Source organism: Tachypleus tridentatus, chromosome 2, assembly GCF_004210375.1.
Source record: "Tachypleus tridentatus isolate NWPU-2018 chromosome 2, ASM421037v1, whole genome shotgun sequence".
NCBI classification, from domain to species: Eukaryota; Metazoa; Arthropoda; class Merostomata; order Xiphosura; family Limulidae; genus Tachypleus; species Tachypleus tridentatus.
The window spans coordinates 127,514,655-127,636,159 of NC_134826.1; the positions used below are offsets into that span (position 1 = coordinate 127,514,655).

General features: G+C 32.6%; 3 protein-coding genes across 12 annotated transcripts; 2 read left to right on the plus strand and 1 right to left on the minus strand.

Moving 5' to 3' along the window:
• The first annotated feature begins 3,676 nt into the window (after positions 1 to 3,676).
• LOC143245066 (hippocampus abundant transcript 1 protein-like) lies at positions 3,677 to 32,578 on the plus strand. The gene is given in 13 exon segments (XM_076490870.1): positions 3,677 to 3,900; positions 7,603 to 7,698; positions 8,260 to 8,322; positions 8,783 to 8,843; positions 8,846 to 8,909; positions 12,342 to 12,456; positions 13,480 to 13,698; positions 15,631 to 15,744; positions 19,141 to 19,212; positions 21,536 to 21,648; positions 23,118 to 23,215; positions 25,925 to 26,115; positions 28,349 to 32,578. Coding segments are annotated over 13 exon segments (1,527 nt in total). The 5' UTR covers positions 3,677 to 3,822; the 3' UTR covers positions 28,592 to 32,578.
• A 6,968-nt stretch (positions 32,579 to 39,546) lies between these two features.
• Positions 39,547 to 70,085, plus strand: LOC143245067 (uncharacterized). 4 transcript variants are annotated; one of them, XM_076490874.1, is made up of 8 exons: positions 39,547 to 39,715; positions 46,567 to 46,676; positions 52,612 to 52,693; positions 53,251 to 53,307; positions 54,455 to 54,607; positions 55,575 to 55,697; positions 56,742 to 56,801; positions 67,672 to 70,085. In XM_076490874.1, the coding sequence occupies exons 2-8, from the start codon at positions 46,654 to 46,656 to the stop codon at positions 67,903 to 67,905; spliced, it is 732 nt and encodes a 243-aa protein (XP_076346989.1). In that variant the 5' UTR covers positions 39,547 to 39,715; positions 46,567 to 46,653; the 3' UTR covers positions 67,906 to 70,085. The 4 variants fall into 4 exon arrangements, with proteins under 4 accessions (XP_076346989.1, XP_076346987.1, XP_076346988.1 ...); XM_076490872.1 differs by lacking the exon at positions 39,547 to 39,715 and adding an exon at positions 39,850 to 40,156; XM_076490873.1 differs by lacking the exon at positions 39,547 to 39,715 and adding an exon at positions 39,862 to 39,888.
• A 10,370-nt stretch (positions 70,086 to 80,455) lies between these two features.
• On the minus strand, positions 80,456 to 99,888 carry LOC143245068 (uncharacterized). Of its 7 annotated transcripts, none has more exons than XM_076490876.1 (10): positions 99,610 to 99,888; positions 89,810 to 89,937; positions 88,674 to 88,852; positions 87,714 to 87,922; positions 86,131 to 86,407; positions 85,475 to 85,587; positions 83,234 to 83,342; positions 82,480 to 82,751; positions 81,240 to 81,490; positions 80,456 to 80,957 (listed from the first exon to the last, which is right to left on the minus strand). In XM_076490876.1, exons 1-10 carry the CDS (start codon positions 99,699 to 99,701, stop codon positions 80,473 to 80,475), a joined length of 2,115 nt encoding a protein of 704 aa, XP_076346991.1. In that variant the 5' UTR covers positions 99,702 to 99,888; the 3' UTR covers positions 80,456 to 80,472. The 7 variants fall into 7 exon arrangements, with proteins under 7 accessions (XP_076346991.1, XP_076346994.1, XP_076346992.1 ...); XM_076490879.1 differs by having other exon boundaries at positions 88,674 to 88,847; positions 99,610 to 99,882; XM_076490877.1 differs by having other exon boundaries at positions 99,561 to 99,878.
• Positions 99,889 to 121,505: the final 21,617 nt, after the last annotated feature.

Consider the following 121,505-nt stretch of genomic DNA (forward strand, 5'->3'; position numbering starts at 1 on the left):
GTATGTATTAATTTGGAAAGAATATATCTATTAACAGAGAATAACTTTGTTGTTAAACAAAGGAAAAAAAAATGGAATTGGAATTACTGAAGAATTTTGAAACTTCTGACCAGAGAAGAAATATATTTGAGATGTGGAAAATCAACACACTTATTGCACTCAAATTTTATCCAGCCCTGTTCATTTAAATATCTGTCAAGTTTTCCTGTAAATGTACTGCATTCATTACATTCTAAGGAAACCTATTCCAAAGGCCAACCATCCTGTTAGAAAAATGAGACTATTTGAGCTGAATATGAAAACTTGGTTAAACTATTTAAGACATTACAATCTGTAAAGTTGAAGCATCCTTTCTGTATCCAGCACCACTCAAGATCTTAATATCATTAAATTTAAGCAGATTATTAACAATTCCTTGATGTCATTGATACAGAGTGTTATATTTATTAACAGACAAAACTGCACAGTGACTTTCCGAATACTCTGTATAAATAAATTCTCTAACAGTGTAGCTTGAGGTAACCTACTTGTGATATTAACCCAGTTTGGCTGAGTTACATCTATAACAGGGGTTCCCAACCTTTTGGCACTCGCGACATGAAAATGTAATTGATGAAATAAAATTAATGTTATCCCAAGCTACTTCTAACAAGGCTTCATGACTCCCCAGGAGGGTCGTGACCCAACCAGTTGGGAAACCCTGTTCTATAATAACTCTTAAGTCATGTTATTATGTCAGTTGATTTGAGCATGGTAGTAGTCTGTCGGGCAATCAGTTTGTTATGTTTGGTGAGTGAAATAGGACCTGCTTAACATGATTGTGCTAATTTCTAAATAAAAACTTAGGGAAAGACATTTTAATGCAGAGCCCAGCACTGCTGGGATGCTGACTTGAGCATTTTGTCTGTACAGCCTTGGATCAAACATTCAGACTTGGATAAAAGAATATGATATATTGTTACACTATTGCATCATTTAATAAGCAGTATCTTCTTTAAACTACCTTAAAAAAAAAAAAAATGTGTGTGTGTGTATGATATACTTATATATGTGTGCACATTTATTCAAGTAGTAAATGCATGCCTACAATATATTTCTAAAAATATATTAATAAGCATTGTAGGTAAAACTTGCCACTTGTGTGGGTTTATCATACTAAAGGGCTTTGGACAGTCTTTCATGTACCTTAAAGTAAGGAGCCTTATTAGTTAACTTCTTGCTTTAAGCATGGGACATAACTTTGGCATACACATCAGTCAAAATTTAACAAAGTAGGATTTCATAGGTACTATCAGCTGTATTTCATCTTCCTAGATATTTTAATTCCCATGAATTTAACTTCTAAACCTGGGAGGACCACTAATATCTGTCCAGTCCATCCTGATTTACTCATTAGATGAAGACACAATTTGATAACATTTGTCTTTCTGGCTGAAACCTAATCCAAACCATGCTATTAAAGTTAAGAAAATTGGAGTTTTATAGGGTTTTATTTATAATTATTAGGAAATTGTGAAAATAAAACTTGCAAAACTTTGAAAAACTACAGGGTTAGAGAGTTAATAGAATACAACTTACAAAAGAAATGCATGTAATGCAAGATATCATAAAATGGATTCCAATCGGTGAGAATGTGAGTACTATTTCATCTTCACTTCTTGTTGAGTTTTCAGCTGTGGTGGAAGGAGCTCATTGGTTTGGGATGTATTAATTTTGGAGCCCATGTGGTTGCCTCATGTTTTGGTGGTATTGTTGCACCATTATATTGAACCAGTTATAGAAACCAAATTTAATCATTGTCTTTGATGTGTTATTAAAATCTTCAGAGTTTAAGTTTATTCAATAAAATACTTGTATCTATTTAATTTTTACTTAAATTTCTGCTTTTGAGTTGATTTAATGCTGCCTTGATGAATTTGTCATGGCTTGAGGATTTTGTTAACTTTTTTCTGAGTATAGTGTGATACTTGTAACTCCCTAGGAATAAAATCATTTTGGAACAAAATATCACTATTTTTACCTTGTAACTTGAATATAAATGTAGTTTTAGCTAGTCAGTATTTTCTAATCTTTGTTGACAAAGTGCAATATAAATACTATATTGCTGCTTTGAGAATGCATAGGCCAATGATTTAAATATATACTGAAAGACCTCTCTTTTCTGTTCTTCTCAAGTTTATAAACCATTACATTAGAGATTCATGTAGACATTGGAATAAAGTGATAAAAGCATAGCTTGGTGATATATCGGTAATGAGATGTTTACTAACTTCTGCAATGGTTACAGTCCATTGATGTTTTGTTTTTAGCTTGCTTTATAACTTTATACTTCTTATGAATTTTGTGGTAGGAATAGTGTTTTAGTGGATCAAGAGTATGTATACTTAATCATTTAGCACTTGACTGCATCAAATTTCATTTGACCCACAAGACTGCTGTATCAGATTTTGTTTATATTAGGGGCTATTAGCCTAAGTAACTGAGTGAATGAGCAGTGAAATTTATCCTGAAGAAATGTATGAAAAACATATCCAAATGATTGTAAAATGGGTTTAAAATGTATGATGTATATTAAGTGAAACCTGGTTAACATTTCAAAAAATAATTTTGTAATGTTAGAATTGTTATGTTTATTCTTTACTTATGACCTGAACATGAAGAAATTGCATGCAGTGTTTATGAATAAAGAAAAGATAAAATTTTCAATTGTATAAAAGAAAAACTATAAGAAAGTTTTAAAAGAATAAAACAAAAATTTCAATAATTAAAGGAAACTGTGAAATATTTTTGAAATTTCAAAGGTTAGAAATTGCACATATATCCCACATAAAAACAAGATGTCCTAATTGCAGAAGTTGCACAGTCTGTCAAATGTTGTGAAGTTTCAGATTCTTTTTCCAAGATTGTTGTTTTAACAGTGCAATGAAATGCTGTGAAAGGTCAGATCATTATGTGGGTCTTGCAGAGTTAGCAGAGTGGTACATGGTTGAAGAAGTATTAATTTCAAGAAAAGTTGTAAATCTTTTCTCTCAAGCAGAGAACAATTAGATGTGGTTAATTTGGGTTTTAGAAAATAATAGGTTTGGATGATCTCCATATTGGTAGTTTGTATATCTAGTGGATTGCAAAATTGTCAGTAGTGTATTTGAAGATAAGAGGTTATAATTTATTATTATTATTTTTTTTTTTTTTTTTTTAAGGGTGGGTGGGAGGATATGAAAAGTTACTTCTGTGCTTAAGTTTTACAATGGGATTTTTTGATGGGTTGAATGGCATTTCATTAGTTTAATCATTTTCCTGTTCTAAGTATCCAGTAAAATCCTTCCGAATGACAGTACTTTCATTAATATACCAATAACCTTTAAACGTATTTCTGATAGTTATGAGAAATGACTTGTTTTTAGCTCAAGCGTGTAATAATGCAGCATGAAAACGAAATCATTATAATGTGTTTTTAAATCTTTGTTGGAGTGAGTTGCTATATGCAATATTTTTTATTTAAAAGATCATGTGTGGTTTCTGTTATATTTTATATTGTATATGTGGTAGTTTTGCCATTTATCAAGAAAATTAGTTGTTATTATTAATGCTAATTTATAAATTATCATTACCAAACTAGTTTCTGCATTAACAAGTTGTATTTGTTTCATTTTATGTTTCTGTATTTTGTCTTTCAGGAGACGAAGGCAGAAGAAAAGCATTATCAGAATTTGGAGTTAAGTGTGTGAGATGTAACTGAACTTGGAAGTTGTTTAACATTAAAGCAGCATTTGCAGAATGCTAAGCATTTACATCGAATGACACTGTTAGCCATGGAATAAGATGCCAAGAAAAATGTCAAGAAAGGTTTCTGGTCTCATCATCAGAAGTAGAAAAAATATTATGAAAGATGGGTTTATTGTAAGTGAACTTTAATATTTGCAACATAATTAATTGCAAAAAACAACTGATTTTGATGTTTATATGTAGTTATGAGATATGTTGGATATAAAAATGTTTATAATTCTATTTTATAGTTGACTCCAAACTTTTGATTTTCTGTTTCAGTGATCTGCTTACTCCTGCTCATTTATTTTTGTTTTTTTATAAATAAGGAAAAGGTTTGACTCTTAACAAGTTTTTAAATAAAAATAATTTAAGCCAAGAGTACATACACATTTTGTTTAATTTTAATAATATCACAGATGTGGGAATGTATTATTTTGTCCAGAGCTGAAGAAATGTGCACAAAACCTTTTATAATATGATGACAATTTCTATTGATATTAATATAGAAAGTGTTCTAACCACAATGGACTCAATTTACAAAGCTTCATCTGTATGAGTTGTGATAAACTGAAGATCACTGGAGAATATTTTTTAATATTGAACGTGTGTGTATTATATAGTACGTATTTCAAGCATTAAAATAGAATAGAGCTTGCTTTGTTTAATATGAATTGAAAAATTGGCAGTTATAAAATAATAATAATATATATATTTTTACAAGGGCATTTATTTGCTCACTGTAAATCACATTTCCTGAAGCTTTTGAATCTTGTACCGTGAACAATTTGAACATTGTTACCTTTTTTCTAGCACAGACCCACTGACATCTATCTGTAATAAATACAGTGTCAGTGACACTCCTGTATTTGAGGGAGACCTAAAGAATTCATCTTTTATTAACATGTGGCCACCTAGGTCAATTTTTAATACACTATTGTGTTCATTGTCAAAACAGGGTGTTTTGAATAATAAGTGATAATTAATTTTATATCAACTTGGTGAAAATGACAGAAACAAGAATGCAAATCTACAGGGTGTTCAGAAAGTCACTGTGCAGTTTTGTAATCATATTCTAATCATTCTATTTCACGCCAGCAACTAATAGCTGTTTAGAAACAAAATACGAAGGATCCAGGCCTGTATTGATGCCAACGGGGAGCCACTTTCATCATTGTTTATAATTGTCATTCATATTTACCTCCAGTATTCTATATTGAAACATGTCTGTTAATAAATATACAAGTGCACAGTGATTTTCCAAACACCCTGTATACAGGAAATGAAATGTGAAAACAGTAAGGTAATTGTTTTTTTTTTTACTCGAAATGAAATCACTTTGCATACGAAATATTCAGAGTTCAAATGTAAATAACTACATTTAAAAACAAATTTTGTATTAGAAATATCGTCAGAAAAAAATCGAGATTATATATTTTATTTATCTAAAACTACATTATTTTTAGGAATGTTCATGTCAAATTCCAAACAGTTTCTTCCAATAGTTTCATTTTTGGAAATACATTGTAAGTAGATCATAGGGTTAAAAGTGGGTGTTGGTGTAACTACAGTTATAATACATAAGTCTTATAACACTTTTCAGTCATTTTTTAACTGTTATGTTTGAAGAATTCACAAGAACTTGTGTTATTTTGCTGAGCATCTACATGAAAAATAGAATCTTGAAATACTTTGAGTTACAACAGGTCACATGCTACTAAAAATAAAACTGGTTGTGAACTGAAGACAGGATGACATGTTATATGTTTTGCAAAAAACTTAATTGGAGATACATAGCTGATTAACAGTTGATAAATTTTGTAGCATTAAGGAATAGCTCACTTAAATATATGTACTTTCCAAACAAATGTAATCAGTTTGGTTTCAAGGAGGAGGTGCTATGAAAAGTCAGAATTGTTCATGAAAATTAATTGGAAGTTTTAGAATAGTAAAAAATGGTGAAGAATATGACAAGGTGCTTGATTTTTATCATAAATTTTTATATATATAGTTGAAAAGGCTTCAACCTTATCAAGACTATACAAAATACAAACATTGCTTGTAGATTTTGTAACTTTTGTGAAATGAAAAATTGTTTTCTGAAAAATGAAACTAGTGGATGAAATTCAAGAACTTTCTTAAACATATATGTTTAGAAAAATAATTAATTTTGATTTTTTCCTGTTATTTCTAATTAAAATTTGTTATTTAATGTATTTATTTGCACTTTAATTCTGAATATTTTATCTGCAAGGAGATTTCATTTTGAATACAAAAATAGTGCTTTATTATCTTTGTTTTCAAATTTCATTTGTATAATTTATATAAAAGTATAGTATAAGTGTGTTTTTAAATATCTATCATAAAGTTTGAAATTGTAATTCAATTGTTGGAAAAAATTCTTCAAAGAAGTAGGTTATGGCTGTAGTTTATTAGAGGGAAAAAAATGTCATTCTTTTATCTGTACTTTTTGGAATAGATGATTTGTTAAATATTTCACTCCCATTATTATAATTAGCCTTTTTCTGTTTCTAATTTGAGGTAATACTTTTATAAATATCCAATTTCTGCTCATTGCTCCAAGCTGTTATATGTATGTTTTTTGTTTAAAAATAAACATATTAGAAATTCACCTGTGGTTGGTCATGTAAAAATGTTGCTGAATGCCAGTCATATGTTTGAGACCTGAGTGTAACCTGCAGACCTAATTCAAATGTGTAAAATTGTAAATTTTGTTTTTCTGTTTGTAATCTTCTGAATCTTGATATTTCCCTTTGCAGTATATTTACTTTTAGAATTCCAAATTTCTGAAAATTGTTGCTGAAACCTGTATTGTTCTCAGCTTCCAAAAGGATGTAAGGCATTTTTGAGAGTTGGGTATATTGAAAATAACTGTTTCTATATGAAAAATAAATCTAATTTCTTTCTTATGAAGATAATGTAAACAGTATTTAAAATGTACATTATTTAAATGCCAAATGACAGTATTTTTATTTTATGTGATATCACTTTTTCCTTATCCTACATTACTGTGATCTGATTTAGTTTAACCTAAAAATGTTTTTTGAGCTGTAACTAAACCAAAAACAAATTACAAAGTAATTTTATAACAGAATTCCTTGAAGAGGGTGTCAAGTTTTATTACTGAGACTTCATTTAAATAGGAAGTGGATCACCTTTTACTTTTACAGCTTCAGTTTGCTAACAATTATCACTGTGTGGTCATTTCTTAATATATATTTTTTTTAATTACAGATATATTTACTAATGAGTATCACCAACAACTGGCAAAATAGAACAGAGGGTTCACAAAGTGGAACCCACAGTAAAGTTTCAGATGGATGTAAAGCAAATGCACAAAACAATTTAAGAAACAAAATAGAGTTGTAAAATAAAAGCTGTGAAAGTTTTATATCAACAAATACTTTCAGACAAGTTGTTTGTAATGGAAGTGAGGTACTCCATATCTATATATTTTTTATGCAGGTGATCTAGGTCAGGACATGGAATGTTCCAAAGGGCATTATGCTGAGAAAATTTAGGAACTGTGATATAAACCACCATCCATTTTGTATAGCAACTCCAGTTGTGTAATGAGATTAAACTCTTTCATGTCATGAGATTAATGACACTCAAGTGGCTTAGAATTTTACCTGGTCAGCTACATGTGTTTTCTCAAGAAATGCAAAAAGCACTTCTTCTAGTGCACTTGTATATAACTGTTTTTGCAAGGAAAAGAAATTAGTTCATTCAAAGTCTTTAAGTTCATGTCTTTTTAATCTTCATGTAGTTTTAGTTAATGTATGTCACCTAATTATTTGTTGTTTTTATTTCTAGACTTCTGGGATTGGAGAACCAAGTGTTTATCATGCTGTTGTTGTAATATTCCTGGAATTCTTTGCTTGGGGACTCTTGACAACCCCCATGATCACAGTAGGTGTTGGATATTGAATTGTTCACAAGTCCTATTAATTTTTCCTTAAATGAACATAATTGTTTGTGTTATGGGTACCATACTCTACAACCTAAGATCTTTTGTATTTCTTTTCATGAGTACTGAAATTACCCATAAATACAATGACTATTATATATTCTGTGTACTACTTGAAGAATATTTGTTCTTTGTCAGTTAAAACGTCTAATATTGGAGCTGGGCAGTTAGTATTATGTGCTACTTAATTAACAGACTAATTATATTTGACTCTTATTTACACACACACACACACACACACAGAGAGAGAGAGAGAGAGAGAGAGAGAGAGAGAGAATAGTGTAAAATTCTGAAATATTATATAAATAATATGGATCAGCAGCAGTAAATCTGAAAGTTTATAATGCTAAAACAGGTTTGATATTTGTGAACACAGCACATGTAGCCCATCGTAAATATAAAAACTTACAGGACACTAGATGTGACTGCTGATACAATTGTGTTTTATTTATATTAAATTTTGGATATGCATAATTAATTTTCTTTCAATATTAATTTTTCAGGTTCTAAATGAAACATTTCCAGATCATACCTTCCTAATGAATGGATTAATAGTAGGAGTTAAGGTAGGTGATCGTTTTTGCTCTTTATGTGTGTGCACACCTTCAAATTTAATTTTTTCAAGTACTCATTGAAATATAAAACACTCATAGTATTTGATCTGAGAAATAGTAATTATTTTACAGTAATACTGTTGAATCCCCATATAATGTAAAGTTTGCAGGATTATATTTTCTTTAGTTACTTCAGGGTTTTTCATGTTTGAAATATTTTTTTAAGAAACCTCAATTCGTAAACTTGATACTGAAACTTTATTTCAAAAATATATGTGTATATGATCTTTTTATCCAAAATATTAAAATAGTGTTTTTAAACTATTTCAAATTTATATTGGTAGTTGTGGTAATATAAGACTCATAAAAAAAAAAAAAAAATAATAATAATAATAAAAAAAAAAAAAAAAAAAAAAATAATTTTATTTGTTCTTTTTGTATTAATCTGAAGTTCTCTATTTTTCTTTTTTAGGGATTTTTATCTTTTTTAAGTGCACCACTGGTAGGTGCTTTGTCAGATCTCTGGGGAAGGAAAGTTTTTTACTGTTAACAGTGTTTTTCACTTGTTCTCCAATTCCATTAATGAGGATTAATACATGGTAAGTTTTAAGTTTTTTGTATGTTTGTGGTGCATTTGTCTTTTTTTTTTTTTATGATAAGTTTGAAGTTAATAATGATGAATGTGTATCTTGAACTATCGTAAACTTTCAAGGTGTTAGAAAGGAAATGGTAATGCAAAAGAAACTTCATCTTGGGTGTTATATGGAGAGAGAACTTTTTTGTGCCCTGGTAGCTCACTAATAAGTGTGAGGGCTTGTACTGCAAAAAATCATGGTTCAGTACCCACATAGCCCATTGTGTAGCTTTGGACTTTAAGATAAATCGGCTTATTCTCAAAAACAAATTGTAACTATGTTACAAATTGATCGTACTTATCTGTTTTTCATTCCTAAATGTGACATTATAATATAAAAATAAGGAGGCTATACACGTATATGGTTATTAGCCCAATCCAGAAAGAGAGCACTTGTAAGGTGTCATGCACACCCACCCACCAAATTTAATTCTTTTTTGACATTATTTAACTGAACATGCCAGGCATGGCCAGGTGGTTAGGGGTCTCGACTTGCAATCTAAGAGTCGCAGGTTTGAATCTCCATTACACTAAACATGCTTGCCATTTCAGTCATGGGTGTGTTTATAATTGAATGGTTAATCCCACTATTCATTATTAAGAAAGGTTGTAATGGGTGGTGATGACTAGCTACCTTACCTCCAGTCTTACACTGCTAAATTAGGGACAGCTAGCACAGATAGCCCTTGGGTAACTTTGCATGAAGTTCAAAATCAAACAATTAACTGGACAACATTTTGCAACTGATATTTTGTAATATAGCATTTTAATACTATAACATAAAAGCCAATATTCTAATATTTCTTTCTGTACAATTCCAAGGAGGCTCATCTGTAAACATGTTTATAAATACATTTTTTAATTTTTCTACCCATCCAAAAGTAGTTTTATATTTGATTAAAAGAAGCTATCATTCCATGAAATGTAATAATTCATGTCTTCTTTATCAAGTGATTATTTAGCATTGTCTTGACATTTCTGATTGATAGGGTGTTTGACTTGCAATTGGTGGGTTATAGGATTTAAACATTTGTCAAACATGTCCTTTCAGCCATAGAGGTACTGTAATGTAATGGTCAATCCCACTATTCTCTAGTACAGAGTAATGTAAAAAATGGCTGTGTGTTGTGTTTGTAGCACAGAAAGCTACAAAATTTTTAATTTTTACATGGTAGTGACATTTATTATTATTGTAATTTAAAAAAACATGAAAGACTGGCAAAAATTACTGAAAATTCAACTACACTTGATGCATTTCCTGTGGGAATAAAGTTTGAATTGGAAGCAAAATATGCAGTTCTCTGTACAGAAACAAAATATAATATCTCATTTGGTAGATTAGAACATTGGCTTTCTATTTTAATATTGCAGTAATAAATGCCATAGATAACTATTGTCAATTTTTGAAAGACGTATGACGGGTAGGTCTGGCTGAAGGCCAGAACCCTTTCCATTTGATTGCTATGTAACTAAATAAGATTGAAGGATGTAAAAATTATGCTTTGCATGAGTAATGATAACATAATGATTATTATGAATAAATTAGAGAAGAGAGAATACTTAAAATGTCACAATTTTGATACTAGGGGAAATTGAGGATTTTCTTAAAATTGCCAAATAAAATTATGAACATAAAACTTGTATACTATTGAAATTTAGATTACTAGTTATGTTTTATGCTAAATTTATTTGTATATCATGATAAGAAAGTAGTTTAATCAAATTTTGAATGTAACTCACTAAAACCTAATGACATACTCAGAAAAAGATACCCACAGTTAAAAAATTAATGAATATTAACTGAATTATGGTTAGTTATATCACATTTATATTAGTTGATGTGTTAATGATTTGTGATTCTTGGATCACTTGTTCTTATTGGCAAGTAAAAAATATTATTTTTAACTTTTATCTTGTTTGCTCAGACTTTTTTAAAGGGAAGAGCTACCTTATATTCCTGGATTTTGCCCTGTTTAACTCTATAGGTAGTGGAAATTTTGGTGGTTATGCAAGTGTAATATGCATGCTACATGATGAACAAAAGTGCATCCATTCCTCATGTGAACATCACTTCACACTCTGGCTTCTTAAATTCTGCATCAGATCAGTGTCATCAATTTACAAACATATCTTGAGTACATGTTTGCAACATATCTAATGTTTCTATCTACAACATACTTGTAAATTTTGCTAAGAACTTGTTACAATTTGTATGGAAATACTCGGTAAATATGGAATTACGTTTTCAACATTATTTCTTAGTCACTGCACATTTAAAATATTTAAGTAGACCATGACACTTCTTAATTTTGACTTGAACAATTGATGGATGAGTTCAGTTTGTGTTTAAAAACTAAAGCTGTAATTGTTAATGTTAGGAAAATTTTCAGAAATTCCTGTTGTTGGATCTTTGAACACAGAAAAACAATAACTGTTCAGTATGATAATGGAATTATGACTGAACTGTAAAGTTCAGTAAAGTAAAGAAGTTTAAAGTAGGAAGTTGACAAAATGTTTATTACAATATCTATGTCAGATGTACTAATTGCTTTGCTAAAAACAAGTAATGATAATTTCTGTAGATCTGGCATAGACGGATAGTTGCAGGTTCAAACCCTGTCCTATCAAACGTGCCTACTCTTTCAGTCATAGTAGCATTATAACGTATGGTCAATTCCACAATTTGTTGGTAAAAGAGTATCTTTAGAGTTGGTTGTGGGTGGTGATGATTAGCTGCTTTCCCTCTAAATGTTTACTGTTAAATTCAAGACGACTAGTGTGGATATCTCACATGTAACTTTGTGCAAAATTCAAACCAATAATTTCTGCTGTTTGTTTGTTTATTGTTAACCCACCTGCCAAACTATACAAGATTGGTTTGTATTAATTAGATTTTTCTCATTAATAATAGTGTTTTCTCTGACAATAGAATGATTTCTTTAACATTTTTCCTCATCAGAAAATTTTTAAATCTAGTTGAACTGACAAAGCAGCAGTTGTGCTAAAGCTAGTTTTTGTCAGTAAATTGTGATCTCTTTGTAAAGACTGAAGTTGTACCTTCTTTAGATTAAAAAAAAAATTTAATTGTATGACTTCCTGATAATGGTATTTTACATTAATGTACTTGCATATTCATTATTTATTTAGATAACAATTTTATTATACTTTATTGATATCAACATGAGTCATTGTGGTTAGTGGTATCAAACTGAATGAATTTAAGGACAACTACTTTCCCCTGTATATACACCTTAAGAATTAAAGGCGATATTTTAATTGAATTTAAGGACTACTGTATTCTCCCATATGTATCGTATATATAATGTTCTTAAAAGTGGCATTTTGACTGAATTTTAGGACAACTGCATTTTCCTACATACATGTTTAATTCCTATAGGTGGTATTTTGCCATGATTTCAATATCGGGAGTTTTTGCTGTTACTTTTTCTGTTGTATTTGCCTATGTGGCAGATGTAACTGAAGAACAAGAGCGAAGTTCTGCATATGGTTTGGTGAGTTTTAAAATAGAATGCTCTTAGTTGAATGTCCGATAAAGGAAGCATTTAGAAATTATCTTAGTTATTAGTAAAATACATTACATTATTTCACAATAAAGAAAAGTAGTTTTAGTCTAAGTCATCTTTGCTGGATCAGTAACAAAGTGCTCTACATTTCTGTTTATTAAATGCACTTGTACCTCTGACATTCTTGTTTGATTTTTTTTTTTAACATATTGTGGCTGTCTTTCTTGCTCAGCCATTTGCCAACCATTTTTAAATGTGTAATTTTCTGAACAACTGGGTTTTCTCGTCATCATGCACTTTGTTTTTATTTAGAAGGTACATTGAAATAAACTTTGAAACATTATGGCACAAATTATCAAATTTTGGTTGTGATACAAAATGTGTAGCTTGGCTTTGTAAACTAAAACACTTCACTGTATAGAAAATAAAATAAAAAAATTTATAGTGAATGCTTAAGATTTAAAATACAGTAGAAATGTTTTAAAATTTATTTTAATAAGTCATTCAAATTAGGTAATGAACTTGTTTTTAATCTGGTTTTGTATTTCTTTTATGATTATTAGTTCTTAATGCAGTGGCTGTCAAACACAAAGTTAATACAGTTAATTCTAAGCTTTGGCTGTTTTTGTTGTTTTTACACTGTATAAACCATGTAATATCTGATAAGCTGTGAAGAGAAAATTTATCAATTCAAAGTGATGATTTAATGTAGGACATGTCATTGTTTTATTCTCTGAAAATTTTTTGTATCTCCAACTAAACTTTGTACCACTAAATGCATTGTCAGTAAGAACTGTCTACTAGTTTTCAGGATTTTACTAATCCCAATGGAAGTTTGGAAAGGTAGCAGTAAAATGAACTTTAAAATTAATTAAAAAAAAAACAGTTGAGACATTTGAATAGTCCTTAAGAACATTACCTGTCCAGTGTTGTAAATCTTACAAATTTATCAATAAGTAAATATATACATTTCCTACTGCATATTATATGTAAAATGTTTTTGCTTCACAGGTGTCAGCCACATTTGCAGCAAGCCTAGTCACGAGCCCTGCTCTTGGAGCCTACCTCTCACAGATTTATAGTGATAACTTAGTGGTGGCACTGGCATCAGCTATAGCATTACTTGATGTATTTTTCATCCTGGTTGCAGTACCAGAGTCTCTGCCTGAGAAACTAAGACCATTATCGTGGGGAGCAAATATTTCATGGGAGCATGCTGATCCTTTCTCTGTAAGTTGTAATTTTTATATTTTTATAGTGATTGTTGTTGTCTTTTATAAATGAAATGTTTGTTTCCAGGATGTCTGATTTTCACTACAAATTTGTACAACAAAAGGGTTTTTTGTGTGTGTGTGTAAATTTAAAACCATTGACCCCTCCCCTGACATCTCTCTCTCTCTCTCTCTTTGTTTTTAATCTTTGGAAATTTTGAGATTTTCTAAAAATGTTTTTCTTTTTAAACAGTTTGGGTTTGTCACATTGCTTGAATTCCACATTCACATGTTAAGGATTTTTTTACAATTCTTTAAGTTATGTTTCCTCTATTCTATTGTGTATCTTTTTCTTCTTTAGCTCACAAACTATTTGATCCATGAAGTTTGTTATTTTGATATTTAAAAACTAGAAACAACACTTAACTCTCCAACTACAAGTTTGGTTGATTTGACTGAGTTTGTAACCATGAGAATTTTCATAATCTTTAGCATGTTTGTTTTGTGTATCAGTAAACATTAAGTCTCTTGGGTGTAAAAAGTAAATATTTTTGGTTAAGTGTTCTAACTAAAAATTTGTCGGTAAATGAATGGAATCAGAATCTTGATTGGTCCAAGTTCGAATTGACTTTCATGTTAAGATTAAAAATACCACCTGAAAATTGTCAAATTCCATTTGCATAATCCCTAAAATCTCCAATTAAATATTAAAATTTTGTTTTGTTTTGCAGCTTGTTGTCCTTGTTTCAGTAAAAGTATATATTCTGTTATTTTCTCTACCCTAATTATATGCACTAAGTTGAATTCACTTAGAAGCACCATTTAAAAAAAAAAAAAGTAAATTACTTTGTTTGTTTTTCTTTCTTGAATTATTGGATATTGCAACTGTGTGCTACAGTTATTTATCCTTTAACAAGTTTCTGATTTTTACATTTTAATTAGTTTCATAATAATAAGGAATATAAATGAAATATTTTGCTTACTTGTGATCTCTCATGTTTGGCTATTGGTTGTTAATGCAATTTAAGCCTACTTCTTAAGACAAATGGTAATAGTACACTAAATAACTTTTATTCACTGAAATAATGCACCAAATAACACAGAATAACAACACACAAAGTAAATATTGTCATAGATGTATCAAAATATTTTGGAATTTCTAACCTGGGCTTAAGAGCCTTTAAACTCAATTTTAAGATCATTAACCTGAAGATTATGACTGAAATTTTATACTGAAAAAATAGTTCCTTGTACCAAAAGCAATGTAATATAATACATCATCTGGTAGATGAAAACATAGTATAAAACATCAGTAAGGACTACTCTCACTTTGTGAGAGATGTTTATGACTAAACAAATATAATTGAAGACTGTAAAACTCATGCTTTGCTTTATCTGTAGTATAATAAGTAAGTTTACCTTCCCTACTTTTCAAGGTGGTAAATACATTAGAGAAGGAAGAAGACCTAGAAAACAAATATCATAATTCTTATACTAGGGGAAATTGAGGATTTAAAAATATTTTGTTATAAACTTAAAACTTGTACATTATTAACAGTTTTTATTCATATACAATGACAATAAATTAGTTTAGTGTTACCTTGAAAATCTAATTAAAAGTTTATAAAATACACACTTTGACCTACCTGTAGAGAGGGTTAAGAATTTATCATTTTTCTATGATTTCAATGCAAAATTGATAAGTTCCTTTAAAAAAAATTTTTTTTTACAAAAATTATTCTATACAGAAGGTTTCAGCTAATCTCTTGACATGTTAGAAATTTCTTGTCTTAAAATATTGTAATAATTACCTATTTATCTCAATGTAAAGCCTACAGAAAAAAATTTAGAATTGTCCACTGAAAGCATTTTGGAATGTTTAAGAAAGATACTTTCATTCTAGTTGCAGCTTGTATATAAATATGATTGTATTCACTCTTCTTCATTGCAGGCTCTTAAGAAGGTTGGAAAAGATCAAATGATTCTCATGCTTTGTATGGCAGTATTTCTTTCTTATCTTCCTGAGGCAGGCCAGTACTCGTGTTTTTTTGTTTATCTAAGATTGGTGAGTATTACCATTAAAGTTGAACTCTGCAAGTTATAAGTGAGTTATGTCTAAAATGTCAATCTGTTTAGTAAGTAAAAATTATTTAATATCAGAAAAAACATGGCAGAAAAACAGGATAAGTCCAGTAAGGTTATAGCAGTTATAACTACCTGAAAAACTGTAAATTTTTTTTTATAATGATATGCTGATACTGAGTTTATTTATGATAAGAGAATTATAAAACCAAAAAACAATGGGAAAGTTTTGGTGATATTAAGTTCTCTTTTCAATTGTTGAGGTTATTAACTAATGGAATTATTTGAAAACAATCTTTACACATCATACAGAAGTGTTAAATGCTTTGCAGTCAGTCTTTCATTTGTTATTAATTTGGAATAAATTTCTACTTAATTATCCTGAAACAGGAGTTGAGTACATTTATATTGAAAATATTTTGAAGCTTCAACATGTAACCAACCTCAATTATATTATCTGAGGACTGAATCTTGACACTTTCTCTACACTAAAAAATACTGTCATAAGTGTGTCATGGTCAAAGCAACCACAACTTCTTGCATCCTATTCATCTAGTATATAAAAATGATTATTTCTCAGTGCTTGGTTCAACACTCCAATTGCACAGAAATTTATAGGTGCCTTGACTTGTGTATCTTTGTACGAAATATCATAAATACCCATAATCAGAAAATGCTGTTGCATATCAAAGACAATTGGTTTTTTACTGGTATCACATTGTCAAATTTCAGACAATGCCAATGTGGCTCTAATTCATCTATTATATGTTGCATTTATATTGGCTGTGGTTGTTGTGACATGCTGATTCATATATTCAAAATTATGCTAATATAACTTGCTCGGCTGTCTGTGTAACCTCAAAAAAACATTTGCTTTTCCATAGGATGATAAATTTATTAGATTTATTCATAAGTCATTTTTCCGAGCTACCCGATTTATTTTCACTTTTGTGAAGTGCATATAGTACCAGACAATAAAAATAAATGTGAAAAATATTTATTTTCTTCAGAAACATTTCAAAAGGTTTCAAATAGAATCTTATCTACATCGGGCTGTATAAAAATAGTGAATGTCAGAATAATTCACTGAAAGTTGTTATGCAATTCATCTGTGACTTTAAATGATTCTTCATGTCTGTGTTTAAAAAAATATTTAAGATCAAAATAAAATGCCAATTTTTTTGTTCAAGGTATAATATTTGACTTATAAATTTGATCCTGTTATAGTTAGTCATAGCAAGCTACTTGATTTTTTTGTCATATAAATATAGGCATTATTTTGTTTTGTTTATTTGAAATAGAATTTCACCATAGTTTTTACCTACAATTTCTATCTTTTTTTAAAAAGTGTTTAACTTTTTTAATTCAAATATTGATTAATCTTCTGTTATACATAAATGAAGAGAAATAGCAAAATAATACAAATCAAAAATATGAATAAAAATTATTTTATTATAGGTGATGTTAAATTTGACAGATGAACTGAAATATTCTATGAAACAGAATTAAATAAGATCAAAATTAGTTTATTTTTTCCATGACACAAAAGTAAAAAAAAAATAAAAAATGTTGTAACCCTCTTGCCACTGGCTCGGTATATTATACATGTTTGTCTACACATTTGCATACATTAAGTATTTGCACTGTAACTGTTGGTACAGCATATTTATCCTCACAAAATTCAGTATATTTTAGTAAAGATTACAAATTTTGTTTGCAAAAAATCGGATGTTTTAATGAAATATTTTTACTAAAGATTTTTTGTGAAAATAGTCTGTTTCATCACTAGTCTGAGTGCAAAGTAATTTCGTGTTGTAATAAAAAAAAAAAAAAAAAATTCTTTGTCCCAAAAAATCGAATATTTGTATAAACTGTTAAAAACTCTTAAATACATTGTAAACTCTTTTTTTTTTAGCAAAACTTTAGATATTTTGCTATTTTCTATCACTTGACCAATCTTGTATCCATCATTAAAAAAAATATAAAATATGTAAATATAAAATTGATTTTTTTCGTACTGGAATGACAAGATGTTATAACATGAAAATATAAATGTTTATAGTCTAAGTAGCTTAAGTCTCACAATGCTATATATGAACATGTATAATTATTATTCTTTATTATATCAATCTTCCAGTCATGCCTACCTAACATTTAAATAACTTGCCTTGATAGTCGCATACACTCGGATCAGTATCCGGTAACATAAAATGGACTTTAGTCTTCCCTGTCTTGGCTGTGTTTTGGTGGACTAGTATTTTGTAATAAACAGTAACATTATACATTATATATGCTTATAGATTATTACTATGTAGAAATAAATTAAACTTGCTTTTCTTAAAATATAGAATAATATTTTAAACATAGATTACTAAGCCTATTAAACTTTCACACACATAAAAAAAAAAAAAAAGACTTTTAGATATATACACTTGATAACCAAAAAATCATAAATAACCACACTAATACCATAGAATTCCACTGCAATTTATTAAGCTTCATAAGTAAGATGTAATTAGGTTCTAAAAATATGAAATTTCGAACAGACTAAATGCAGTACTTACCTCATTGTAATCTTTGAAAATGCTACAACCTTTTTTTTTTTTTTATCTAAGACTAAAATGGTGGAAAATACTACTGTGGAGACATTCTAAGCTTTTAATTGGTTATTCACACATCAGTTATTGAAGTAAGTGTATATAAGGGGCCATTTTAAAAAATGGAAAGATTTGAACGGGGCCACCATGTATCATTCAGTACATAAGCCATATCTCAGTAAAATAAAAAGATATATAATATATGAGGTTTTAATTTTACATTCTAGCTTGATAATATTTGTAATTTGCATAAAACTACAGACTTGGTATTTTTGACATCACGACCATTTAATTTTAAACAGTGCTACATATAACATACCATGTGACTCGCTAAAATCTATATATTTAAATGTGTTCTTTAAATATTTACTTTTAAGTTACAAAATTAACTTTCTATATAATATTAAATTTTGTTACAATCTACAATTTGATTCCAAACTTGACAAATTCATAAAATTTCAATGCAAGTAGACAAACAGGATAACGTGGCCTTTGAACCCTGACCCATTGCAAAAGGGTTAACTTTAGGGGTGGGGTTAGTTTTAGAAATTACAACCTTGAGAAATAACTGATATATCATTTGCAGTGCCTTTTAACAGTCTTGAATGCCCTAAATAATAAGTTTGATCAGATTATATTTTAATAAGAAATCAAAATGTTTCATGCAAATTTTAAATAGTTGTAGCTTGACGTATTGAAGTTTATAAGATGCTTGTTAAGTATTCTGTTATATAATTAACTTCTAAAAGTATTTCTTGCTTTTATATATTTGTATGTTATAGGTAATGGGCTTTTCAGCTGAAGAAGTTGCCTTATTTATTGCCATTATAGGTCTACTCTCTGTTGTGGCACAAGTGAGTTGCATTGTCATTGTATAGTTGAACTTTTTTCTAGACATGCATGGTTTGAATAATAATTTGTGGCTGATTTTCAAAATGTCAATTGTGATGTTGCTAATCAGACTTTTGTTGCAGAGAAAACATTAGAAACCTTTCTACCAGTACAAAAAAGTTTATAAATGATAAACTTGTTCATAAGGTAACTGAAAATAATTCAAACACCAAGTTTACAACTAAATATATGAAAAGGGTTTTATTTTTCACTTCCTGGTTGCAATAAAATTATAAGTGAAAATTTTGCTTTGTAGGTTTAGTGTTGTTTACATACGTTAAGTACGTGTATCGCTACAAAATTTGGTGAACCTTTAATAAATGTTAAGTCTTATTTAAAAAAACGTATTTTTAGTGAAATATTTTTACATAACATTTGTTTGTGAATGTATAGTTTGGTTGGTCCAAGTACAGTAATTTTTATTATTTTAAGATACTATTATTCATCCCCAAAATATCAAGTACAATTTGTATAATCTCTCAAACCTAAGTTCATTTCAACCTTATGTTTTCAGTAAAATTTTAAATTTTTTTCAGTAAAATTTTAAATTTTATCTGTTATTTTCTATGCACTTGCTGTATTTGGTCAGTCAATTTGACTGCCTGCCTATAGGAGTAGAGAGAAAGTCTAAAATGGGAAACTTGAATAAAAGAAATGTTGCTTGATACAGAGAAGTGATAATTGAGGATTTATTTAAATATTTGCTTATTAATTAAGAAATAAAACTAAATTTGACTGACCTCATAACCACGAAGAAAAAACGTTAAAATAAATCTAATGTGCCTTTTTTGTTGTTTATTGTTTCTAAAATATCTTCAAATTGTAACAAAACTACATTCATTTATCCCAAGTAGCTATAAACTTGTAACAGTATACATCTATTTAAACTTAAATTTTATTGGTTTATTGTTCTGTGATTGTCCTCTGAACTATTCTAACTACCATTCCTACCAATACAAGTTGTAAGTAACTTTGGGAGTGTTAAGATCACATTACTCCATTGAATTACATTACACACTGCTTGCATGCACACCTCATGAAATGTTTTTATGTTGTTGTTATTTATTTTATCTTTATCTAACTGTAACTAACCTAAAGAGATACTTAACTTTACATTGCAATTACTTTTATAATAATAAATAGAGAATAAACATAAAAACAAGAAATAAAGTACTTACTTGTATCTTTTTTTATTGCTGTCGATGGCACTTAATCCTATTTGTTATAGCAATGCTAGTAACGCACTAAATTGTTTAAGTAATTCACCAAAGAACACGGAATATTTACATGAAAAAATAGACAATGTACCATATCCCAAATTCTCTGGCTTTCTAACTATGCGACAAAAACTGCTACAAGTTCATTTTGCTAGTTGTTGTCTTTCTCACGAAAATGAAGCTTACACTTACTGTTCAGAAAGCACCATAATATGTTATTTGTCATCCTTGGCTTTTTATTGGTTATAGAGAGTATGGAATTTTAATGGTAAGGGAGAACTATTGAATCCTGAAAGAGAGGATAGGGCAAATGGGTGTGAAAAGAGCAGCATGCCTCCGGACCCTCCTAGTCAGGCTCGGCTACGCTGAAAAGAGCAGCATGCCTCCGGACCCTCCTAGTCAGGCTCGGCTACGCCTCGCTGTGGCGCCTCTGGTGCCAGGCTATATACCTTTTCCTCTTTTTTTCATAAATGTCATTGGCATGCCTGCCTATAGGAGTAGAGAGAAAGTCTAAAATGGGGAAACTTGAATAAAAGAAATGTTGCTTGATACAGAGAAGTGATAATTGAGGATTTATTTAAATATTTGCTTATTAATTAAGAAATAAAACTAGTATATTAAAGTTATAAACTGCATTCTGATGCTAAGCATAATAATCATACATTAATTGTAAAGGTGTTTAATTAAATTTTAACAGTAATTTTATAAATAGGTCAAGAATGTAACTTTGACCTACCCAAACTGAGAGAGTTAATTCATAAGTAATACCCTGAAATCAATCAAACCCATGATACAAAAGATTAGAAGACAGTTTTACATTGTTTTCGTAACTCTTCACGAAACCAAAATTTTGAACTGATTTTCTAATATGTATATATAATGCATGCAAAATATGTTAATGTTAACTGTGTTTATGTTGGCTAGATAGATTTTTCCTGAAAATATTGTGAACATGTTTACTATTACTTAAACAATTTGATCTATTATAATGTAGTGACTGTTTTTAATAATATAGGCTCTACTTTGTAAAGTGGCCATACTTTTTTATTAATGAACTGTTTGTCTGTAGACTATTATATTGACCATGTTAATGAAGACAGTGGGGAGTAAAAATACAATCATGGTTGGACTCTTCTTTGAAATGCTGCAGTTGATGTGGTATGGCTTTGGTTCCCAGAGGTGGTAAGTTGATTATCCTGAGAAAAAATTTATATGGAGAAATAATTCCACAAACTCAGACAAGTCCAAATTTTTACAAAACTTTCATTGCAATATCTGTTTAAGATATATAAATGGAAAAAAATCTGTGATAGTGCCTTAACCGATAACATGAACGAGACAATACGTTTTAGATTGTTCTTACAAGTGAGCGCTAGAGGGTCCCAAAAAATTTGTGCTGATAGTAAAAAAGACTAAACTGCCACTTGGCAGTTTTATATAGTGGTGTAGCACTTATTTGATGGATGAAAAAAATGTTAATATTTGCATAAATTTTAGATTGCTTGTTTGATCTAAAAAATTTTGAAAAATTGTACAAAAGATAATTTAGTAATGTAGAAAATTAAATCAGGATTTATGTAAGATCTAAACATTTGAGACCAAATTTATTGTTGCATGTTAGAGATGTCAAAAATGTTGAGTATATCAAGTTTCAAGACAATTAAAAAATTTCTGGAAGAGTATGAAAAATATATATGCAGTTACTGCTTCAATATTTTTTTGTTGTATAATAGTTCACTCAGCTATATACAGGTTTGAACATATTTGGAATGTTATTACTTTTACAAACATACTCACCAGGAAATGCATTAAAAAAAGGAAATAATTTTTGGCTTCAGAGAAAAATTAAAATTATTTAAATTAATATGTATTTGAACGACTTGGTTAATGCTGAATAAAGTGAACATTAGATTGGTATTAAAACAGGTGTTCTTGGCACAGGTTATTAATGATTATCTTGTAGGGATAGAACCTCATATTGTGGGTTTTAAAGTGTAGTAATAAAACATTTATACTTGCTGATTCCTGAGTTGAGTTGTTATAAAACAATTCAGGTTCAGTGTATTATTATGAAAACTTTTTGCCATTTCAGAATCATTTATATACAGAACCAACAAATATATCTTAACTCCTTAAACCAAGCAGATACTACCAGCATCTGGCTGAAAATTAATTCAAACCATATTATTCACCTTTATAAATTGACTGGAAATTTTATAAAGTATGGGGATGACTATTAGAATAGTTCTGGTAGAAAACATAAAATATTGTGATGCAATGACCCTTCCCTCCTGCTATAGAGATATACTGTTTCTTATTGCCTGTCAAAGAGGTACATTTATTCTACAGCAGTATTTACTAAGAGCTGTTCTGTTGAACTACTGTTTATTCTTGAGGTGCTGTATGGTGATTGTGTGCCTCAGTTAAATGAGCTTAAAAGTTTGGTTTGTCACACTTTCTACTAGCATATATCAAATTATTATTATAAAAGTGTACAAGTTAAGTTATCTAAAGTCCCTCTAGAAATATTAAGTGTGGACTACTTGTTTATAGGTATTAACTAAATAGATATGTTTTATTGAAATTGCCTTTTAGTTGAACACCTTCAGTACTGTTTATGTATGTTTGACCATGGATTATAATATTTGTAGGATGATGTGGGCAGCAGGTGGTTTGGCATCAGTCTGCAGTATTACTTACCCAGCTATAAGTTCTTTTGTTTCAACACATGCTGAAGCTGACAGGCAAGGTAGAATCACATTTTTACCTGTTTTGTGTTAGCCTCAGAAATTTGTTTACAAGCAGCATATGCTACATACAACTTATTTATTTATACCATTTAAACTATTAGACAAAATGTAAAACTGTACCTTCCCAAATTTTGAGTCATACTGATTAACAGGTAGCTATAAATCTTAGAATTAATCATCAGAAGAGTATAAATTATTAATAACTAAACTAATAGACTAGTAAGTCTTTTCTGTATCAACTTGTTTTATAATGGTATACGCTTAAGTCAATGCTAAAATATTGTGTATATGTAAATATATTTGTGTGTGTCTATCTGTATATTAGTGTTTGAACAAATACAAAATTCTGTCTGAATACTTGGAGGGGTAATTCGAGAGTGTATCCTGGTACTTGACCATTTCTTACCACTAACAACACAACTGTTTCTAACTTCTATAAGACAAGGTAGTGTGGCGATGCATAATTTAAGTTTAGTTTGTTTGAAATGTTGTCTATTTTTCTTGCAAAAGCATGTATAAAACTTCCAATAACAACTAGTTATGAATGTTTGGATGGAAAAGTCTCAAAGAAATCAGTAAATCATATAATTACAAATGAAAGGTGAAAATAATATTTACCCTGACTGAAACTTTGTGGTCATCATGTATACTGTAGCATTGGCCTACAAAGTATAGGTTACTGTATGTATTCTGTATAAAATATTGAAACAAATTCTCCAGTTTTTAACTTTTCAGTAGTTAGTAAGGAACACTGATTTAGTGCTCATGAAATTAATATACAAGTATAAAACATTTGAGCTTTTTATTTTGATTGGACATTGTTAAATTATTGATACTGATAATTGGTAATGAAACAAAGTAATCTTGAACAGTTCACCCTGACTGGCTGTCATTATGTGCAGGCATTATTTGTATATGATGATGACACCGAGGTTATATACATGTATGTTACAGCATCAATTCTCACCTGTTATTGTAACACACATTGAGAGATTATAAGACTGCTGAGTGTATCTGTTCTATCAAAAAAGTTAGCACAGTTGATGGACAGAACTAACTTCTGATATTTGAACAACACAATGTTGATAATTCAACATTAGAATTAGTGTGCAAGTTTCTTACTTAAGTTGTAGTGAAGTAAACCAATGACTAAAGCAACGACCATTGCATCCTAATGGTAATATCTTGAATTACAATAAGCAGCAACTAGCTACAGTTGAAACATGTTAAACTAGTTGTACAAAAATGTATAAATATTTGGAAAATTGTATTTATTTAATAACAAAATTTTAAATGGACAGTTTAAAATTTCCTGTTTACTTAGTTGATTCTGTGTCTATGTCTGCTATATTTATTACTATTAATGGAAGAAGTAAAAGTCGGTATGTTGTAAGAAAATTTTTAGAATGTAATGAATAGTTGAATAACTTGATTTTTAAGGTGCTCAAGAATTCTTGCACACTATTAGATTTTAATGATTAATTACTTACTAATCAGTGTTGTTGGCTTGCCACTAGAATTTAACCTGAGTCTCTGTCACTATAATTACTTCCACTTTTGTCTGTATTCTCTGTCCTGTCTTTTTTGTTTACTGATTTCTAGTTAGAATAATAGTTCATCTGTGACTCTCTTTACGTGACTTTGCATAACTTTTTTAATGAACAAGGTAACACTCGTGAAGATTGGGTACCTAGTGGAAACACTATGATGTAGACATGTACATGTCTGTAGAATTTGTAGCTTACATTAGTGATTTATTCACTGAATTGATTCAGTTTACTCAAAATGTCTTTCTATACATAACCTGCTTCATATATTTTGTGTAAGTTGGCTTTAATTTAATGCAGTCTAAACAATTTAGTTTTATCTTTTTTGTTCACCTTCTGAAGACCTTTCTTTATAGCATGAAATTTTTGTCTCAGTAAGTATATCTAGGAATGTTGTAAGATGAAGGTAAAATAAACCTTATGAATATAATTTTGTCCTGTTAAAGCATGTTTACTAATTTCATTCATTTTTAGTAGGCATAACAATTTCAGTATACAAAGAAAAACTTACTGTTAAAAGCTATTTTTTTTATTCTATCCACTTTGTTGTAGTTAATCTTTTGCTGAGTATATTTTTATAAAAATCTGATACTTTATTCAGACCTCAGAATAATGTAGAAGTCTGTAAAAACTAAATATTTAGCAAGACTTCTGAAAGGTATAATGTGTCTGTGGATGTAGTTTTGTTACTGTCTTAGTTACTGAAAATTATTGAAACTTAACTAGAATATAGCCCATCAAAAATTGCAAGGCAAAATACAAGCCCCAGCCATAGTATACTCTAACCTCGCATCTCATAGCTAAATGAAATAAGTAAATTTTGCAAAACCAAGCTTGACAAACAGAGGCAGAAAAGTGCAGTCTATCAAAATTAAGATAATTCATGTAATTAATTTGTGGTAGATTTATAGAATAATTATTTTTAAAAATTGGATTAACAACCAATATTATAAAAAAGCCAGTTTATTTTGGTAAAACTGCATTTCAACAAATGCTTTTATATCATGTCACAAAATACAATTTTAATCTAAATGTCTTTCTGAGGGATTTTGCTATGGCTCTTTCTCTAGATATGTTCAGGATAGTATTAAACTCAAACATTACCACTTGATAAAATATTTTAGCAAACAAAATTTTAACAGGTGATATTAATCATATCAGGTGTAGCTCAGGGAATGATAACAGGAATGAGAGGATTGTGTAATGGTCTGGGACCTGCTGTATATGGTTTCATCTTTTATCTCTTCCACGTGGATCTGAACGATGAAGCTGGCCTAGAAAAGTCAGCTTTCAACTCCCAGAATGGAATATCCTCCAACTTCACTGGCATGCTAAATCCAGAAGATACTCAGGTATGCTTTAATTTTTTCAATACATTTACTAATTTGAGCTTATCTTTAAGGTGGGAGGTATTTTAAGATGCTAATAAGGTGAAAACATTTATAACTGAAATTATCACTAAAAGTGCCTGTTGGTGTGAATTCCTGTATGTGGTGAGGGGACCTCCCAGGGAAGGTTCTGTTCTTTCTGTTTACCTCCTCTTGGATCTAAACATCCAGCCATGTGTTTGCCGTGTGTGGTGACCCGTAAAGGGGAGGAGCGGATCCTGGTGGTTGAGGAGTCCAACCCTAACACACCACTTTGGCTTTGAATTCCTGTAGATAGGTGGCTTTGGGGTGGCCCTCCTTGGGTCATTTGACTGGTCCATTTTGGCAAGGGTCAACCAAGTACCAGTATTGGATGTTCTCAACAGGTGTTGTGAACATTGTATCTGATGCTGGTGTTTGGGTATAGTGCTCACGAAACCCTGGCGTTGGTGCAGTGTCCTTGTTTGGTATTGTAGTGCATCCCCTCATTGGGCTCCATGGTGGGGTGGGGTCAGTGGGCAGTGAAATATTCCTTTTTTTATTGTTATGGATAGTCCAAATAAAAATTCAAATAAAATAGTGAAAAAACAGTTCATAGGTAAACGACCACGTCTTGAAGATTCTGAGCAGCTGTCTTCAACATCAGTAATACCTGTTGTACATCATTTTCGTATACTACATTCTCTTTCAGACAAACTTTTACTGGCCCTTTTCTTGCTTCATGTTAGTTCTCACCTTGTTCTCACCAATATTCAGAACTGACTGGTTCATTTCTCTAACATCTACTTCTATTCATTTTTTCTAAATACCAGGCCAAGTTGATGTATGTGGAAATGGGCTTGCTGACACCACAGCTGAATCTATCTGCTCCGGCACTATCACTGTTGTGCCGGCTCCATGCCACTTGGCAGTTGATTTGGAGTGAGCAATGTGAAAACAAGCCTTTCCAAATAAAACCCTATATGGGACTTTAGCCATCTTACTTCCATAAGGATCAGAATGAGGAAGTTGTTCTAACTAGACTACGCATTGGTCACACTTTCTCAATTTGTTGTTTTCTTTTATCTAGTACTGATGCACCAATGTGTTGTCTGTGTAACACTCAGGTCACATTAAGCCACCTTTTATTGTCTTGCTGTCATTATGACTCTCAACAACTGCACTATTTTAAACATGTTCTGTCCCAAGGTTTGTCCATAACATTAGAGAGTGTTATTGGTAATGGTGATACTGTCCACCTTGGTCATATTTTTAATTTTTTTAAAGGCCATTAATCTTTTTAATGCCATTTAAGTTTTTTAATTTATACATTAAACCTTTTTTAATGTGATTCCCTTTTAAGAATCAAAGTCCATCTAGTTTGATTTTGAAATTAGAATATGGTCATAATGTTAAATAACTCAGAACCAGGAATAGAAAGGCCAACTTAAGGTGACCTGATGGTGGTTTTTGAACTCACCTGTTAGTCTTCCTGGTGAGTTATGATAATTACAGTTATGCTACAGAATGTCCTTTACAACTTGTATTACTGTAGTTTTTCTCTTACCACTATAGACTAGATGTAATCATTGGTTTTATGCTCTTTGTTGGGTTTGTTTAAAACTTTGTTTTGTTTTACCTTAATTTCTTTTCATGAATTTTACTAAATTTAATTTTAACTTTTCACTGGTTGTTTGGCACAGATAGCCTAGCTGCTTTGTGCCATAAAATACTAAACCATTAAAAGGGAGGAATTGAATTGAAAAAATTAATTAACTATTGTAAATTTTATTTTATGAGTTATTTGATGGGATTTGTCTACTATTACTTAAGCTGGTATATAGAGTTAGCTACAGTACTTACTAAGTTATTTTTCAGTTGTGATCTGTTTAGTTAGTTTTGATCAGAATTTAGTGATAAAATACTTCTTATGCTGTAACATTTAAGATGAAATTACTAGCATCTGCAAGTAAAAATAGTTTTCACTCAAATAATTACTAATTGTGCAGAAAACTTCAATGGTGTATGTAATAACTCCTTGCAAAGCTTTTTCAAATGAAGATACATGTTAAAAGGAGAGAAGCTACTACAGTGAAAATGCAAATTGTTCAGTGATATAGTCAAATTCTACATTTTCAGTAATATAAGTTAGTCTGTCTTGAAGGAAATCAGATCAAACTAATTTTTTGGGGACCTAAATTGTATAAATTTTTGAACAACAAAATAAAACCTTTTCCAGCTGGTTCCTGGACCACCTTTTGTGTTTGGAGCCTTCCTGGTGATGGTAGCCCTTCTAGTTGCTGCCTTTATTCCAGACTCCCACCCATTTGGTAGCAGTGCCCGGTCTCCCTTGCAACATCGAACCTCTCCTCCTTTTTCTCCAGCTGCAAGCATGACCACTGGTGATCCCTTTCTTCACGACATGGTCCATAAGCGGACAGATGGAAGTCAACCCCTCCTACAAGACACAGAACCTTTATAATCTGTCCTTTTATATACATTAAATAAATGTATCTCCACTGTTATGCATACTCTGCAAATGGTGTTCATGGAGATAGGCAAGGTTGTGCTGTACATAGTCATGAAGAGTCATTAGAGCATCAAGAATGTTTATTAGGTAAAAATGGCTTTAAAATTATGAAATATTACATACTAAATGTATGTAAGAAAAACTTAATTATTGTGGTTAAAGGAATGATAATTGAACTCCTTCCCAGTTGATGTTTAAAATTCATACTCAGTTTTTGTACAAAATGGATATAAAACTGAAATCTATGTTTTAGAAAATATAGAAAACATTAAATACTTTATTTATTATGGGACACTGAAACAGAATTATTAATTTAATATTATGATACGGTGTATGTACATTTGGGTTTATTTGCATAAAACTTTAATAGATTTCATATTGTTATTAAATATGTAACACCTCAAATTAGCCTTAAAAAAACTGATGTTATTCTTCCATTTTCTGGTTATCACTGTAACTTATAAAAAGCTATCAGTCTGTTATTAGATAGCAATATTAATGCTGAAAGATACAAGAATTCATTCATAATGCTGTTGAAAGATCACTTCTCATATTATTTTGTTGTACAAAGCAACTAGGTTTTAGAAAAAAAAAACATATCTTACTATGGATGTTTTTTTTTTTTATTAGTTGAGAGAGGTGTATGTATGTAGCATTATTCAGTAATATATCTTGTGCCTTTGAAACATCTATTACAAGAATCTCATTCTGCATAGTTATTATTATTATATATATGAAGTATAATTAATGACTAATAAATAAGAGTTGTATTTATACCACTATTTTTCTTAGTCATAAAGTTGGTGATGCTAAGACTGGTCAGTTTGAGGTGAGGTTCTTTTTCAAGCTAAATCTCATATGATGTAATGGCTGACATAACATTGCTTTAATAAAATGCTTTTAAAATCACAGGTGTAATTAGAAGGATATAACCAATTTGGAAAGTGTAGTTGTGTATTAGTTGTGAACTGTGGTTTAAGACTAGCTAGCTGTAACCTGCTGTACTTCTCAGCATCTAGTATTTGCAAGAGATTCTTGAAAGTATAACACTTTCTAATCTTTCATTATTCCAGTATTTTGCTGTTGCACATATACTGATTCTATCATGAAAACCTGATAATCATAACCTGTTGAATGAAAATAAACTGCTATATTTATATAATACATCAAACCTAACTGCTATCAAGGAAGTTTTAAATAAGACTGCATACTGGAGATTTGCATGATGTAAACACTTTATTTTCACAAAGTAAATTAGTGTTATAAACAGAACAACATGCACATTTTGTGATACATTAACCCTCTGGTCATTTTGACCAACCATGCAACCACCATAAAACTATACATACTGTAACTTCAATTGCAGTGAGTATTTCTTCACAAAATTTCACAGGCTTGTTGTGAACATTACAAGTCTTTTGTTCCAAAAATCAGATTTGTCAATTAAATATTCTTATTAAAAGTTTTTATGTATATATGTGTAGTTTGTGTGAGGTGTTTTCATGTTAAGATTAATAATTTTTTTCCTCTTCCAGTTTTCAGATTTCATATGTATAATCTGTAGAACCTCCTAAACTAATATCAAAAGTGTTTTTAGTAAGATTTTATATTTCCTCAACTCTTTAATGCTTTTATAGACTTAGTCCATTTGATTAACTCTTTAACCACCAAAAATGATAAGAAATAAATCAAAATTATAGTGTTTTCTGTCTATGATGGCTGCAGATTGGGGGGGAAATATAAATTAAAATTGTTTTATCCTGAACAGCTTCACTCGTAACAATTTAAATCTTTTTTAATTTTATCGTTTTATTACATTTTGAACTGTTTCCAACCATGAAACATGTACAACAAGCTAGAAATCACCTGGTAAACTTCTTGCATACATACTTGTAGAGAAAATATTTTTATTTAATTTGTATCATTTGTGTTTTCTAATCTGACCTCATGAGCTTTCAGTTTTTACATTTTACTTTTATAATGAAAAACAAAAAATATGCATAAACAAAACAATTTGATACCTGCATATGGTTTTTGTACTTTTGTGCATTTGAAGATTTAAAGTATCATTGAAAGCTAACCCTGACTTTTGTTTAGGTTTTTGTTAGTACTATACTGAATTTAAAACACAAAATAGTAATGCATACAAAGAACAGTGTCCTATGACTGTTATAATTTAAATGGCTTTATTACTAAGCCAGGAGTGTACTTAAATAATTCCCTCAACTGGTTGAACTTGATGATAGACACTTGTAAACTGTATAGTGAAGGATTCAGAATGTGTTATGAGATCAAGCTAGCATTATGTGTAAATCAGTAAATTAGTTTTCTCCTTCTGTTGGTTATAAATAACCGTAATATTAAATGTCAAAGACAGTTACTGACATTTTGTGAAAAATAATGTGATAGTGTGTGTAAGTTTGAATGTATGGTGTATATCTAAATAAAATTAAGTAATTGGAGACTATGATGTTAAGTTATGTGTTAGTAATATTTACAAGTCTGTAATTTGTATTAAAACTCAGTAACTCAAATAGAGTTGGAAATATTATGTGAAGTCTGAGGGCTTTAATACCAATGGTTGGCAGACCATTACCCATTCATTAACATTGTCTGTGACAACAAACAAGTAAGGTTATCTAATTTGTGCAATTTGGAGTACACAAATGTCACATGTCGGAGAAAGGTGAAGGTTGAAAGTTTAAATATTTGCTTTTAAACTTTAAAAAATTAAAACTCATCAAATAGTTAATTTGATTTATTAACTGTGTTTTGATGTTAAGTTTATAAGACGCATTAAATTTTCAATGCAATTCAAAAACAGATTTGACACATGCATTTTTACTTACCTGGGTCTAGGGGGTTATTAAAGATGGAAACTAATGAACATTATATTTTAGCTTTTATTTGTCTTGTGAATTTGTATGTAACAAGTGCTCCCTTTGTGTTGTAGCATGATTTTCAAAGTTGATGAGTAGGTCCATGTTCAAACTTTTATTAAATGGTGGTTGTTATACATAAGGATTTGTATTACCCAGAATTTTCTTTAATAGTTAAAGAGCTAGTTTTCTTTCCTTTAAGTAAAATTTTCTAGTGAAAAGACCCTGACATAATCCATGGATTACATTTGTCTTAAATATTTGTGTAGATGTATGTTATGACTCATTGAATATATTCTAAATACAACTATGTTAAAAGTTCAAATGCTGAATTTGCTGCTGTTTTAAGTATTTTTATCCATTAGAGAAATTTGTGTTAATCTCTTTAAAATTACATAAAAGCTGTGTTTGAAAAATATGATTTGATGAATTATTTTAGTCATTATATTATGAAAAAAAAGTTACATAAAAGGTCAAGAGCAATGGATCTTTTAACCATTTCTACTCAGTAGTTATATTTGAGTAACATACATAATATTAGAAACTTGTTCTGTGGTACCAGGAATTTGGGTTGTTTAAAGAAAGTATGCAGCAAATAGTGAAAGTGGAATTGGAATAAAAAAAACAAACTTGAGGTCCTCAATAAATACCATTAAATTTCAAATACCTATTTAAATATATGTGACATTATGTATCATGCCAGAAACTGTATGTAGGGGAGAACAAAAAAATTAAGGTGAATTTTATAATTAACATTTAGCACAAATTTAACTGTAGCATTTAACTGTTACTGCTTAAGGAGTGAGTTTGTTTGTTGCTTATTAATACCTGAAATACAAGTAACTGTAATACAATAATACCTTTTAATACAAGTAACTTATTACACTATTTTGAGTATTTTTTTAATTTTTGAAGTAACAACTGGATAAGTGAGTATAATTAAAACAAAGTTTATTAATACGTGTATGATTAATCAGTCTTTTTGTACCTTTTCACTAGTTCTTTTGGTTTAATATATATATTTTGTCATGATGAAATTGTAATAAAGGTTTTTAACTGACTAGATCATTGCTTAAAGTTACTTCATAACTTTTTAAGACAGTAACTTTTAATACTGAGGTCTAGAATCTAATATTGATGAGAAGAAACAAAGTCAAAACAGTTACAAACCAGGTGTATTTACACATAGTTTAGAGTTTTAAATCTTTTTTCCAATAGAAAAAAAATTATATCTAAAATACACTAAATGATACTGAGATTTATAGTATCAGGTATTGGAGAAATTCTCAGTCTGTGGTCTGCTGTTTCCATTCAGATGGTTCATGTGAAGATTGTATAAAGACAGAAATGTACAAGTCCCATTATATATTCCTCAATAGAACAGAGTGAGAACTGCTGATCTGTAGAATAACTAGGCATTCTTCACCACTTTAGTTTCTTTTTATAGTATAATTTCATAAATACTGCTTCATTGGTATGATTGTTAAAATTCCATTGAAGATTTGGCTGTGATATTGGTTGAACATTATTTTTCATGCTGTAGTAAAAGACCAGTTTATAGACTTATGATGTTCCCTGCCAGGACAGTGGTAAGTCTATGGATTTACGATGCTAATATCTGGGATTCCATCCCCTCGGTGGACTCAGAAGATAGCTCGATGTGGCTTTGCTATAAGAAAACACACACACAGACACTTATGCTAAATTCAATTACCCAGGCGGACACAGCAGACAGCCTATTTTGGCTTTGCTCTAAAACTTTAAACAAACCGAGACCTGGCATGGCCTAATGGTTAAGACACTCGACTCGCAGTTTGTAAATCGCGGGTTCAAATTCCTGTCACAATGAACATCTCACCCTTTAAGACGTGATGGCCTACTTATATTACGGGAAATCCCACTATTTGTTGGTAGAAAAGTAGTTCAAGAGATGGTGATGGGTGGTGTTGACGAGCTGGCTTCTCTCTAGTTTATCACTGCTAAATTAGGGATGGCAAGCGCTGATAGTTCTTATGTAGCTTTACGTGAAATTTCAAATAAACCGAATCTTAACAATCCTTTTTCACCTGGCTTAAAAATTTGAGCCAAACAAAAATTATTGTTAGTCCTTGACCCTAGGTAATTATAATTTATTTTAATGCATATTTGGCATTTAAGTGAACGTTTTCAAATATATCCCTCAGCGGTAAGTGTGGAGGCTTATAACATAAAAATGGATTAAAGTACGTGTGGTGAGCACAGCAGCGATAGCTCATTGTGTATCTTTGTTTAAATAAGAAATAAACATTTATATTATTCCTTTATAATTACGTAAAACCTCTTTCTTCAATCACACGATGAGTATATCTATCGCAGGTCTAGTTGCTGGTATTATGTTATTTGCATTGTTTATCTTTGGTAAGTTTGTATGGTGTCACTCCCGTACAGAACGAATATTTCTCCACAAATTTGCAAATCCATTAACGGTGTATTACGTACGGTCCGACTGCTACAATCGTTACACAATTATAATTTGTGTGTTTTCCATAACGAGTTGATTATAAACAACAACGAATAAAAAAATTACTCTTGTATTACATTCTAGCTTTAAAACGTGCTGTATGAAAACAGCATACCTTTGACTAGTTGGCGGATGAATTCTTTAAAGGTTGTTTAAAATCCATTACGTTTTATAAATAAATATATAACCGCTCAGACAAACTGAAAACGAATATTGGTTGTTTTGAAGCTTTATTTATTTTTTTAAATATAAATTAACATTTTTTTCTATAGTTTATATAAGTATTTTTGGCGCATGTTGCAACTTATAATTGTGCATGCTTCCAGACTTAACCTTGACCCGGCAAGGTCAGATGGTTAGGGCGTTCGACTCGTAATCTGAGAATCGCAGGTTCGAATCACGGTCATACCAAACATGCTCGCCCTTTCAGCCGTGGGGGCGATATACTGTGTCGATCAGTACCACTATTCGTTGGTAAAAGAGTATCCCAAAAGTTGGCTGTGGGTGGTGATGACTAGCTGCCTTCCCTCTAGTCTTGCACTGCTAAATTAGGGACGACTAGTGCAGATAGCCCTCGAGTAGCTTTGCGCGAAATCAAAAAACAAACAGACTTAACCTCTCCATCACCACCACCATCGGCTCAGCGGTAAGTATGAAAACTTGCTTCATTAAAAATTTGATCCTGAGAGCTGCGGTGAACAGAGAACAGATTACCTATTTTATAGCTTGGTGTTTGACAATAACATTGAAAAATAAACGTACAGTACTTACAAATGGCATTATATCATATTACTACCTTCTTTCCCCTGTATAACGCTAGTTTTAAGAAAATAGACAAATTTTGAGGAATGAAAGTTATAAATAATTTGAACACAGGTTTACGTGAGTTGGCTGGAAGCTTTAAATCTAACTGATTGTACAAAGAAAAACAGTTTTAACTCGTATAGTTAATATAAAAGAGAAGAAGCTAATTAGACATATTAAAAGGACCCTGCATAGCCAGGTGGTTAAGGCACTCGACTCGCAATTTGAAGGTCGCGGATTCGATTTCCCCTCCCACCAAACATTCTCACCCTTTCAGCTGTGGGGGCGTTATAAAGTGATGACCAATCCCACTATTCGTTGGTAAAAAGAGTAGCCCAAAGTTGCCTCCGGGTGGGGATCACCAGCTGCCTTCTTTCTAGCCTCACACTACTAAATTAGAGACGGTTAGCGCAGATAGTCCTCGTGTAGCTTTGCACGAAATGTCGAAACAAACATTTTAAGAGTAAACCCTTAATAAAAAAAAAAAGAACTTGCTTTGTCACAATATATTCAGACATAGATGTTTTCGGATATAAAACAACGATATATTTTGAAATGTTGAATTAATGAAATAACATTCAGTTGTTTACTTGCTAATTTGAAGAATACTATTATTTGATAGCTGGAATTTAGCTAAAATACCTGTATGAAGTATCAGATTATTAGCTAAAACAATCATTTTTGTTATCCAGAAATTCTATAAATAAGAAACCCATCACTAGCTCAGCAGCAAGTTTTAAGGTTTTAACGCTAAAAATTTAATGCATATCACCTATTATGAAGCATGGGTAGACACTGTGATGGTTTGGGGGTGTTTTTCTGCTGAGGTGACAGGAGAATAGATGGAATAATGGACCAGTACAAGTACCATCAGATAGTGATCCGTTGTGGTATACCCAATGGTATGCGTATTATTGATAAAAACATTCTACTATTAAGAATATAATGACTCCAAACACTCGTCCAACCTGTGTAGAAATTACTTAGCTAAAAAACAAACAAACAATAAAGCTGCTGGATTCATTCAAATGATGCTATGGCCCCCACAGAGCCCCGATTTCAACCCAGTTGATACACCAAACACTTGACAAATCAAAAGGAACTTTATGGGAGTGTATTAGAGATATTTGGAACAAAATCCCAAAGAACATTTCAATTAAATATGTTTAAAGAATGCCTAAAAGACTGTTTGTAGTTATTGAATCAAAAGAGGAAACACAAAATATTACCTGCTTGCTGAACCCAAACACTTTTACTGAGTTTCTTTGTACTAAATATAACAATTGATAAAATGTTGATGTTTGACCTGTGATTTATCTTCCGTTGTTCTTTAAAAGTAGCGTGAAATCTAATTTTTGACCCTGCACTAATACTTTTGCACAGTGCTGTGCTCTGTCTATTTTTAATACTTGTTATCATTGGATAATTACATCACCATTTTTAGCTTTGATACATCTGCTAGAAGTGCATCATCTTTTACCTGCAATGTCTTTGATATTCATGTGCATTAATATGACATATTTATCCTTTTTTTTCCTTCATCCAGCTTTTCTTTTCTTTATTACACTTGATGGAAGTATTTTTTCAAGTTTCTTACATTCTTCCGTACTATGCTTTTCATATTTCTTCCATCTTCAGGGGCCAGGTGGTTAAAGCACTCGACTCATAATCCGAGGGTCACGGATTCGAATCCCCATCACACCAAACATGCTCGCCCTTCTAGCGGTGTGGGCGTTATAATGTGACGATCAGTTCCACTATTCGTCGGTAAAAGAGTAGTCCAGTAGTTAGTGGTGATAACTGCTAAATTAGGGACGGTTAGTGCAGATAGCCCTCTTGTAGTTTTGCGCGAAATTCAAAACAAACCAAACCAAAACCTTCTATCTTCCATGAACTTGAATTCCTCTTCTATTCACTTCTGTTTGTGTGTGTGTGTGTTTTTGTTTCTTTGCTTAATTTTAATGGATTTAACTTCCTCGGCTATTTCAATTAGTGCTTATTCTAAAATTTCCAATTTTGACGTCTTCTTCATCATCAAGTTCTTTAAAGCGCTTCTAAATGTAACTTTTACTTTTAATTAATTAGATCTTTTTCTATTATAATTGCAAAATCGAGCATTTTATGCTTTTGATTCCTTAAAGTTACCCAGTTTCATCTTGATGGTGCATACGAGGGCATGATAACTTCCGCAATCAACCCTTGTGTGGGTTTTCAATTTTTGAATCTTCTGTTGATAGTGATGCAATAAGTTTGGTTTCTAACATGTTCTCTAGGACTTTTCCGTATGTATTTTCTTCTTGTGTGGTGCTTAAACCATGTGTTATAAGTTACTTGGTCATTTGCAACATAGTAAGCAATATATTTTTCTCTTCTTTCATTTTTATCTCTAAGTTCTTGTGGTTCAACAAAAATATTCATTCGCTCACAACCAACTGTCTCATTTAGATCTCCCATTATTATGATTATTTCTTGCCGTTTACATTGATTTTTTTTGCTTTATTATGATCTTTATAGAAAGTATCAATGTCGTCTACTTCATTTTCGACTGTCAGTGCATGGACACGCATTGTTATAATGTTGAAAACTTTATCCTTTATCACAAGCATCGCTCTATCAGATATTGCCCAAAATTCATACAATTACTTTGAGTTTTCTTCATCCAAAACTGATCCAACTCTTCTTTTGTGCAGTTAACTTCCTGATTATAAATTATCTTCTGAAACAATTGTTCCAGAATCTTTCCAACGTTTTTCTTAGAGACCTAGAGTACTGACCTTTAATCTCTTCGACTCATATTCCACTTTACCACTTTGACTGCTCTCTTCTGAATGTAGAAACTAACATTCTGGTAGTCAGGAGTCATCTGTTACACACAGTTTTCTTACATAGCGAGGCGTTTTCCCTATTTCCATGTGAGACCACTTTCACACCAGTATGGGTTTTCCCAGATTTGTGAAATACCGTAGATTATGCTTGGAAAAACATTGCAATATATTGCCATTTCTTGCTGAAGATTGCAGTGCTCAACTAATTTGAATGAGTTTCCTTTATTGTCGCCCCAGTTGCACCAGATATCTACTGGATGAGATGATCCATCACCCTGCGCACTCAATGGCTTCAATTGTAATCCTGGTAAGAGAGGTTAATGGGTGTTAAGGGTGACCTAGAGGCGTCAGTAACTAGAGAGTATTGTCTTATACTTATTCTGATAGTTGATCGTCCTACTACTGCATGCAGTTTAACGTCATACCCAGAATACGTGTGCAGAAATCAGTTCACCTGACTCCACAGTGGCATGTCTGCGAACTTATATTGCTAAAAAACGGGGTTCAACACCGTGGTGGGCAGCTAGCTCTTTTTGTAGCTTTGTGCTTAATAACAAATAACAGTTCACTTGAAGATACCTCATTACTTACAGTAGGCCTTAGAGTTCAGTATTTGAGCGTTTGATTTTTCATTTACATTAATGATGCTGATAGTAGCATATAATTAACAAAGCTTACTGGTGATATTACATTATTGAGTATTTTTTATTGAATTGATGACATTATGGTTTTGCAAAATAACTTTGATCAATTAGTAAGTTGGACAGATATTTGGAAAATTATATTTGATTTTAGTAAGTTGCATGGTAGTGCATTTGGACTATCATAACTGGATCAGATGTTCACTATAAATGGGAACTCACTCAACAACATCATAGGAAAATAGGATCTCAGCGTAATAACGAATAAGTCACTCAAATTATTCATGCAGTGGGTTGATGGTAGTAGTAAAGCTAAGACAATTTTGGGACATACAAACATTTTTATCGTAATGTAAGTAAAAAGGTGTAATTATATCATTAAATATATTATTACTTGAGCCACATTTTGAATACTCATCTGCAGTTTTGGTTTCCTTGTTGAAAATTGTTTAGAGGACTACTACTAAGATGATTCCTGGACGGATGTTTTTTATTATTTCTTGACTTATTTTATTTTCTGGACAGAAGGGTAGAAAGTGAACCTAATGAAGTTAACAAGGTAATTCATGGGATTGGTAGGACGAGAAGACAAGTTAAAAGTTTAAACAAAACAGGTAGGCTCCAATTGAGACAGTTTTATTTTTTAGTAGTATGATTAACTTATGGGACGTTTGATTATTCACTTGTTATAAACGCACGGCTACACAATAGACTATATATTCTTTGTAAAACACGGGTACTAAAGCCCAAATGTTAGCGTTATAACCATTCAGATTTAACGTTGAGCTACCAGTGGCTAAACTGAATGTATTAGCATCAGCAATAATGTTGGCCAGAACCTTATAATAATTTAAAAGGTTTGTGTGTTTGTGTTTTTCTTTCAGCAAAGCCACAAAGGCTATCTGCTCAGTCCACCGAGGGGAATCGAAACCCTGATTTTAGCGTTGTAAATCCGGAGACATACCGCTGTACTAGCGGGAGGCAATTTAAAAGGAATACTCGTGTAAGAAAATTACACGAATATTAATTTTATCTATGGTGACAAAAATCAATATAAATATTATTTAGTTTCTGAAATAAGAAAAAATAAAGTGAGCTTGAAATAAACCAGACAATATACATGTTATTCTGACAAATTTACGATAATGCTTCTCTTTCCACGAATGGAAATCGAGTTTCAAATTTGCACGCAAAAATCCAACCTGATATTTTGGTCCGGCATGGCCAGGTGGTTAAGGCACTCGACTCATAATCCAAGGGTTGCGGGTTCCAATCCCTATCACACCAAACATACTGCCCTTTCAGCTGTGAAGACGTTATAATGTGACGATTAATCCCACTATTCGTTGGTAAAAGAGTAGCCCAAGCGTTGATGATGGGTGGTGATGACGAGCTGCCTTCCATCTAGTCTTACAATGCTAAATTAGGTACGGCTGGTGCAAATAGCCCTCGTATAGCTTTGCGCGATATTCAAACCAAACCAAACTAACCTGATATTTTAAATAATTATATTGTAAATATTCATAATAGAAGGCGTTGTATTATATTATTTATTGAAACAATTCGAATATTTTTGGGCGTAGACCGATTATAAAGACTGGTAATGGTGTGGATAAATGATTAGAATAAATGAATTTTTAATAACAGTAACTCAGCAATTGTTAGAATGTTTAATTAATTGTTCTTGTAACTTAACTAGTTCAAGTATTTATCACGAATTACAATTTATAATTGACAGTGAAACTTATAAGTTCGGCGTGTGAAAGTTCAACTGAAGATGTAGATTTAACTTTTCAGAGTTAATTTCAAATCAACTTTCAGTTTAAAGTTTTAACGTGTTTGAACGCAGTCACTATCAGTGTTAGTCAGTAAGTTGAGCATTAATGTATTAAAGATAAAATTATCATGTCGTAGTTGCCCTGATGTCATATTTTACTTCATGCTACTAGCTCAACTAATATTACTATTAATATAACTGGTGTTAGTAATAACAAAATAAGTAATAGTACTAGTACCACTACCACTGTAGTTATTCTGGGAAGCCTGGCATAACCCGTGGTTAGAGCTTGGTCTCTTGCAAACTGTGAGCTTGAATCCCCATTGCCAAGCATGCTTACCATTTCAGCTATAGGGTCATTATAATTTATAATTACAATAAAATTGCTATTACAGTCATTCTCATTATTTGTTGGTAAAACAAAAAGAGTAAAAAGTCTACCCCTGTTTAAAGTGAATATTCTAACAAACTGTACTTGAGACATGAAAACTCTCAACTTTATGTGGACTTGGTCCATTTGACCAACTTTGTCACCATGAAACTACATGTACTATCACTCTGGTGGTATTAAATGTATCTTCATGAAATCTGGTATACTTTTAGTTAATAATGTAAGTCTTGGGCATGCGAAAAAGTCCATTTTTTTAATAAAGTATTTATACTAAAGATTTATCATAGAATTTATGAAGCCTTTAATGAGTAAGTCAGAGTGCAAAGTGATTTTCATACTAAAAGTAAAATTACCAGTCTTAAAAGTTGTCTGAATTCTCATTATCAGAGTCTATGTATATCTTCTAACTGCATTGTCAACTTTCATTGCTCTAGCAGATAGATCTTCTTATGATTATGAAGTAGCCAAGCATCTGTTCACCTGGATGCCTATTTCACCATCAAACTTAACTGCTGAAACGTGAATCTCAGTAAAGGGCTTTGTGGGAAGTGATACTCTCTATAACATTTTTTTTTCAGGAATAAAGGCTAAGAACACCATCAGTAGACTGATTGATATAGGTTGATGCTCTGATGTCCACTATGGAAACTTGTCTAAAGCAGTTTGCACTCCATTGATTTTTCCACAATGTGTACTGCTACTGTGGGAGTCTTCCTTGGCATGAGGATGATAGAGGTAGCTCAAGGAGCAGCTATGTCAGAATCCAGTTTAATTTTACGTGATGAAGTAGTGGGAAGCTGCTACTGAGCAAAGATGCATGATGTCATGTTTGTGCAAGAAATTTGCACACATCCCTAGTTATGCTTGTCTTTTAACAAAGCATTCTTTGAAAGGGCACTTTATCACTTTTCTCTGACACTCTGGCATGTTCTCTTTCCCATCAGTAGGCAGAGGTGTAGCTGGGCTCTGTATGCCTTGATTCCATTTGACAGTGCCCTGAATCCACAGTTGGTGCTTTGAAAAATCTTAAAAGAAAACCATGATCTCTATCATACTGAAACACTGAAAATTCCCATGTTTATTGGTCTGGACCTTGAATCTTTTATGCACCTAACAACACTTCTGTCAATGGGGATTATTTCTGTAGAAGAGGAAGGTAGCTGTCTTTCTAAATGTTGTGGACTCACCACCTGCATCCATTCCTCATGATTCCTTGATTGCATCATCAGTTGAATTACCATTGGTGAGGTGGTTAGTGGTAATTTAGGACTGTAAGAGTTCAGAGGGCCATTTCTGCCTCAAGCCCACGTGTTGAATGCATCATTAGACATTGTGTTTTCATTGGTCCCAAAGACATAAAAGTAAGTCCAACTTCAGGTGGTGGAGGAAGTACTTGAAATTCCAAAGTATCATTAAAATAAAAAATCTTTTCTTTCCATTTCATCAATTTGAGGTCGTTATTTACAACTATAGAATACAAGAAACTCTACTAACCTATTCAAAAGAAATTTAATATAGCTGGAAGAGTTAAGAAATTGGTATTAAGTATGTAAAATCAAGAGTGAAAACATAGGGTCAACTAAAGTTGAATTAATCACAAAAACTGTGAAGAGTTTGGGTTAAGGTTGCAATGCCTCCTTTACATAAAAAGATACATTGTTCAGGACAAAGTATAAAACAAACTTAAAATCAAGGTTCAGCATATTGATTACAGGTCACATGTACTCACAAATATTCAGCCAGAAGGACATGATCCCTACTACCTATGGACTTCAGTTGACACTAGCATCTGATGATCATAAACTCAACCAAACCATTAGCTGCCTCCATGGTAATCAGTGACATCATAATGGCCTGCAGCTTTCTTGTACCTACCATATTCCATCCAATGACATGATTGTTCACTAATATAGCTTGGTAACACAAAGTGGTAGGAAAAAAATTGAAGGTGCAAGTATTCGCATTAATGATTGGTATAGATTGAAAAACATGTTTAACCTCATTTTTCTGCCTGTGAAAACATCATTGACATTTCCTTTATCTAGCAGCAACAAGAATTGTCATTTGTGATAGAATTACAATATCTCACTCTGGCAGCTTGCATGTAGAACTTGGCTCATACTGAACTATGTTAGAAATATATTCTGAAAATTGAGTTATTTAAAGTAATTCGGTCTACATGATTTAAAAATTTTCACATAAATATTAGGTTACCATGTTCAGATATAGTATTCATAAATTTTATGTTTTCACAAATTACTTCATTTCAGTACTGCCTGACAGAAATACTACCAGTCAAATTTATGAAACACAGTGCAAATAATATTTTCATGCAAAGGTAGTGAAAGTATCTATCTGCAAAACATTTCAGCATGAAACTATCTATTATGTCTGATTCCTGCATTAACCCTTTCACAGTGTGCTTGGTATAATATAAAGTTCATATACACATTTGCACACTTTAAGTATTTATGCTATAACTTTTGACATAGTATGTGTATCTTAAATTTTTGTTAGGCTTTTAGTAAAGATTACAAGTATTTTGTATACAAAAAATCTGACTTTTTAATGAAATAGTTTTATTAAATATTTATTTGTGAACATATCAAGTCTGGTTACTAGTCCAAGTGCAAAGTGATTTCATGTTATGATTAAAAAAATCTATTTTTCATCCCTAAAGTCTCAAATATTATTTTTGTAATCTCTAAAACTTACTAAATACATTTCAAACATTTGTTTTCAGTAAGGCTATATACTGTTACCTTATGTGGGGTCTATCAACTAACCAACATCATAACTATTATAAAAGGATTAGGAAATAAAAATTATGCTTTTTGTTGTTTTTTTTGTGTTATTTTCCAATTGCTTATGCCTAAGTAAATGGAAAAGACCTATTTTTCTCTTCAAACTTTGCTTTTGTGACCTGGGTAATGAAATTTTCAAATTTACCCATTTTCCAGAACATTTCAGGTAAATTCAGTACTGAGTAGCTGATAGAGAATTTTCTAGAACTTTCAATATTAATATATATATACAGGGGCTCACCACTCACCACTTCAGTTTAGCTCTTGCTGCCTAAGTGAACACATAGACCTATCTGATTTTATCAGAGATGGCATCAAGAAGCTGCAAACATTGTCCAGACACATATTGCTATGTATGTGGTCAATTTATCAAGATAAGAATGACAAAGTACTCTCTGACAGCATATGCTAAAATGTGTGAAGCCTACAAGGCATATTTCAGCATGGCTGTCGGGGATCAAGACAAACCTTGGGCACCTCATTTTACCTGTGAACACTGCAGAAAAACTCTAGTAGGTAAAACGGACAATTTTTGCTTGCCTGAATAGTAAGATTTTATATTATACAAATTGCAGTTGTTACCATATCCAGTAATATGAAACTGACCTGGGCTTTGTTATGTTTTAGTGGAGTAGTATTTTGTATTATACACTAATATTTAAATTGTTATACATTATATATGAATACAGATTATTACTCTTTAGAAATAAGTTGTGAAACTTATTTTTCTTAAAATATAGAAGAATAAATGAAGAAGTAAAGCAAACAATTATCTTTTCCAGCTATGACCTTTGTACTTGGTTACTGATGGACATGGGTTGCCAAGCCTCATAAAATTTCATGTGTGGAGGATAGTTTTTTTAGGTTTATATATATATACACACACACAGTTGAATAGCCAAAAAATCATAGATAACAATATGGATATCATGGAATTCCACTACAATTTATTATGCTTAGTATTAAAGCTGTATTTAGGTCTAAAAAAAGTATGAAACTTCGAGCAGACTAAAGACGCAACCTACCTCTTTGAATCTTGGTTCATAAAAAAAAACATGATAGCCTTTTCACAGATTAAAACCAGACAAAACCACTAGGAGTCAATTTGAGCTATCAGTTAGTTATTCACATGTCATATATTGTAGTAAGAATATATAAGAGATTGTTTCTAAAAATGGAAAGAGGTGAGCAGGACCACTGTGTTTTGATTCAGTACATAATCTATATCTCAGCAGAATGAAAAGATAATGAGGTTCTTATTTTATATTCTAGTTTGTAAGTATTGGTAATTTGAGTTCCTAATTTGTACAAAACTATAGACCTAGTATTTTGATGTCACAAATATCTATTAACCATTGCTGCATTCAATATAACACTTGACTCACTAAAATTTATATTTAGGTGGGTTCTTTTAATATTTACTTTTGAATTAAGACATTAACTCATATGTAATATTAAAGTTTGATAATCTACAAGTTGATTACAAACTAGTTCACATAAGTTTGTAAAGCAGTAGCTCAATCAAATTTTGAATCCAGTCAACAATGACTAAAGAAGGTCAAAACGTTGTTAGCTCTTCTACATAGTGCTTTCTCTACCCATACCAGCTGTTTTTTGCATATATAATTGACAGTGAAAAGTTATACTTACAGTAGAATCTTCACTGTGTTGATAGCCTGGTAGTTTATTATACATATGTAAGGTTAGTGATTTTTGATATCTTCTCCAGCAATATGCTGGGCAATTGTTGTAGATGGATCCATTATTTAACAATTGAACTTTTAAGCCACTTCAAAACTCATCAGTGAGATGTTGTAGATAAAAATAACACTCATTGATCAGACATTTCCTGTGAAGTCATTGTGATTTTTATGAGGTACAGTTTAAATGAAGAATGAAAAGACTTTGAATCTGTCTTGAAGTTTATTTCTGAAATTATGACCTTAACATAAAAACAATACAGTATATAGACATTGAGGTCACCTGTCAACCTAAAAGTACAAAATTAAAAACATATATATTATTTGGAATCCATTGCACTTATTTGAGGTAGTTCTGTAAGCTTGGAACTGACAGAAAGATAGTTTTTCTAATGAGATTTTAATCTAAGTTTTCAAACCTTAAACTTATTGCACATAATATTTAAGTTTGTATTTCCAACCTCTACATTTATTCATTGAAATTGGTGTCAAACTAATCGTTAGTCATCACACTTCTAAACATTTATTATTCAACATCAGTGATCTTCTTACACACTAAAAAAATAATGTTTTTCTAATTCTTTATATATCAGTGCAATGTGCATGACACTTAACACAGGATCTCCTTTAACCACAGCCAAAGTAGTGTTTTGTAGCTGGCAGAGCAAAAACCAAGATAATCTACTACGTGTTTCTGGAAAGTGTTGGAAACTTTGGAATCTACTACCTAAATATGCAACCCATACAATAATAACTTAATGTAGTTGGGAGCTATGTGTGGTCAAAGAAAGGGTTTTGGAGTGGTTACACCACCTTATCAGCAGTGGTCACATATACTGTTTAGTTATCTCTTTTTTTTGTTTTGTTTTGTTAAATTACATGTCCTTTCTTCATTTGCACTTGAAGTTAGAGACCTGTTTTCCTTCTTCTGAATTGACAGAATGCTGCTACTTTTATTACTGGGTTTTCTATTGTAATTTGGAAACTTCATAAATCTCACCAAAACCAGATAAATCCCAGACTTATGTCTGATCCTTGCCACCAATGATTCTCTAGTTGAGGGAGAAGTTTTGAGGTAATATAAAAAGTATTTTTGAACATTTTGGCTTTGTTACTATGACATAAGAAACATTTGAAGTAGTATCATCTCTTTCCAAAATCATTGTATCATCAGTAAATTTAAAAATATCACAGTACTCAAAGAGAAGTTAAAGCATGTGATATAAATAATAAGGTTCCATGGTAATCATATCAGTTATGTTCTCCCAGTTGGGAAATTCTGTTATGTGTATGTCATCAGTCTTTGCTATCCTTCAGCAAACTGTTGAAGGAATATTTATTCCATTTGACCTTATTGTCAAAATTTTGTTTAAATCAACAAAGCTGATTTAATATAACCTTATTGTAAACATATAGTTTACAAACTTTAGAATGTAATGATTCTGCCATTAAAAGTGGCATCTGTGCTATGCGATGACTGATTTTTGACATTCAGTGTATGTCATCAGTCTTTGCTATCCTTCAGGTAAAAATATATGTGTAAATTATGTACAACCACAAATTTTATTGTTCCATGTTAAAATGCTTTGATATTTGATAAATCTAGATAATCCAGAATCTGGTCTTGTGGGACTCCATAGAAATTCTTAGTATTTTGAAGAACAAAACTGGTAGAGAGCTGATTGAGTGAATAATGAATAATATACGAAGAAAGTCGTAAGTTTTGATCCTGTGATCTAGTTTTTGACTGAATTAAGATTATTTCTCTTAAGTAAATTGATAACTGAAGTGCTAAGATGTATGGATTTATGAAAGTAATGTGTAGGTAATTTATTTCTCATTCAGATAGTGTATTTACTTTAAAACTTTTTAGTGTGCCCATCTTGTACAGAAATTGTCCATGTTGCACTGATCTGTTTAGTTATTATGTATGTATTAAAAATCACATATAATTTCTGAATGAATAAAAATATTTCCTGTGCTAGTTACAGTATTTTTCTGATGTGATTTTCATAAAATGACTATTTTTTAAAAGTGGTTTAAGTCAGTTTCTTTTGTCCAATACAAGGTGTCCAGTTGAAGTTAACTAGCATGTTTACACGATCATATTGTAATCATTACAATATTGCTTAAAAATCAGAAATGTTATTTCATTCTGAAAAAAACTGTGTGTTAGGATATTTAAGATTAATAATTATTGTGTTAATCAGTTGACTGAAGTGATATACTAGAATTGAATGTCTATTGGTACATAAAAAGTGAAGATTCTGATTAACTTTTGAGAAGCTTTATGACTCTAAATGTAAGATTAGGATTATCAGAAACATTTCTTACTTTCCTCCAATAATTAAAAGGTATGATTTCTTACTATTATTCAGAAATGTTACTCTAACCTTCACAAAACATATAGCTAATACCTTGCACCAGTGTCAAAAAGTTTTTGCATGAGAACCATATGGAAAACTTTTTGGCAGTGGTATGAAGTATTAACTGTCTGTGCTCTGCAGATGTGGGTATCTATTGTAAACGTATTTTCAGGTAAGAGAAATGTAAACTTTACTGTTTGTCTTACTTGTGTAATTTTATCTATTGAAGCTATTTTAATGGTATTGTTTAATATTTCATTATATAGGGTGTGGATTGTTAGGTAGTTGTGTGCAACATTATGTGATACATGACATCTGTGGTGTTGCGAATGTATCGTAGAAATGGGGGTACATATAACTCAAATAGTAGCCTAATATGAAAATGGTTGTCAGTGGCATGGATGGAGCAAATATTGGAGAATAAGTAATTGATTACAAGTATGAATACTTCATATTTTTATGAAAATGAATACAGAAAAAATGTTCATTATTCAAATGTGAATACATTGGAATGTATTCATGAATACTTTCTCAGATGATATGTAATCATAATAGAACACCAGACAATAAAATTTCAGTACTTTTATTTTCTGAAACAAACATTTTAGGAACTGAAACAAAATTGGGACAAATAATAACATTTCAATATTTTAAAGTTCAATAACAAAGTTTTACAATAAAAATATTTTAAACAGAGATGTATAGATATTATAATTGTTCTTTGTGAACCTCAGTCTCTCAAGTGTCTTGACAGTGAGGTAGAAGTGATCAAGTCTGGGGGTTTTGCCTTTTGCATTCAGTTCTAAACATATGTTCAACAATAGGCAGAGGATGCTGGAACACTCAGGTATCATTTGGCTAGTTGAGGATGATATGGCTGGTTTCTTGGAGGTAGCAAAGAAACTAAAGAGTTGACTGCTTTTGTGAGGGGGGGTTTACAGTCCTGTTTTGGTTCCATGATTGTGAGATTATTTGTTGAAGAAACTTCTTGCTGCAGGAGTATTGACTTGAATTCATAGACAGTTGGGTTAGTGAAATACAACTCATGTTTAAATCTGGGATCCAATGCTGCAGATAAACAAAAGACACTTCCTCTCACATGAGTCAGCCAGGCATGAATAGATTTTTTCAGTGCAGAGATAAGAGTAAAATTATATCTAAACTGCACACTGACAGTCTCAGTCATCAGCCCATAAACATAAGGCACTACATAGGTGAAAGTAACAATGTTCTGACTCTGGGTGAAACTTGATGTCTCTTAAGAAAGTGTTAGTATTGTCACTGAATCTGCAAGCACAGTTTGATCAGGAAAAGTGAGTTTCAATGTACAATTATATAGATTATTCAACTTCTGGGGAATCTTCAATAAAGACTTAATCGTATTAATTTCTGAGATCCATTTGTTTATGTTTTTGACTATATTCTAGCCTCTTTCTGAAGTAGATCAATTGCTTGCATAGATTTTCAAATGTAGGATACGATGACTGATACTTTGGAAACTACTTTCAGCAGTGGTGCAGCTTTTTCCATTCTGACCGTGACCATAAGTTGTAGTATGTGGAAAAAGCAGAGTCATATTCAGGAAGAATTAAATATAATTTATTTGCTGATGTAGATTTATACAAAACTTCATCTTCTGAGTCACTATCTGTAGATAAGCTGCCATCATCTCTTGCAGTAGGTTGTGTTTGTGGTTCAAACCCAGGCAAGCAGAAAGATTTGATCATGTTGGATGTATTATCGGATATCACATATGACATTTTGTTGTTTATGTTAAAAGAGGTTTTATTCATCATATTGAGCTGCAATGTTATCATATGCATGATGCCACTTGAAATTCCATAATGAAAGTTTGCATTTTCAGGTAAATTTTAAAATGTCCAGTTACTACAAGAAATATTACCACTAAAGGCAGTTTAGTAACCATCTCAAATTCTTTCAAGTGACTTACAAGTGTAATATAATAACCAATAATGTAGTTGCAGAATACTGACCTGATTTAATCCTCTTGCTATGGGTATCTTTTACTGTTTGTCAAAATGTTTTTATCAAGTTATTTCAAAATTTAATTAAACTACTTTTTACTTGTTACACCAATTAATATAGCATAAAATCTTAGCTTATATTAATTGGTGTAACAAATAAAAAGTATATTTTAATAGTATATAAATTTTAAGTTATTAATTTTATAAGGCAATATTAAAAGAAAATCATAAATTTTCCCTATTGTGAAAATGTGACTTTTTCTCTAGGCATAACCTCTTCTCCAATTTATTTACCATTCTTCCAAGAAGTACAATAGTTAATGTAATTACACGTTATAATATTGCCATAACTCATGTAAAGCATAATTTTCTTATCCTTCAGTGTTGTTTGGTTAGGAATGATCAAATAGAAAAACAGACTCCTCCTGCTACATCCACCAATCACATCCTTTCTTTCAGTATTTGATAGTAGTTCTTTCTGACATTCAGTACTACATTATTTGTAACCAATCAAACACCAAGGTCTTCATTACCAAATAGCATATTATTTTCTTTTTTTGTACATGAAAGTTTTAATTTCTCTTTCAGTACAGTCTTCTAGAAGCATAGTAGTATATCTGTGGATTCACACTGCTAAAATCTGGGTTTCGATACCCATGGTGGCAGAGAAAAGATAACCCATTGTGCAGCTTTGTGCTTAATTCCAAACAAACAAACAAATCTTTCAGTTCAAACTTTGTTTCCATGGGAAAATTTCTAGTGAGAACAAAGCTTGTTCTGAAAGAGAACTTACCAAGTTGCAGATGTGATAATGGCAGTCTAGACATGTAATGTATATAAAATTTGACACTTACAGTATTAAGTATTCGTGAAATAATTCAGTGAATACAAATACTATGCCATTGAATTTCCATTCCAAATTATTTGAATATAAGTGTGAATAATTCCAAAACTTAACCCCTTCTTTTCCCACATGCTACAAACATCATGTTCTGCAAAGGAAATTAATTTCATATCAACATGATGGGATGTGGATATTAAGATGGTTAAGTAATTATTGAAGATTCTCCATAAGAAATTGAATAATCTAGGTTTGGGTACTTTAAAACTTACTTTTCATGATAGAACTATGCTTGCATATTTGGTGACAATACAATCTTTTGTCTAGGGCAAGAAAATTGTTACCTTCAGTTATGTGGTGCCATGTGTATATGGGTTGATGAACAAGATTGACAGTGTGCAATCTAGATATAATTTAATCTTGTCTCTGCACTAAAGAAATTTGTTCATACCTTGCTGATTCAGTATGTGCTGCTTGTCTGCAGCATTGGATCCCAGATTTAAACTTGACAGATGTTTCACTTGACAAACTATAACCCCCCCCCACACACATACACACACAAAAGAAGTAATCTTTATTTGCTGTCTCTAAGAAGTCCCTCGCTGGTACAGCAGCAAGTCTACAGATTTACAATGCTAAAATCAGGGTTTGATTCCCCTCGATGGACTCAGCAGATAGCCTGATATGGCTTTGCTATGAGCAAAACACACACACATGCCTCTGAGAAATCAGTCACATCATCTTTAGAGGATGAAAATACCTTGTTGGTCCTTATTTTCCAGAAGCTCCAGATTATTGAAAGATCCATAAAAAAACGTTTCTATCCCACCTATTTGCCAAATGCTACTCGAGCATTCCAGCATTCTGTCCCCCTGTTGAGCATATGTTTAGCACTAGAGGCAAATATTCTTTGTGAATAACAATCTCTCAAATGTCTTGTTAATGAGGCAGAAGCAATGGACAGTTGTAATATCTATAAGTTTCCTTTAAAAATATATTTTTGGACGTAAAATTTTATTGTTGCATTTTAAAAAATAAAAGCATTGAAATGTTATTTTTTTTTATATTTTGTTTCTGTTTCTAGAAAGTTTGTTTCATATAATAAAAGTATTGAGATCTTATTTTCTTCTGTTTTATCATTATTGCATTTTACCTGAAAACATATTCTTGTATGTATTCATGAATAAATTCTTGTGTATTCATATTGAAATACATAGCATTTTTCCTTTATTTTGTTTTCGTATACACATCCATAAAAATATTAAGTGTTCATGTTTGTAGTCAATCATGGATCACCAGTATTCACTTCATCTTTACCTATGCATGATTATCTAGTATTTTCCTCTATTAATACTGGCTTTTAATTTCTTCTCACTCAGTGTTTTCCCTATTTATTTATTTATTGACCTTATGGGATAATAGTGAGGCTCATATCTAAATGTTCAAGCTGATGTAGAACAGACATATTTTAGTTTTACCATTATTCTTAATTTCATGGATCAGAGGTCGCTGAAATTCTACTGTTCAATAAATTTCATATAATGTAGTTTGAGAATTTTCTGAACACAAAGAAAAGAGGACATATCATTTGTTTCAAATTATGCCTAACTTTTGCACTTTCTGAATTTGATCTTTTCCTTTTATTAATCTTTCTCTAGTTTAGCCATTAGTTTTCCTTCTTGCAAACTTAATTCAGATTAGATAGACTCACCTATGAAATGGTAAAGGTCCTTCCTTGATAAGTTTCAACTTGTGCTACCAAGATAAAGTGACTCAAAATTTACAAATGTCCTTTTTGCATTGCAGAGCATACATCACCAATAATTTGTCAGTCTGCCACCTTGCACATGACGTATTGTGTAAATATCAGGAGATTTCACATAATCTCTGCTTTATTGCCATAATTCCAATATAGTACTTTATCTCTTCTCACTTAAATAGCTATTTTAATTCAGTACTGTCCTCTGTATGCAAAATATGTTATGTATACCACAAGCCTTTATCCCCCCTCAATTAGAATTGGTTGATTTTGATGCATGTGTCATGTAAATCATTATGTGACAACCCTCCACCAATAAGAGTGCAACATGCATTCATGAAGCTGTATGACTCCCTCTATTCAGTTCTACCAGACTGTCACTTATTGGTTGGCAGTACTTCTATTCTAACATTTTGTTTTTATTTTGGTGCTCTTCCTACAGTTCACATCCTCCTAAGTTTATTAGGGGTGATCTTTTTGTTTCAAAGTGTCAGTGGTTTCATATCTCTCCTACATCATCACTTAAAAGTGAAAAAACTAAATTGTTAACATGACCTTTAAATAAAGTGGTTGCCAAGTGTTTTGCTCACATTGTACATTAAGTTTTTATACTATTACCTGTATGAAGTTTGAGGGGTTTTCTCTATGTTGAAAAACATTTTATGAAGTGTTGTTTTACCTATTGTTTTGAATGTTTCAGTATTAAGGGAGAGTCCCTATATCAAGTTCTTGAGATTTCCAAAAATGCTACATCTGAAGACATCAAGAAGGCATACAGAAGGGTTTGTAATAATCTTATACTTTCATACATATGTATATATGCAAACATACATATATATGTATATGTGTTCTTGATATATGATTTGTTTTTTTTAATGAATTAGAAAATGCTGTATCTCCAATAAGAAATATTTTAGTCAGGTTTGCTCCTGGTAACAAAATGTTTAGATAACTTATGTCTCCTTATGTTTTGTCTTCATATCCTGTTTATATTTATTATTTGTTCTATTTTTCTTTTATCTAACTCCAAATTATTACATAAAGAGGTTTCAAAGATATTTTAATATTTTCCATGCCAGATTTTGTTTGAGAACCATCTTTTGGCTGTTATCCAAATTAAATCCAGTAACATAGATGAATTGTTTCTTCACTGATAAATCAAGTTATTAAAAATATAAATGCTTTCTATTAAATGGTATTAATAAGGTAAAAACTGTAATATACACATTAGATTAAAATTGCAATTAAAGACTTGTGAACTAAATATAATTTAAATTTATTTATGTTACTTAAATAGTTTATTTATTTGCTAAAATTATTGATATATTTGTGTTTGCAGTTAGCTCTTAGGTATCATCCAGATAAAAATCCTAATAATCCTGAAACAGCTGAAAAGGTATGTTTTATTTTACTCTAATTATTCAGAATATGTTAGGAAATTTTGGTGGTGTATTGTGTCTGATGAAAAAAAAAACAATTATTGTAATATATCATGATTTTAAATGACTTTTTTTTAGTAAACTATTTTGTGTATTTTGCATTTATTATTGTGTTATTGCTTATTTTGTACATTTTTTGTACTTTAAATGCATTTAAGTTGTAAATACTCTTTTAATTAATTAATAAATATACTTGAATATTACTGTATTTATACTGCTCTTATATAAAATATATATTTAATCATTGGGTCTAGATATATGTCTCCAATACATACCTATATGGACACTGACTAATATGTTCTGTGACTTGTATTCACAGGGAATATTAAAAATTAAAATAATACATGAAACTTCTTTTATATATGCAAAAACGGCTCGTTTGGGTTGAGAAAATATTTTACATAGAAGAGCGAACAACGTTTCGACCTTCTTCAGTCATTGTCAGGTTCACAAAGAAAGAGGTAACTGACCGGAAGCTGACCACATGTTTGAAAGGGGTTGTGCAACTGAGTGTTGGAATGTAGAGGGCGGTGTTATATAATTTTATTATATATTCAAACATCTAACACCGCCTTCTACATTCCGACACTCAGTTGCACAACCCCTTTCAAACACGTGGTCAGCTTCCGGTCAGTTACCTCTTTCTTGTGAACCTGACGATGACTGAAGAAGGTCAAAACGTTGTTCGCTCTTCTATGTAAAATATTTTCTCAACCCAAACCAGCCGTATTTGCATATATATTTCTCTACAAGTGGGTTTTCTCGACATCACTGAAACTTCTTTTCTTTTTACAAAGTCACAAAACGTTTTGATGTTGGAAATTCAACACTATATTATGCTTGGCACTTAGTGTTGGGAGTTGTGGAAAAAAAACAAAGGAGAAATATTGAATTTGACCTGAATGACATTATTAGAAATAAATAAAGTTTAAAATCAATCCTAGTTAAAGTTATGTGTTTCAACATAGATGGAAAGTTGAATGGATGTGCCACTGCATTATCATTTATCAAGCTGAAGTGTGGGTTTACAGAACACTTTGAAAATTTATTAGAAAATAACTATTTTTATATACTCACACCTATATTTTTGTTTTTTATTTTTAGTTTAAAGAAATCAACTTTGCTAATACAGTCTTGTCTGATCCAGAGAAAAGGGAAATATATGACTTGTATGGATCTTTAGGCCTTTACATAGCTGATAATATTGGAAAAGAGAATGTAAAATATTATTTCTTGCTAACCAGCTGTTGGTTCAAGGTAAGAAATCATGTAACTTATAATTAGTATGAATAAATCTAAGGTCATTTTATATGAAATATATTTATTGTATTTAAGTCTGATTTTCGTAGAATAATTTGAAAACATTATTACAGTATGTAGTTGTCAATATGGTAAAGCTATTTAAATTATTTTGTTTCTATGTATTACTGTTTAGAACATTATATAACTGGATATTCCATTTCAACCTGTGACATATTGTTAGTTTAACATGTTATGAAGACTGTGTTGATGAAGTTGGAGAAATACAAAACTGCAATAACAAACAGTGTTTCACTAGTGTGTGTCAGTAATATATATTTCAGAAAGTTGATGTTATTATTTCGTTTTTTTTAAGGCTTCCATAGCCTGGTATGGCCAGGTGATTAGGGCACTGTGAGTTCACAGTTCTCAAATTGAGAGTTCAGATTCCCATCTCACCAAAAATGCTCACCCTTTCCACTGTGAGGGCATTATAATATGATAGTCAGCCCCACTATTCATTGGTAAAAGAGTAGCCCAAGAGCTGATGGAGGATAGTGATGATGGGTCTTTCACTTCTAACCTGGGGATGGCTAGCACAGATAGCCCTTATGTAACTTCACACAAAATTCAAGACCAACAAAGTAAAGATTTCCAACTTCTGGAAGTTTATGCATAAATAAATTGAAAACTATCTTGATATAGTAAAGGGGTGAATAAAATTTTATTTCATATAAACTGATCTGTGTGATTGGACTTGTACATTGTGTTGAAGCATATACAGACTTCAACAAAATTTCTGTGTATGGGGTAATGCAGTGTTATCTGGTGGTACATTTCCTGTCTTAATGTGTTAAAGATTTAAGTAGTTATATATTGTAATGTTTGTTTGAATGCTTAAAATGAAACTGATAAAATATTTTTAGATGTTGTGGAGAAGAATTAAACTCTAATTGTTTATAATAAATATTGATTTTGTAAACAGGTTTTACTGGCATGTTGCACAATTTTTACTTGCTGCTGCTGCTGTTGCTGCTGTTGTAACTGTTTCTGTGGAAAGTGCAAAGCAAATGTTCCAGAAGAACCTGATAATACAAATGACTTAGAGGTAAAAGTTTCAAATTAAAATATAGAACACAAGATGCAGATTGTGTCTTAAATGTTTGAAACAAATAAAAACTAAAATATTCTTATTAGTGAACCTAAGAAATTAAAACTACTTCGATTGTTCTTATGATTTCATTGTAAACAGTTGTTTTAAGGAATTTAATGTGTAATATCAGTAATCAAAAAATAAAAATTTCACAACTGTCTAGTCCATAGTGATATTAGTACTTTATACTGTTTAGAAAATAATTCTTAGATACTTAGGTACAATATTACTCAGTTTATAGCATTTTGCAGTTTTTCATTTATATTTTAATTAAAATTAAGATATTAATTCTTTTGCTACTTGAGAACATTATCTGAATGTAAATTTGCCATGCATAAAAGACTGAATATTGAATTAATATGAAAAGATACATGAAAGTAAAAATAATGTTCACAAAATATCTTTCAAATCATTAAATAACTTCTAGCTTTATAATTTGTTTCTTGTTTTGCAGTGTTAACTATAATCTTGTTTTTCATGTTTCATTCATCCTAAAACTAGTTTATTTTTTTTACTGTGATACCAAATGCTGTATTTTACATTATATGTTTTGATTGCAACAGTAATAATATTTTTTTACATTTGATGCATGTTACATACCTAATATAAAGTTGGATACTAAACAATATTACTCCTTCTTATAACTATTTTAATTACAAAATACAGATACTGTAGCTTCCTTCTGTGAACTGATATATAGTCAAAAGCTTACAGATATGCCAGATAATTCTAAATTATCTGAAGTATATAAATAGGATTTTCAACTGTATTTGAGCTTGGAGGGTTATAACTTTATTATAAATAATTTTTATGATAACTTCTTTGAATGGACTGAAGATTTTGAGAAAGTGGCAAAGCCATTTTATTTATTTTGATAAGTCTTTCTGAAACTTGCATCACTCTTCACTACAAAAATGATAGAACAGCTTTTATTTTACTGTTCATTAATTCATGAGCAGTACTTTATCATTGAATTGCTTTAACATTTGTCTTCTTCAGGTGGAATCTGTAGATGATGATGCAGGTGATGAGAATGTTATTGCTTCAGCAAACAGAGAGGTGAGAAGCACAAATTCTTTTTGTTTTGAGTAGTGTGTTTTTATTTTCTGTATGGTTTTTCTATTCCTAAGCTATATAATGTTTCTCATTGATATATGTTGTGGTTTGGTTTGTTTTCTTTTTGACTGCTCTAAAAATTTAACCCTCGCATACTTGCTTAATCTTTATGTACAATTCAATTAATTTGTCACTTATTGTTAATTTTTATATTTCAAAAGCAAATCAGCTGAAATATTATTTTTCACACATTACATTTATTGTTAAAGTATGCAGCAACTGCACTTAATAAAACCTTTATAAGTTATTATGCTACATTCTGCAAAGTGTCTTGGGATGCATAGAGCTGTTATGAACTATTTTACAACTTGTAGAGTTGGGGTATTTTGTTAAAGGTTTTCTGTCAACATTTAAATCATGTTACTTGTTACAAAGTGTCTTGAAACAAGTAGAGTTAGAACACTTCTTTGTATGCCATCCCCTCGGTGTGGATTCCTGTACGTGGTGAGGGGACCTCCCAGGGAAGGTTCTGTTCTATCTGGTTACCTTCTCTGGGATCTAAACATCCACCCATGTGTTTGCCATGCGTGGCGACCCGTGAAGGGGAGAAGAGGATCCTGGTGGTTGAGGGGTCCAAACCTAACACACCACTTTGGCCTCGAATTCCTGTAGACGGGCGGCCTTTGGGTGGCCCACCTTGGGTCAATCGGCTGGTCCATTTGGGCTAGAGTCAACCAAGTACCAGTGTTGGAAGTTCTCAATGGGTGTTGTGGACATTGTGCCTGATGCTGGTGTTTGGGTATAGTGCTCATGAAACCCTGGCGTTGCTGCATTGCCCTTGCATGACATTGTAGTGCGTCCCCTCGTAGGGCTCCATGGTTGGTGGGGTCAGTGGGTACCAAAATTTTTTCTTTTTCCTATGGATCCTCCAAAAAATTTAAATAAAATTGTAAAAAAACAGTCAGTGGGTAAGTGACCACGTCTTGAATACTCAGAACAGCAATCTTCAACATCAGTAACACACGTACCTCATTTTCTTATATTACATTCTCTTTCGGAAAAACCTTTAGGGCAAATGTCCCCTTTTTTTATTCAAAAGGGTCTAGAGGGACTTGCTGGCTCTCCAAAGTCAGAAAAGAAACTTCAATCTGGTGACATATTGGTTGAAACATCCACATCCCAACACAGTGAACTCCTCTTGAATTCAAAGGCAATTGGGGATGTACCTATTGAGGTTACACCCCATGCTACCTTGAATTCATCACAAGGAGTTATTGTTGAAAGGGATTTGAAGAACGTTCCCTAGTCAGAGATTCTCGCTGGTCTCTCCACTCCAGGAATTTCTGCAGTGAGGCGCATCTCCACTCGCAAAGATGGAGTTACACTGCCAACAAATACCCTCGTTTTAACATTTACTTCACCACGTGCACCTGCCACCATCAAGGCAGGTTATCTCATTTGCAGGGTTTGGCCATACATACCAAACCCTCTTCGATGTTTCCAATGTCAGAGATTCGGCCACTCAAAGACATCTTGTCATGGTTCCCTGACATGTGCTCGTTGTGGAGGCAAGGACCACGATGCCTATGACTGTGACATGAACCCACATTGTGTAAACTGCAATGGTTCTCACCCCTCTTACTTTCATTCTTGCCCAAAATGGTTGGAGGGAAAAGAGGTGCAGCGTTTGAAAACAACACATAACATTAGTTATCCTGAGGCTTGGAAATTGCTGTCCACAACTCCATCTCGGACATATGCTGCTGCACTTCATTCCACAACTACAGTGGGAGTGCAAACAGATCTCTCTGTGCCTCCAAGAGAATCGTTTTCAAAACAAATGAAAAGCCTTTTGACCTCCATGGTTAAAAAGGTTGATGAATCATCTTCCACACCCATCTATGTTCCTCCCATACCTTCCAACAAACCTCAAGATCCATGTCCTTCAGTTTCAAATACAGGCATTTCTTCTGATACATCTTTCTCTCCCACCACAAGAGACAAAACAATTATTCGTTCGCGTCCTCAGTCACTGGATTCCCCTTCCAATAACAAAAACCTGCCCACCCGACCCAGAGCAGAATCCATGGAGGTTGATAGACCTCCTCCGACTAAAGACCGTAAAGAAAAAAGACGTGGTCGCAAACCGAAGGGTTCTCCGGCCACTTCACCTACCCATTCTTAAAAATGGCCACCTTGATACAATGGAACTGTCGAGGTTTACGTTCTAATCTGGATGATATCAAAACGCTGATTGCTTCCTACCATCCTGTTTCTCTTTCTTTACAAGAAACATTTCTCAAAACTGCTGATACTGTCTCCATTCGGCAGTTTTCTCTGTACAGAAATGACAGGTTGTGTGATGGTCGAGTACATGGAGGGATGGCACTGTTGGTTGATCAACATGTGCCCACCCTGTCTTTGTCACTCAACACACCCTTGGAGGCTGTAGCCATCAGTGTTTCCTTGGGTCATACCATCACTGTTTGTTTTCTGTACCTCTCCCCTGGAGAAACATATGATCAATCAGATCTTGATGCTCTCGTTGAACAATTGCCATCTCCATTTCTAATCCTAGGGGATTTTAATGGACATCATCCCCTCTGGGGAAGTGCTATCATTGATGGGAGGGGCCGATCTGTACAGCGTAGGCTCTCTGATCACAATCTTTCTTTTTCAATACTGGTTCTTCCACTTACTTTCATGCACCTAGTCAGTCCTTTACCACTATTGATCTCTCAGTTTGCTCCCCTTCATTATTCTCCCATTTTTCATGGAGGGTTAACAGTAATCCACTAGGCAGTGATCATTTTCTGATTCTTTTGAGAGAGACTGGCCGTGGTCGATGCCACCCTACCCGCGTGCCCCGGTGGAAGCTGGATCAGGCAGACTGGTCCACTTTCACTGCTCTTGCAGAACTTGATCCTGCCATCAATAGACGACTGTGTAGCAGCGGTAACTGACTGTATTACACATGCAGCTGCTCAATGTATTCCTAAAACCTCGACACGTTTTCCACGATATCCTCGTCCGTGATGGAATCCTGCTTGCCACTTAGCACGGAAGGCTCAAAAGCGGGCCTGGGATACTTTTCGTAGATATCCCACACTTTCAAACCGGGTTGCTTTCCAACGGGCCCGTGCACATGCTAGGTGGGTAAGACGTCAAAGCCAGAAGGAATCTTGGATTAAGTTCACAACCAGCATATCTTCTACCACCAGTTCCAAGATCATATGGGACAGGATTCGAAAGGTTAATGGGCACTACAATTCTGTCCCCCTCTCGATCCTACTCTCTGATGGTCAGGAGGTGACTGATGTTCAGAACATCGCTAACACTCTAGGTGAAAGCTTTTGCCAGGTATTTAGCACTTCTGCTTGTTCCTCCACCTTCCTGGCCATCAAGACTCGGGCAGAGCGATCACCTCTTTCCTTTTGAACTGACTGTTTCTTTGACTATAATTGTTCCTTTACCCTGGTGGAACTAAAAATGGCCCTTCATCGGTCTGCCAGTACGTCTGTCGGACCTGATGATATTCATTATGACATGCTGCACCATCTATCTCCTGCTTCTCTTGATGTCCTTCTGATTGTTTTCAACCAGATCTGGCAGGAGAATTTTTTCCTGATGCCTGGCACCAGGCTATTATTTTACCTTTCTCTAAGCCAGGGAAAGATCCCAAGATTCCTTCAAACTACCGTCCAATTGCTTTGACGAGCTGTCTCTGTAAGACATTAGAAAGGATGGTTAATGCTCATCTTGTTTGGTTCCTTGAATCAAACAACCTCCTCTCGCCCACCCAGTGTGGGTTCCGTCGACAGCACTCCACCACAGACCACCTAATTCGTCTTGAAACATCTATCAGAGAAGCCTTTCTCAACTGCCAACATCTTGTATCAATATTCTTTGACATAGAGAAGGCTTACGACACAACATGGAGGTATGGCGCTTATGAGACCTCCATACATATGGGTTACGTGACCATCTACCCATGTTTATTAAAAAATTTTTAATGGACAGGAGATTCCAAGTTCGTGTGGGTTCGACACTTTCCCATTCTTTTGTACAGGAACTTGGAGTCCCTCAAGGCTGTGTATTGAGTGTTACACTCTTCAGTATAAAGATAAATGCCATCACTGAACAACTCCCTCTCACTGTTGCGAATGGGCTGTATGTCGACGACTTTCACATCTCATGTCAGTCGTCAAACATGAGATATATTGAGCTGCAACTACAAACTGCCCTCAGTTGTGTAATGGAAGTGGACTCTGGCGAACGGCTTTAATTTCTCTCTCCAAAACTGTATGCATGCACTTTTGCTGTCGACGGGTATTCACCCTGATCCTGAACTTCATATCGGTGAAGTTTTGCTGCCAGTGGTCCCGGAGACCAAGTTCTTGGGGCTTATCTTTGATCGCAAACTGACCTTTATACCACACTTAAAGCAACTTCGGGTCAAATGCACAAGAGCACTGAACATCCTCCGTGTTCTCTCTTCTACCAGTTGGGGGGCAGATCGCTGTTCAATGTTAAAGGTATATCGTGCTCTTATTAGATCGAAACTCGATTATGGATCAATGGTCTATGGCTCTGCCAGACCCTCGGCCTTAAAGATGCTGGACCCCATTCATCACCAAGGACTTCGACTCTGCACTGGGGCTTTCTTTACCTCTCCAGTTCAAAGTATATATATTGAATCTCATGAACCTTCTCTACATCTTCGCCGTTTGCAACTATCTTTACAATATACTTCGAAACTTCATTCCTTACCAAAGCATCCCACCTGGAAATGTGTTTTCCTTCCTTGGTGGGCAGTACTTTTTCAGAACAGATGATCTGTCATTGCTCCAGTTGGCCTTCGCATCCGGGCACAATTGGATGAATTGGGTCTGTCCTTGGATAACATTGCAGATTCCACAGGTTGGTCCATCCCACCATGGCTTATTACAACCCCCAAATGTGACCTTTCTTTCAGTCACCTAAAAAAGGCAGATACTCCAGATTGGAAGTACTGTCTTTTATTCAATGAATATCTTTCAAACAATCATTCAGTTCCCATTTATACAGATGGTTCCAAATCAGGTAATTCAGTAGGCTCTGCTATGGTTTGCTATGGGTCAGTAGTTGCACGCAGAATCCCTTCTACAGCTTCTATGTTCACTGCTGAACTGTATGCCATATCTCTTGCCCTGGATCATATTGCAGCTGAGCAGTACTCCAACTGCACTATTTATACTGATTCACTTAGTTCTATACTTGCCTTGGAATCGCTACATGTTAGCTCACATCCTATTCTCGCTGATATTCGAAACTGACTGGCCCATTTCTCATTAGCAGCTACTTCAATCCAGTTTTTCTGGATACCAGGCCATGTTGGTATTCGCGGGAACGAGCTTGCAGACATGGCAGCTAAATATGTCTGCTTTAGCACCATCACTCCTATGCCTATTCCGTACATGGACTATGGTGTTGTCTTCAAGGCTCGGCTCCGTGCCAGCTGGCAGTCCACTTGGAGTGAGCAACGTGACAACAAACTTTTTCAAATCAAACCCGAAATTGGACTTTGGCCATCTAGCTTCCGTAAAGCTCTGAAGGAGGAAGTTGTTCTCACTAGGCTACGCATTGGTCACAGTTTTTTAACTCATCATTTCCTTTTATCTGGAACTGATGCACCAATGTGTAGTTTGTGTAACACTCAAATCACTATCAGCCACGTTTTACTTTCTTGCCATCGTTACAATTCTCAACGACGGCAATATTTTAAACATATTTTTTCCCAGGGTCTGTCTGTAACATTGGACAGAGTTATTGGTGATGGTGACTCTGTCCACCTTGATAATGTTTTTAATTTTTTATTGGCCGTTAATCTTTTAATCTCATTTAAGTGTTGCATATTTATTCATTACACCTTTTTAATTGTGGTTCCTTTTTCACAGTTTTAATCTCTCTCCTTCAATTTGACATTGGACAATGGCCAGAACATTAAATAACTCGACACCAGGACTGGAAAGGCCAACTTCAGGTGACTAACGCTACTGTTTGAACTATCCGTTTGAACTACTCGTTAGTCGTCCTGGCGAGTTGTTATTATACTTTTGCTGCATATCATTTCACACTTTTACTACTTAACTTTTTAGTACTGGCCATATTAACTCATAACCCGCAACCAGGACTGGAAAGACCAACTTCAGGTGACTGACGGTGGTTTTTATACTTACCTGTTAGTCATTCTGGCGGGTTATGATCATTACCATTCTGCTACAGGTAGTCTTTTACAACTTTGTTGACTGGATGTCAACATTGGTTTTTACGCCATTTTCTGTTTTAATTGCCGTTTTGCTTTTATCTTCAATTACTTTTACAAATTTTACTCCATTTACTTGACTTTTATCTTTTTACTGAACATTTGGCTACTCATTATTACGATTTTGCGGAGTGTCTCTTAAAACTGTTATTCTTTTACATTTTGATAATAGCTGCTATGACACATAACCCGGAACCAGGACTGGAAAGGCCAACTTCAGGTGATTGACAGTGGTTCTTGAACTTACCTGTTAGTCTTCCTGGCAGGTTATGATCATTACCATTTTGCTAGAGTAAATATTTTACAACTTTGAAGACTGGATGTCACCATTGGTTTTTACACCATTTTCTGTTTTAATTGCTGTTTTGTTTTTACCTTCATTTACTTTTACAAATTTTACTCCATTTACTTGACTTTATCTTTTTACTGGACATTTGGCTATTCATTGTTACAATTTTCTATGTATCTTTTAAAACTTCTATTCTTTTACATTTTGATACTGGTTGCTATGACACATAACCCGGAACCAGGACTGGAAAGACCAACTTAGGTGACTGACGGTGGTTCTTGAACTTACCTGTTAGCTTCCTGGCAGGTTATGACCATTACCTTTTTGCTGGAGTAAATACCTTACAACTTCTTATACTCTGCCTTCTATCTTAACATTGTAGACTAGGTGTCAACATTGGTTTTATACTTTTTTGTTTTACCTTCATTTCCATTTATGTCTATTACTACATTTATTTATTTATTTTTTACATTTTTACCGAATGTCTGGTGCAGATAGCCTCGCTGCTTTGTGCCATAAAACATTAAATCAATCAATTGTAGGCCATCTTTCACTATTTGAATCATGTTACTTGTTGCAAAGTATCTTAGAGCATCTAGAGTTGGAAAATTTCTTTGATAGACCTCTGACATTATTTGAACTAATGTGCTTGTTACAAAATATATTGGAACATGTAGAGTTGGCATATTTCTTTGAAACAATATTTTGATAATGTTACTTGTTACAACGTTGCTGAGAACATAAAGAGTTGGAGTTTCTCTTTGAATGTTCTCTGTCAGTATTTGAACACGATTGAATAAAATTCATGAAAGTTTACTTTTGGAAATTGTACAGTAATCATCACACTTTACTCTGATGCTGCACTTTGAAGTGTTGCTGTAATTTGTTTGTCCTAAAAAACAAGGGTTCACTAGGCTCCATAGATTTTTAACATTTTGTTTAACCTCACCTCTTGAGTTACACGATTGTGATTTCTAGATATGTCCTTTAAAAAAACATTAGTCAGTTTACTAATCTTACTAAGCTGTCAAAGCCTATATGTATATAAACACACACACACACACATATATACTTGTAACAAAATTTTATTAGCAACATTTGTGACATGGAAAGAATTTGTTTTTTAGACATTACACTCAGACTTCCACAAAAGGAAATGATTGTATACAGATTCAGTGCGCATAGTTGTGCATAATATCAGGAACGTGATCATGCTAATTCAAGCCAATGCAAGCAGAGAGAGAAAATATTTTAGAACAATTAAAGAAACATTTAATTTTTCATTCCTTTTCAAGTAGTCACCAGAGAAAAAAAAATTCTTGATTTAATAGATTAGGAGCCATAACTTTTAGAATATTTGTTTCACAATCAGTGACATTTTTGTTGTAAAAGTTGTGAAACCTCATGTTCAAGATACATATGTGGATTATTTCAAGGTTGTTATGTAAAACCTGTTTTCTCTCAGCTATTTTTAGTGTTTTTAAAAATTATATTAAGAAAATAATACACTAAAATTGCTTAATGTTGGCTGTAGTTTACTTGATTTATTAATAAAATCTAATGTGTAAGTACCAATACTTGGTATTTGTATCTGGTTGTCAACTACTTATAGCAATATTTTTTATTAATTCATGTTTGGCACAATTATGAATTATGATGCCATAGTTTATTCATTTTTTTCATTATTGGTATCCATTGTAGTTGGATCAGTGGTAACGATATTGGCCAATAGTGTCACTATTGGAGCTGGTACCAGTATAATAATTGTTTTTACAGTAAAAACTCATAATGATCTGGTTGTCAAGTCACTTGACTCACCATCTGCAGGTTGTGAGTTTGAATCTTGTCACCAAACATGAATGTCGTTTTCGCCTTAGGAACTTTATAATGTGATAATCAATCCTATTATCAATGGATTAAGAGTAGCCTGAGAGTTGGTGGAAGGTAATGTTGACTGGCAGTCTTTCCTCTAGTCTATCACTTGTAAATTAGGGACAACTAGCACAGACAGTCCTTGCATAGCTTTGCACAAAATTCAATAAAATAAACGAAAATGCATAAAAAAAAAGAAGTTCTGTAATCCAGAGTTTGGAAAGGAAACTGTCAGTTCTGTAATCCAGGGTTTGGAAAGGAAACTGTCAGTTCTGTAATCCAGGGTTTGGAAAGGAAACTGTCATTTGTATCAGAATAGTTAAACAGTGAACATGCAAATGAGAAAATGATGGTTTCTCTTGGTCACAAACTGTTACTAAGAAGAAATGATAATGAATTAATAAAGAATAATGAAACTTGTTATTCTCTCTCTTTTCTTTTTATGTGAGTGAGCTTTTGTATCATATAATATTTCAGTTATCTATTGCTAAACAGCTATAATGAGTATTAATTTCATAGCTAGTATTTTTGGTGAAATATTTAGTTTTGATTATCAAAGGTATAATTTTCAGTTTAATCAGTGGAAAAGTAGTCTTTAATAGAACTATTTCCAATGCTATATACAGAGACTTCAGTAAGCTGTATTAAAGTGATGTTCAATATGCAAATCAGCAAAACAATCATTGATAACATAAAATAATCATGGAAAAGCATGTATTAGAACCATATTTTGATATTTGTTATTTTGTAAATGGTACGATGCCACTGAATATTGATTGCTTTTGTCATATAAAAAATCTTTCCAGTCCAAATTATTCATACTCTCAGATCATATAGATATACTCAGATCAAGGATTTAGGATTTCCAAGACTTTATAATATTGGAAAAAAACAAAATATGTGTGTGTGTGGATATATATACACACACACACATCAACTTTGGACACCAGAATCATCTAGAGAGAGACTTGCAAATAGTTGTGTCCCAGTCATGGTAAGAAAACTGCAGTGTCATATAACAGGTGAGAATCCATGAACACACAGAGTAGTGGTAAAGACCATTTGTGCTCTCCAGGCAAAAGTAAACACACACACACACACACAAAAAGAACAAATATATATATATATATAAAAGCAACACAAATCACTATGTGCAAGTTGCTTCCACAACAAACACATTCAACCATTGCATACCACAAGTAGCTGGAGAATGCAATGGATATTCATGTTATTTAATCTGAAGATAAATTAGTCAAGCTAGTGGGTACAACATCTATGGATTTCTCTGAGTGATTAGTGATTAAACTGTTGAAATTGAGGCTGGAAATCATGACTTCCATAAACTAAATAGCTTATGCAAGGTATTAAGTGAAGAGGGGAGTGCTTTGAAAATAACCTTATGATGGAGCTTTTTCAAGTGAAAACTACACTACTGGACTATTGTCAAGACACACAGCTATCAAATAGAGCATAACAAGATTTGATGGAGTAAACTGTAACTCAACATTTTTCTCCAGTTGTTTGCAGTTGTATTTGTTTAGGCAGCATCCATGTGATAATTCATACTGCTGTATAAATAGAGGATATGTTATCTATATTCTGTGCGTAATTATTCAAAAGTTATAAATTTTGTGTAAAACAAAATATTTTTCACAATTAAAACATAAATTTTACAAAACTTGACTCACTTAGGAATAACAATCAAATACATATAAAACATTTTTTTTATGTTTAATGAGTTATGGATATTAATTGAATAGCTGAGATTTTCCAAAATATCATTTGCCATGATCAGATAACTAATGTAACTATGAAGTTATATTTAACATATTTTGAATATATTATTTTTAAAAAAATTATTGTTTACTTCCACAGTAGCTCCATGGAGTTTTAATATCAAATGTCTTAAAACAATTGTATGATAATCAGAAGTAAACAAATAAAAATTCCCATTATTAATGAAAAACATGCTTGTGATATACAGTAAGAAGGTATCATAATGTACTAGTATAAAGATGAAAATAATTTGTCTTGTATTGTGAAAAAAATAATGTATTTTGCTAAGTCAGTGGTCTTATGTTTTTATCAACAAGAAATATTGGGTATTGATTGTTTTCCAAATTAATTAGAATTTTCAGGATGTATGTCAATTCTAATATTGTTTATCTAGTAATGTTACAAAATTAGCTTCCTACCTTGATTAAAAATAAGGGTAAAAACAGCAAGTGTGGAATATTTTATTATTTCCAATTATGTATGAAATTTCATTTCTGTACTAAATACGTGAATTATATGTTTGATTAACTTTGTTTATTGCTTTAATATGCAAGTTAATTTGAGGCACAAATATGTAAGAGTCATTTCAAGTATTTTTTATATAATTTTGCATATTGGTATTATTTGTTTAGAAGAAAGACCTTCACGACACAGAAGTAGAACAAACACCTATTCTAGAACAACCTACAAGAAATCACCATGCACCTATTCCAATTCAAGCAGTGTCTTCTGCTGATGAAACTAATATTCTGAGCTCATCAGATCACAGCACTGAAGAATTGAAGATATTAATTTCTTTTGAAAATCAAAATGAACATTTAAAAGATGAAAACATTTCCATTAACGTGGGTAATAATCCACCGTAGCTTATATGGATTCTCACATGTTACCTATATCTGTGTATGTGTACATAAAGATAAAACTTTGTTGATTCTTACACAAATTGGGCTTTAAAAATAAGAAAATTAGTGTAAGAAATAGCACAAATATTGGTTACTTTGCTCTTACTTTATAATTAAGATACATTTCCCATTTTGTTCTTGTTTAAATTGTTCAAATGTATGTGAGATTCCATTGTAGTCTTTTATTTTATTTTGCTTTGTCATTTTGTGTATTAAAGTCAATAAGGCTTAAATTATGACTTTCTTCAATATTTTGAGCTAACTCAGTCCAATTAGTCATAAGTTAATGTATGAACTTTTCAGATAAAAAAGGTTATTGAGGAGCAAAATTTGACATTTTTAAAACGTTTGTGTTTTTGTAGTTTTTAAGTTTGTTAGTCAGTTAGATGGGTTATTACAAAACATAAAACTGAAAAGAGTTGTAAATATAGCTGTGAGAAGATTAATATGTTTTATAGTTTTATTAATTAAATACTTATTTTTATGTAAGTTATTTCAGTTAAACATTAGTAAATTTTAATAAAGAGACTTATGATTATTGGAAGCAGTTCATGAGGTATGTAGCAGTCTACCAGTTCCTGTTTTGCTGCATGAATTCAATAAGTCATATTAATGCCTGAGACATAGAAACTTTAGACAAAGAAAATTTAGGATATGTGTTTTAAAGCACTTGAATTGGTTACTGGTAAGCTTGTCAAAATCTGGGATTTGATTCCTTGCATTGGACAGAACACAAATAACTTGTTTGTTGCATTAAACTAATTTTTATAAAAAACATTTTGATGGTTATATTTCCCACACAACTTCAAGTGTGTCTTCTTTTAGTTTTTATTTAACTGTAGTTGTTTTTTCTTCTTACTCTATGAAGAAACAAATAATATACTGGCATCCAGCAGAATGTTAACACTGGTGTTATAGGATAATGTGTACTCAAAAAAATAATAGTTTTGAAAGCCACATTATACACATAAGAATAAAATACAGTTCACTTATTTTTAAGAAACATATGGATCTTCAGACAGTTACTAAAGATTTTTTTCATACGTAAAAATAAAAGCCCAAGTAACTTGGTTTAAAGTATGAAAGAAATCTTTAAAATTATTTAAATGTACTAACCATTCAAGGTTAAAGAAATCAGTATAGCACAAAGATATGAAACCTTATAACCCAAGTGCTTTTGATAGGTGGACTTTTTTTGTTTGTGGTTATCTAAACAAACGTTTTATGTATTAATTCTTATTTATTTTTATTGTGTGATACTTAATGACTACACTTGCATAATTTAGCACAAAACTCCATCAATATTTTTAATGAAACATCAGACAAAAAGCAAAGTCATTATTAGAAATCAATGATTTGGAACACACATTTTCTGTTTTCTTCACTTTATCTCGATTGATATCTTAAAATTTAAAGGTTAATCAGTCACTTTTTACAAATTTCTAAAAGTTCTTGACTTTACTGGCAATAAACTATATAAAAATATATGTATTCAGGTGAAGATACTATTTAATCATTTACATAAAAACTATCTGTCATTTGTTTTTAGCAATGACTAGTAATTGATTATTGTCATTAGCACAGCATAATTGTATCTGTGTAAGTAAGGTGTGCCTTAACAAATGACTAGTTGTCAATATAAAAAATATTTTCATGTGATAAAACCTTGTGATAAAAATTGTATATATTAAATAATCATGTCATGTATTAGTAACATTCCAACTTGATGATTTTATGCCCTAACATAAAATTTTAAAGTTTTGAGATGCAGTGTAAATTAAATCTTTCACCTGTCAAGAAATAGCAGATATTTACTAACTGAAACTATTATCTTTTAATTATTTTTACAACCCTACAATCTGGAGTTCCATTCTTTACAGTGAATAGGGCGGGTAGTCAATTGTGTAACTTTATGCTAAAACACAACTAAAACATTATTAGTTTCTGTTAGATGGTGCAGTATTACGTTGTTTTACGCTATAGAGGTAAAAGTTTGTGATTTTGGGACGTAATTATGTTTTACGCGGAACGAGAAACGTTTCCTAAGTATGTCTACAGATCAATTTGTTTTTACACATCTGTTGTGTAAAATGAGGGTAAAATGTATTACTGTATTCTTGTAATAAAATATTTGTAAATATAAACTGTGTTTATGTTAAAGTATTATAGTTGAAATATTTTACTTTTATAAACTCAGCCTAATTTTGACGTAATAAAAATAAAATTATCTTGTTAAAAATTATTTTAAGCACATATTTTATAACATTTAGGAGATCTTTAAGACCCAGAGGCTTTTAAATTATCATTTTGATGCGTCTTAACTATATTCTCACTTGTTTAGATTAGTTTCAAGATGAAGAAGGCTTGCAACACTAAAGTTCATGGTGTAAACCTTGCGACATTTACAGCACAGACAACCTACTTAGCAGCTTTGCTCTAAAACCTAGGTTAACACATAGGTGTTGGAATGTTGTTCTAATAGGTTCTTTTGGGAAGCATAATTTTCCCGCTCTTCATTGTTGTCCCATAGCCGTGACTCTGTTTCCGTTTACGTAAGGAATCTTGTATGATAAGTATGTATCAACAAGCATAAATATAGTGAAATATAGTTTTAACAAGCTATACAATTACAACACAATTATAGTACTATGGTGTTATGGTTCATGTTTATACTTATTATAGGAATAGTTTTTCTACGTGAGTACTAGCCTACTATCCAAATTTCGTATCATGTCAGCATGAAAATACAAGCAAAGAGAGACTCAGTATCTCGAGCAAAAACATGAGATTTTATTCCCTTAGAGCCTAAGGCTTAGACGGTCAGACGCCATCACATACTACGTTTAACATTTTTGGTAATATGCATATTAAAATAATTTGTCCGTGTCTGAATAAATTAAATGTTTAACCAGCGCAATTTGGCTTTTAAAAAAGTTGAGAGGCAGCAATATTAACCAACCAACACTAAAAAGATCGACAACGAAAGCATCAATCCAAACTAAATCTCCAACCTATAAACTTAATTTTGCTCTAGAACAGTAAAACCTACAAAATTACATTGAGACTCACAGTTTAACGTTAATAGTGTAGAAGTCTACATAGATTACATCATTTTTCAAACTCATCTTTTCTGTCTGCTCCAAGTATGATGGATGACTGATACCAAATGTTTACCCAGGAAAATGTAGGCCTACATTAGTCTACGGTAATACTCTTTTTCTTTCGTCTGAGATGGCTGATCTTTCACTTGTAGAGGCTCGGGAAATTCCGGCTTCAAACGTTATGGTACTAATTCACACTTGTGTTATTGCGCGTGACTTCACGTAGCGTGATTTCTCATAGTGAAAACCGATACATTGTACATCTCGCATCAAAGGGCTAAGAGCCGGTAAGAACAAGTTCGACAAACTCGTGAAATTTTAAGAACAAGTTCTTAAGAACCGACTGAATCCCGTTTTTGGTTTTGACCTAATTTAGACCGTCAGGTGTAAAATAACAGTTTTTAAATTCCACTAAGTTTATATAGCAAAATAATGTTTTGATCGCAAGAAGTAATGACATGAGCGTACACTATCATTATACACTTGGCAACAATACTGAAGTGAACTGAAGCAGGAGATTATAGATATAACTGTGTCAAAACAGAAGAAAGTCATTTTGGAGCACTTATAACAATGACATACAGTGTTAAGGTACAGACATCGAATTAAAATAAGTATAATCAAAAGGAGACTAGGTGTTGTTTAATACGTAAAGAGTTCTGTTTGTGATTTGGCTGTTACTAAAACTGTGAAGTTTGAAAGAGGGATTATACATTCTGCTGTTTTACGATGTCGGCTTGGAGGCCCAAGAATTGTTGAGGACTGTAACACTTTTTATTTATCATTCTATATGAGTATTAAGTTCTATTTATAGATAATCAGTTTTTCTTCATTGTAAGCGAAAAAGGTTTTGAAACTTATTTTCAAGTAACCTGAGGGAAATTTCGTATGTGCTTCTGATGATAAAAAGCTGATTGCCAAGATATTAACACACGGAAATAGGTCATTTAGAAGAAATGGATGTTTTCGTATTATTAAGAAACTTACTACGCAGGAATTTCTGATGTGGCATTTCAAAATTTGTTTAAAATAACTTAGTAAATTAACCTGAATAAAAGAGATTTCGGAATATAACAAAACTAGATCGTAAGTTGAGCTTTGTTACGCAGGTGTGTTACTAAGTTATGTTTATAAGATAACATGATAAAAACTATTAAATTGGTTAAGTAAGCTTGTAAGTTTATAACTTTTTATTATAAACTGAAGTAGAGAAACTAATGATGTCATGGTTAATAAGTACGCCTAAAACTAGTAATGTTGTTAAATTCTGTTTCACGTGTAAATTTAATGCAAGAGCTTAGTTCAAAAGTTTTCCCTAAAAATGATAAAAAGCGAAACATTAAACCCTTAAAAAGTAGCATTGAGAAGGAAGTTATAAATAAAATAAAAAATTTCGCTTGACCGAACTTTATATCTTCTGTTTCAAAACATTTTTATGCAATATCAAGAACAGTGTGACTGTAACAACTCAAGATTGGGCAACATAAATCGTGGACCCATCAGAACTATAAAATGATAATATCTAATTAATAATGTTAAAAGTAATCCTTAGAAAAATATCAGTTATGAAATCTTAAAAGTCTTACCGATGACGGCTAGTTTCTTATATCTTAAGATACGACGCGTTCTCTAAGTATGTACAAATGTATTCGACTTTACTAGTACTGTAATACCGATAATCATCAATGGATACTAAATAAAACTAATTTGTAAATCTTTGTCACAAATAAAAACCTGTACGAGGTCTGTTAAAAAAATACGCGGACTGACATCATAAAACAAAATGTACTTTATTTAGAAGTTACAGGTCTGGGACCCCTTCAAAGTACTCTCCTCCCCAACTCACACACTTATCCCAACGGTGTTTCCACTTGTTGAAACAGTCCTGGTACGCTTCTTTTGTAATGTCCTCCAGCTCCTTCGTCGCATTTGCCTTAATCTTGGGAATCGTCTCAAATCTTCTTCCTTTCAAGGGTCTTTTGAGTTTGGGGAACAAGAAAAAATCGCAAGGAGCAAGGTCAGGTGAGTAGGGGGGGGGGGGAAGAACAGTGATCGAGTGTTTGGCCAAAAACTCACGAGTTCTGAGGGCTAAATGGGCTGGAGCGTTGTCGTGATGGAAAAACCAGTCGCCACTCCTCCACATTTCTGGCCTTTTGCGACGGATGGCGTCCCTCAGACGTTTCATAACTTCAATGTAGTAAGTCTGGTTCACTGTGGAGCCTTTGGGGAGGTAGTCGTGGTGAACAACACCTTTAGCATCGAAGAAAACTGTCAGCATCACCTTGACTTTGGATCGAACTTGGCGAGCTTTTTTGCGTCTGGGGGGATGTTTCACCCATCCACTGGGGCGATTGGACCTTCGTTTCAATGTCATAACCATAAACCCATGATTCATCACCTGTTATGATCCTTGGCAAGAAGTTTCCATCATCTTCTGAACGATCAAGCAGTTCCTGACAAACCTGGACGCGATGGGTTTTTTGTTCGTCCGTCATCAGGTGTGGCACAAATTTCGCAGCAACGCGGTGCATCTTCAATTTTTCGGTCAAAATCTCGTAACAAGATCCAACTGATATCCCACACTCTTCAGCAAGCTCCCTGACAGTCAGACGTCGATTTGCCCGCACCAGGGTGTTGATTTTGTCGACGTGTGGGTCGTCAGTTGACGTGGAAGGACGTCCAGGACGCTCATCATCTTCAATGGACTGTCCACCATCCTTAAAATGTTCATGCCACTTGAAACATGCCGTACGATTTATAGCAACATCACCGTAAGCCGTGTTAAGCATAGCAAAAGTTTTAGTCGCAGATTTTTCAAGTTTGACACAAAATTTCACAGCAAGTCGTTGCTCCTTCAGGTCATTCATTCTGAAATCCGCCAAACGAAAAAATCGCACTTCACTTAAAACCGCGTAGCTAATACACAAATGAAGATATCTGCAATCGGGAAATGGCGTCGTAATCAGCTGATGTGTGCGAACCTAGCGATACCAAGCGGATTCCCTGGAACCAACTGGAGCTGCGCAATTCAAACAGTCCGCATATTTTTTGAACAGACCTCGTATATGAATGACTTTAAATGTTCCGCTTGATGATGTAAAATACTTCTTGACACAGTCTGCAACATTGGTATTCGACACTGAATACTAAATAAACCTAACTAGTAAATCTTTCAAACTGCCTTAACCCGTTACGGTGTGGTGGAGGCAAAACATTTAACAGAGTTTAAGAAAAGATTGGATAAATACACGAGTAGAAACGGATGTTAATGGTTAGAAGTTGGAGGGTACATCTTTAATGGCTAATAAGCTCTTTTTCGTCCCGTTAAAATTTTATGAATTTATAGATTCATGATTAATGATACGAAAAGTTTCTTCCCTTGTATATAACTGTAAAAAAACGCCCATAAAGCCCGAAACAAGCAAAATGTGAAACCACAAATTTGCATGGTGAAGATCCATCGACAGGGTGCAAAGTTGTGGTAAGAAATAGTCCATAAAAGCTGAAAAATGCAACATACAAAACTGAAATATTGTATCTCCCCATGAATCCAGTGATCCTCTATACCAGTCTTCGTAGAAATCCATCCACACCGTGCGAAGTTGTTACAAGAACAGACAATATTGTTATATTTATATGGAGAATCTGGACTAACTGTCCCATGGACGAACGTTATGTAAAGTCATAATTAATGGAATGTTATTTCTATTATATGTAATTGTAAAAAAAACAAAAGCAGCAAAACATAAAATGTGCAACAGAAAATTTGCATGCACCCCAGCAAGGATCCAACAAACCTTCCTGCCAAATTTGGTGAATATTCATGTAAAAGAGGCGAAGTAATGGTAAAAAAAGAAAAAACAAAGCTGAAAGTTTGTACGATTAAGTATCATCACATGGACCTAATGAACTTTCATATCAATTTTGGTAAAGATCCTTCCACCAATGTGTGTCACGTTACGGTAAAAAATTTTACATCTTGAACACACAGCCAATAGATACGGTAAAGATCATGAATAATATCGCACCTTTAGTAACGCTAATTAATTGAGCATAAAAGAGCTAACAAAAAAGATGAATAAAAATCGGTTTGGTTTGAATTTCTCGCAAAGCTACTCGAGGGCTATCTGTGCTAGCCGTCCCTAATTTAGCAGTGCAAGACTAGAGCGAAGGCAGCTTGTCATCACTACCCACCGCCTATTCTTCATCTCTTTTATAACGTCCCCTTGGAGCTAAAATGGGAGTCTGAATAAAAATGTATACAGTCTTTCTTGTCTTGTTACCTTACTTTTAACTTTACCTATCCCTCTTTACAGGGTTTAAATTCAGAATTTATTTATTTTGCAATCATGGCCAAAACACCCGAGTACAAGTCGTCTTTTCCTTAAAAAACATGATCAGGAATAGAGAGATAATTAATACAACAAAGATCTATTCAAAAAGTTCTCAAGTGAATAATTCAAGCTAATTAAATATTTACTCTTTACAGTTTAAATACTTGAGTGGTGTCTACACTTTTCTCTCAGTGTTGTTTGGCTTCACGACTGAAAGAGTTAAGTCACAATTCTGGATTTATCATGCCAAATATAAAGGTGTTACACGTAACAACTTGAGAAATTCCCTTTGATGAATATTTAAATTAAGTAGTTACGAAGCTCGTAAAATTATCTTGTACCCAATCTGTTGCTACTAAAACGCCCTCTACCTGCACTGACGGTAGTTCAAAGTAGTAAATTATTCTTTGATAACGAGAAGACAACCACCGTTGTTACAACTTGTGAAGTATTCTAAAAGCTTGAGATTTTCGCTATACAGGTTTTTTCTTTACACATTGCAGTCTAAGGTCACTAAACGGCGAATAAATGAGTATTTACAGTCCAACTGTATCAACTGTTTTATTTATACTCTATAAACAAACTGGCTTCATACACATACATAACAATGACGATTTTTAGTACCAGCACTTCTAATTTTTCATCTTTATACCACGTTCACTTGCAATTCAAACTGACCAATTTAACAATTAGCCTTCCTGTTAGACCTTCTTGTCACAATTGAACTAGTTAACGTAAAAATTAATGTACTTCTACATTTTCTTTTATTCACGGTTTTTTTATCGATTTAAATTCCACATTTCTAAACTGCCGATTAATTTAGGCATACAAAATACTAAAATTAACATTCTTCATAAGGTTGACAGTTTTAGCTGAATGAATTCCTACAAATGTTTTCACACAAAGTATAAAGTTTGCAACCTGAGATTGAAATATTTCAACTCCACTTTATAATTTTTTTCCTCACGCACTTAATATACATTATCAAAAGTAAATTCGTCAAATATCTGATCGAACAAGTAATTATTTTTACCTAATCGAGTCCATGTTAATAACAAATGTAAAATTTCAAGTAATATGATGTCAGAAAGCATCACATCTATCAACCTTGAAACTCAACCCTTAAACAGGAGGAATGTTGGTAGGAGCAACACCAATTGATGATGGCTGTCGTTTAAGGGTTAAAAACAGTATCATTTAGCGAAATTACTCGTTTCTATACTGCCACTGAACAAGTTAAGATGGTCATATATGTATATTTGACACATAGGGGTTCACAGTATACATTATTTTGTACATAGAGAGGTATTTTTCCTTTAAAAATCAACCTTCGAGATTCATCTTATGTACTGCACATATTACAGAGAAAGCTTCTTTCTTGACGCATTTTTGGGTTTCCTAAATTAAATAATCCACATATTCTTGACCAACACTTACAAATTATCAAAATCAAAATATCACAGATGGGAACTTTGTGAATAGTAAACAAAAACGAAACATGAAAACAGACAACTCTACTTTACGTAACGAAAAGAAAAACGTACTAAAGTTTTTAGTAGTAGTGTTTAACTTGGTTCACAAGCTTTAGTTTAGTGATGATTTTTACTTAACATAGTAAGCAAAGAATTTAGTTCATACTCAAGATATCTTCATACTTTCTTCAGTAATACTAAACTGAAACTGAAAGAAAACAAACGTAGAACTATTTATTTGTCTGTTATTCCCAATGGAAGAGATGACACATGCAACAGTTATAACATTTGAACTGTTTGTAAACACAACACTGCAAGCTACTAAAGAAACCCAAGAATACAATTACTAATGTTCATAGTTTGGAATTAAGTTAAGTCTGATGCAGAAGCATTAGTTCTAGAATTATTATTATTATTAGGTTTCTTTGTGAATTAGCCTTTAACAGCATAGGTATAAAAAAAACCAAAAACTATGCAAGTCAAAAAACAATGCAAAAGTAGGATGACAACCAAGAAATCAAATAAAATGGGTGGGAGAGGAATTTTTGTAATTTTTACATCCTAATAAATTTACAAAGTAATACTTTACAGCTGCATTAAAAAAAAAAGCAGATATAATCAATGAAATATTACCAACTTTCATTTATTCATTCAACGTGAGCATAAAGAGTCCTTGGAAAACTTCATAACACAAATAATGTGGAATATACCACCATTAAGTCTCATTACAGAGTTTCTTTTTTTGAAAAACTCTCAATGTAACTTACGTGCACCTGTTATATAGCACATCTTTCCTTGGCGTAAAAGTATCCACTAACAGAAAGGAGAAACAGTTGGATCAAAGGTTTTGAATACTTCTTTTAATGATGCATGTTGCCCACTACCTTCGGGTGAAAGGTGATCTTCAGGGACAAAAATTACAGAGGAACAACCAGGACTTTCGGTTCTTGCTGGTGAACCATCCTGTAATACTTGTGTCCTATGATCAGAAAGTGTCGAAACTGAAGGTTTAATGTTGGCCTTTTCACTTGATGTTGTTAAAGTCTGAGCTGCTTTTCGCAGATTAAGCCTACGATTGTAACTGTTGGTTCCAGAATTACTAGCACTTTGATCATTATAAAGATTGAGGGGAGAAGAATACTCCATATTTATATTTCTGTTAAGTTGAGATGGTTTTTTTTTCTCACTTGTATTATCTAATCTCTGGATATTTTCCTGATGTACAGCTGAGGAATTACAACTTGTGGTCTCATTAAGTCGTGAATCTGCTATAAAATCTTCTGTTAGTTTAGAAGTTACATTTGAAACACTAAAGACACTCCCTCCACTTCCATTTGACACAGCACTGCCCGACATTTGAGGAACAGCTATTTGCTGAAGTATTGGACCTGGCTTTACTCCCGAGTGCTTGACAGGAAGCCCAGCTCGACCTGTTTGATGAAGTTTAGCTAGTCTTGGATCCATTATTGAGCGAGGCAGATGGCAAACAGAAGGGTTTGGCAAATTATCAACCAATAAACTCTGACTAACAATGGAAGGTACATGTGGTGGTGTTGATCCATTATTAATGTTCTGATGTAGTTGCAGATCACTGGATGCTGCTGCTACACCTTTTGTCAGTCGTGGATCCACATGTTTTGTAGTTATAGGTTTATTTTCAGTTGGTTCAGAAAGTTCCACTTCAGTAGGGTTTCCAAGAATAGGGAGTGGTGGCAAACTAGTCTGAGGTTCAGTTTGTGCCTTTAGTTCTTGAGACAAAAAGTTGTGGAAACTTTCAGGAAAGTTTCCCAACAAAGATGCTTGAGTTGGTGAAGATACCCGAATATGAGGAGGAGGAGGAACTTCTGTTAAGTGTTTCCTAACACGTGGATCATTGAAAAGTTTTGGATCACCATTTCCTGCAATAACATATGTAACATAATTTGGATGAGACTTTGAAACAGGGTGAAGTTTGTAATGGGCATTCTTTGCAACACTTTTGTTCTTTTCACTAGTGCTATTTCTGTGTGTGCTATTAATTATGCTTCGAATAATTGAAATATGAGGCTCACTCGAGCTTTTGGGCATGTTACTCAATGACTGGGTTACTGTTACACCTTCTCCTAAACGAGGATCTCGAGTTGAAACGCTAGCACCCAATCTTGGGTCACGAAACTGCATCCGAGGATCCCTAAGTGGCTGCCCAATTCTTGGATCTTGAGAAAGAACTGCTTCTTGCACTTCCTGAATTCTTTGATCTTTGTTCAGAGGTCCAACTGTACTTTTTTCACCATTTTCCATAACAGACTGAGCAGGGTTAGGCAATGCACTTGATGACATAGCAACTGGAACAGGAGCTGTACCTGCAAGTATATTTTGCCAAAATTCTGGCTGTTGGTTGAAGGCTTGGACTACAGCAGGTGAAGAACTAACATTTGCCTGCTGCCTTATTGCATGTAACATTTTAGCTATATCAATTGTAGGTTGATTTGTTGCTGAACTTTCCTTTGCCTGAAGTTGAGGTTTCGGGGGGTGGCTGTAAAACAAACAAAGGTAACCAAATATTATACCCCTCCATAAAAATATGCTTAAATTTCCTTGTTTAAAGGTGAAATCTGAGATACAAGTATAAATGAAATTAGTTGCTTGTTTTCTATACTAGGTAATAAGCTTAAATTTCACATAATCTAGTAAGGGTTAAAACGGCAACAAAAAATAAGATGCACAACATGCTTGATTTGTTAACAAAATTCATGTTTCGTCCTTAATAATATAATGCTGGTGAAACCACAGTTAAAAACTGACTACATTATTTACTTGACATGTTAATTATCAACTACTTGATATAAAAGCAGATTTTTTTTTTTTTTTTTTATATTTATGCCTCTCAACTAGTTATACGAATTTCAAAATTAGTTCAATATGATGGGCTAAACACATTTTTTTTTTATGCAAACTGCTTTCTGGTGAATACATAATATAAGTGATAAATGTTGAATGTGTATGAAACAAAATAAAAAGTGTTCTATATTTTCTCAAGTATTTACTTAAGGATAAAATGTAAACAAAAATGTTTGGATTTAAATTCCTAATTGTATTTTTACAATGCTGAAATGGTGTATAAGTAACTGTTGTAACAACAATTTATTGACGTTTTTTGTTTTTCACTTTATTTTAAGTTGTCCACTGTCAAAATCAGAAGTGTGTAGACGTAGTATTTCAAATCTATTTTTCATCTCCCAAAAAATCACCACTCAATAAATTTTTCATTCAATTTCAAAACTCTTCAGTTAAGCTGGATGATAAGAGACAAAAGGTTCTATGAAATGTTATTTATTCATGCAGTTAATATTCTAAAAGTTACTCTACTGTTTATATTACCTTCAGTTACAACACTGAAAAATTTTAGATCAGTTGTATGGGACATTGCTGCAAGGTGAAGTACACAGATCTGGTAACATATGTAATGAAACTTTGTTCCTTTAATTTTCAAAGTGGAAAGATACAGACTATGAGCCTGTAGAATGTTAACTTCAACACTATCACGTTACATATAAACCACTGGAAAACAACATAAGGTTTATTTCCAACTGGAAATAACAAAAAAACCAACAAAAACTGTCTACCCACAAAAACTTTAAGCAATCATAAAATAATATATACCATTTGTTGTAGTTTCTTCAACACTGCAGTTAGAGGTTGATCTTCAGTGTCATCATCATCATCACTGCTATCCCACTCAGCAATTTTTCCTTCTACCTTTTCTTCTTCTTCTTTCTCTGAAATCCCTTCCTCAGGCTTTGAGTCCTGCTCTTCAGAAGCTTCTGTACCATTTTCCCCCACTTCTTTTTGCTGTTGCTGAATACGCAGGAAAAGTTGTTTTTGACGTCGAGGCAAATGGGTAGGAATACAGATCAAATTGGTGACCCCTTGTGAACTACTGGTGTCTGAAGGAGGAGAAGCAGATAGTGGAGCCATAGATGTTTCTTCATCAGTATTATATACAGGGCTTCCTTCTTTCATTTGTTCTTTAATTTCCTCTTGCTCCTTAACTTTTGATGTTTCATTAACATACTTTGATAAACTTCTTTCGGAATCATAAGGCTCATGTTTAGGGCTCAAAAGAGAACCTAAAACAAGAATACATTTTCTTCTTACCACAATATCCCAAACTTACTTCTACAAATCATTTTACTAGCAAATTATTCTTCAAAATTTAATTTTCCAACTACCTTATCTAATTTCATATTGTTTCTAATTAATATAATAAATTATAACAGTTGACACCTAGAGTACAACTTGATTTTTACAAAAAACTTTGATCATGAAAAATTTGAGAGTAAAAGGATAAAAACAAAATTATCTTCTTTTTCCACAATACAATGACAAAATAGTTCTAATTTGGTAATTACCTTCTCTTTCTGTTTCTGACAAGTCATGAAGAGAATATTTCTGGTCTTCTTGTTTGAACCAGCTTGTGGAACAGAGTTTAGACTGGTAACCAGATGAAATACAACGGTCAAACTTAGCAGCTTCTTCCGATTCTCTTCTTGGTGACATACTGGAAGGGGGTTTCAGAAGCCCAGTAGATTTTCCAGATGTAGCTTGCATTACACGGCTAGATTTTTTTGGAGACTGTAATGTATCTGTGTAGAAATTGAGCCTGAAAAAGTATTACAATATAGTTACAGAATTCCCAGCAGGGCATTGCAAAACAAGTTCTTTAAAGATTACTCTGTGCCATGACAGAAATTTTATCATGGAAGTTCTGATAATATTTGTAATGAAATCTGAGTTTTTCCCCCATACCCAGCAAAAATGCTGCAAAATCATCATATTTCTAAACACATTTTAATATAATTAAGATGATAATTGACTACACTATCAGAAATTGTGTGTTAATTTTGGCTGAGAATAGAAGTTTTCCTCTAATTTTATATATGTAAAAACGACTGGTATGGGTAAAGAAAGCTCTACGTAGAGGAGCAAACAACGTTTCTAACTTCTTCGGTCATCATCAGGTCAAAACATTGTTCACTCCTCTACATAGTGCTTTCTCTACCCATACCAGCTGTTTTTACATATACATTTTACTCTACAAGTGGGTTTTCTTGTCATCATGGATTTCCTCCAGTTTAATCTGTTTTTAAAGGGCTTCCATTTGGTTATTTTGAGTAAAAATTAAGGATAAGATGAAAAATAGAACAATTTATAATTTCACTAGAAAGTCTATAATTATGTACAAAGTTTATTTTTTATGATTATCCTGCAGCTTTTCTTGAGATTATTATTATAGCATTATAATGCTTTGTAACACAGTCAGTTTAGAAGATATATCAATGATATGCAAGTAAAAGCCAAACCCAAATACATATAACATCTCATCTGATACAACATAACTAATGTTCTGATACCAAATGCAAAGCATGAACAAATTTACTGCGCAAACTTTAATATGGGAGAGGTTTTTGTTTTTTTTGCTGTATTTTGGTAAATGCCCTAGGCCATGTTTCAATATTTCATTTAAACACTCTGATGAAAAGGATCCTATGCTTGTTTAAGGCACTTCCCTTCACTCATATCTCAAAATGTTTATAGCTTACTGCAACATATAACGAAATACATGTGTCAGTAAAGAAAGTTTTGTATTACCTCTCACGAGAATTCCGAGGAGGGCTCAGAATACCACCATTAGAAAACTGTTGTCGTTGCTGATGAAGCATCTGGTTCTTCAGCCTGTGCTGAAGCTGTTGCTGCTGGACCTCTTGTCTCCAACTTTCTGCCTGTTCTTTAACATGGCGAGGTGGAGATCCTAGCAGACTTGGACGTTTTTTTAAGGGAGAGCGGCCTCTTTCAGAACCTCTTATGACATCTCCACCTGCATCATCTTTGTCATCCTCATCTGCTCTCGTACCCTCTAAATACTAGATAAAGAAAAATAAATCATCCAAGACATATTTCGTCTTTATATACGTGTACCTGCGTATTGCAATATAACGTTCAACAGAACTGTAGCAAAACACTGTTTATTTGCTTTTAACTTAGGAATAACAAATCTACATATTTGAGCAATTGTTTAAATATATGAATATTTGTAAAAGACTTACTGATATTTGAGTTATTGTTAAAAATGGGGAAAAAAATTATTTTAAGTAAACCAAAAAGAAAGTAATGATAAAAGACAACTATATTTATGTTTATGTCTCAAAGGTAGGGTAGTTTAAGGAGGTACTATTCTTGTTATGCTCAGCACATAATATTAAAAATAAATTTTCTTAATGATTTTATTGTCGATGCAAAAGTGAGCACAAGTCAAACAACTACAGCAAAATGAATTAGTGGATGACCAACCAAGTAACAAAAACCAGTGAAACTTTATTTAAAATAAAAAAACAAAAACACTCACTTTATCTAGGATTTTTTTTGTCTCATCTGTCAATGGATCATGTGAGAAAATACAATTGTTTTCTGCATAGCACTTGGCACCTGTGTGAAAAAACTTGCATGGAAAGTCCTGTGATATGTTGTTAAGGAAAAATGATGTAACAAAACAAATTGGTACAAAATATGAAATATGCACAGATTTTTAATTACAAATTTATTAGTACCCAAAGCACGTCACAACCTTTGTATCAGTTAATATAATTTTAATTAATTGTTTCTGCACAATGCTGCATGTCATATTGTCGATGGAGAAATATTATAATTTTACAGAAAGTTCAAGCTATAATCACAGTTCAAGTTGTTGATAAAAACAACAAAATCAATTTTTTAATCCACTCACTATGGACCTGGTCAACTCAACCAAGTTTGTAACCTCAAAATGACCATCAGAATTTCATACATTAACTTTTAATATGTTTTGTACACTTTCACAAGAGTGTACTGCTCTGAATGAAAGTATATTAAGGTTAAAATATTTTTTTATGACCTAAAAATTGTCAGATTTCATACACATAATCTTTACAACTTTCTAAATATCAAAAGTATTTTCACTAAAACCATTTTTATGTTATTTTCTCTACCATAACTCTATAGACAATCACTCAATTAGAGACCTTGAAACCATGTAAAAAAATAAAAAAACAAATTGAAGAATGATCACAAATTATAACAGAGAAACTACAATTCTTTATCCTAAATAGCTTAAAGCTCATAGTGGTATCTCCTTATACTTAAGTTTTATTGTTTTATTACCCTTTGAACTGCAAGTTGTAAATAACTCATCAAATTGTGTTGCCCTAGAACTGACTTATGTAACACGTGAGCTGTGTGGAAGCATATTTCATGAAGATATTATTTTTCATTATCTAATCTAACAAGTTTCTTATTTTAATTGATTTTATAATAATAAATAAGGAATGTACATGAAAAATAAAAAGTATTGTATATACCTGCCTTTTTGTTTTTGCCAGTTGTCAATAAAAGTTAAGCCTTTTTTTTTGTTGTTGTACTAATGCTACTAGTATTTGTTTAATTACATTATGTGCCCAAGAAAACAGAATAGTAACACACAAAACAATGTCTTATAACTATGCAATAAGAGCCTTTAAAAATATAGCTAAGCTTGTTGATATGACCACAAGAGAAATTTTCAAAGTGAAGGAAAAGTAGACAATACTATGTACAAAACGTAGCATATGTTGATTGAAAGATTACAGTTTTAGTTTTCTAATGGTTACAAATAACAAAGTATAGAATGCTACAGGTGAGCATGGCATGTGATTTTCTAGTGCAAGGCTCCATAAACACAAGTGAAAGATATAAAAATTATGCTTTACCCAAGTTACATCTATATTATGGATAATTTGTCAAATTTGATCTATTAACTGTGTTTAATGCCAAGTTTATTTGTATACAACAATGTAGTTTAATTAAATTTTATATGCAACTACAGGGTGTTCAGAAAGTCACTGTGCAGTTTTGTAATCATACAAGTGCACAGTGACTTTCCAAACACCTTGTATAAAATGTCATGACATGTACACTTTGATCTTCCTATGCTGAGAAGGTTACGCAAAGAGCCCTAATGTTTTTTTTTTTAAGTTTAATTTGAGACTGTTAGTTATGCAGTTACAGATACGGGAAGATACAGCTGCAATAACCATGTGTGCTGCTTATTTTATTTGAAGAATCTTGGCATATTGTGGCAAAACAATGAACATTTAAAGATGGCATTTTTTTTTCTCAACTCCTAATAATTTTGTCAATCTTATTCTTAACAACTTGAAAGCCTGCAAAATGATACAATACTTAGAGATGTACATAAATATCAAATCTTTAAGAAAACTCAACAGTAACTGTTTGTTACTGATACTTTATTTCTGAAGTTTTGTTCAAACGTCAACAAGCTGATATAAATTAATTATTGAAGTTTATAATTAAATTTGGTTATAAAAGAGCTAATGATTTACTATATAAAAGTAAAGGGTTTACCATAAAAGTAAAACTCTGAAAATGTTTTAAATCATACATATTAATATCTGATATTAACAGCGAACGTAAGTAAATAAATAAATAATGGGAATTTAAAAAGAGGTTACCCCTACTGAAAGTGCTTATGCATCTATATACTAAACAAATACTGAACTACTAGTGCATTTATCTTTGCAAACTACAAATATGTCATTTTCTATCCTAAAGGATATTGTGCATGTAAAGACATTTCTCTCCTTTGGCACAAAACCCATGTATATAAAACTTGCACAATTCCTTCTTCTTAGGTGGAGTAACATCATGAAGGTATGGACAATCAGCCCCCTAAGGAAAAACAACAGCAAATTTCACTTGAAAAACAGTTTTCAAATAGATATTTGAAACAGAAATAATCATAATTACAATACTTTTCAGTTATCTTAAACATGAATCAGGCACTGTAAAAACAAAAGCTTGAGTAATATTTATGTTGGAAACTGAAAAGATTTTAGTTTAATGATCCTTTTCTCATTTCAGCTATTTTATTTAACAAGTATCTACCCTCACCCCATAAGTAAGTGTAACATTTGAACAAAATATTTTGTCTGATTTATGTTCTTGTTTATAAATCTACAATTTATTTAAAAAAGACTAATCAAATATGCCATCTGGTAAATTCATTTTGACAACATGTACATAAGTCTTCCATTAAATTGAAAATAATAAAATATGTAAATTATTCTTTGTAGACTTTGACAAAGCTTGCAATTTTCTTTCAAAAACTTTGGAGCTAATTTTAACTCGTCTTGAAAAACAGTTAGTAATATTTATTACAAGTTCATATATGATTGTGTGCAGGGAATTGGCATGTTAATAACTTTTTTTTACCTTATGACATTTTCCCTCCATATAAAATTTGCAAAGTTGCTTCCAGTTTTCTCTTTTAACCTTTTTAACTTTTCTCGACTTTTTATTCTCTGGACCTCCTCGGAAACCATTCACCTTTCTCTTTCTTCTTCCCCTTTCAGTCACAAGGTGTCTCTTGACACTTTTTCGCTGATTATGACTTATATTATGATGAGACTTGGAAACTCTTTCATTATGACCATCTGATTCTTCATTACATGAGTAATCTGTGAAAGGACTTGGTGATTGATATGGTGACCTGTGATTAAAAAGTAATATGTTATATACTAATACAGATATTAAACATTATTATTTACACAATTCTTACTACACTTCCTGAAAGCACAGTAACATTAGATGGAGAAGCTTTTGGTCAATTACAATGCTAAAACACACACTGTTAAAAGTACAATAACAAGGCCAAAAGTATCAAAACTATTCAAACATGTTTACATCATTTCATGAGCAAAAGAAGTTGATTTAGGTGAAATTTCTATATTTCTGTATCATAAATGAAATTCCACATAGGGGTATAAAAACAAACCTCATTCATTTACATTTGGAAAACAATAAAAACGTTTCTGGTACCAGATTTTATTATTTAAAGTAGTCCAATGAAGAAACAATTGTATGACATCTGAAAATGAAAGTCATAAATGGAAAACAAAAAACAAACCTGAAAAGTGTTCTTAGGGTCATTAAACTACTTGTTTGGATACTGCTACAATATTTACAAACCATAGCATCATAAATAACAGTTAAACTGCCAACATACTGCATCTGGCCATCCTTCTGGTGGCAATATTAACAGGCACAATTTGCCATAGCAAGTGGACAAATGATCTCATAGGCTTATTAACAACTAGCAAAAACACTGCACTACAAAGCAGCTCTTTGTGCAATAACTACTAATCATAGTATTTATACCTAACTATAAAAAATTTGAGTATTTTCTAAACATGAATTTTTTTCTTGGAAGTACTGCATGGGAAATATGTTCTCATCATGCTCTTTTAGTCATACACAATTTATTGCATCAAAATGACTCAATGTACAGAGCTCAAAATTTTTATACATTTTTTTATATAAACTATAATGTTTTTATATATTAACAATGCTATCCTTTATTGACAAAATTAATAGTTTTTTGTTTTTTTTAAGAACTTCAGTTTCTCAATACTACATTTAAAAATTGCATCAATAAAGATATAATCAAACCTTCATGTAGAGTCCTAGTGAAAGTCATACTTATTTAGAATTATGTTCTGTTATAAAAAATTTTTGCTTCACATACCACAATTATTTTTCAAACTGACCGAGTCTTGAACACGCTACATGTTTGTGGTGCCATTTAATAGATGGCTCCATACATAGATAAATACATACACACTGCAGTGAATTATAGTGAGAAAGAAGAGGTGTGTGTGTGTGTGTGTGTGTGTGTGTGTGTGTGTGTGTGTGTGAAGATGAAATATTTGAATTTCTAGAAACTATACTCATTAGTAGAATGAAGACTGATTATATATTACAATATTTTGGTTTACTCTGTATACATTTATCAATACCTTATGTAACTTGGACTGTTACAGGCACTGTCATATGGTCCTGGTGACCCATATGTACCACGATACTGATCATCATACTCATGGCGATAGTCTCGAACAGATCTGTAGTAAGTAGGACTACAGTTTGGAGACAGGCTCCTTTCAAACCATGGGTCACTATCGGTAACTCTGTCATGGTCAACGTAATATGAATGCTTCTTCTTCTGCTTCTACATGACACAAATAGTAAATGTAACTCACAGTCAACCGAAGTTTACTAACCTCTGTATTTTCACTTTAGTCATAATGGACCTCAATATGAGAAAATTAAAAGTACAAAACATTTGTTTTATTCCTAGAAATATTTAGTAAAAAATAAAAAGCTTGTACAACTAACCATCACAGTAATCCAATTTGTGTGTCATTAAAATATAACCTATACATTCTTAAATTTTAAGGGCCCATTATTTTTTAAATATGTATGTAAATTTTTAAATGAAATTTTTAAGTAACAAAGAAAACAAACTTTTATCTTGCAATCATAAGATAATAAATTTTCAGAAATTTCCTTAGCACTTAGTATTTATGTATCAAGTACTAATATGCAAGTTTATACTTTTGTTAATCAAATAAACAAAATATATGCCTTTCTTCGTACTGGTATAAAATAAATTTCATTTCAGTAACTAACAGTCAATAAAATACTTTGATATAATGGTATTAACAAAAAAGACAAGGACAAAAACAAAACAAATGAAGGCCTATATGAAAATCACACCAAGTAACAAAACCAAAGTGCATCATTAATACATTATAACTTGGTGCTTTATAATAAAAAGAATCATATTCACAACAGTAGTTTTTTTGTTTTTTTTATGTAAGCCTGTTCGTAGTTTCAAACACGTTTTAGTATGAAAAATATGCATTATATTCAAAGCTGATACACATTCTTACAAATTAAAATGAAATGGGTTATATTACCTTAGACTTGCTTTTAATGATAGCTTCCAACTCAAGTGGGTCAATGTCATTAACTAATTTTGTTTTCTTCTTCTTTCTTTTCTTATTTTTGTTTGAGTTATCTTTAGTTTCTCCTACATAAGGTTCTAACTGTTCCAATTCCAGCTTGCTCTCACATCCTGTTACTTCTTTTTTCTGAACTTCAGTAAGCATTAATAATATATTAAGACATTTTATATCTATTCCACAATTTATAATACTTTCACACAACCCCACTGTCTACATATAAACTTAGCCTAACTTAAGTTCTTCTAAACTATTCATAATAAAAGTAGAATGTGGTAGGTGACAGCAACATACATGTTAAAATCTAGAAACTAAAGTTTATTTATGTCTGTGAATCTCAACCAACTGGTTACATGAAGGTGAGTTGTACTGCCATTCTGACAACAAACGATCATATACCACAATAACAAATTATCAAATAGTCTGTAACCAATTCCACTTTTTATCCATTTCCTTGACTTTATAGCTAGGTAGGTAAAGCTTCCAACATATAAATTTTGATTTACAAAGATCCATATTGATAGAAAACTTATCAGACTATGGTGAATAGTTTAAGATTAAGTATTCTTATTGGATTTATACATCAGTAATAAGGTTTCACTTCTAGTTCAAAATGCCAACATAGACTTCAAGGGCTTACATGCAATCACACTTAAAATTAACACTGATTTATAATATGGAAAATCTATGTACATACATCAAACATAAAAAAAACAATTAACTTAAATCAGTCAATTAAAAAGTTTTAAATTATTACCTTAAAGATTAAAATACATTGTTATGGTGTACTATTATTAACAAACTTTGTCATGTTTTTCAACATCTGTCACTTTGTGAATCACATTATCAGCACAACACGTGTACAGAAATATTAATATTTTGTATAAAAGTGTTTTATTAATTCAACAAAACAAATATGCAGTCCCTTAACCACACTGACACGATTTCAGCAGAAAATGTTGTTGTAACAACTTAAAATTAATAATTTCAAACATATGTTTATCACGAGAGAATGGGAACATAATGATTTTCTTTTAAGGATCGTGTTCCACATCTTTTTTTTTTTTTTAACACCTCTCCTGATCACTTACTGTGTTCTCCACTAGCACCTGCAGCAGGGGCTTCAAATGATGTTTCCTGTTCTGAATCATCAAGAATTTCTCCTTCTTCTAAATCTACATCTTCTGGTTCAGAATTTCCATTGACTTTAACCTCCTCACTAAAACAAAAACAAAGTTTTTGAAAAATACTGACTGCAAAGTTGTCTTTACAGCCCAATTTCTTAACAGTTAAATAAATCTTTTAGTTGCAAAATTTGCTTAGATACTATTCATAAATCTCAGCATTTAATGCAAGCATACAAACTGTATATTACTAGCAATGTAGTAGTAAATATCTTAAAGAGTTTTGCTTACAAGTACCCTTTCACTGAGTATTGTCATGTTTTAGCATATTTATTTTATTTTTGCAACAAGTAGGAACATATTGGACATTTTGATTTCAATTTTGTAAAGCTCTAATTAATGCTAAAATTTTACCTCAAATTACACAGTATTTCTTATGACCCTTAATGCGAATTACTACATAACGTCACAAGAAAAAAAAAAAAAAAAGACCGTTGAAACTTTATAGAAAGGCGACATTTCATATTTTACTCAGTCTATTTCAAACCAGCAACTGATAGCGGTGTTTAGAAACAAAATACAAAGGATCCAGGCCTGTATTGATGCCATCAGGGGGGGTGGGGTGGGGTCACTTTCAACATTGTTTATAACTGCCATTTATATTTACCTCCTGTATTCTATATTGAAACATGTCTGTTAATAAATATACAAGTGCACAGTGACTTTCCAAAGACCCTGTACTTACACTATAAATGAAAAGGTAGATGAAACTTCACTATAAAAGGTGTGAATTACTAATCTATAAACAATGTATGTTCAAATGACAGTCAAATGAGACAAATACGTCCAAATATGCTGTTCCAGATTGATAGTAGTAAGTACTATTTAGAGATACAGTTTCATGTGTGAACCAAAAGAAAATGCCTTGAGAAGCACTTACTGGTGGGACCAAGTTTTTATTTTAATGAGCAGATCTGTATATATTTTTCAGTCAGCTTGCCCTAGTTAACTATATAAAAGTCTACTCTGAGACCTGCAATGAATGAAATAAAGATTACTTAATGACATTGTGATTGAACACATCTGATATCCACAAAAATATTTTAAGTACATACTTACCTATTTTGTATGTTATAAACTGGCAATTTTTGTATGCAAAAGTGAATATTTTATCTAGCTATATTGTGTAAAGTTAGTATTACCTCAAGATAATAATTCTGAAAAAAAAAAGGTTTTATTTGTAAGTTTTATGTTGTTTTGTTTTCTTCATTTCTAAACAAAAAATAAAAAAAATGCAACTTTACAATATACAATGAATATATTTAAAAACAAGTTTTGGGTATTAAAGGTTATTTGATTTGCATACGAAATATAGAATTTGGATGTACTACTGTGTGTTTTGGTATAAAACAAATTTCAAATAGTTACATATACAACCTATATGACTAAGTTCAATGATACTGAAAGTGACTAACAGACATTTGTTCTACACAGTTTATCTTGATATACTTACCAAAAAACCAAAAAATAAGCTGTTTGAAACACATAGCAAGCATGACAGTTTTGTACTGTTGTACAAAATAATACTCAAAGTTAGTTAACTAAGTTGATTTAAGGTCCGAGCATGCATAAACTGACCACTTGGAAGGGATGTGATCTGGTAAAGCATCCACTTATAAACTGACCACTTAGAGGAGATATGATCTGGTAAAGCATCCACTTACCAAATCTATATGACTTGAATACTAAATACGTAAACTATAATCTGGTTATTTCCCAACTGCAAATGCAATGATTCACTTAGGAAAGTGTGAAAACTGTCCATTTCTTTATCTGAAAACTTAATATCCAACTAGGTATGTCCATAAAGATCTCAGATACTGTGCCTGAACTTAAAACTATATTTAACAGAAATATCTGGGACTGTGAAAGTTTGAATCCTAATATTTTGTTAAAAAAGGAATTGATGTACTTTCCTAACTAGCCATCTTATTCACATTACGCTTTAACTTTACTAATAAACTAGTTATTAAAGTTATGCACTAGTCCTCTTTCTGGATATGCTCATCTATTTTTTATTTAATATGTAGGATAACTATTTATACCAATAAATAAATATTAAGACTTTTAGTGAAAACTATGGTTGAAATCTACTTTGCAAAGTTTTTTTTTTTCCCTCAAGTGGTAGTTTGTGATAACGCTACCTGGAGAAATAGAAAGGATATATCTGTTACAGATAATGATCCTGGAGAAGGATTATTAATGTGTTAAATTTCCGAGCAACAAGCACATATGCGAAAAAAATCTCAGAAAACCACACAAAACGGATATCAGACTAAAATCTTACATAGCATTCACTCATACGTCATACATTGTTTCTGTTAACAAACTGATTTCTCTTATCATCAAAACAACTTTTATGAATTCCCCAAAGTTATGAGTTGAAAATTTTTTTTTTTTATATACATCTCCCTTACATTACAGTAAATAGCTAATGCCTTTTGACTTGACACTTGTTTCGGAAATGAAACTCAAAACTTCCCCCAAAATGTTCTTTTAATATTACCACATACAATGCAAAGTGTATGGTGGTAAATACGAGCATGAAAAGTGCCACTGAAATAATTAACATTTTACTACAATGTAAAGTAAGTTATATTTGAAAAAATATTTGGAAGATAATATTTGTTACACATTTCTGCAATCAAATTCTAAATTTAAGAACATGGTTTCATGACTTATCGCGTTCAATACTTTAGTAAACACCACCTGAACGCGTCATCTTTTCTATCTGTACAGATGCAATCCTCATATTTCTGACAAACGCTTGATTAACCCACATTTTTCCAAACACAATAAAATGTTATTTAATTCATCAAGGAAAGGATGAAGGAATAAGGGCAATCTTCTTTTTGTATAAAACACTTATCCTTGGTGCGTGAGAAAGGTAGAGTACAACGTAGCTTTTACAAAAACACTCAACCAACGGAACACCCGCAGATATAACGTTACAGTTTCAACGGTACCAAGCAATTCACTTCAAATGCGTTTCAATCTCAGTATTTGCGCTTTATTAGTACAGTAATAAAATTGTCTACATTATCGTCAGAATGTTAAGTATATTTAGATGTTTAATAACAACTAGGCAAAATATACGTAAATAATTATTATAACCTTCATATTTTTTATTTATCCTCATTGTTTATTTTCATTCGTTATAAGCCCGTAACATATTCTAACGCACGATATAAATCAATTTAAAACATACGACTCGGGTAAGAACAACTTGTACATTGCTACGGTCGCACCACTTATAAAACTAATTTCCTGTGAAATGCAAACTCCCAATATTTGATAAAGCGTCACACAATTTACGTGAAACATTCCTACACATTAGACTCAACTGTTTTAAATATATGTGCGAGATTTAATTCTCTTATAGGGGAAAAAGTTCTTAAAACGGGGTAACAGATGAAATAATATTTAAACATTATTTATTAGCGAAATTTCCGATCATTATAAACCGTACATACTGCCCTCATAATTAGTCAGGATTTCACTCATTTTTGACACTATTTACAATGCATAATTTTTATCATCAACGCTGCATTTAAGGTTATGTTCCACTACAGGAAATATGTGATGCAACGGGATACACAATGCGCAGTTACAAGGTTTTACTGTCAAAAAATTAGCCATAAGATCAATCCCTTCAACTGCACAATATTTAAAGAGTGGAAAAATGAACAGGAGATAATCGTGTCTTTTCCATTCATACAACTTGTGGTCAAATCTAAAATGAAACAGCAGAGCAAAGTTCTCACCATTGTTCCATCTACAGCCATTCTCAAATGGAAAAACATATTGCAAAATTCCTTAAAACACACACACACAGAAAACAACTACACGTAGTTACTAAATATAACTTTGTTAATATTACACACCAAGAAGTCTACCACATTTAGTACAAAGCTATACTTAATGCATCTCAGAACGGCTGGTATGGGTATTAACACTTTTACTGATAAGGAGAGAACAACGTTTCGATCTTCCTAGGTCATCTTCAGGTTAAGAAACGCTATACTTAAACATGAAGACACTAACCCAGCGTTTCAAAAAGCGAGGAGCGTACTTATGCAAGTTGGAGGGTAAATATTAGTTAATAGTGCAATAACAACTTTATATTTTACATTAATGAATTTTTTAAATAATTATTTCAACACGTATACCATTTTAATGTTTATCCGTGTATCATATTTCGTCACTTAACTCGCTTTTTCACTCATTTAAAAAAAGGACAAAAGCGCCCAAGAATCCATATTTATTTAAAAAGAACGTAGAGAAAGGTTTGGGAAACGCGGTAGTGCCCAGTTCTACAAGAAACTAAGATCCAAAAACATCTACACGATCATTCAAACGTAACATACTTATCCTTCATGTTTAATACATGACGTAACACTATGTGCAAGTGGCTCTGTGCATAGTGTTACGTAATGTTTAATATATGACGCAAAACTATCCACAGGGCACTCACACAGATAGATGTAAACATTAAACATGGCCATATTTGTTTCTGCCCATACCAACCATTACGCAACTGGATATCTATTGATCGGATAGTAGAGACTGTATACACGCTTTTTTTTTAAATTTTAAACATGAAAAAACGTTTCATGATAGAAGTGTTATCTGTAAGTAAGCCCTAATGGTTAATGTTTTATAATACAGCACCTACAAACTCATGTTTTGATTGATTTATTTTATGAATTCTGAACTACGTCACTTCCGACAGTAACAATGCGAAACGTAAAGAATCCACGTGGAAATAATAAACTAACAGTTTATATTTTCTATTGCAATAATGCAACTTCTAATAATGAAATTGAAATTTTAAACCAGCTTTCATTGAAGTTTCTCCGTTCGTACACCTGTTATTCATGAGCCACACATTTGTACAATTATCACTACCAATATCAACATATATCTAAACAAGTTACAGCGGTAGATAGTACTTTTTAAAACTTTTTTTTTTTTTTTTTAATTTTCAGGGATTTCACGTAAAGCTACGAGAGTTATTTGAGCTAGCCGTCCATAATCTCGAGGTGGTAGGTTAGAGAAAAGTTAGCCAATACAGTACACCACCAACTTTTGTCAGACCGAACAGTGATTTAATAGGTCACTTATAACGCATCCACGACTCCACGTGCAGAGCACGATTTTTCCAGTAGAGTAACGTGAGCCATGGGAACCTCAGATCCGGAACGCTAACCACAACTGTATTCCACTCCAATATTTTAGTTTCATAAATATAGAAGCAAGAAATAAAAATATGATTCACTGTAAATTTTATTACTTTATAAAAGGTCACATTTATCTCAAAGTGACTGCTTTTAATTCAAATCACGTTATTGTTATCGAGTTAATTTTTAGTCACTTTCTTAAAGTTCGTAAAATTTCAAGCCGCCGGCAGTTTACTTCATACTTGAGAGTGCGATTTAAAAAAATGAAATTAGTTAATTAGCTATAGCTACATTTGTACATGACAAACACAATATATCTCTCATAAAAGAGCCTTTCAAATTCACGGTCTCTTAACAACGTTCAATCAAATCTGAAGCAAAATATAAAATGTGTTAGTCTCACAAAGTAATTAAGTCCATGAATTGCTACTGCAATTAAAAAAAAAAGTTAAACAGTTACGCCAATGAACGTTTAAGTATCAAAAACAACTACAAAAACATTGCTAAAAATTTAAATTTTCTCAAATAGTAATATGACTTAACATTTCATAAAAGAAAGTCAAACTTTTAAACGTAGAGGAAAGTTAGCACACTAAATACCCCTCTCAAACATTTGCCGAAAAGGAAACAAATACAAATATATTACAAGTTTACAATTTTATCAAAGACCTATTCTCCCACTTTGTATTAGTTATTGCTGGATAAAAAAAAAAAAAAAGGTTGTCCTAATGTATCAATCATGATGGAAGAAAGATAACTGAATGATCAGTTATTTAGAGAAAAAAACAACACTGCCTATACGAACATACTTAAGTAACTGACACCAAGAAATAATTTTGGCCGAATAAACTCAATAAATGGAATGACTTATGTTGAAGAGTTCGTTAGTTAATGGGAAATAAAGTTTCCAAGGAAGAAAAATGAAATCTACAAGTAGTAAAATGCAAAAACATTTAACAAACTGGAAAGTCAGATATAATAAATTTGCTTTAGTGATCAAGTTCGAACATTGAAGGTTGCCACTATTCTAACCCTAAAAATTTTACGTTAAATAATACGTAATAGAGTAACCTTGGAAAAACAGCGGGTACGCGTAGGTCATTTCGTGTTATAAAACACGTGCTCTTCCAGCGTCATTCCAGCAGCCGTTAAGTTTATACAACGTTCAACTATACGACACTTATCTTCAATGTAGGCTATAAATAGCTCGAGTTTCAGAAAAGGCTTTTGTTTCAACATAAAAACCTATACGAAAGAACTCGTCTTTCAAGTGTCATAATTATTATACATCATACTTAGGCTAAAGAAATCGTTACATGAAGGTAGGATAACTATGGAAACTGTAATTATACTCGTAGGGAAAAAAAAATGTTCGTAATAAAACAATATTGGTTAACCATTTTTTTTTATTAGTCATTATAATCTAAAGTCTGGAATAGTATTAGAAATGCAGCTGTATGACCTTACCGTGGGGATAAATTATGTAACACTATAAATGGTAACTCCTGCATTGCAAAAAACTAATATCCATAATGCTGGAACTTAAAACCTACCTTTATAACATCTTAAACGAAATCAAATACAATGTATACGTTTTTAGCAATCCTTTTAATTTTTATACTTTAAACCGAATGTCATGTTAGCAACCTAATAAAATAAAAATCCACCGAAGTTTCAAAGCTGACAAGTAGAGATTGAATGTTTTTTTTTTATTATTATTGTCATTTCGACCATTCTTTGCAAGATCACATTTTATAAAAAATGGCATCGTATCGAATATCACCCTACTTTTAATGAGTTTTCATAAACGGTTTCTAACACGTTCATTTTTTCTTTTTTACATGAAATGGGAAATGTGTAGTTTTGTATGCAACAGGTTTCACTGTTACAAATTTGAAATAAAACAGTATGCAATACGTAGATATGTTTCTTCGAATATAGCTATGTATGTATTTAAATACTGCTGCATGTATATCAATAAAATTAATGAAATTGTCAAAATGAACAACTTTCAATAATTTTAGCTTTCCACCTTGCAAGTCGTTTTACTGTAAACTCACTACACACACACAGTTGTTCTACAGCTGGTTCAAACGAAACTGATAGTGGTTTTAATTTACCAGATTCTCGTGTCATCCTGGTTATTTATAGCTACTGATATGGATAATTTTTCAACTTGGTTGGAAATTTCTCTAATCTTCAAAATATTTGTATGAAAATTACTAAATTACACAATTAAAAGAAACTGATAAAGCCCAACTTAAAAACTAAAATTTCTACTTCATTCTTACAACCTGCAAAAGGGGTAGATATATAAATAGCTATATAATATCAGAATGCACAACTTAAAATCTGTAACGTCTCAACCCCTCCCCCTCAAGTCTTCTAGACGATTATAAAATTAACGTAGCTTTCTACAACTGAAAAAAGTTTCCATCAGTGAATGCTAATTGTATTTGTAGAGTGACTGAGTACACTGTCTTGGTAACTATTTTACTGAATCCATAATGCATTCATGGCACTTAGGAAAACAAAACAGACTAAAGGTTTCAGACATTTCAGTAGTAATCCAAAACATATACTGAAAACATTCTTACCGTGCTAAATCATAGCATGAAAAACCATTCATCACATATCAGTATATCAAAAATCGGTTAAAACTTTGAACAAACAAGGCGATGCCAAAGACTCGGAAAGCTAGTGACGTTCAACAAATAACCGATACTAGCCACAGATTTGAAACATATGTAACCAGCCTAATATCTAGCTATTTTAAAATCAGAATGCACATTTTATGTTAGCATTAGCATTTCAATAACGAGATACTTCAGAAGGTAAAGTTTTATTTCGAGAAATTTAAGACAGAACAGGAAACTAATATTTCCTGACTCAGCAATACAGGAAGGATATGTTTATAGAACTATTTCTACAGCAGAAAAGATGTAAACTACAAAATTTACTGTTTAAATCAAAAAATACAAAGGAAAGTTTCCACTCTGGTGTTTCACAACTGTTTAGGACCTCTTTATGGGTAAAAGATCTTGCACTCTTTTTTTTTTACAAACCACTAAAACATATGCTCACAGATAGTATTAGAATTTTTTTTTTTGCTATGTCACGTGATACTATTTTACAAAAGTAGAACTGTGAACAAATACATTCCCAGCATCTTCAGTCGATTGTTTATCCACGGTTACAAATATTTTGAACTTAAAAATATTAAATTCTATGGTAATTGGATGGTACTTGACTATATTGATCAGGCAGCAGTTTTTGTTTTGTATATCGTTAACACAAGCAACTTACGACACTTGATATACTGCCAGATAAAGCCGCTCTCGTTAAAAGTGACGTCAATTACATATCTACGGGGTTCCCATGGTTCTTTCCCACATGGGAAGTTTCGTGTATAGCTTGTTTTTAAATATACAATATATCAACAAACACGGTAAAACTCTGTAGTATTTAAATGTAGTTCTTTTTCAAATGAACAAATTCTGGTCATTAAACCACTGTTTTTAAATGCAGTATCTTTAACCTTTATAAATTTATTCAACTTCTCTCTTGCTTTCGTTAGCTATTGGAAACCGAATCAAAATCTGGCAGAGACAACAGATTCACTGTTAATTTAAAATTTAATTTACTTCGCGATATTGTTTACACTTAGTTATGCTTAATTTACGAACACATACTTTACTTACCCGTTATGTTAACATTATAATTTCATAATATAAAGAATTGCCCATGTTGAAATGCTACACGAGCGAGTTACATTAATCCTAGTTACTTCCAAATTTGATGACACTACAGAACTGAAAACATAAAACAATAGATAAATTGTATTAAAATATTTTGCACAATCTAAGATGCTACACTTCCAGTGTTACCCTAATCCTAAGCCATTTCTGACTAATACAAAAGTTTTGGCTTTACATTACTCTGGTCACACAAGTCATATATTATGCTACACTCAGTCTACAGTAAAGACTAAGTTAATAGAAGACGCAGCACTATGATGAACTATACTAGGTTAATTCAACATTAACTACTGTACTTATCTAGTCCGTGAGTTACATATAACTTGAAAGTTTCACCTAAATCAGTTACAGTCTCACAACATCCTGAAGATGTTAAGGGAAGGTTAAAACTGTCACAACTAAACGAAGCTAAAGTATATTTAACCGAACTGTATACGTGTGTTCGGTTGCTATCAGTATCAACATTGGTCACAATATATCCCCCGTCCCAGAAAGTTTTTGTAATTTTTACGAAATATTAAAAAAAAAAACAAATGAACCTAAGTTTGTACAATTGCAGCGTTAGCCAATGATACACATGCAGCAGTATGGAAAGTTTTGCATAAATTCCCCTTCGTAAGTTCATGTCTAGTCGACATAACTTAGTTTTTGATTTAATCTTGATGGCTTGTAAAATTTTCCTGTTACCTCTCACAAATTAAAGCTATTCTCAATCTATACCTTCGAATATATAAAGCACATAGTTGAATGTGTTGGTAGGGTACTCGACCTTTCAATTTCTCCTTCATTCACAATCAGTGTGTCTTTGTTTCTCTCCCCGACCAAGGGTGGGGCTATGGCAAACACACTATCAAGGGCCATTAATGAGGTTTTCGCATGTGATCCGTTCTTTTACTGTGGATTGCAGATTTCAAAGTGTCGAAAATTAAAATTTTATAATTATTTCACTTGTTAGTTTCTTACGGTTACACACAGATTCTTCCTGCTTCTAGACGATCAGCACAATACAATGGCGTTATTTCATATCACGCTATTGACGTCAGGCGTTGCTGAGCTGGCAAAAGCTTAAAGAAAACCCGAAATTCTACGTGTTGAAAAGATACAATTTAAAAATATTAATTAAGACTACCTTCTATAAATGTGAAAATATAGCTTAATGATATGAAAATATATTAATTAATCTTTATATTATGAAGTATAAAGATAATAATTAGTTGATTGTTTATTTCAATTTTACTATATTGGAATTTATAACAGTTGCACGTTATCTTAAGACTTTGACCTATACTGTCCTCTTTTGTCCTCATATTGCTTTTTAGGGAGAAACGACTAATAGTATTTGAAAAATAAATTCAGAAGTTTATCACTGTAATATCAAGAATAAAATCTGAATTAAATATAGAAATATCATAAATTTAAATTTACGAATGACAGTATTTGAAACGAAACATGTATTTTTCTGAGAAATATTAAGATTAAGTGCTTTAACAAGGGTTTATTATTTAAAGTTTAGAAATAGCCCCCATGTCAACTGACTACCAAATTTAACTAGTTTTCTCTAGATCTGTTTGGCAAGCCATGGAGTACCGAGTTGAAGTTGTACACAGATTTTTAATTTAATTGATACACAATTGAACAGCTAATTCAGATAAAAGGTTACATGTTTTTGCATATATTGATTTATTGAGCTATTTTATTTGCATCTATTTCATTTACAGATCGTTATAAAATATGGATACTTTTTGATGAGTGCACTAATAGAGTGGAAATTTATACTTTAGCGTGTCTGGTGACTGGTACTTTTGTCAGTACTTTTCTATCAGGGACGGAATCAATATAGCTATAATAGCTTTGCCATAAAGCACAAACTACCCTTTGGTCATGGTAATATCACTGTACAAGTGTTTGTTTTTTGTAGCAAAGCCACATCAGAGTATCTGCTGTGCCCACCGAGGAGTACAGAACCCCTGATTTTACCGTTGTAAACCCGAAGACTTATCGCTGTCCCAGCGGGGGACGTACAAGTATTCATTGATTTTTTCTTTCTTCCCAGAGCAATATCAATGTCTGTGATAGAGAAGTAAATGTAGGTTAGCATACTTTCGAATGTAACAATACTTTATATTGTTATATACTATATTTTTAAAGTTTTCATTTAGGTATTTTGTATTGCTTGCAACAGGAAACTTTGAATGACGTAATGATGACAGTAACGCCAAGAACTTTCATGAGTCTCTAGATTTGACCTGCAGTCTCAAATTTTCGTGATATTTGGAGAAAATGAACACTGTAATATATATATATAAAGGGTGAATTAGAATTGTTATTATTTTCTTAGTGCAAAGTTACATATTAGGTTATTTATACTTTGTCCACAGTAGAGAATCGAATCTTGAAATTTAAATTTAGTATTTTAATTACATAAACGTAATGCCCATTTACTGGGGGGACATGGGTCGGTGAGCTGAGCAGTAAATTGTCACTTAATAAGTTGATTAATTAGATAGTTAATTTGTTTTTGTGTTATCTTTTAATTATTGAGTGTGATAAGTAGCTATTTTTGAGTTGTATGTTAGATACTAGAATAAATTTAATAAGTGACGGATTTTATTTGTGAGATAGGCCTGTCATCAAAGGTAACTTGTACACCGTGTACACTGCTGGCCAAAATCTTAAGACCAATGTTTGTTTGTTTGTTTTTGGATTTCGTGAAAAGTTACACGAGGGCTATCTGCATTAACAGTCCTTAATTCAGCAGTGTAAGACTAGAGGGAAGGCAGCTAGTCATCATCTACCACCAACAACTTTCGAGCGACTCTGTCACCAACGAATAGTGGGATTGACCGTCACATTATAACGCCCCCACGGCTGAAAGGGCGAGCATGTTTGGTGCGACGAGGATTCGAACCCACGACCCTCAGATTACGAGTCGAACGCCTTAGTCCACCTGGCCATGCTGGGCCACGAAGGAAAGAAATATGAAAAGTTTCTTTCACACGAGTATAAGGCCAATGAACATAAAGAACAAATATGCATATTGCGCTGTTAGACTCAACCACTTATTTGAGTAGAGCTTCCAAAGATGAAAATAAGAAAAGGGAAAATAAAAATAAAATACTATTTTAGCATTTAATAGCGAAAATGTGAACACTATGAAATTAGCCTAAATACTAATTGGTCAAAGGTTTAAGACCATACCAAAAAAAGTCCTAAACAGGGTAGGAAATGCCCAACAAGAGGTCTCAGTAATGAGTTGCACGGCCGTCATTGCGAATAACTTTAAACATTCACTTTGACATGGTCGATATAAGCGTTTGCAGAAGGCTGGCTGAAATGTTATTTTCAGTGGTGAGGATGGCTTCACGAATATCATGCACTGTTTGGAATTGACGTCCCTTTCTATAGACTTCTTTTGCCATCTACCCCAAACATTTTCAATGGGGTGAACACGCTGGATGGTCCAAAAGAATCACGTTATTCGCCATGAAAAAGTCCTTTGTCCTACGGGCATTGTGGAGTGCAGCGTTGTCCTGCTGAAAGATCCGGTCATTTCCACACAAGCGAGGGTCTTCAGTCAATAAGGATGCTCTCTCCAACATGCCAATGTTGCCAGCTGTTGTTTGACGCCCCCTGTATAGCCTGAAGCTCCATTGTTTCATGGAAGGAGAAAGCACCCCAGATCATGATGGAACCTCCTCCACTGTGTCATGTAGCAAATGTTTCCGGTAGGATATCCTTATCGTGCCTGTAACGTTGGAAGCCATCTGGACCATTCAGATTACATTGTTTCTCATCAGAGAACAAAACCTTCGTCCACTTTTCTATGTCCCATGTTTGGTGCTTTTCAACAAATTTTAACGGAGATGTTTCGTGATGTGGAAGGAGGCGTGGCCTTTGAAGACATTTACGGTTTTTAAAGCCTTTCTCTCGAAGATACCGTGTTATTGTTCTTGAGCGGCATCCTGCGTACGTAAGGGCCTTAATCTAGTTCGACGATCGGCTGGTGTTTTGTCGGACAACCTGTCGAATCCTCCTGCTGAACGCCAGCGAAATTCTTTTGGGCCGACCACTTGAAATTCTCGTTCCGTATCCCTCAGGATCTTTTAAGAAATTTGCAACAGCAGTGTTACTACGTCCAATTTCACCAGCGATGGCACATTGAGAGAGACTTTGCTTTTGCAGCTCGACAATTCTCCCACGTGCAAAGTCTGTCAACTTTTTAGCCTTTGCCATGTTTTTACCCAATGCAAGACAGGAGATGTCAGTGGGAGATGTTGGCAACGCCAAATGCTTGGACACAAATGACTAAATTTCGTTACGTGTTTACCGATTAACACGCATCGTTTCAGTATGGTCTTAAACTTTTGATCAGCTAGTATTTAGGCTAATTTCATAATGTTTACATTTTTCCTATTAAATGCTAAAATATATATATATTTTTCCCTTTTCTTATTTTCATCTTTCGAAGCTCTACTCAAATAAGTGGTTGATAATGCATAAAAATGCATATTTTTTCTTCATGTTCATTGGCCTTAAGATTTTGGCCAGCGGTGTATGTATCGGGAGAAATAATAAATTGCTTTTGTTGTCGTTAAGTGTGCTGGAATTTACATTTTTTTTTTTTTACCTAGTTACCGAAAGTAATTATTACAGTGAGAAACTCTTATTAAACCTGTGTGAGAGGGATCTCATTTTATTAAAGATAAAATAGAATCAAATCAACTCTAAGATGATAAAACACAGAGATGTCTTTAGCCATAGATCTCAAAAAATCTATGCTTAGGGTGCTAAAGTTTTTGGGGGAGGTGCAATATTGCTATTTCAGAGACAGAAAAAAATAGAGTTAGATACATATAGGTTTGATATTTTAAAAGAGCCTGTGGCTGAAGGAGAAAAAAAAGAGTTTACATTAAGTTCAGAATAGGCATTTAAATTTATATTGTTATTTTTTATTATTTATGATTATTGTTAGAACTCAGTACAAATAAACCTAAACCTGAACAAAAGTCCAATTTTATATCGACTTTTATTTAAAATTATCCGTCATTGTTCAGTTCAAATTCATTGTTCCATGTTCATATCGATAAATAAATTAGATCATTCATAACCATGTTTAACATGACGTGATTAAGATCCTGTCTATTCACAAACTGTAAAAATGGCTAGTGCTGATGATTCACAATGAAATTTGAAGGGCCCTAAAGTATATACTTCATGCAACACCTTGGAAGTGGTAGCATGCATCTGTACATTAATGACCGTGGGGTGATACCCATGGTGGGCAGAGCACAGATAGCCCCTGGTTTAGGCAAACAAAAACCATTCCTCGTGTTTTTTTGTTAATGTTTTGTATTCAACCCATGAGCCAATAATACATTTGCGACCAAAATAAATGCACGTGTTGGTAAAAAGCAATGATTAAAATCTTACGTTTTTTTTTTCTTGTACAAGTAATGTTAATAATGCCCTAACTCAGCAACGTTGCAACTGAGTTTTAATCTGAAACTTGGTTTATCTCCAATATCCATAGCCTCGATCAGGAAAAAATATGTAAAGCGCAATTACCAACATTTTCAAAGTCAGACAGACCTCGCCCATTCGGTCGTGAGGGCGTTATAATGAGCGGTTTATCGCATTATTTGTTGGCGAAAGAGTAGCTCAAAGTTGTCGATTGATGGTGATGACAAGCTACTTTCCTTCTAGGAAAGCTGCTAAATTAGGAACGGCTAGCGCGGATAGCCTTCCTGTAACTTTGCGCGAAATTCCAAAACAAACAAACATAGTGAAGAATTGGAATTCGTTTTGTTGAAACCTGTAGAGTTGTAGTACTTCTAATATCTGTAAAATTTTTACGCAAGTAAAATATAATGCTTATTGTGAGAAGATCTCAGTAAGATGAATACGTTGAGCCGTAAGATTCCCTCGAATGTGCAAAAGGTTTATTCTGGCATTGTAGGCGATGGCAGCCCACATCATGACGCTGCTTCCACCAAATCTGTCAACATCCTGCACACAGTTTGCTGCAAAACGTTCACCTCGGCGACGGTAAACACGGGTCCTTCCATCCTGCCTACGAAGCATAAAACGTGATTCATCGCTGAACCAAACATGCCTCCATCGTCGATGAGGCCATACCCGATGTGCCCGAGTCCACTGCAGCCGTGCTTGACGATGTTGCTGGGTGAGGATGACGCCTCTGACTGGACGTCGAGGTCAGATTCCTGCATCTCGTAGACGGTTGCGTACGGTCTGATCGGAAATCTTATGCAGCCCTGGTATGGTTGAGGCAGTAGACGTCGCAGTGGTGGTCCTATCCCGAAGGTGACGTAACCGGATGTTGAATCTTGTGCGGGGGTGGTCACACGAGGTCTGCCAGATCGTGGACGGTCACGAGTTGATCCATGTTGTTGGTGACGATTCCATAGCCTTGTGATGGTGCTTGGGTGGACATTCACAGCTCTGGCAACATCTGATCGAGATTTGCCTGCTTCCAAGCGACCAATGGCGTTGTTGCGTTGTGCTTCAGTCAGTCTTGGCGTACCTGTATTGCGTGTCGGTGGCTTAACACTGAGCTATGGAAACCGAGAACCCGTCACTTTTATAGGGATTTTGCACATGTTGCAATTGCAGAACATGCAGATCTCTCAAACAAATTTATTGGACACGCATGCGTTTTGGCGAAAAATCCGATGTTTTCCTCCGTTTTCAAAGTGCACAACTTTTATTGTCATTTTGGTCTGACAATCAGTGCCTTAACACGTGTAACATCACATATTCTGAGCTTGTAACGTTATTACATATATTTATCTTTAAAATAACAAAAATATCCCTTTTGCGTTTCTTGTTTTGAAGAGTATATTTTAAAATTTAACTTTGAAATAATTACGTTATGAATTCGTCTTGAATCTGAAATTTTATTAATTGATTTTTCAAGATGTAAACAGTATACTGTTTTCAGTTTGTTTGTAGTTAAGTGCAAAGCTGCGCAATGAACTCTACTGTTTTAATGATGTAAAACTATCTAGTTTCTTTTCTTATGAAGAGATGACGCTAACGCATTAAAGTTGAAGAAGCGTGTTTTGGAGGGCCAATTGTTTCACAAAAAAGTTAATATTTCAGAAACTCAATATAATTATATCAGTTAATAACAGCATTCATAACTCTTTAAAGTTGTAAGTTACTTCAATATTAAGATTATCTTAATGTATTCGAAAATTATTATATTTTGTCGAAATTTCAATTTAGTTTGGCCCGGCATGGCTAGGTGGTTAAGGATTGTTTGTTTGTTTTTTTGAATTTCGCACAAAGCTACTCGAGGGCTATCTGTGCTAGCCGTCTCTAATTTAGCAGTGTAAGACTAGAGGTAAGGCAGCTAGTCATCACCACCCACCGCCAACTCTTGGGCTACTTTTTTACCAACGAATAGTGGGATTGACCGTCGCATTATAATGTCCCCACGGTTGAAAGGGCGAGCATGTTTGGTGCGACAGGGATTTTAACCCACGACACTCAGATTACGAGTCGCACGCCTTAACACGCTTGGCCATAATGTTCATTGTCATGTGTTGGACAAACTACTGAGAGTCCTTGGAGTGATACTTGGAGTTCTTGTTGTAAAAATATAAAATAAAACTTCAGATATTTTCAATGATTTCTCACATAATTCTGATACTTTAAACTTTTAAATACTGCAATAGTACGTAATTACAAGTTAACGTATGAACCGAAAATATTTCTCTTTTGGCTGTGCAAATCCTGAGGTCCAGTACGGCCAATTGGTTATGGTACTTGGCTGTCAATCTGAGAGTCGTGGGTTCGAATCCCCCTCATACCAAACATTCTCGCCCTTTCAGCCGTAGGGGCATTATAAAGTAACGGTCAATCTCTCTATTCGTTGGTAAAAAGTAGCCCAAGGTTAGCGGTAGGTGGTGAAGATTAGTTACCTTCCCTCTAGTCCTATACTGCTAGATTAGTAATGGCTAGTGCATTTAGCCCTCGTGTAACTGCGCGAAGTTTAAAACAAACCAAGCAAATGCTGATTAGTTCTTTAAAATGATGTTGTAAGATATTCTCTATCATCTCAGTTTAATTGTATGTGTCATTTGAAATTGTTAGGTATGATGTTTCTATCTGAGCAACCATAGCTAGAGAATTATCAGTGACATTAAACCATTTAGCTTAATTAAACAATCTATTAGTCACCTGCAATGGAATTTCAATGAATAATTTTCAAAGTTCACCTCCGCTGCCATAGTTCTTAACATCTGCCCAGTTATAGTACATAAATCTTGTGTGGTAATGATAAGTTAGAAATGTTCCAATACGTTTCGCTCATTTACGTCTAATGTATCTACAAGTTATTTTGGGAATACAAATTGAGGAATTAACTTCTTACTCGCAATAACACTCAATGCCTGTGCTACTCTGTTAAGTTCCGTTTTGTATTTCTGTTTGGTAAAAAAAATCTGTTGTAAGTTACTTTGTATTCTGGTACTGACTACTTTTTTTTTACTTCCATTCTTGTTTTTTTGTTTGTAGTTAAACAGAAAGCTACACAATGGGCTATCTGTGCTCTGCCCGCCACGGGTATGGAAGTCCGGTTTCTAGCAGAATAAGTCCACAGACATACCGTTGTACCACTTGAGGGCTTATAACTTCCATTCTAGTCAGTCGTCCGGAGACATTAATCCCGAGTTTGATTACAAAGTTTATTCCCTCATCTCGTCTTCCAGAGTATCGTCTAACTTATTTATTACACTAGCTGGTTCTTTCAATATGTGTTTCATGCTATTCTGCCTGGTATTGTTCTATTCCATTATTTTTTTTCTAATTTTGTTCAAAGGCGAATTCTCAAATAATTGTTTTCATTACGTTTTTTTCTCCTTCATGAATTAATTTTCGTTTTCCTTGTTTACTGTATATGGTTAATTACAGCCTAACCTTGACATTTTATGCATTTTCAAAGTTTCGTCTCTTCTTCTGCTTATATATGTACTAATTGTTGCACAAGCTATTTTGTACCCTCTGTTGTGTAATTCTTATTATATTAGTGTATTATTGATTTATTATGATGACAAAAAACGTTTGTTTCCTGTTGCGTTATTGTTTACAGAAGACTGAAATTGGTGAGCGATTCTAATAGCAGTAATTTAGATTTTGCTACTAGTTCTGATAACTTTCCCTGTAAGCTTAAGTATTGTCCAAAAACTATATCTTCTACTCTTATTTACTTGTTTCCTCACAAAATAAGACTTCCTTTTCTGCAAATACCAACCCTAGTTCATTAGTAATAGAATGAATACTTACACAACGTTTTAATTGTCATCCTGTCGCTGAAACTAGAAATTTACTCATTTTTCTGATAATTAGTTCTATTACTTTCATATAACAAGCTTTATTTTACAGCCATGTAATCTAACATTTTATTGAATGTGTCGAGAAAGTATCTGGGATCTAATGCATCTGCTTTATCTTATACTTTATTTAACTGGCCTATAGTTTGTGTAATACTACTTTAGACTTCTGAGTTAAAACAAATTTTCCTGTAATCATTATAAGTAGTATCCAGAGTGGTCTTCTGATGGAGTGTGATAGCTGTGCTTGATTGCATGGATGTCTGTTCACCAGCTGTCTTTGTACTAAACGTTGATATTATTTAGAGTCTTGTAGCCCTGGAATATTTTTTATTTTTTATGACCCAGTTTGTTGGTTTCTGTCTGATTTGTGTTAAGATTTATTATTTTGTACTTCTCTCGTTTCATTCATTACTTTTGTCTTTATATTATATTCAATTTGTTTCTTTTTCGCTTCTAGGCCCGGCAAGGCCAGGTGGTTAAGACACTCGACTCGTAATCTGAGGGTCGAGGTTCGAATTCCCGTCACACCAAATATGTTCGCCCTTTTAGCCGTGGGGGCGTTATAATGTGTGGTCAAGCTCACTATTCGTTGTTAAAAGAGTAGACCAAGAGTTGGCGGGGGGGGTGATGACTTAGCTGCCTTCCCTCTAGTCTTACACTGCTAAATTAGGGACGGCTAGCGCAGACAGCCCTCGTGTAGCTTTGCGCGAAATTTAAAACAAACCAAAGTGACAAACATAGCTCAGTGAAGCGTAGGCAATTTCACGAGAGTCACATAATAGTTGATGAGAAGAGGAACTAACGTGTTAAATCTTGACCACCAAACTAGTTACTACGTGTGTACAGCAATTTTCCAAGAACGACCTTCGCTTGTTTTGGGTACCGCTTTACGACAGTATTTCTGAAAACGATTTTACAGTAAGGATATAATTATACATTATAACAGAAGTCATAAGAATGATTTATTTTGCTGTCTTATCATGCGACAGTGCTTAAAAACGTAGAAATATAAACATCATTAAGTCGTGTTATTGGTTTATTAAAAAATCAAATCCGGCAACTTTAGAGATGGTAAGTTTCACGCGATATAGTGCTACTAGGAAACCACCAAAAACCAGCTTCAAGCGTGTCAAGATTTTGCAGTAGCCTAAACAGACTGAAGCTATTAGTATGTTTAAAGCTGTTAATAAGGTTGCTTGTCGAATTAATATTTTAACTAATGGCTCTGTATCAACCCAGAACCAACTGGTCTCCAATTTTCCAATGAAGACATCATTACCATCGCATCTCTTAAAGAATGTGGTGGCAATGAATTTTACGTAAAAAGTGATCCACCAGTAAAGACAGTTAGTATGAGTATCCAGCTCAAAAGACGTCATCACATGGTTCCAAATAAAAAAACAGTGATTTATATAGCTTAGTCAATCAATAAAATCTATTCAGATTAGAAGCTGCAATACTATAAAACTGGATGGCTTAGCCAGTTAGAACAACCTGCAAAGATATAAGAAACAGACTACACAACTTGTAATTGTGTATAAGACAGTAGTGTTTGGTTATTCATTTCGGTTTCGCTTGATTTAAATTTTGCACTAAGTTGCACGAGGCTATCCCTATTATCGCAGTGATACAGCAAAGAAAAGGTTACTAATCAATATCACTGATTGCTAAATTTCAAAGCAAACAAACATTAATGTAATCCGTGAGCTCAGTCTATTAATGAAATTGTATACCAATGTATCTTTAATTGTTTAAAACTGTTGAATATGTTGCTAACTTTAGTATTCATATTAATAACTGTATATTATATTTTTGTATGTCACACCAATAACTGTATATTATACTTTTGCCTGGTACGATAATAAAATTGCCTACTACAATTAATTTGGAACTACTAACTTTTTAGACAATTATAAATACTAATAAAACTGAGCAACATGTGCTATTAGAAAAAAATAGAACTGTTTCTAAATAATTTGGTGATGTTGATTCTGAAAATAATGTTGAAAATTACTGATCGATTTATTCAAAATATTCTCAGATTTTATGAAATATAACACTTTTTAAAATAACTTTATTTTTTCATTGAAAATTCCATTTATAATGCTGTATGCTTCAATAAGTTTCTTTCATATTCACAGCATAAACAACAGGAAGAGATGGATTAGTGCTCCTACTGTGCAAAAGTACAGCCTTCAAACTAACTTCAGATGAGTCGATAAAAAGTTGCCATTTGTAAAGATCATGTCCGATATCTAATTCTTCCATTAGCAGATCAGCATCTGTACAGAAACACAAAGTACCTTATGTGGTTTAGTGAAAAGCAAGTCTACGATATTGTATATTTAGAATTTTTCGTTCGATATCTGTGACGTAGCGAAGACATTCTGTTGTGTAACTTTGTGGGTAGCTACAGCCCCCACTGGCACAGCGGTACATTTGCAGACTTACAATGCTAGAAACTTGGTTTAGATATCCGTGGTAGATAGAGCACAGATAGCTCTTTGCATAGCTTTAACTACAAACAAAAAATAAGCTATCACCAGTAATTTGTTTGAATATTTTTTTACTTTAAAGTTTTTTGTTGTTGGGTATTTCTGTTTTCGAATTCTTTTTAAAATAATTTCTCATAGTTTATCGACATTTCCATACAATTAGTAGAATTTTCTATGGTTATATTTTATTTTCATAAGTCTGTTAAAATTTCGTTTGTTTTTTTTGTTTACTTCTCGAATTTCGCGCAAAGCTACTCGAGGGCAATCTGCGTTAGCCGTCCCTAATTTTGCAGTGTAAAACTAGAGGGAAGGCAGCTGGTCATCACCACCCACCGACAAATCTTGGGCTACTCTTTTACCAACGAATAGTGGGATTGACTGTCATGTTATAACGCCCCCACGGCTGAAAGGGTGAGCATGTTTGGTACGATCAGGATTCGAATCCGCGACCCTCGGATTACGGGTCGAACGCCTTAACACACTTAGCCATGCCGAGCCTGTTAAAATTTCAATCAATTCTTTGAAATTCAAAATTTTTGTTACGTTTACTCTGATTTTTAATAGATTTTTCTGACTTTTCAGAATTAGCTTCTACAATATGATTTTTTAAAAATCCGTAATCTTATTTCAATAACTGGGAACTTCGTATCACAATTCATTTGTTTCAAAATTTTTCATGTTGTGTCCAGGTGTATGAATAAATTTTTATTGTTTTGAAACAGTGGAATCATCAATAATCTGCAATGTTTCACAATTTTTACATTTTACCCAGAAACATAGATTTAATCAAAGACTAATCCAGTGCATTTATGCTATCTCAGGTTATTTTAAAGCACAGATGGATATCCGACGATGTCTCTATTATAGATCGGAAAACTTTGATAACAATTGGATTTTGAATATTTTCGAAAATAAGTAAAGAGGATATACAAGAGTATATATCTAAACACTATCAATTTTTCACGGTAGAGGAGTGCCTGTTTGAATAGAGCTTTTCAGATCACGTGATTTATGGGAAGCACAACATTGGCATCCGCCATTTTGGATATCACAATGTCCAGTGAATATTGACTACGGTAGTGGCAGAGCTTAGTGAATGTGCTATTAATTTAGAATAATATGCCCAAATAGTTTATAAAAATAAGATGAGAGAAATTTATATAGATGAATCTGTAGTTTACTGACACGTTTGGTGTTCTACTAATAACTTGCACGCTAGTCATGCCAATGATTTGTCCGATCATGATATGAAGTTAAAACATGATTAACCATTTGTGATACTTTTGAGAATGTTGATTCGACCAGTAGCTCAACCCACGGCATTATGAAGTACTAGAGAAACTTGGATGGCTGTAAAGTATTCTCAGTAGGATGGGTGTCACACATGAAAGTAAAAGAGATTGGGACTCGTGCTGTTATAAATGCGAAGATGAGTTTCGTTTGAAGAAGATTTTACTGTTGTTTTTTTATATTCCATAGTTGCTAACATGAGTATAAAGTTTGTACTTGTTTGTTGGTTTTGAATTTGCGAAAAATAAACGCACCTCTATCCATCTGGCTATGCAGCGTCATATTTGTGGGAAATTCCATGCCGATCATGATAAAACTTGAGCTCTGGAATTAAGGAAAGTCGTAGTTATAAAAGCTACCCTTATCAATATTCAAAGTCTCATCTGGATAAAAACACTGGATTAAGGTGACCATAGAAGTTTTGGGGGAAGTCTAACTGAGGATTTTTTCTGTTTACACTGGATTATACCTGTTGAGGCACACAAGGCTACACAATAGTGGAATGACTAAATTCGAATCCTTGAAAAATGCAGGAGCAGTTTGACTACGTTATCAAATCACGCACAAGAGAAAATGTAAAAAAAAACTCTGAAAGGTTATCTGATAGCTTTTCAAAGATAATAACGAATGACAACAAAACAATAAGATAAATGGAAGTTGGATGTTATAAAAGAAATTATACTTTTAATTCCGTCAAACGTGTATGTAATGTTAAAATTCGTTTATGGAAATGTTAATTATGTCAGAAATATGTTTTTTTAAACATAAGGAGTAAATGTTATGAAAATAATTCTTAGAAAGAAAAACTGTTATTTCATTCCTTTCCTGGTTGGCTTCCGCGTTCTGTAAACTACTATTTGACAAATCGAAGATATGTAATTTTTTACGTTAAGAATGGTAAAATAAAGTTAAGTGTTTATGTTATAGCCTCAAAAGATATATATATATATATACAGATGTTTCAAAACTTTGTTACTTCCATGTTTACAACGTACGAAACGTTAAAAAAATTTTTTTGAATTTGGCCAGAAAACTCAACTTGTGTTTTGTGTTAATTTGTGTGGTAAGAAGAAGCTACATAATAGATTATCTGTAATATTCCCACTACGAGTATAGAAGCCAGGTTTTGAGGGTTACAAACCTTCAGAATATCCACTGCTGTGCTGTAATTCGGAACTATTAGCTTTCTACATTTTGAGTGTCATTTACTTATAGGCACACCAGAGGGCGAGTTCATTGCAAAGTTCTTTGGAACATAGCTTATGCAGGTTCTTATATTATTGTCAACTCACTTCACTTCAAAACCTGAAAAGAGGTGATTGCTTGTTGAATCACTTGTTAACTGTAGACAACACCCGTCTCTAAACCCTAAAATTCTGATTAAGAAAACTATTTCGGAAGAAACGTTTTCCACGAAATTTACAAACGTTTGTGGAACTTCTAACCAATGACTCAATAGTAAATTTTTAAATATTTAATCATTGGGAGCCATTAGTAGTAGATTAACAATAATGGATTTTTTGCCATTGGTATTAATATTTATCAAAGACATTCACCAAACATTTAAAAACAAACTGTAAGGTTGAAATGGGTAGAAAGTTCAAACCGATATTGATTAAAATAAAAATGCTATTGAAAGTAGAAACAAAATCTTATGTGGTAAAAACACCAGTTCTTAACAACTCATTGCATAAAATGAAATAAAGACTTTTGTTCATGTGCCATGTTCATTCCTTATACAGTCTTTAAATGCGACAGCTGTCGGTAATAAAAATTTCGGTAGCGAAATAGAAAAGAACTGAAGACTTTACAATTCGTGTAATTAGTTAATATTCTGTATTGAACTCTTTATGTGATTTTTCTTCGCAGTGTTAAAAGATCTAAACAGCTAAAAAGGAAGCCATAAAAAGTATTTGTAAGGAATAACCTTTAGTTGATTGTCTATAGTAAGCACAAAGCTATATAAATATACAGGTTATCTATACTATGCTTATCACGAGTATTAAAATCTAGTTTATAAGGTTATAAATCCGCAGACTGGGGTGGAAAATAAATATCGTAAAGAAAATTATATAAATTATATAATTATATTATACTCATGTATAATAAGTTAAAATTAAAAGGAAATTAAAGACAATGAGTAAGTAATTGAAGCAACAGAAAATACACTGAGAAAAACCACTGCATGGTATCAAGGTGTATGACATATTTTCAGTTATTGGTTTCAAACTTTGTTGTTCTGATGATTTTATAAAATGTTCAATGCTGTTTACACAGAATTTTAACCTCTTAATAGAACTTTAGGAAAGATATTAACATGAAACTGACAAATGTAAGACTGTCTGAATAATGAATGTGTTAGGCCAGATTAAAAAACAAACAAACAAAACTGTTTCTGAAAAATATATCAAAAGATTGAATTCACATTACTATAAAACTAATGCTCGTTCACACTACTATCTATTATAAACCAGATGTTAATTAAAAATTTTATAAACTCAATGCTCATTTCTGCCTCGGTGAAGTCATATTGGCGATAGGATAACTTAAATAAAACAAATTATGTTTCATGAAGCAATTTTTATTTGTCCTTGCAATAATGAAACAGCTTTTATTACGAACTTTAAACTCGCAGAACGAAAAGTATCCTTGAAAACAAACAAATGGAAACAGGTTGTGTAAGGTCTAAAAAACCATTCAAGGTTAAACAAGTAATACACTGCTGGCTAAATCTTAAAGCCAATGAACATGAAGAAAAAATATGCATTTTGTTTTGTTAGACTCCACGACTTACTTGAGTAGAACTGCGAAACATGAAAATAAGAAAATGGAAAAAGAAAATAAAAAAAAAATTTTTAACATTTAATAAGAAAAATGTGAACACTATGAAATTAGCCTAAATAATAGCTGGTTAAAAGATTAAGACCATACTGAAACGAAAAGTTAATCGGTAAACACGTAACGAAATTTAGTCTTTTGTGTTCAAGCATCAACGTTATCAACATCTCCCCTGACATCTCCTGTTTTACATTGGGCAAAAACATGGCAAAGGCTAAAAAGTTGTCAGAGTTTGAACGTGGAAGAATTGTCGACCTGCAAAAGCAAGGTCTCTCTCAACGTGCCATCGCTGGTAAGATTGGGCGTAAATTTTTTGAAAGACCCTGAGGGATACGAAACGAGAATTTCAAGTGGTCGGCCCAAGAAAATTTAGTCGGCGTTGAGCAGGAGAATTCGACGGTTGTTCGGCAAGACACTAGCCGATCGTCGAACAAGATTAAGGCCCTTACGAATGCAGAATGCAGCTCAAGAACAATAAGACGGCATCCACGAGAGAAAGGCTTTAAAAACCGTAAACGTCTTAAAAGGCCACGCCTCCTTCCACACCACCAAACAGCTCTGTTAAACTTTGCCGAGAAGCACCAAATATGAGAGTAGAAAAATGGAAGAAGGTTTTGCTCTCTGATGATAAAAAATTTAACCTGGATGGTCCAGATGGCTTCCAACGTTACTGGCACGATAAGGATATCCCACCAGAGACATTTTCTACACGACATAGTGGAGAAACATTGGCATGTTGAAGAAGGCACCCTTACTGAATGAAGGCCCTCGCTTGAGTGGAAATGACAGGATCTTTCAGCAGAACAACACTGCAATTCACGATGCCCACAGGACAAAGGACTTTTTCGTGGCGAATGAGGTGATTCCTTTGGACCATCCAGCGTGTTCGCCCGAACTGAACCCCATTGAAAATGTTTGGGGGTGAATGGCAAGCGAAGTCTATAGAAATGGACTTCAATTCCAAACAGTGCATGATTTTTGTGAAGCCATCTTCAACGCTTGGAATAACATTCCAGCCAGCCTTCTGCAAACGCTTATATCGACAATGCGAAAGCGAATGTTTACAATTATTCGCAATGACGGCTGTGCAACTTACTACTTAGACCTCTTATTGGGCATTTTCTATTCTGTTTAAAACTTCTTTTTGGTATGGTCTTAAACTTTTGAACAGCTAGTATTATGGCTAATTTCATAGTGTTCACATTTTCCTAAAAGAGTTTTTTATTTTCCCTTTTCTTATTTTCATATTTCGAAGTTTTAATCAAATAAGTAGTTGAGTCTAAAAACGAAAAGTGCATATTTTTTTCTTTATGTTCATTGGCCTTAATATTTTGGCCAGCAGTTTATTTTTAGGAAGAAAAACTTTTCGTGCAGACTTTCGGGAAAAATATTCTAGAATATTTGACAAATAATAGTGTCAGATCCAACTTTTCTGTTTCAATCCGTACGGCAACATGTAGGCACTAAAATGTATTTGTTTTTGATTGTGTGCGTTTTATTAAAACTAAAGTCTATATTATGTAAAACCACATTAAAACACAAAACCATCATAATTTATAAAATACAATACAACACCTGCCGCGTGTTCTATTTTGAAAAATTGTAAATAGATTCAAAGAACACTAAACATCATCTTCACACGTTTTTGAACATTGCTGGTAAAGTAAACACAACATAACCATAAAAAACACCCAGATACTAAATAGGGAAATAAATATAAACAAAATCAAAACCAAAAAAGCTCACTTGTACAACAACTAAACCCAAAATTAAACCAATGTAAAGGAACGTCTTTATTCTTATACTAATTAATAACCTAACATCAAACTACAACGCCCTCTACATTCGCGTACCCGTTTATGCTCTCGTCCCTAAGAGATGTGCTTAGCAACGGTCAGTTGCAAACTTTCTCTTTGTTAACCTGAAGATGACCAAGGTAGGTTTGTTTTGTTTGTTTTTGAACTTCGCGCAGAGCTCCACGAGGCTATCTGCGCTAGTTGTCCCTAATTTAGCAGTGTAACACTAGAGGAAAGACAGGAAGTCATCACCACACATCGTCAACTAATGAGCTACTCTTTTTCCAGCAAATAGTAGGATTGACTAAACATCACAATGACCCCACAGCTAAAAAGCAAGCATGTTTGGTGAGAGGTAGATTCAAATCCGCGACTCTCAGATTGCGAGTCAAGCGACCTGACTATCTAACCACGATTTTATCATTAAATTGGTGTCGCTTTGTAAAGTACTTTGTTTAAAACAAATCTATCTATCTATTCATGCCGCTTCAGATGTGGTATATATATATATATATACGATAATATTTTGAAGAACCCCCGATAACTTTCAGGAGTTAAATATTAAAATTATTTTCCAAAATTATACATGCTTTCGACATTATATTCTATAGTTGGCTTAAGTATAGTTCTTATAAAAAGTTCAAAACTTAAGGTATTGCACGGGATCACTTAAGTGCTTAAACTTTGCGCTACTTTATAGAGGTGTGTGAGATCAAATAAAGTATTAGTAAATTCTAAGGAAAAAACAGACTGCATCTTGTTATGTTTAGAATTGTTGAATGTTATTTATGGGACGGGCGTGGCCTAATGGTAACATGGTATATTTTAATTTTAGGGATTCTTCTTTCACATCTTTTTGTCTCACAATCGTACACTTTGGATCCATGGGTATTTTCTAAATTTGAGGGACAAATTCTACTATTTGGTTAGAGTAGCACAGGAGTTAATGGTGGGTGCTGTTGATTAGTTGCCTTACCTTTAGTCAATATTTGAAGATAGTTCTTGAGTATATTTGGCGAATACCCAGAGCTTTGATTGAATTTTCTTTGTATTTTCTCCTTCTCACCTAATGTACTGATATTTTATTTGATAGAAAAATGTACTTAATTTTTATATTTCTTTCATGTTTATTACACCAAAAATTTTACAATCAATAATTGTTAAATTTCGTGTAAATATAAGTCACATATGCAAAGTTATTCTGCAATAAAACACTCAATTTTGACAAACCTTTTGCCCACACCTGCGTAGAAAGTCACGTGAACTATCAGTCTAAATGTTTTACCACATTTTCTTCGAATAATGAAAGTGGACAGTTTAAAATTTTTATTATTATTATTAAATATGACTGATTTACAACAGCAGTAATGTGCAAGCACGTGCAGATAAATATTGGTTAAGCCAAAAAAACTCGATTAGCAGTTTCTAGATCAAGTTTTCAAAATAATTATATTGGAAGAAGGTGATTATTCATTGCCAACCTTCAAGCACAGATTTATTAAATTTAACACTCCTACGAAAATTGGGGCCTAATAGGCCCCAGAGCAACTTGAAAGGTTATTAATATTAGGCTAATAATTTTGTATTTAAATGAAATTGCCATTAACTGACCCTATCCCTTTATATTTTAAGGAGAAATAATATTTTGACTTTTCAGACATTTGCGAAATAATATTTAAAATTTTTTTTAAAACATCTACGAAGGGTATTTTGGGGCCTATTAGGCCCCAGATAAAAAAAATTTAAAAATGACTTTATTTATTTCCTGAATAATTCTATAACAGGCCTGGGCAACCGTAAAAAAGCAAATTATAGTAAAAATATATTAATTTTACAACTTCTTTTCAAAAGATGGATATTTAGGATAATAACTCTACTCCAACAATAATTTTAGACGGTCCTGATTATTGCCTAGTTTGCCCACGCCTGTTCTAGAACATTTTAGAAATTTTACAGAAGTATTTAGAATAATATAGAATATTCTTGAAGCTTCCAGAATATTCTAGAAGAATCCACAAATCCTATATATATATAGGAGCTGAAATCTTCAAACCGTGTCAAAAATGATATCTCTTGATGAAGCTGTACATTTACTGACAAAACCATCCGACGATGAAAGTGAACATGATAATGTCGAAGACTACTCTGAAAGTTGTGATGATGATCCTTCTGAAGCCGAAAATGATGAACAAATCGCGCCGTACCCTTTTGAAAATAAAGAAAGTAATCAATAAGATCTTACTACGATGCCAGTGAACGAACTTTTGTCCAAAGATAAGAATTTTAGTTATTCAATAACACCTTCAAGGATCAACAGGAGAACCGCAGCTCTCAATATATTCAATGGGAACCCAGGCATTACAAGGCAAGCTGCTCCAAGAGTCTCTACACCATTCGAAACATTCAAAGTTTTCATTTCTGATAATATGATGGAACAGATCATTCACTCAACAAACACCGTCATGAAAAAACCAATTTTTTGAAGAAGACCTCTGGAAATGGATCGCAGCTAATCTTTACCTTGGAATAAGCAAATCCAAAAATGCATCGATAAACGAAATGTTTTCAACCGAATTCGGTTTGCCATTTTTGCGAAAACTGATTACACAAGACAAATTCAAAAAAATGTGCTCAAAAATCAGATTTGACATCCACTCTCAAAGAAATGGAGAAATCAAAGATGCCGCCATCTCTGGAGTCTGGAATTTTTTCATTGAAAATTGCAAAACAGTTACAACCCAAGCGAATACCTGACAGTGGATGAACAACTATGTAACTTCAAAGGAAGAGTTGGCTTCAGAACATACATTCCGACAAAGCCAGGCAAATACGGAATAAAGATTTGGTGCCTAACAGATGCAAAGACAAGTTACCTCCTCAACGCTCAAATTTATACTGGAAAGGTTGGAAATACGACAGAAACAAATCAAGGAGAAAGAATAGTCAGAGAACTGAGTCAGCCATTTCTTGGAAAAGGAAGGACAATAACGACAGATAATTTCTTCACAACAATGACACTTGCCAAGTACCTACGAACAAAAAGAACAGGACTTGTTGGAACCATACGGAAATCAAGAACCTTCCTGCCTCCTGAAATAAATGCAAAATCTAGAGAGTTATCACCAAAGTTTTTCTACCATGACGACATCACTCTTCTCAGGCACTCAGACAAACCAGGAATATATGTGCTACTACTGAGTTCTCAGCATCAGTCTGGTGAAGTAGAAGAGAATGGAAAGCCCGAAATCGCCAATCTTTACAATGCAACGAAGGCAGGTGTCGACACTCTCGATCAACTGGTGAGATATTATACAACAAAGAGGCGATCAAAGCGCTGGTCAGTCTGCATATTCTATAACATTCTAGATCTTGCTGCGTACAATGGTTTCGTTCCATACTCGACAAAACATCCAGAATTTCTTCGTCAACTTAAATCAAGAGCCAGAAGAGAATTTATACGGCAATTGGTGCTTGAAATCAAAGAAATTTACTGCAAAGATAATGACAAAACAACCTCGTGTGAACCGCCTGCAAAGAGGGCAAAAAGAGGACGATGCCATTTGTGCGGCAGATCAAAAGATAGACAATCGAAAATTGTTTGCTCAAATTGTAAACAAAATGTTTGTCAGGGCCATTCTAAAGTTGTTTGTAATGAATGTTGCTAAATCACTGTGTTTCTATTGGAAAAATATATGGGGCCTGATAGGCCCCAAAATCACTTTAGTGGATGTAAATATTTTTTTCGTAGGAGTGTTAACAAAATCTCCTAATTAAATATCGGTTAGCGTCACGCAATATTAGCTTAAGCAATAAGAATAAATAATGATGCTTGACACGACTGTACCATTGCTTGTTGATGATGACAAGAAACTGTTAATTTCGTTTCCATGGAGTTATTGTGAAAGTAGTTATTAACACTGTTATTAACTATCAGATGCAAGTAGTCAATTCTTTCTTCGCCAATGCACTTGTTATTTGTCTTTGTACAGTTCCGATAACCCGGATAATACATCTTGGCTTCGGAGTGGCTATAAGGAGTCTTGCACGTGACGTCACAAAACTTGTTTCATTCAACGCCTCCTTATTGAACGCCAAACGTTCTCTTCACGCAGACAACAACATTTCATATAAATACAAAATACGGTAGAGCTTTATATACATTGTCTTGCAAAAGTATTCACTATTTGCCAGTAATATGACGTCTAGAGGAAATACAACTAATGTAAACAAATTTTTAATGAACTTGATTTATTGAAGAGTCTAATGACCAAACCTAAATAACACCGTTATGTAGCCTTACACTGCAAAATTAGGGACGGCTAAACGCAGATAGCCCTCATGTAGCTATGCGCGAAATTCAGAAACAAATAAACATTGAATACGTTACGATATTATCCAAACAATTCGAACTTAGACTGGTGTGTAAAAAGCTGAAGTTTCCAGATGTACTTATTCTATGGTACATTGTCTTCATATATTAATTACCCAAACGCTTGCTTTCCTTATTCTCAAGTTGTGACACACGATTACCATCATGTTTTCGGAATAACTTAAAGACGAGCTTCCATAGAATTTGAAACGTTAATAAATAATGATATTTCTTTGTCACCTATTTCGCTCACGTGAGAAATATAGCGCAATGTAGAAAACATACATACTTTATTATAAAGTACATGACAGCAATACTATTTTCGTACAATATCTAAGACTGAATACGTTTACTAATTAGTGCTGGTAATAAACCCTGTTGGAAAACCCCTTTATAGGGTCCTAACAGTTACTCTTTCTACTCTGTGCATTTCGAAGACCGAACCATATTCTAGCGCTGAACTACAGTACTATTGCTTTACGCTTTTGCTGTTAGGCCCGGCATGGCCAAGCGTGTTAAGG

Coding starts and splice junctions, on each gene's coding strand:
- LOC143245068 (XM_076490876.1), bottom strand. CDS start 99,701: ATGGCCCTTGATAGTGTGTTTGCCATAGCCCCACCCTTGGTCGGGGAG. Junction 88,853..89,809: donor AGGTGCTAGTGGAGAACACA/GTAAGTGATCAG, acceptor TGCTTACTGAAG/TTCAGAAAAAAGAAGTAACA. Junction 82,752..83,233: donor CAAAAAAAATCCTAGATAAA/GTGAGTGTTTTT, acceptor TTCTTTATCTAG/TATTTAGAGGGTACGAGAGC.
- LOC143245067 (XM_076490874.1), top strand. CDS start 46,654: ATGAATAATATACGAAGAAAGTC. Junction 46,677..52,611: donor AATAATATACGAAGAAAGTC/GTAAGTTTTGAT, acceptor TGAATGTTTCAG/TATTAAGGGAGAGTCCCTAT. Junction 52,694..53,250: donor TCAAGAAGGCATACAGAAGG/GTTTGTAATAAT, acceptor TTGTGTTTGCAG/TTAGCTCTTAGGTATCATCC.